This window comes from Somniosus microcephalus, chromosome 1 (genome assembly GCF_052327205.1).
Source record: "Somniosus microcephalus isolate GS21.2 chromosome 1, FLI_Smic_1.0, whole genome shotgun sequence".
Lineage (NCBI taxonomy): Eukaryota > Metazoa > Chordata > Chondrichthyes > Squaliformes > Somniosidae > Somniosus > Somniosus microcephalus.
The window spans coordinates 20837449-20981627 of record NC_140987.1 but is presented as its reverse complement, the minus strand read 5'-3'; the positions used below and the strand labels follow the sequence as shown (position 1 = coordinate 20981627).

The 144179-nt window shown below is 48.7% G+C and overlaps 1 protein-coding gene across 1 annotated transcript; it reads right to left on the bottom strand.

The window, feature by feature from the left end:
• Positions 1–32343: 32343 nt before the first annotated feature.
• sh3bp2 (SH3-domain binding protein 2) lies at positions 32344–131890 on the bottom strand. Its single transcript, XM_085974128.1, has 12 exons — positions 131667–131890; positions 121303–121405; positions 102389–102506; positions 86304–86374; positions 75009–75094; positions 72876–72953; positions 69393–70464; positions 65812–65944; positions 46405–46460; positions 43765–43843; positions 43607–43666; positions 32344–35649 (listed from the first exon to the last, which is right to left on the bottom strand). The coding sequence occupies exons 1-12, from the start codon at positions 131806–131808 to the stop codon at positions 35515–35517; spliced, it is 2133 nt and encodes a 710-aa protein (XP_085830254.1). The 5' UTR covers positions 131809–131890; the 3' UTR covers positions 32344–35514.
• Between the last annotated feature and the right edge of the window lie 12289 nt (positions 131891–144179).

Below are 144179 nucleotides of genomic sequence, written 5' to 3'. Positions count from 1 at the left end.
TCCGGCCCCCAAAACAGTACTTACCCTTCAAATAAATATTTAAAATCACACTTTTTAAATAAACTATAAATAACATTAAATAACTATTTTAAACAATAATTTAAATTTTTGAAAAAAATAATTTTATTAAAAAACGGGGCTAAAAATACACTTACCTTACTTTAAAGTATTTAAAAATAATAAACCTGTGGAAAAAAAATTCTAATTTTAATTAATTGACCACTTACCTTTTAAAATGAAGTCCTTACGCCTGGTTTTTAAATGTGTAAAATGTGGAGGCCTTCACGCACGGAAAAACCTGTGAAAAAAAAGGAAGTTCAACGCGCACGCGCAGACTCCCGCGCGCACGCATTCGACCTCTGAACCCCTTCGTTCTGAGGATCGGAAATGCCGGTTTCCCGCGCATGCGTAGTGCATGCAAGAAACCGGCACTTCCATCGGGTCCACGCGTGAGTGCTCCGTGCTTACTCACGCGTTGGGACCCGAATTTCTGGGCCATTAAGGGGAGCAGATAGGGTAGATAGAAACTACTTCTGCTGATTCGGGAGTCTCGGATTAGGGAGCATAGTCTAAAAATTAGAGCCAAACCTTTCAGGAGTGAAATTAGGGAACACTTCTAGACACAAAAGGTGGTAGAAGTTTGGAACTCTCTTCTGCAAATGGCAATTGATGCTAGATCAATTGTTAAGTTTAAATGTGAGATTGATAGATTTTTGTTAACCAAAGGTATTAATGGCTACGGGGCAAAGGCAGGTAGATTGAGTTTGGTCACAGATCAACCATGATCTCATTGAATGGCGGAACAGACTCGAGGAACTAAATGGCCTCCTCCTGTTCCTATGTAAAGACATTGCAATTGCTTTACGCTTGAGTATATTATGCACAGCCTAGGAAGTGGTGTGAAGGTGGCAGGTCCAACAGGGAGGCCAGTTACTGTCAGGTAGCATTTTACACATTCTTCAACTCACAAATATGTTTAAAAGTTGTACAGGACAGAGGGAGAAGAAAGGGTCTTCTTAAGAAACAATTGTAGGGCCTTATTCCTTTAAATCACCATTACTCATAATATGGCGTAGGGCCACATGTGGCCGACATCCCCTTCACCTTTGGCTCTTGGGAGACTTGCTGCTCCAGGTGCCTTGGGCTTCTCTCAGGCTATGCAATGCTGACAGATGAGCTGGAATATAGTGCTCTTCAATCTCCTATTGCTGTCCAGCAAAAAAAAAAGCAAGCAATACCATTCAAAGGCAGCGTCAGAAAGGCCCTATCAAAATAGTTCTATTGCTCCTATAGTTCTTTTTTCTGCAGAAACGTTCTCCTGTTGTGAACTGCTGTAGTGATAAGTTCGAAACCAGTATCTATGTGAGGAATCACAGGTACAAATCCATTGCTGAGAGTGGACCCTGAGAATGACATTGTGACAAAGTCTCATATTGTGAGGGAGCTGATTTGACATGAAGAAGTAAAATTATTAGTAGTAGCTCATTCAGAAAGCTTGTCAAAACTGTTTTGTGCATATTTATTTTTCTCACGTGCACTGCCAACATCAGTACCCTTCCAAGCCAGTCTCTTAAATGACTTTGGGGGAGAAATTCAGTATCGACCCATTTGGGGCGCAATTATTGGCCGGGCGCAAAGATTAGCACCGTGCGCTAATTATCGCCTCCGATGGCAAACTTGGCTTTTATTGCCCCTGGAGGCGATTGGAGCGCTAAATCAGGCGCTTCACAACTGCCTTAAGGCGCAATGGCCGAGGAGCGAGGTGCTACCTCAGAGCGCTGGCGAAGCTCATGTGATGTCAGTCAGCAATGGAACACAGACACACTGGCGCCGGCCAGTTCTTAAAGGGGAGGGTCGATCTTGCTCTCCATCCACACCCTGCTCATTGCAGCCTTGAATCTCGGCCTGGAGAGACCTGTACATCAAATCTGCTGGAAAGAACAATGGAGAGACCCAGGGAAAGATCTGAGAGTGCAGCCCCCACAGTCTCTTCTAAATCGATACAAGGAAGGGCAAATCAAAATGAACCTGCAAAGTGCTGCTCATTACCCAAAACTCCTTCACACAGCGTTGAATCTCTCCAGAAGTCTCTCTCTCAGAATGCGGGGTGCAAAAATTTCGCCGACAAAAAAAGGCAGGAAGCGGTCGCCTTTAAATAGCGCTCCCCCAGTCCCTTTCTGACTGCAAAATGCTCCCCTCAACCTGTCGTTGCTAGCGGCAGGTGGTAAGGCAGGGGGTGCCACTCAATATCCAGTCCGGGGCGCTACACACTCAACTGACATCACGATCTGCCGGCGCAGGAGATCGTGGCGGTAGTGTTTGGCGCCACTGCAAAATGTCTAGTTAATTTTGTGAGCGCCGCAAACATCGCCGCGCCTGGGCGCTAGTTGCTTTGCGCCCCATTGGCGCCCTCTTAAGGCGCTAACGGGAGGTGCAAACCAACTGAATTTTTCCCCCTCTTTTAAACAAAAATATTTTCCAAGGATTAAAAAAATTCTATAATCTAATGAACCTGGAAATGAACATAAGAACATAAGAATTAGGAGCAGGAGTAGGCCATACGGCCTCTCGAGCCTGCTTCAATTTCAGCTCCACTTTCCCGATCCCCATATCCCTTGACACCCCTAGTGTCCAAAAATCTATATCTCTGCCTTGAATATACTCAACAATTCAGCATCCACAGCCCTTTGGGGTAGAGAATTCCAAAGATTCACAACCCTCTGAGTGAAGAAATTCCTCCTCACAGTCTTAAATGGCCGACTCTTTATCCTGAGACTGTGACCCCTAATTCTAGACTCTCCAGCCAGGGGAAACAACCTCTCTGCATCTACCCAGTCAATCCCCCTCAAAATCTTATGGGGGAAAAATTCAGTTGGTAGCGCCACCCGTTAGCGCCTTAAGAGGGCGCTAAGTGGGGCGCAAACCAACTAGCGCCCGGGCGCGGCGATATCTGCGCCTCTTGCGAAATTGACCGGACATTTTACGGCAGCGCTAAACGATACCGCCCGATCTCCTGCGCACACAGATCTTGACGTCATTTGAGAGTGCAACGCCCTTGGGGCGCCACAGACCGGAAATTCAGTGGCGCCCCCTCCTTTCCACCTGGCACTACCAGAGAGAAAGAGAGACTTCTGCATTGAGTCAATGCTGTCTGAGGTAGTTTTGGCTTCTGACCATAACTTTGCAGGTACTTTGCTTTTTGACCTTCATAACTTTGATTGGCCAGATACTATGGGGGCTGCAATGAATGGGAACGTCATCCTTCTCCATCACATTCGGAGGGCACAGAGACGCAGAGAGAGAGTGGCAATCATGGTCAGACGGAGGAGGGCCAACAGGCCTCGGTACAGGAGACCTTACCCTCCCCAGGGTTTTTCGCCAACAGTTCTCCTACATTAATATGCCTGAGGAGCAGTGTTTGCGAAGGCTGCGATTCAGCAAGGAGGTGGTCACTGAGCTCTGCCACCTGCTTCAGCCAGATCTGCAGCCTCAACTGAGGAGCAGGACGTCTCTGTCAGTGGCAGTGAAGATAACAGTGGCTCTTAACTTTTATGCCACCGGATCATTTCAATCAGCTACTGGGGACATTTCCAATATCTCCCAGTTCGCGGTGCATTGCTGCATCCATCAGGTAACAAATGCCCTCTTTAAAAGGAGACGAGAGTACATCTCTTTCCCCATGACCCCAGACAAGCAGCAAGAACGCGCAATGGGCTTTGCAATGGTAGCGGGCTTCCCCATGGTGCAGGGCACCATTGACTGCACCCATGTGACTTTGCGGGCGCAGCAAGAGAATGCCGAGGATTGCCGCAACTGAAAGGGCTTCCATTCCTTAAATGTCCAGTTGGTCTGTGACCACAGACAGCTGATACTCGCTGTCAATGCCCACTTTCCAGGCAGCAGCCACGATGCCTTCATCCTGCGCCAGACTTCAGTGGCAGACCTTTTCCAGACACCGCATCACCCAGGAGGTTGGCTTCTCGGGGACGAGGGATATCCTCTGTGCACCTGGCTGATGACACCACTCCGTTCGCCCAGCACCCCTGCTGAGCTACGATACAATGAGAGCCATCAAGCTACTAGGAACATCGTTGAGCACACAATCAGCGTGCTCAAGCAACGGTTCCGCTGTCTGGACCATTCTGGAGGAGCCCTGCAGTACTCGCCTGAGCGAGTCTCCCACTTCGTTGTTGTGTGCTGCGTGACCTTGCAATCCTCAGGACCCAACCAATGCCACCAGACATTGGAGCACCAACAGAGGAGGAAGAGGAGGAGGAAGATGAGGAGGATGATCATCAGCAGCACCAAGGCGGGAGGGAGGCACAAAGTGGAAGGGCCGTCCGTCAAAGGCTCATAGCAAGTCGCTTCTAGGCCCCCTCTGAGGGAATGGCTTTTGCCATTCAAACAACCTGAATGAAACCATCCCACAACCCCTAAGCCGGTCAAGGCAACAATGAGTGCAAAGACCAAACATGTACATTTTGAATACAGACACTTCTTTATTTCACAAACTGTGTCTCATTTCCGCATGACAAAGTAATAGAAAGAAACACAAAAAAAAGCAGTCATTCACATAACTGGCTCTCACAACCTGGAGACAATGTCCAAAACAGTAACAAAAATTTGACCACGAACCTCGGCCTTCAATAAAACAATGAAATACATTTTGCCACACCTCCTACTTTTTGCCCTTCGAGGGTGATCTGCTTCCCTTGCGAAATTGCCCCTTTCCCACCCTGCAGCTCCTCCGTAATGGGATCCCAGTGGCTGGAGCATGGCTGGGGGAAGGCTGCTGAGTGTCAGAAACTGAGACTGCAGATGCCCTTGAGGGACGGCCTGGACCAGCTCTGGGCCTGGAGGGCCCGGCTGCTGACTGCTCCAACTCTGCATGGACGGCAGCAGTCTGTCCTACAAGTGGTGGCAACTGCAGTGGAGAAGTGCCAGTGGTGGCAGCAGGAATGCTGTCATCTTGAGAGAGAACAGCAACTCCCTGCTCGACCGACACACTGGCACTCCCACGGGGCAGCACTTCAGCATCCGGAGCAATCTGATGGAGCACAGATTGCTGGCCTGCTGCGGCGCAGTGAGAGCCCCGGGGAAATCTGCCCGATCCAGCGAGGGTGGCAGCAGTCAGTGCTCGCGTGGCCTCAATCTGCATCTGCATGAGACCAGCCACTGACTGCATTGCAGCACTTGGCATTTGCGTGGCAGCCGCCTGTGCTACAGCGAAGTGCTCCACACTCCTTGCCAGTGATTCAATGGATTCGGGCATCCTTGCCACTGCAGCCATGAGCTCAGTGTGCCTTTGCTCCGCCTGGGTGCTCATTTCAGCGAGGACCCGCTCCTCGTCTGCGTCCAGTGCAGCAGGACTCGAGGCCATATCCTCCCTCCGGGGAGAAGGCCTCCGAGCCTCCCTACCCCCCTCGCGTTGCTGCAGCCTGCTGGATCCTGGAGCTTCACCCTCATCAGACCATTCCCCCCCTGCTCCCCTCTAGGGAAGGCGTGGCCCCAGTATGGCCATGGGCTGCCTCGGTAGAGGGTGGCGCTGATGGTCCGGCTTCCTCTTCCTCCTCGCCTTCAGCTTCACTCTCACTGGCAGCTTAAGGGCCCGTCTCCTCACCTGGTGAATCACCATCTGAAAGCAGGGAAGTACAAGAGTGGCTTTAGCGTGAGGACAGGGTGGCAGCAAGGGAGGCATGAGTGCAGCGATTTAGTGATTTGGATTGAAAGTGTCAAAGGCTGCTGTTGTGAGGAACAAGTGGAAGGAGAGAGGACAAAAAGGTGATGACCTTGCCATTGCTGTCCAGAACGGGGTCAGCGTCTCCAGTGGCGACGGGACCAATCACCCGGCTTGCCACAATCATGTGGACGCGCTGCTCAAGATCGCTGAGGGCTTGAAGGTGAGGCCGCCCTCCACAGGTCCGTTGCTGCTGTCTCCTATTATGAGACAGCTTGGCCTGCAAGAAAAAGGATGGCGTCTGAGTAAATATGCAGCCATGATCTTGCCTGAAATGCCTCCCATGGTTGAATAGCCCTTACTGTATGCAGCCATGATCTTGCCTGAAATGCCTCCCATGGTTGAATAGCCCTTACTGTATGCAAAGTGTGGAATGTGCGTGTATGTTTCATGAAAGGGCCATAGGTGTTGGATGAGTGTTGGGCATTGGGGCTTTCAAGACCCTCTGGCCATAAAGTGAGGTGGAGATGGAGGGATGAAAAGGTTTTGAAAAAAAGGCACTCACCCGGACGACCCGAGTGAGGTCGTTGAACTTTTTCCTACATTGCACATGGGTCCTAGGCACCATGCTGCTTGAGGACACTCTCTGAGCCACCTCCCTCCACACTTTTCTGTACTCGCGTGGCAAAGGCCTCCTGCCACTCTCTGGGTACAGAATGGATCTTCTGCGCTCCACCCCGCGAACCAGAGCCTCCAAAGCATGCTCACAGAAGCGCTGTGCTCGCTCCCTGGCCCTTTCCATAGTGTCTGGCTGCTAGATTTAGCCACAGGTCTGCCCAGGCCGAGATTCAAGGCTCCACTGAGCAGGGTGTGGCTGCAGAGCAAGATCGACCCTCCCCTTTAAGAACTGACCGACGCCAGTGTGTCAGGCCTAGAAATTCGGTTGGTAGCGCCGGCGTTGAGCGCCTAAAGAGACCTAGAATTGGGGCGATACCCTATGTTGGGGCGGTCGCTATGAAGATAGCGACAACTTGCATATTGACTATACATTTAACGCCTGCGCTAAGTGTTTGCGCGCGCCCACAAGCGCAAGCAGATCATGATGTCATTTCAGTGTGCAACGCCTTTTAGGAGCGCCTGAGCGCATATTGGGTGGCGCCCGGAGCCTTAACGCCTAGCGCTATTAGTGACAGTTTGAGGGAGCGTGCTAGCAGGCCCTTCTCGGAGTAGGGGGGCGCTATTTAAAGGGGACAGCTCTAGTGCAGAAGCTTCAGCCACTTGGCCTGCTCATTGCGATCGTTGCTGGAGAGAGTTGGCGAGCTACTGTGGAGCAGAGTTTTGGGAATTTAGCTTTAGAGTACTTGGGACCTTCAAACCTGTCCGGAGCAGTTGGAGCACTACACCTAACAGCCTTTTGACCAACTGGCATCGGAATGGGAGCTGCTTTGGAGGGCGACGGCCTCATGGCCGAACACTGTGAAGGGGCAGAGAGACGGCGGGAGAGGGGGCCGGGATTGGCCAGAAGGAGGAGGAGCAATGGAGGTCGGCAACTCCGACGGTATGCTGAGAGGGTCTTTAGGCAGCAGGTGTCAAGCCTTGACATGTCGGAGGAGCAGTGTTTGCGAAGGCTCCGAATCGGGAGGGACATTGTTACTGATCTGTGCCACCTGCTTGCTGAGGATCTGCAGCCGCGTGAACGGTGCAGGACCTCTCTGTCCGTGTTCGCTAAACTGACTGATGGCCTCAATTTTTATGCCAACGGATCCTTTCAGTCAGCCATTGGGGACATTGCGACTGTCGCTCAGGTTGCAGTCCACTGTTGCATCCGGCAAATTACAGATGCCCTTTATAGGCAAAGGCGTCAATTCATCACCTTCCCTCTGACCCTGCACAAGCAGGCGGAGCGCACGCAGGGTATCGCTTCTATTGCGGACTTCCCCATGGTGCAGGGGGCGACTGACAGCACACACGTGGCTTTGAGGGCGCCATGCCAGCATCCTTAGGACTTCCGCAACTGCAAGGGGTTCCACTCCCTCAACGTGCAGCTGGTCTGTGACCACCGCCAAATCATCATGGCAGTCAACGCGCATTTCCCAGGGTGCAGCCACGATGCCTTTATCCTGCGGTTGACCTCAGTTTGTTACCTTTTTGAGGGGCTGGCTCGAACACGAGGCTGGCTTACTGGGGACAAGGGCTATCCTCTCTGCCCATGGCTGATGACAACACTCCGTGTGGCCGACACCCCAGCAGAAGAGCTGATCAACAGTGGCCATCAGGCGACCAGGCACAGTGAACAGCACACTATTGGTGTTCTCAAAAAGCGTTTCCGATGTCTGGAACATTCGGGGGGATCCCTGCAGTACTAGCCGGAGCAAGTGGGACACATCATCGTCGTCTGCTGCATGCTCCACAACTTGGCGATTCGATGCACCCAGCCAATTCCAGCTGTCCCTCAACGACCAGCAGAGCAGGCGGAGGAGGAGGAGGATGAGGAGGAGGCGGAGGAGGAGGAAGAGCAGGCGGAGGAGGAGGAGGAGGAAGAGCAGGCGGAGGAGGACGAAGAGCAGGCGGAGGAGGAGGACGAAGAGCAGGCGGAGGAGGAGGATGAGGAGGAGGAGGAGGAGTAGGCGGAGGTGGAGGAGGAGGACGAAGAGCAGGCGGAGGAGGAGGAGGAGGAGGAAGAGCAGGCGGAGGATGAGGAAGAGCACGTGGAGGAGGAGGAGAAGGAGGAAGAGCAGGCGGAAGAGGAGGAGGAGGAGGACGAAGAGCAGGCGGAGGAGGAGGAGGAAGAGCAGGTGGAGGAGGAGGAGGAGGAGGAAGAGCAGGCGGAGGAGGAGGAGGAAGATGGAAGGGCTCCTGAAAGTGGAAGGGCCATACGTCAGAGGCTCATCAGGACTCGTTTCGAGACCCCTCTGGCGGAATGATGAGAGTCTTAACTCCTGCGCACTTTGGATGTTTGACGGCCTCTGAATGCCAGCATCACTGAAAGTAGTCACGTGCACCATGTCACATTGAAACTTCTGTTTATTGTCACAAAAGTCTTTCATTACAGCAAAACAACATCATGTCAACAGAAACCATAACTAACAAAATAACTGTGAACTCTTCGGCAAAGCTGCAAAACTCAACAAAACTTCTGCAAATATTACAACAGGTGAGGGTGTCCTTGAATTTGGACAAAGAAACGTCTCAGCACCTCCCTCTACAACTGGCCCCTTGAGGGAGAACGACTTCTCTTTCGCGGCCGGCCCCTTCCCTCCCTGCTGCTCCTACGTAATTGGACCCCAGTGGCGGGCTCAAGGCTGGGGGACGCCTGCTGACTGTGTGGAAGCGCAGAAGCCCCTGAGGGACGGCCTGGCCGACCTCTGGGCTTGGAGGGTGCGGACGCAGGATGCTTGATGTGACCATGGCTGGAAGCAGTGTGCCCTGCAGGTGGTGGCAGCTGCACTGCAGATGTCCCAGCGCTGGCATGTGCAATGGTCTCCTGCCGAGAGAGGACACCTGCACCATGGTCGGATGACACACTGGCTATCTGAGGGGACCGGCTCGGCTCATCCGCCACAATCGCATGCTCCACTGATTCCTGGCCTTGAATGGGACTGGAAGGGCCCGGGGTGATCCTAACTGATGCAGAGAGGGTGGCTGCAGTGAGAGATCGTGTTGCCTTAATCTGGGTGTGGACGAGGCCGGCAAGTGACTGAGTGGCAACAGTGAGGACCTGTGTGCCAGGTGCCAGTGCTTCGGAGAAGCCCTGGACAGTTCTTTCCATTGCTTCGGATAAGGCAGGTGCCGACCGCTCCACTGCCTCGGACAAGCCCTGGACAGACCTTTCCAGGGATTGTCCGAAGCCCTGAACAGTCCTTTCCATAGCGGCCTCAAAGCCCTGGACAGTCCTCTCCATTGTTGGCCCGAAGCCCTGGATAGTCCTCTCCATTGTTGGCCCGAAGCCCTGGATAGACCTGTCCATTGTTGCCCCGAAGCCCTGGATAGACCTGTCCATTGTTGCCCCGAAGCCCTGGATAGACCTGTCCATTGTTACCCTGAAGCCCTGGAGAGTCCTGTCCATTGTTGCCCCAAAGCCCTGGAGAGTCCTCTCCATTGTTGCCCCGAAGTCCAACATACTCTTAGCCAATGTATCTATTGACTGAGGCATCTTCTCCACTGCAGCCATCAGCTCCGTGTGTCTGAGCCGGGCCTGTTTGCTCATTTCACCCAGGCGACGCGCCTCCTCTGCACTCTGAGCAGCAGTCATAACTACCTGCCTTGCCCTCCGTGGAGACGGTGGCCGAACTTGCCTATCCCCCTTGCGTTGCTGCATGCCGCTTGTTCCGGCAACTGGTTCATCCTCAGAGCCCCCCCCCTCCCCTCCAGGGGACTACTATCCCCAGTCTGTAGATGTGTCCGCTCCCCGGATTCTGCAACGGCTGGTCCGGATTCCTCCTGCTCCTCGCCTCCGGTGGCACTGGCACTGGCAGCTTCAGTGCGTTGAGCCCGAGTTGGTGCTGATTCATCTGAAAGCAGGGAGGTGGAAGAGTGGCTTTAGCAAAAGGACAGGTTTGCGGAAAGGCATGCCAGATTGCGGCAAGGCTCTGATATGGCTGCACACTGAGGAAGCATGCTGGCGGGGGGACCAAATGGAAGGCAACAGGTGAAAAAGGTGAGAGTCTTACCCTCGCTGTCGGAAATGGGGTCGGCAGATGCAGTGGTCACAGGACCAGACAGACGTCCTCCAAGAATCTGGTGCACTCTCTCCTCCAGATCCGTGAGAGGGACCACTTGTGGAGGCCCGCCACCGGTTTGAAAGTGGTCCCTTCGCCTGGCCGCCAGCTTGGCCTGGAGAGGAAAGAAGGGGAAGTTGTGTTACATGAGGCCTTGAGACATCATTGCATGCCCCCCATGGTGAAAGAGCCCTTACATGAGGCCTTGAGACATCATCGCATGCCCCCCATGGTGAATGAGCCCTTACATGAGGCCTTGAGACATCATCGCATGCCCCCCATGGTGAAAGAGCCCTTACATGAGGCCTTGAGACATCTGTCCATGTGTGTGCCCAGAAAGGGCCATGGGTGCTTGCTGACAGATGGCCATTGGGGCATCATGGCAACAGGGTGCCCGAAGTCAGCTGCAGATGGAGGGAATCAGAAGTTTGCTAAACCATCACTCACCCTAACGATCCGTGTGAGGTCGTTGAATTTCCTCCTGCACTGAACAGGGGTCCTGGTCACCATGCTGCTGGAGTTGACCCTCACAGCAACCTCCCTCCAAGGTCGTCGGTAAGCCTTCTGATTCGGCCTCTTGCCATTGTCTGGATACAGGACATCTCGACGGCGCCCAACTGCAGCCACCAACTGGGCCAGAGCCTCAGTGCTGAAGCGCTCTGCTCTCTGTCTAACCTTCTCCATGCTCACCAAGTTTCTAACGCCAGAGAAGGGCAGGCGCCGATTCTGAGGCCTACAGGGCGTTGGATGTGGCAGCTCAGGCTGACTGACCCACCCCTTTAAGAGCCGGCCGGCACCTGGAAGTCTCGTGGTTTCCCGTAATTGAGATCACCTGCGCTGCGCCCGTCCGCGTCGATATTGAGTAGCGCCTGAACTTTTGCACCTTAGGAGCACCGTGCAACGGCTGAATTCGCGCCTCAATCCCCTTTGGGGGCGATGCAACCCAATATCTCGCCAGGCAGCGATAAGTTTCGTCTGGCTATAAACTTTGCGCACCGCCAGCTCTAGCGCCTCAAGCGGGGCTATACCCAATTTCTAGGCCTCTGTGTTTAATCGCTAACTGACAGCACCTGCACTGCGCCCGCCCTCTGAGGTAGCGCCTCGCTCCTCGGCCTTCGCGCCTTAAGAGAGTTGTGTAGTGCCTGATTTAGCGCTCCAATCACCTCCAGGGGCGATAAAAGCCAAGTTTGCTGTCGGAGGCGATAATTAGCGCCAGGCGCTAATCTTTGCGCCCGGCCGATAATTGCGCCCCAAATGGGGCGAAACCGAATTTCTCCCCCTATATGTTTCAATGAGATCACCTCTCATTCTTCTAAACTCCAGAGAAACCGGACATGAAGATTGTCTATTCCTACTGGATGTTAATGAGGAAAGGTTGAGCAGGCTGGGCCTATACTCATTGGAATTTAGAAGAATGAGAGGTGATCTTATTGAAACATATAAGATACTGAGGTGGCTCGACATGGTAGATGCAGAGAGGATGTTTCCCCTCATGGGGAAATCTAGAACTCGGGGGCATAGTTTCAGAATAAAGGGTCGCCCTTTTAGAACTGAGATTTCTGTGATTTCTGTGAGATGCGGAGGAATTTCTTCTCAGAGGGTCGTAAATCTGTGGAATTCTCTGCCCCAGAGAGCTGTGGAGGCTGGGTCATTAAATACATTTAAGGTGAAGGCAGACAGATTTTTGTAAGATAAGGGAGTGAAGGGTTATGGGAAGCGGGCGGGGAAGTGGCTTTGAGCCCAAGATCAGCCATGATCTTATTGAATGGCAGAGCAGGCTCGAGGGGCCAAGTGGCCTATTCCTGCTCCTATTTCTTATGTTTTTATGTTCTTAATCACAAAATGGTCACCAAGTTTCCACAAGCTTGTGCACCTCCCATTCCTTTTATTTAAATCTGTAAGTTTTGAAGTTTTAATGTGCCATGGTTGGTAGTGTGAGCCGCCATCTGCTTATTGACACACTCCCAAAGAGACCCTCTGCAAGTATTCACTTTCAAACTAGGAAATCCTGACAGCTGAGGAATCCACAAGGGATCCCAGGAGTCTGCTGTAGTTTTTCGCTTACTTGCTCGTTATTTATGTTTAAACATTGCTTGAAATAACAGCCACCGCATTCCCTTGGGCAGCCAACACTGTCTTGGGACAAGGGGTCCGCAGGAGTGTATCAATATATGCTATGGGGAGGGACAGTATTTGTAGGGGGTGTTGGACAAGCCACTCAGTGCTATCAAAGGACCCAAAAAAGCCTGCTCCTTTTTCGGTTGATCTCAATGCCACCCTCTTCTCACTTTATTCCTTTACCCACTTTCTCTCAGAATCATAGAAATTTACAGCACAGAAGGAGGCCATTCGACCCATCGTGTCTGTGCTGGCTGAAAGAGCTATCCGGCCTAATCCCACTTTCCAGCTCTTGGTCCATAGCCCTGTAGGCTACGACACTTCAAGTGCCTATCCAAGTACTTTTTTAATGCGATGAGGGTTTCTGCCTCTACCACCCTTTCAGGCAGTGAGCTCCAGACCCCCACCACCCTCTGGGTGAAAGAAGTTCTCCTCCACTCCCCTCTAATCCTTCTACCAATTACTTTAAATCTGTGCCCTCTGGTTATTGACCTCTCTGCTGAGGGAAATAGGTCTTTCCTATCCACTCTATCTAGGTCCCTCATAATTTTATACACCTCAATTAAGTTTCCCCTCAACCTCCTCTGTTCCAATTAAAACAACCCCAGCCTCTCCAATCTTTCCTCATAAGCTAAAATTCTCCAGTCCTGGCAACAACCTCATAAAAAAAAAAATTATAATTTATTTTTATCTTCAACCAACTCATGCATTGTTTTAATAATTCCCCCCATTATGGCTCAGGAAATTTATCTAAAGAGCAGCCAAGTTCTACAGACCAGCAAAGTCCCAGGTTCAGTCCTCAAACTCTGCTAAATTAGATGACTTCAGCCAGGGCAGCAATACAGGTACGATAGCAAAATACTGCGGATGCTGGAAATCCGAAATAACAACAGAAAATGCTGGAAAAACTCAGCAGGCCAGGGCAACATCCGTGGAGAGAAAATAGAGTCAACGTTTCGGGTCGAAACCCTTCGTCAGGACTGAAAAAACACAGGAAATGAAACATTAAAAGGCCAGTTTGGGGGCTGGGAAATGGGGATGAGAGAACAAAAGAGAAGTGAAGAGACATTGGCCCAGAAATTCGGGTCTCCACGGGCGAGTACGCATGGGGTACTCACCCGTAAGCCCAATGGAAGTGCCAGTTTCCTGCATGCACTGCGCATGTGCGGGAAACCGGAACTTCCGTTCCCCTGAAAGAAGGGGTTCAGAGGTCGAACGCGTGCGCATCGAACTTGGGTTTTCCCGGGAGGGTAAGTCTCCAGAAGTTAGACATTTAAAAAGCAGTTGCAAGGCCTTATGAATGAAGCATTCCCTGCTACCCTTGGCTCTCCATGGCCCACGTGATCCCAGGGGACGCATCAAACTAACTGCGCCCCTGGGATATGCAAGCACTGCGCGCCGGCTGTTGGAGGAGGCCCAGGATCGGAATTCCACAGGGGCCCACAGCTCAACGGCCGGCGCGCAAGGTAAGTGCAGTTCGGGGGCTTGCACCCGTGGGAAGCCCCCGACCCGAATTTCTGGGCCAATAAGAGGTATTCAAAACGAGACGAGATGGTGATAGGACTAGTGGAGACAAAAGACGGCTCGAGATTAGGTGTGAAATCTGCTGGCAGAATGAGAGACAGCTGCCATGTGGGAGAGAAAAAAAAGGGGGAAGGGCACAAAACAAAGGTGTGGATAAAAAATATATGTAAAAATGTAATAGGGGCCGAGGTTATGATCTGAAATTGTTGAACTCGATACTGTAGCTGACCTCAGTGCTTATGCTTTTGAGAAGGGAAATTGGGCCAGGGTTCCTGATCCTGATGCAGTGAGCGTTACTGTGCAGTGCAGTGTGGAAGTCGGGTGAGACAGGTAGGTTTTACTGCGATTACCCCCTTCCCCCTGCTGTCAACTATGCTGCTGACACGGTCAAGGGTCACAGATGTACAATGGCCACCGGATGAGGTAGTGGAGTGTGCTGGCACCTATGTCCACAGCGAGGAATTAATGCCTTCAGGGAGGCAGAAAAGACAGGAGAAGTTAGACAGGAAAAGAACAAAACCTCTTGTCCTCCTTCAGCCAGATAAATGTCCCTCATCCAAGAGCAAAATACGGTGGATGCTGTAAATCTGAAATAAAAGCAGATAATTCTGGAAATACTCAGCAGGTCAGGCAGCATCTGTAGAGAGAGAAACAGAGTTAACGTTTCAGGTCGGCGACCTTTCGTCACTCATTATCTGTTTAGCGTGCATGTTCTTGGAAACAGATAAAAATATGAAACTATACAATATCTGACAATACACGAGGCATTATTTCTCAGTGTGATTGTACTAAATCAGGTTTTGCCAGTTTAACAGGAATAAGAAAGATGCACAGATCCATATGAATGCAATTTAAAAAAAAATCATTCATAGGATGATGATGCTGCTGGCAAGGCCAGCATTTATTGCCCATCCCTAATTGACCTCAAGAAAGTGGTGGTGGGGAGCCGCTGCCTTGAACCGCTGCAGTCCGTGTGGTGAAGGTGCTCCCACAGTGCTGTGAGGGAGGGAGTTCCAGGATTTTGACCCAGCGACGATGAAGGAACGGCGATTATATTTCCAAGTCAGGATGGTGTGTGACTTGGATGGAAACTTGCAGGTGGTGGTGTTCCCATGCGTCTGCTGCCCTTGTCCTTCTAGGTGGTAGAGGTCGCGGGTTTGGAAAGTGCTGTCAAAGATGCCTTGGTGAGTTGTTGCAGTGCCTCTTGTAGATGGTACACACTGCAGCCACGGTGCGCCGGTGGTGGAGGGAATGCATGTTTAAGGTGGTGAATGGGGTGCCAATCAAATGGGTCGCTTTATCTTGGATGGTGTTGAGCTTCTTGAATGTTGTTGGAACTGCACTCATCCAGGCAAGTGGAGAGTATTCCATCACACTCCAGACTTGTGCCCTGTAGATGGTGGAAAGGCTTTGGGAAGTCAGGAGGTGAGACACTCACTGCAGAATACCCAGCCTCTGATCTGCTCTTGTAGCCACAGTATTTATGTGGCTGGTCCAGTTAAGTTTCTGGTGAACCCCAGGATGTTGATGGTGGGGGATTCAGCAATGGTTATTCTGTTGAATGTCAAGGGGTGGTGGCTAAACTCTCTCTTGTTGGAGATGATCATTGCCTGGCACTTGTGTGGTGTGAATGTTACTTGCCACTTATTGTCCAAGTCTTGCTGCATACGGACACGCACTGCTTCATTATCTGAGGAGTTGCGAATGGAACTGAACAGTGTGCAATCATCAGCAAACATTCCCACTTCTGACCTTATGATGGAGGGAAGGTCATTGATGAAGCAGCTGAAGATGGTTGGGCCTAGGACACTGCCCTGAGGAACTCCTGCAGTGATGTCCTGGGGCTGAGGTGATTGGACTCCAACAACGACAACCATCTTCCTTTGTGCTAGGTATGACTCCAGCCAGTGGAGAGTTTTCCCCCTGATTCCCATTGACTTCAGTTTTACTAGGGCTCCTTGAGGCCACACTCGGTCAAATGCTGCCTTGATGTCAAGGGCAGTCACTCTCACCTCACCTCTGGAATTCAGCTCTTTTGTCCATGTTTGAACCAAGGCTGTAATGAGGTCTGGAGAAGAGTGGTCCTGGTGGAACCCAAACTGAGCATCAGTGAGCAGGTTATTGGTGAGTAATTGCTGCTTGATAGCACTGTCGATGACACCTTCCATCCCTTTGCTGATGATTGAGAGTAGACTGATGGGGCGGTAATTGGCCAGTTGGATTTGTCCTGCTTTTTGTGGACAGGACATACCTGGGCAATTTTCCACTTAGTCAGGTAGATGCCAATGTTGTAGCTGTACTGGAACAACTTGGCTAGAGGCATGGCTAGTTCTGGAGCACAAGTCTTGAGCATGATAGCTGGGATGTTGTCAGGGCCCACAGCCTTTGCTGTATCGAGTGCGCTCAGCCGTTTCTTGATATCAGTTTGTCAGGTGACATCAGTTATGGAACAAACAAATGGCACCATGCAATGTTAGTAAGGAACGCACTCAGTTATTTTAAACAAAGATGTTAAACTGTCGGTTTACACCTCTGTTAAAATAGTGGGCAGAGAACCTCATCCAAAAATATTAACACAAGCTTTACTACGCTGCAATTTAAATCCAAAAAATATTGAGGAGAAAAAGGAAAATTGTGAATGTTGGAAATCAGAAATAAAAACAGAAAATGCTGGTAATACAGAGCAGATCAGTCAATATCTGAAAAGACATATCAACATTTTGGGGTGTTCTGATGAAGGATCTCACCCAAACCTTAACCTATCTCTCTCAAATGCTGGCTCCTTTCATGTTCCAATGCTAGCTAACTCATTGTGCATTTTCAGCATTTCCTGTTTTTAGTCAGTTTGTTTTCCAGTACTGGCAGGGAGCCCATTCATTAAAATTTTCCAGTGGCAATATTCTGCTGTTCCAACAAAAGGAATATTGCTAGCTGCAAGGGGGTGTCTGGCCCAGCAGCAGACTGTGGGGAGATGCGAACATTTTCGTTTTCCATTTTTTGAAAACAAAATGCCACACAAGTCCACAGCTGGAAGCCTGCCTTGTTGAAGTTTAGGCTCCAGGAGAACAGGAATGTATTATAGGCGGGGTCTGACAGTGCAGTGGCAACAACCGTCCTCTGTACTGCCATTTAGAAAATGAGCACAGGAATTGCAATCCCACAGCTTGCCTCGAATTATCTCCCCTGCCTATGTTGGAGGAAACCCATTACTTCTAGCACGGCAGCTTCAGGAAGATGGTCTTACATGATGGATGCTATTGGCACTTGTTAAAAAAGAAAAGAAAATGCTCTCCCACTGGCTTAGTTGGCTAAGTCACCGAGTAGCCGAGCATTACAAATCAGCAAGGTCCCCAGTCCGATCCCTGGCCTGTGCTCAGCCGTGATAGTGGCCTCAATTGTCCTGGATGAGGGAGGGAAAAATAAGAACATAAGAAATAGGATCAGGAGTTGGCCATTTGGCCCCTCGAGCCTGCTCCGCCATTCAATAAGGTCATGGCTGATCTGATCTTGGCCTCAACTCCACTTCCCTGCCTGTTCCCCAGAACCCTCGACTCCCCTGTAGTTCAAATATCTGTCTATCTCAGTATATTCAATGACCCAGCCTCCACAGCTCTCTGGGGAAGAGAATTCCAAAGATTCACGACCCTCAGAGAAGAAATTCCCCCTCATCTCTGTTTTAAATGGGTGACCCCTTATTCTGAAACTGTGCCCCCTAGTTCTAGATTCCCCCACGAGGGGAAACAGCCTCTCTGCATCTACCCTGTCAAGCCCCCTCAGAATCTTACATGTTTCAATAAGATCACCTCTCATTCTTCTAAACTCCAATGAGTATAGGCCCAATCTGCTCAACCTTTCCTCATAAGTCAACCCCCTCATCTCTGGAATTAACCGAGTGAATCGTCTCTGAACTGCCTCCAATGCAAGTATATCCTTCCTTAAATAAGGAGACCAAAACTGTACGCAGTACTCCAGGTGTGGTCTCACCAATACCCTGTACAGTTGTAGCAGGACTTCCCTGCTTTTATACTCCATCTCCCTTGCAACATTCCACTTGCCTTCCTAATTGCTGTACCTGCATGCTAACCTTTTGTGTTTCATGTACGAGGACACCCAAATCCTACTGTACCACAGGATTCTGTAATCTCTCTCCATTTAAATAGTATTTGCTTTTTTATTCTTCCTACCAAAGTGGATAACCTCACATTTTCCCACATTAGACTCCATCTGCCAAATTTTTGCCCACTCACTTAACCTATCTATATCCCTTTGCAGACTCTGTACAGGGCATGATTTTCATTGGGCCGTGGAGGCGGGATTGGAGGCGTGTGGGGGGTTAAAATCTCGAAATTGGGGGGCACGAACCCATCCCGCCCCCATGCCAGTTTCAAAGGAGGCGGATACCCGACCTGTGCTGGGAGCCGCCTCCCCGAGGCGGGAAGGGGATTAGTGCCAATTAACTGCCTGTTAACAGGCAGTTTTTGGCCTAATTCTTATTTTTACTCCTGAAGTGTGGGATTCCCGACGGCTCCAAACCACGCCAAGTTAGCGAGGCGGACCGTCGAGCTGAAGGACTTGGAGGGGTCGAGATGTCCGGTGTTCAGGTGAGTGATGTGTGCATGAGTGCAGAGGTAAGTGTGTTTGGTGTGTGTAAAGTGTTTAAATAAGTTTAATTACCTTTACTTACCTTTACAGCCTTCCTTCCTTCAGGTGTTGGGAGTCCCTCATCTCACTGGCACAGAAAGCAGAATGGCAGCGAGTTGTCAAAATCTGCAGCATTCTGCTTTCTGTTCTGGAGAGATCTCTAAATCAGCCTGAGAGGAAGGAATTAACTTGGCGTACAGATTGTCAGTGTTTAACAGCTTCAAAGAGCTGTCAAATGCTGATATTTCATCTGTCAAAAGGTCTTGACAGATGAAATGTCAATCTGTGACATCACCTGTTGCCGAGTGGTCCTTAATTGGCCTGCTGAGCCCGCTGGGCGGGCTCAACAAGGTCAATCAAGTGAAAATCGCGTGGGTTGGCCACAACTTGATGAAGGCGGGACTACAACACCAAAAGTTGTAGTCCCGCCTCCTACACGCCTCCAGTATCAAAATCCAGCCCTGTGTCCTCCTCACAACTTGCTTTCCCATCTATCTTTGCATCATCAGAAAATTTGGCTACAGTACACTCGGTCCCTTTATCCAAGTCATAAATATAGATTGTAAATAGTTGAGGCCCCAGCACTGTCCCTGTGGCACCCCACTAGTTATAGTTTGCCAACCTGAAAATGACCCATTTATTCCGACTCTCTTTTCTGTTATTTAGCCAATCCTCTATCTATGCTAATATATTACCCCCAACACCATGAGCTCTTGTGCAGTAACCTTTTATGTGGCACCTTATCGAATGCCTTTTGGAAATCCAAATACACTACATCTACTGGTTCCCCTTTATCTACCCTGCTCATAACATCCTCAAAGAACTCTAATAAATTTGTCAAACACAATTTCCCTTTCATAAAACGATGTTGACTCTGCTTGATTGTATTATGATTTTCTAAATGTCCTGCGACTACTTCCTTAATTATGGATTCCAGCATTTTCCCAATGACAGATGTTAGGCTAACTGGCCTATGGTTTCCTGCTTTCTGTCTCCCTCCTTTCTTGAATATGGTGTTACATTTGCAGTTTTACAATCCATTGGGACCTTTCCAAAGTCTAGGGAATTTTGGAAGATTACAACCAATGTATCCACTATCTCTGCAGCCACTTCTTTTAAGACCCTAGGATGCAGGCCATCAGGTCCAGAGGATGGGTCAGCCTTTAGTCCCATTAGTTTGTCTAGTACTTTTTCTCTAGTGATAGTGATTTTTTTAGGTTCCTCCCTCCCATTTGCCCCTTGATTTTCCACTATTATTGGGATGCTTTTAGTGTCTTCTACCGTGAAGACAAATACAATGGGGGGGAATTTAACTCAGGAGTTGGGTTGGAGGCGGGGCTACAACTTTCGGGGTTGTAGTCCCGCCTCCATTGAGATGTGGCCAATCCGTGCGATTTTGACTTGATTGACCTTGTTGAGCCCGCCCAGCGGGCTCAGCAGGCCAATTAAGGGTTACCTGGCAACAGGTGATGTCACAGACTGAAATTTCATCTGTCAAGACGTTTTGACAGATGAAATATGAACGTTTCACAGCTATTTGAAGCTGTCAAACACTGGCAGTCTTACTTCTAAGCTGAGTCCTTCTCCACAGACCCAGTTAGAAATCTCTCCTGCACAGAAAGCTGCAGGCTGTCACTTTTGACAATTCGCAGCCACTCTGCTTTCTGTGCCAGTGAGATGAGGGACTCCCGGAACCTAAAGGAAGGAAGGCTGAAAAGGTAAGAGAAGGTATGTAAAACTTCTTTAATCACTTTAGACACACCAAACACACTTACCTTTGCACTCATGCACCCATCACTCACCTGAACACCGACATCTCCACCCCTCCAAGTCCTTCAACCCGACGGCCCGCCTCCTCTAACTTGGCGTGGTTTGGAGCCGTCGAGAATCCCACACTTCAACATCAAAAATAGGGATTAGGCTAAAAACTGCCCGTTAACTACCTGTTAACAGGCAGTTAATTGGCACTAATCCCTTCCCGCCTTGGGTAGGCGGGTCCCAATGCAGGGCGGGTACCCGCCTCCTCTGAAATTGGCATGGAGGCGGGTTTGGGTGCGGGAAGGGGTCGGGACCCCTGATTTTGCGATTTTAACCCCCCGCACGCCTCCAAGCCCGACTCCACGGCTCAGTAAAAATCGAGCCCAAAATATTTGTTCAAAGTCTCTGCCATTTCCTTGTTTCCCATTATTAATTCCCCAGACTCATCCTCTAAGGGACCAACATTTACTTTAGCTACTCTCTTCCTTTTAATATACTTGTAAAAGCTCTTACTGTCTGTTTTTATATTTCTTGCAAGTTTACTCTCAATCTATTTTCTCCCTCTTATTTTTTTAGTCATCCTTTGCAAGTTTTTTTTAAATTTCCCAATCTTTTGGCCTACCATTAATCTTCACAACATTATTTGCCTTTTCTTTTAATTTGATACCCTCCTCAACTTCCTTAGTAAGCCACGGATGGTTCATTCTTCTCGTAGAGTCTTTCTCACTGGAATATGTCTTTGTTAAGAGTTATGAAATATCTCCTTAAAAGTCTGCCACTGCTTATCTACCATCTTACCTTTTAATCTATTTTCCCAGTCCACTTTAGCCAACACTATCTTCATACCCTTGTAATTGTCTTTATTTAAGTTTAAGACACTAGTTTCAGACCCAAGTTTCTCACCCTCAAACTGAATGTGAAATTCTATCATGTTATGATCACTGGTAAATGGCTGTTTTTCAGACTGGAGGATGGTAGACAGTGGTGTTCCCCAAGGGTCAGTGCTAGGGCCACTGCTTTTTTTGATATATATAAATGACCTGGATATTGGAATACAGAGGAGAATTTCTAAATTTGCCGATGACACCAAACTTGGGGTGTGGCAAACAGTGATGATGATACCAATCGACTGCAACAGGACATAGAAAGGCTAGCAGAATGGGCAGATGGAATATAATACAGAGAAGTGTGAGGTGATGCATTTTGGCAGAAGGAACAGGGAGGGGTAATATACACTTAATGGCACAGTTTTAAAGAGTGTGCAGGGACAGAGGGACCTGGGAGTTAATGTGCATAGGTCCCTGAAAGTGGCAGGACATATTGAGAGAGTGGTTAACAATGCATATGGAATCTTGGGCTTCATAAATAGAGGTATTGAGTACAAAAGTAGAGAAGTTATGCTGAACCTTTATAAAGCGCTGGTTAGGCCACAACTGGAGTATTGCGTCCAGTTCTGGTCACCACACTTTAGGAAGGATGTGAACGCCCTTCAGAGGGTGCAGAGGAGATTTACCAGAATGGTTCCGGGGATGGGGATCTTAGCTGCAAGGACAGGTTGGAGAAACTAGATTTGTTTTCATCAGAGCAAAGGAGGTTGAGGGGTGATTTGATAGAGATGTACAAGATTATGACGGGTTTGGATAGGCTAGACAGGGAAAGGCTGTTCCCACTAGTTGATGGTACAAGGACCAGGGGACACAGATTTAAGGTTTTGGGCAAGAGATACAGGGGGGACGTGAGGAAAAACTTTTTAATGCAGCGAGTGATGAGGACCTGGAACTCGCTGCCGACGGAAACATAGAAGATAGGAGCAGGAGTAGGCCATTCGGCCTCTCGAGCCTGCTCCGCCATTCGATGAGATCATGGCTGATCATCCAAACTCAGTACCCCGTACCTGCCTTCTCCCCATATTCCTTGATACCTTTAGCTCTAAGAAATATATCTAACTCCTTCTTGAATATATTTAAAGACTTGGCCTCAACCGCCTTCTGTGGTAGAGAATTCCACAGGTTCACCACTCTCTGGGTGAAGAAATTCTTCCTCATCTCTGTCCTAAATGGCTTACCCCTTATCCTTAGACTATGACCCCTGGTTCTGGACTCTCCGACCATCGGGAACATTCTACCTGCATCTAGTTTGTCCAGACCTGTCAGAATTTTATAAGCTTCGATGAGATCCCCTCTCATTCTTCTAAACTCCAGCGCGTATAAGCCCAATCGACCCAATCTCTCCTCAGATGTCATTCCTGCCATCCCAGGGATCAGCCTTGTGAATCTTCGCTGAACTCCTTCCATGGCAAGAACATCCTTCCTCAGATAAGGCGACCAAAACTGCACACAGTACTCAAGGTGTGGTCTCACCAAGGCCCTGTACAACTGCAGCAGGACATCCTTGCTCCTGTACTCAAACCCTTTCGCTATGAAGGCCAACATACCATTTGCCTTCTTCACCGCCTGCTGCACCTGCATGCTTACCTTCAGCAACTGGTGCACAAGGACACCTAGGTCTCGTTGCACTTCCCCTTCTCCCAATCTATTGCCATTCAGATAATAGTCTGCCTTTCTGTTTTTGACACCAAAGTGGATAACCTCACATTTATCCACGTTATATTGCATCTGCCACGCTTCTGCCCAATCACCCAACCTGTCCAAATCATCCTGGAGTTTCTCGGTATCCTCCTCGCAGCAGACATGCCCACCCAGCTTTGTGTCGTCTGCAAACTTGGAGATATTACATCTAGTTCCCTTATCCAGATCATGAATGTATATTGTGAATAGCTGGAAGTGGTGGAAGTTGTAGTGTCCGCGCCTTAATAATACACGGACTGCAGGAGAACAATAAAACAGGTATTTACTGAACGGAGGGTAACTTAAGACTGAAGTACAGAAGCCTGCTATGGCTTTATATACAGGGGTGGTCACTGCCAGTACTGCAGTATAGAATCCGTTCTTCTCTTAAAGGTACATACACAACAATTCCTCCCCTTTTAGATAAACAGTACATAACATTCATTTAACAACTAAATAATAACTAATTACAATTACAATTTTCTCTGTACTATATACATCAACTGAAATAATCATTTATAAATTCAGTCTTTGAGGAGGCTTCCTGATCCTGACTGGATAACGCCTTTCTTGAGTATCCTGTTCTTGCGGCGGAGTTGATTCTGGCTCATTGTCATTGGTTGGTTCGTCAGCTTCCAATACCACTGCTTCTGAGGTAGACGCAATCTGTACTTCGGGTTGATTACCAGGTGCACCTGCTCGTGGTATGGGTTTGGCTTGCTCTTGTGACTCTAGAATCTGGTCAGCATGGCGTCTCACGATGCTCTCTCCAACGTCCACTGTGTACATTAGTGGTCCCTGCTGTGTGCATATCGTTCCTGGCTGCCATTTTTCTGTTCGGTAGTCGCGGGCCAAGACTGGTTGCCCTATCTTGAAGCTCCTGGTTGGCTTCTCATTTATGTGCTGGAATTGCTTATCCTCAACATCTCGTCTTATGTTTGGTTTGAGCAAATCCAGGCGACATCTTAGCCTTCGGTTGAAGAACATTATGGCTGGAGTTTGGTTGGTGACTGCATGTGTCGCATTCTGGTAAGCAAACAAGAAATTATCCACCTTGTGTTGTAGTGGTATGTCGTCGTTATACATCGCCTTTATTGCCTTTTTAAAGGTCTGAACAAACCTCTCAGCCAATCCATTTGTGGCTGGATGATATGGGGCAGATGTGTAATGTTTCACCCCATTATTCCTCAGAAACCTCCGGAAATCCTCGGACACAAACTGTGGCCCATTGTCGGAGCAAATCTGTTCTGGCAAGCCATTCCTGGCGAAGATGGTCCGTAGGACTGCAATAGTTTTCTCCGTGGTGGTGGAGGACATTTTGATGACCTCTGGCCATTTTGAATGGGCGTCCACAGCGATTAGGAACATTGAGTCCATAAATGGACCAGCAAAATCAATGTGTACCCGTTGCCATGGAGATGAGGGCCACTCCCATGGATGTAGCAGGGCCTGTGGTGGAGCGTTTTGGACCTTCTGGCATCCTGTGCATCTCTTGGTCATATCCTCGATTTCTTTATCGATTCCCGGCCACCACACAAATGCCCTGGCTAGGCTCTTCATTTTTACCCCTCCCAGATGACCCTCATGAAGCTCATTGAGCACTCTATCTCTCAACTTGGGTGGAATTACCACTCGGGATCCACACATCAAGGTCCCCCGGCACACTGACAGCTGTTCTCTCCTTGGCGAGAATGCTGGCAACAGTGAGTCGCCATGTGCTGGCCATCCCTTCACCGTCAAATCATAGACCCGAGAGAGTGTCGGGTAATTTCGGGTTTCCTTCTCTATACTTGAGTTTGTAACAGGTAGACATTCGACTATGGTCGCATGGAATATCTCAACAGGGTCCACTGCAGGTGCTTCCTCTACCGTAGGCAACGGTAGGCTCGACAGCCCATCAGCGTTTCCATGTTGTTTCGTACCCTTGTACTCTATGTTGTACTGATGTGCCCCTAGAAAAAGTGACCATCTTTGCAGCCGTTGCGCCGTCATCACCGGAACGCCCTTCTTTGGGTTAAAAATGGAGACCAGGGGCTGATGATCAGTCAGTAGAGTGAATTTCTGCCCGTGCAGACAGTGATTGAACTTCTTCACCCCCCACACCAGGCTGAGGGCCTCCCTGTCAATCTGGGCGTAGTTACGCTCGGCTGAGGTTAACGAGCGCGATGCAAAGGCTATTGGCCTCTCTGAACCGTCAAGGAATTTGTGTGACAGCACCGCTCTGATGCCGTAGGGAGACGCATCACATGCTAACCGAATCGGTAGTGTTGGATTGTAGTGGGCCAATACTTCTTTTGAAGTGATTAGGCATTTACATTTCTGAAAGGCACGCTTACACTCATCACTCCATTTCCATGTTACTCCAGTTTGCAGCAGGGCGTTCAGTGGGTGCAGAATTGTAGATAAATTCGGCAAGAACTTATGGTAGTAGTTCACCAACCCGAGGAACGACCTCAGTTGCGACAGATTTTCCAGTGCTGGAGCCTTGACTACAGCCTCAATCTTGTCCGGCGACTTATGCAACCCTTCCTCATCAATCATGTGGCCACAATACGAGATTTGTCTCCTGAAGAACTCGCATTTGGGGGCGGTTGGCTCGTAGCCCATATTCCTGTAATCTCGTGAGCACCTGCTCCAGGTTGGCAAGGTGTTCACTGTCATTTTCGCCCGTAACCAGGATGTCGTCCAAATAACACTGGGTCCCCGGGATCCCTTGCAGGACTTGTTCCATCGCCCTCTGCCAAATAGCCGGGGCTGATGCTACCCCGAATACCAGTCGATTGTACTGGTAAAGGCCTTTGTGAGTGTTTACCGTGAGGTATTTCCTCGACGCTTCTTCCACCTCCATTTGTAGATACGCTTGGGCCAGATCAATCTTTGTAAAGCGTTTCCCTCCAGATAGTGAGGCGAAAATATCTTCTATCCGTGGAAGTGGATATTGTACTGTGTGCAGGACTGGGTTCACAGTTACCTTGAAGTCCCCACAGATGCGAACCTTCTTCGGTTCCCCAGGCGTGCTGCTCAATGATTTCTTCATTACAGGAACAATGGGTGTGGCCCACTCGCTCCAGTCCACCTTGGACAGCACACCCGAACGCTCCAGACTCTCCAGTTCTGCTTCAACGGCTGGGCGGATCGCGTAAGGTACCAGTCTGGCCTTAAAAAATTTGGGGTTTGCGTTATCTTCGATTTTTATCGTTGCCGTTACTCCTTTTAGAGTCCCAAGTCCTTGTTGGAACACCTCTTTCGCGTCAGTTAGAATTTTTGACAGTCGTCCAGGTGCGACGTCATCATCCTTTTTATCAGTCACAGTTAGCGCCTGAATGGAATGCCAATCCAATTGTATTTTTCAGATCCATTCACGTCCCAATAGTGGTGGTCCTCCATCCGGTAGTATATATAAATACAGTTTCTGTGTTTCCTTGCCGTTGTATTCAACTGGCACCCTTATTTTACTCTGGGGTAGACTTTTTGCCCCGTGTATGTCTTCAATACAATGGACGTGTCCTTCAAGGGTATGTGAGAGAATAGCCGCTCATAGTCTCGTCGATTCATGACAGTTAGGGCTGATCCTGTGTCCAATTCCATCTTTACTGGGGACCCTGCTATCATGAGGGTGACCCAAATGGTTCGGTGATCCTCCTTTGCGATCACGTTGTGTAACTTTAGACAACTTAGTCTCCTGCTCCCGGAGTCTTTATCACTCTCCTGATCTTCCGAACTACTGTCTGTCAATTTCTTTACTTTCTTGTACTTGTCCTTAGTAGTTCTTGTAGTGTTGGTTTTCTTCCCCGACCTGCAGACTCTTGCTATGTGTCCCATTTTCCCACATTGCCTGCATACTTTGTCCTTAAACCAGCAGTCCTTCTGATCATGGGTTGTTCTGCCGCAGCGATAGCACTTTTCTGCTCCATACGCCATTTCATTAGCGCTGTATTCCTGTGGTTTCTGTTGTATTTCCGCAGCTCCCCGTGCTGCTGCTTCGTAGGGTACTGCCACGCTGAAAGCCTGTTCTAGTGTCAGGTCCTTTTCCAAAAGTAGTCGTTTCTGGGTTCCTTCACTCTGGAGCCCGCAGACAAACTTATCCCGTAAGGTGTCTGCCAGTCCTGCTCCGAACTGGCAGTGCTTCGATAACTTGTGTAGTTCCGTAAGATAGTCAGCATTGCTCTCATCTTTGTGCTGGTTTCTTTTATGGAACTTGAATCTTTCTGCTATCAGCAGTGGTGTAGGGTTTAGGTGTTCCTGTAAGATATTAACAATCTCTTCAAAACTTTTCTCCATTGGTTTAGCTGGGGTAATTAAATTCCGCAATAGGCCGTACGTTCTCGCGCCCATCAAATTTAATAATACCGACGCCTTCTTTCCATCGGCCACCTCATTTGCCTTGCAGTACACTTCAATTCTTTCCACATACGTGGTCCAGTCTTCTACCTCGTTGTCGAAAGCAGTGATACTGCTACGCTTCGGCATCTTGGGTGATTTAAAATGGCGCCTCCCGTGCTTTTTCTTCTTCACCAATGGAATAAAATGGCGCCTCCCGCGCTTTTCCTTCTTCCTCTTGCTGCCACGCTGCTCCTAGCGTTCTGCAGGGTAATGGCGGTGACCCGCGGCTTCGGCGCGTCTCACTTTTCCTTCCTCTTGTTTTATTTTCGCTACGCTGCCCGGTTCTTGAGCACCGACCGCACCCTCTCTCTCTCTCTTTTCCTCCTGACGACGTTGCACGGCCCCTTTGCAGAGCTGCTCGATCGAGCTCAAGCCCGCCGCAGTCCGGAAGGGTCAGCGCACTACCTGCTACCAGCACGATTTGCTGGAACACCTTGACTGGGGAGCCAAGCCCAGCTCTCCACAGCCTCTCCTGCAACTCTCCGAACTCCGAGGGATCCTTGGGCGGTTGCCCGCGGTCGATGCCCATTGCTCTGACTTCGACCTCCAAGAAGCTTCTTCTCAGGGAAAGATCCCCGTGAGGTGATGCAGTACTGCAGGCGAGTTCGAACCTGTTCATCGCCACTGTAGTGTCTGCGCCTTAATAATACACGGACTGCAGGAGAACAATAATACAGGTATTTACCGAACGGAGGGTAACTTAAGACTGAAGTACAGAAGCCTGCTATGGCTTTATACACAGGGGTGGTCACTGCCGGTACTGCAGTATAGAATCAGTTCTTCTCTTAAAGGTACATACACAACAGAAGTGGAGACACTCGGGTCGATTTTAACTCAGGTGCGGGGAATTGTTGGGTTCCCCGAATTTGGTGTTTCCCACACGAATCTAAATGGGTGTGTGAGATTGATGCAATTTTAACTCAAGTGGCCAATTGATTGCCAACGTGTCGGAACCCTTGGCAAATGAGTATTTCCAGTCAGAAAGTCGCATAATATGACGTCATTACTGCTGCTACATTTAGGGTCTGTAACAAGCCTTGCTTCTTCTGCAGGCTGCCAACCTTTTGGCATTTGCTGATACACTGAGCTGGAAGCAGAATGGCAAGAGAGCTGGAAGCAGAATGGCAAGAGAAAGACCGAGGTCTGCACCCCGTTTTGACGATGTTGCCCTGCAGGCTTTAAAAGTGAGTATGAAGTTCCCATCACTCTCAGTCTGATCTCCATTGCCTCTCCTCACCAGCACTCAGCTTTAGCAATCTCTTCCTCCACATCCCACTTGACACTGACATCCATGCACCCTTACCCATTCCCTCTCTCTCTGTGCTCACATTCACCTAACTATTCGACTATGCAGCCCTCACACTCCCTATCACTCTGATGCTGTGAAAACAACGTACAACACAGTGAGGGCCTTGCCACCGCACTCCATCTTTGTCTCCTTCTAAGCATCTATGCTATGGATTCTCTACACTCACTCCTTCATTCTCACTCAAACTCCACTTGTCTCCCTCATTGCAGGAAAAGAGAGCTCACAATAAAAGAGAATAAGCAAGGACAGGAGGAGGGCCACCATCAGTAGCCCAACTCTCCCCCTGGGAAGAGGTGGTCCTGGAGATCGTGGGACTTGAGGATGAGGCGCAAGTGGGGGACGGACAGGTGGGTGCATCACAGCAAGCTGGTGACAGAATAGTTTTCCATCTCTCTCATTGACATTGCATGAGTCGCTGATAATGGTTCTGAAGCTATAACAGATGGACCTATGATCATCTGCAATATGCAACGTGCATGTAACCTTGACCTCACATCTCTAACTCTTTCCTTTACTCCCCCACAGGACCATCGAGAGCCCCCGTCCCCACTGTCCAGGAGGAAGAGCCTGAGCTTCCAGACTCCTCAGAGGAAGCTGCAACCTCTGAGGGCGCAGCGTCAGCAGAATTCAGCACACCCAGCACCAGCACAGACACTCGCACCTCGGTGGGACCTTCGGGACATAGAGTAGTGTTGTCACCTGGTGTATCACAGCTCACAAGTGAGCATCAGCAGATTATGAAGACAGGGACAGCAGTGGAGAGTGCTAGTCGGAGGGCGCAGGACTCTGTCAGCTCGGCTCAGCTGCATGTCGACCCTTTGCCTCTGGGTCCATCCATAAGATCCTGACGTCAAGATGGCGCCCGAGACGGTCCGGTGCTAGCGCGCTCTCCCTGCTTTGGGCGGCCCGCTCTCGTCGCTCGCTCCCACAACCGGAGCGAGGTGTTCAGCGAGTCGGGCGGAGGCAGCACAGCGCATCGGGACGCAGCAGCAGACCCGACGACTCGCAGTCCGACTGGGAGGAGGGGAGCCGGGAATGGTGGCCAGAGGGTGAGCGGGAGAAGCAGGCCACCGCACGTGGAGCCAAGCCGGCAACAGTGAGGAGGACGGAGCGGCTGAGGGACATCGTGCTCCCACTGCCACTGGATGCCAAAGAATTGACTTTCTGAACACGGCGCTGTAAAAATAGCTGACGTGTCTCGGTGAGCTCCCACAGCTTTATTGTGGGAGTGATTGGGGAGTAAGCATTCCATTGTACTAGTTACATATGGCAAATAAAGAATCTTGAATCTTGAAGATCAGCGGGGCTGGAACTCCAGGAACAGATGCAGAAGTCTCTGACAGGTTTTGTCTCCAGGGTCGATGTGAGTGTGGAGCGAATGGAGGAGTCCATTGCGAACATGAGCAGAGCCTTTGTGGAGTCATTGGCGCATGAACGCATCACAATGGAAAGGATGGCAACCTCCATGGAGGAGATAAGTCGCCAGGGTATGGAAAACATGGTGAGTGTTCATAATAGAATGACATCTCTTGAGGAGCGATGGGCATCTATTGAACAGAGAAACCAGACCTTCATGGAAGTCCTTCCGAGTAGGACTGGAGTGCAGATATGGGTCCCCATGGCCCCCTGATGTGCAGCAAGGTGCTCTCAAGCCACTTCCAAGCGCTGGCCCCTTCTGGCCTGTGCAGCTTCAGGTGGGTGAGCAGCAGCCTGGCGCTCCTGTTGCTGCTGCTGTTGTTCATGGTTCTGCTGGTGCTGCGGCTGGTGTTTGAGCTCATCTAACGCCCAGAAGGGAAGTAAATAAATGGCTCCCATGCTTCTGGTATATGCCTCCGTTGAGGAAGCGTTGAGTGAAAGTGGCGAGCGGGGTTTCCCAGGAGTTCACAATAGAGATGTGCGTGAGGCTCCAACCTTCCACAGGTGTGGTTAAGCCTGGTAAAAGTTGCCCCAGGCCTGAAACATCAAAGTCCTGCCACCTGCAAATGATGACTGATCAAATTTCCTCTTTAATGGTTGACCTGCAGCTGATAGTCAGCAAGCCAATAGTGCTCACGCCAGGTTTCACAGGAGTGATCCCCACCAGGTGTGTTTTACGTGGGAAAAGGGTAAAAAATGGGATTACAAAGGCCAATTATTGCTGATTAAGGGCCTTAAAGACCAGTCCCGCCTGTTGGAGGCGGGACTGATTCGGGACCATCAGACACGCCTGGGTTAAAATGGCCCGGGTTCGGAAACCAGGTGGGGGGGGGTCCCGACCCCCAGTTTCTGCGATTTTAACCCCCCACACACCTCAAAGCCCGCTTCACGGCTGAGTTAAAATCAACCCCTCAATGTTTTCAAGGGGAGACTAGATAGGCACTTGAGGCAAATAAATTTTCAGGGCTACAGGGATAGAGCGGGGGAATGGGACTGACTGGATTGCTCTACAGAGAGCCGGCACGGACTCGATGGGCCGAATGGCCTCCTTCTGTGCCATTATTACTCTATGACCCTTCCCTAGATGATCTTTTACTGAGATCATTAATTAATCCTGTCTCATTCCACATTACCAGATCTAAAATAGCCCGTTCCCTGGTTGGTTCCACAATGTATTGTTCTAAGAAACTGTCCTGAATACACTCTATGAACTTGTCCTCAAGGCTACCTTTGCCAATTTGATTGGCCAATCTATCAGAAGATTAAAATCACCCATGATTATTGCAGTACCTTTCTTACAAGCCCCCATTATTTCTTGATTTATGCTCTGTCCTACAGTGTAGCTACTGTTCGGGGGCCTATAAACAACTCCCACCAGTGACTTCTTTCCCTTATTATTTATCTCCACCCAAACTGATTCTACATCTTGATCTTCTGAGCCAATATCATTTTCTCACTACTGCACTGATAACATCCTTTATTAACAGAGCTACCCCACCTCATTTTCCTTTCTGCCTATCCTTCCAAAATGTCAAATACCCCTGAATATTCAGTTCCCAGCCTTGGTCACCTTGCAGCCACGTCTCTGTAATGACTATCAGATCATATCCATTTATTTCTATTTGTGCCGTCAATTCATCTATCTTGTTACGCATGCTGCGTGCATTCAGATAAAGAGCCTTTAATGTTGTCTTTTTACCATTTTTCCCTACTCTGACCCTATTTGCTGGTGCACTCTTATGCTTGTACGCTCTGTCCCTTTCTGTCACACTCTGGTTATCATTACCACTATCGCTATCCTGCACCATTGCCTTGTCCTTTCTCTTTAACTTTCTAAGTTTCCCCTCACCTGAACCCGAAGTTCCCACTCTTGATTACTATCCTACTGGAAGTGTGCCTGTCAATGTTCCCTCTAATTTTTCTTTTTTGTGCACGGTCCCTTTAACTGGGTACACGGTCCATTCAAATTTTCGCACATGCACGGTTTCTTCCCTGTTAGAGCCGGTGAGCGGCCTGAGCAGGACCTCCAGACCGCTCACCGGCCGTGCGGCTTAGCAGGAACGTTGGTGCCTGTGTGGATGTCGGATGACAATAGGATTGGCTTAGGCTGAGATACCCCTTGCAATTCAAGTAGTCTGCCACTACTCTGGAGAGGAGAATAATTACACATTAAGGGAAAAAGTTAAACAAACCATTGGCAACTGGGTTGACAAAATTTTTTCCAGACAAACACATCTTAAAAATAGTTTACTCGCATAAAAAAAATCCTATGTACATCTTCTAAATAATTTGCAATATGTATAAATGGAAGTTATTCACATATAAATCAGTCCATAATATAGTTCACTTTTAAATAAATGTAATGTAGTTGAAACATTTAATACTACTGTAACCCAGTCTTGAGCTGTATTGGAGAGACTTCCCAAAAGAAATACACAATACATCCTATTCCCTTTCTTCAGCCTCCTCACCTGGTCTGCTATAGTTATAAAGGGGAAACTGCGGACCCGAGGTAGGGAATAAACACATAAAATCATGAAAATAAGCAGCAGGTTCATCAGCATTTTTTAAATTCATTCATGGGATGTGGACATCGCTGGTAAGGCCAACATTTATTATCGACCCCTAATTGCCCGAGGAGGTGGTGGTGAGCCGCCTTCTTGGAACTGCTGCAGTCCGTGAGGTGAAGGTTTTCCCAACGAATTTGATACAACTGAGTGGGGCTTGCTAGGCCCTTTCAGAGAGCAGTTAAGATTCAATCACACTGCTGTGGTTCTGCAGTCACATATCAGCCAGACCAGGGAAGGACAGCAGATTTCCTTCCCTAAAGGGCATTAGTGAACCAGATGGGTTTTTAAGACAATCCGATAGTTTCATGGTCACCAGATTTTTATTCAATTAACTGGATTTAACTTCCCCAGCTGCCAGTGGTGGATCATTAGTCCAGGCCTACTGGATCACTAGTCCGGTAACATAACCACTATACTACCGCTCCGCCAAAAAGGTGGGTTAACGTTACAGGTGTGGGCCCCTCATCAGAGCTGTGACCTGAAACATTAACCTGTCTCTTCTCTTTTTGAGATGCTAGCTGACCTGCTGTGTATTTGCAATGCTTTCTGCTTTTAATTTCAGGTGCGACGTAAGGAGTGCTGAATGCCACAGGGCAGTGCCAGTGACAGGATCGGAAAACAAGTCCCCCCCGTCACCGCTCGATGGTGTTACTGTAATCTCTGCTGAATGCTCCGAATTGATTATGACTTTGTGCGACTAGAAGGAGGCCGAGGTTTTCAGTAGGGGTGTGTGTGTGTGAATTTCATCAGTGATTAAAAGCATATAAATCAGTAGTACATTAAATTAGCTGTCCGGTTTTTAGAAAATTAGTTTTGAAACACTCAGTGAATGAGTAAAACTGAACAACTCTAACACCATTAAAAACGGAAACAAGCTCTGCACCATTAAAAATATAAGATTACTCTTTCAGACCCCGCCCCCCCCACACCACCAGTTTAACCCTCAGAGGCGTGTGACAGTCGTTCCATACCAAATCCAAAGATTCTAGGCCCGGAATTTATTTTTTGGAATACTGTTGCACAAATGTTTAACACGTTCATCTGAAATTCCCCTCTCCACAAATGTAGCTGAAATACTGAGGGGGGATTTTCAGGAAAATGTGTTAAGCGTTGTACGCTACTGTCACGCAGTGTAATTTTAGGACCACTATTTTTGTTTTATTCCAAGGACAGCATGAATCAGGCAATAGTCTAGGACACCACAATGACTCAGCTGGTTAAGGCAGTGAGGAGCTGACCCCTACAGATGGGGCCCATGTTCTACCCCTCCGTGCCCCTAGGTTTGGAAGTAGAAAATCTATCTAGTGATTGCTACTGGGAACTGCAATATTTTTTTAAATTCATTCCTGGGATGCGGGCGTCCCTGGCAAGGCCAGCCTTTATTGCCCATCCCGAGAAGGTGGTGGTGAGCTAAGACTGTAGACAGGTGCTCTCCAGTAGACAGGTACAGTAGTCTTTCGATGGGTATGCCATCCTAGTGGTTATGTACTAGTAACTCAGAGATCATAAATTCAATAAATCTGGTGATTTGAGGGATGTCACTGGAAAAATGTGACCATAAAAGTTGCTATTGACGTCATTCTATGGTACCATACCAGAACTGAGAGATTACAGCTATCAAAAAAGATTGAACAGATTGGGGCTTTTTTCTTAAAAGAGAAGACTCAGAGGCGACCTAATAGAGGTCTTTAAAATTAAGAATGGGGTGGACAGGGTAAATGTGGAGAGAATCTGTCCACTTGTGGGAGAATCCAAAACTAGGGGTCATAAATACAAGATAGTTACTAATAAATCCAATAGAGAAATAAGGAAAAATGTCTTTACTCAGAGAGTGAAACTCGCTACCACAGGAAGTGGTTGAGGCAAATAGCTCAGATGATTTCAAAAGGAAACTAGATGAGTACATGAGAAAGAAGGGGAATATGTTGAAAGGCTGAGATGAGGTAGATGGAATGGGAGGAGACTCGTGTGCAGTATAAATACCAGCACAGACCCGTTGGGCCGAATGGCCTGTAACAATGCTGTATATTCTATGTCATCAGTCAATGATTTCAGAAGGGAAGCAAAAAAACTTACTAAAATATAACTGTGAATCTGCAAAGACCTGGTGATGGTGGCACCTGTAGCCCACCTTCTAGTCATTTCACCCTGTGCAAACCAAAGAATGCTTTAAGATTCTCAAAAGTTTTCTTCCATCCTGAAATTATTCTTATAAGCAGTGATATTCTGGAAAAAAAACCCTAATGGTGTCTATTCCAGAGGAAAGTACAAGGAGCCTCTAGAAACGTCTAATATAGGATTATTATCCGATGCGGTAGTTCGGTGCTCAAAGGGTGAATTAATTAATAATAATCTGAGGATTTGAGGTGGGCGTTTGGCAATACATTGTGCCACAGAGTAAGAAGAGCCCATGTGGCACCCGTGACTCCCCTTGGAGATCCCCCCACCTCGGCTGCGTGGTCAGGGCGTTGAGCTGAAATCGAGTGCTTCACGACCAGGAGAGGGAAGGAAAAAAATCAGAGTTCAAGTAATCTTTTGTGTACCACGCAGAAATGTGCGGGGGGTCAGTGCGGGGAGGTAGGACAGCTGTTTCGTTTTGATAATAAAGTGAGATATCACAGCTCTTCCAGTTCTCCTGGTATAATGACCCCATGCAATGTTCTACTGTTCCATTTCTTCTCTCCTTCTGCTTTCTTCTAAAACAGCATTGTTTAAATAGTCTTCAAGCTTTGAATGTGCAATTTATATTTTTAAACTGTCTTGTCAGCCATTTCCGTTTGTTTCAAGTCTAAAAAGAGCTTCTGTATAGAGCCGGCATGTTGAAGGGTTGACGTCATAGTGGGTTCTTAGAGTAAGGCACTTTAAGAAATAGACTGTCATGGATTGGGAGCGTGTGGCTATAGTAAAACTCAACCATGCTTGTGAGGTTCGTGAACTTCATCTCGGCTTCTAGAAAGAGCTTGGATTCCTACAAGAAAAACAAAAATGGTATTTAGCACATTTCTCTCCTCCCTCCTCTACTGCTATTAGGAATACAGATACAGTAAAATGCAATAAATAATGAACACTTGCATTTCCTGGACAGCTCCATGCTACAAGTAGGATGGCATTGCCTTAAACCTCGGAATACAAGTCATAAATGGGAATGAATGTGCTTGCTGAGTTTTAAACGTGGATTAGATCTATGGCAGACCATAGTTGCTAAGCTTTTCCCCAGGGCCACAATCTCAATCCTGATCCCAATGTCCAACACGAGAGTCACCAACAGGAATACTGCACCACAGAGTTACAGAATGCAAATCTGCACCCGTGATTCCCCATAATGTGTGCTCTTCATTACAATCGTGTCACTGTGGCAGTTACCAAATGGAGGCCAGGCAGGAAGGAAAGAAAAACTATCGGAGCAATAATTCCATTAGCTAGTCCTATTTTACAACAGTATCTTGCTTCTATACTCCTTACATGCAAGAAGTGTGAGGGTGCCAGTCAGTTCCTTTTTGTAACCTCTAGATGGCACCTTCACTGTGTTCCTTTTGTTAATTGTTTCTCGTTCTCTGGTGTTAGTTTTTAATCAGCCTGTTAGCTGTTTATGGGTGGCACCTGGTTTTCTTGGTATATAAGTTCTGTTGTTGTTTCACTCAGTGTTCAGTCCTCACTAGGGTGAACCAGGGAGTTAGTCTTGACAATGTTCCTTGTCTTGACTAGGTTCTCTGTGTGACTAGCCTTTCCTCTATGGCAGCTTGCCTTCACAAGCTGGCTGCCATAGTTCTCTTGAGCTATGTATCTAAGTCTGTGCCATAGTTCTCTTGAGTTATGTATCTAAGTCTGTGTTCTAGTTCTCTTGAGTTATGTATTTAAGTCTGTGCCATAGTTCTCTCGAGTTATGTATCTAAGTCTGTGTTCTAGTTCTCTCGAGCTATGTACCTAAATCTGTGTTCTAGTTCTCTCGAGCTATGTATCTAAGTCTGTGTTCTTGTCTCTGGATTTAAGATGTATTTAAGTCTTGTTCTGTTGAGCTGCTTGTCTTGGTAAGGTGCTGTTTGGACTAGCGTGTTGCTATGTGGGAGCCGTTGGGATCTTGTCTTGAGCTTTGCATTGGTAAGCCGATTTACCCTTGGGGTAGCTTGTCTGGAGTTGTGCCTCGGCAAGCCGGTTGCTCCTTGTGGTAGCTTGTCGCAAGCTCAGTATAGACAAGTGGGCTTCCTCATGGAAGCTGTCCTGAGTTCCTATCTTGACTAGCCGTCTTGTAACTTGTCTCTAGTTCTCTTGTCTCTAGTTCTTATGTATATTGCTGTGTCCCTTGTGTTAATCTGGTTATGTGTAAATCTAGTAAAGTTCAAACAAAGTACTGTATATTTGTCTCTTGTCTGGTTTCTGCACTTGGGTCCAGATCCTACCTTTGCCTGGAGAGCACGGCCTCGTATTTATACGGCCCCGTGGCTCCCCAACCCTGACAAGAAGCTGTCTTAGAGTGCTTCACAATAAGGATGTGGAGCCGGCGACGGTGAAGAGGAGGCCGAATTGGAGCATTCACATCCCGACGATGTGTTCGGCGAGTCGGGCAGAGGAGCGCAACGAGCAGCAGCAGCGGACTCGCGACACGCTGCAGCACGTCGGCCAGCAGCTCCATTTCGGGTAACTCGCAGTCCGGATGGGAGGAGGGGAGCCGGGCATGGTGGCCAGAGCGGGAGAAGCAGGCCACCACACGTGGAGCCGGCAACAGTGAGGAGGAGGCCGCGGTGAAGAGGAGGACGGAGCGGCTGAGGGACATCGGGCTCCCACTGCCACGGGAAGCCATTGTATTGACTCTGAACGCGGCGCTGTATGTATAGCTGACGCGTCCCTACGGGGAACAAGCATTCCATTGTACTTGTTACATATGGCAAATAAATCTAATCTGAATCTGAATCTGAAAGTGTGGACACTGCACAGCAGTGGAAAGCGGAAGGGAATGGGGAGTTTAGGCTCGGAACAGAAGGCAAAGTCAAAGAGCAGGGTTTTGAGGAGGTTTTTGAAAGCAGGGAGAGAGGTAGCAAGGTAGAGAAAACTGGGTAGAGAATTCCAAAGGACAGAAGTCTAATTGCCGAATGAGTGGCAATTCACCCAGAGAGTGGTGAACCTGTGGAATTCTCTACCACAGAAGGCCGTTGAAGCCAATTCATTAAATATATTCAAGAAGGAGTTAGATATATTTCTTAAGGCTAAAGGGATCAAGGGATATTGGGAGAAGGCAGGGACAGGGTACTGAATTTGGATGATCAGCCATGATCTCATTAAATGGTGGAACAGGCTCGAGGGGCCGAATGGCCTACTCCTGCTCCTATCTTCTATGTTTCTATGTAATTGGTGGCAGAGGGGATTGGGTGAGAAGAGGTGCAGTGTTAGAGGAGCAGAGGGTGTTTGCAGGGGCGTAAAGTGACCACTAAGTAGGTGAAACAATTGCCAGTGGAACTTGGAGAAGATGGGAGTTACGCGAATGTTTGGCTTATTATGAGTGAAGACGTGGGCTGTGGTGCTTTGGATGAAGTGAAGCTCGTGGGAAAGCTAGCTCAATAGAAATTGCTGACTAGCCTCAGCCATGGCTACGCGGCACCGTTTCAGCCACATGCACTAATATTAGTAGATAATACCTTACACACAATACAGGTAAATGTACTTCACCTGTATATTAACAAATATCTACCACCATTCAGTACAAAACTTTGCAGTCTTTCCCTTTCACTAAAGTTTGTAATACTGGCATGAATTTATCAGACACGGCACAGCTTAATGCAGCTTCTCGGTTTTTGTCCGCGGAGTGATTGCTGGGAATGCTGACTCGCACAATCAGACACTCTCCTGCTCTCCATCCAGAACACGGTTGGATGTAGCTTGCCAGTGGTCATGACAAACCCCATTGGAGCTGCTCATTATTAGTTGTCTTTGCTTTCTTCTGCTGGCCTGGAACAGTTATTCCGATTGGTCGACCTGACCATGATGTTAGCTCCCCTCCCTGTTTTAATGTTGCCGGTGTTTCCGTGATGCTGAGGTCTGGTGTTTTCACCCGTGTTACACACCATTTTAGCAGATAACCAGCAAGCAGAAACCAAAGAAGTAAAGCACGCACAACGATCGGAAAACAATCGCACGCTCTGCTTTTTAATCTTACCATTTTACCAACAAACACACAAAAAGGTTAAAGTACACGTGCATTAACCATACAATATATGAGTGATGCGCTATCAATTCTAATAAAAGGCTGAGCAGAGTTCAGAACGACAGGCTTTTATTAACTACTAAATTGCACTTCAGACAGATCAGGACTATGCCTCTAGTGGACGACCGAATGCCAGGAGCTGCCATGCGGCCGCTCTTATACTCGGTAGCCCAGGGGCGGAGTCAGCTGAGGCATAGTCAGGCACAACAGTGAAACAAGAGTGAACGACAACAACAACAACAATAGTGAACACAGTGAACGACAGTGGTTTACCACATTCACCCCTTGTTTAAAATTAAGTCCGGCGGGGTGAAGTGTATCAAAAGTTCGAGTAGGCGAGTCTGTTGGGCGGCCTCGTTTGCCGTCGAGATCTTCGTGGCGACGGTTGCGATGGTACAGCTTCCCACGACGCGTCTTGAGCGGGGTCCAGCACCGGCGTATCGTCCCCTTTGGTGTTGGGTGGGCGAGTGGGCTCCGGCTGGTCCTGGGGGCGCGGCATGCCGTCTACTGGGGTGGAATGGACAGGGGTGAGAATTGGGTCTACTGAATTTTGGGCCGTGTCGGAGGGGATCGTGGTGGGGGGCAATGGTGGCGGGTCAGTGGACCCCGAGGGTGCCAGATCTCTAATGGAGACTGTATCCTCCCGCCCGTCCGGGTATGCCACGTAGGCGTACTGGGGGTTGGCATGGAGGAGGTGAACCTTCTCTACCAGGGGAGCCGTTTTGTGGGACCTTACATGCTTCCTCAGCAGGACGGGCCCTGGGGACGTCAGCCAGTGTGGTAGTGAGTTACCGGATGTGGACCTCCGGGGAAAAACAAACATTCGCTCATGGGGGGTTGCGTTGGTGGCTGTACACAGCAGTGACCGGATGGAGTGGAGCGCATCGGGTAGGACATCCTGCCAACGGGAGGTCGGAAGGCCCCTAGATTTTAAGGCTAGGAGGGCCGCCTTCCAGACCGTCGCGTTCTCTCTTTCAACCTGTCCGTTCCCCCGGGGGTTGTAGCTGGTGGTCCGGCTTGAGGCAATACCTCTCATGAGCAGGTACTGACGGAGTTCGTCGCTCATGACGGACGAGCCCCGGTCGCTATGAATATAGCTGGGAAAACCGAACAGAGCAAAGAGGTTGTGCAGGCATTTAATGACCGTAGCGGTGGTCATGTCCGGGCAGGGGATGGCAAAAGGGAAACGGGAGTACTCATCAACTATGTTGAGGAAGTACACATTGCGGTCAGAGGAGGGGAGGGGCCCTTTAAAGTCGATACTCAGGCGCTCAAAAGGGCGGGTGGCCTTGATCAGGTTTGCTCTGTCAGGCCTATAGAAGCGCGGCTTGCACTCTGCACAGACTGGGCAGCTCCTGGTCATGGTCCTGACCTCCTCGATGGAGTAAGGCAGGTTGCGGCCCTTAATGAAATGGAAGAACCTGGTGACCCCCGGGTGGCAGAGGTCGTTGTGGAGGCCCCGTAGTCTATCGATCTGCGCGGTGGCGCATGTGCCTCGCAATAGAGCGTCTGAGGGTTCGTTGAGTTTCCCTGGCCGGTACAAGATGTCGTAATTGTAGGTGGAAAGTTCGATTCTCCACCTCAAAATCTTGTCATTTTTGATTTTACCCCTCTGCTTGTTGTTGAACATGAAAGCAACTGAACGCTGGTCAGTAAGCAGGGTAAATCGTTTTCCAGCCAGGTAGTGCCGCCAGTGGCGCACCGCCTCCACAATGGCCTGGGCCTCTTTTTCCACAGAGGAGTGTCTGAGTTCGGAGCCCTGGAGGGTTCGTGAAAAGAAGGCCACGGGTCTTCCCGCCTGGTTAAGGGTAGCGGCCAGGGCAAAGTCGAATGCATCGCTCTCCACCTGGAAGGGGATGGACTCGTCTACCGAGTGCATGGTGGCCTTGGCAATGTCATCTTTTATACGGTGAAAGGCTAAGCGGGCCTCCGCCGTCAGGGGGAAGGAAGTGGACTTGATAAGTGGACGGGCTTTGTCCGCATAATGAGGGACCCACTGGGCGTAATAGGAAAAGAAGCCCAGGCACCTTTTGAGGGCCTTGAGACAGTGGGGCAGGGGAAGTTCCATCAACGGGCGCATCCGGTCAGGGTCAGGACTGATGACTCCGTGTTTCACCACGCAACCAAGGATAGCGAGGCGGGCTGTGCGGAATATGCACTTTTCCTTGTTGTACGTGAGGTTTAGGAGTTGGGCCGTGCGGAGGAACTTATCAAGATTGGCGTCATGGTCCTGCAGGTCATGGCCGCAGATGGTCACGTTGTCCAGGTAGGGAAACGTGGCCTGTAACGCATTCTCGTCAACCATCCGGTCCATCTCCCTCTGGAAGACGGAGACACCGTTGGTGACGCCAAAAGGAACCCTGAGGAAGTGAAAAAGGCAGCCGTTTGCCTCGAAAGCTGTGTACTGGCGGTCCTCAGGGCGGATAGGGATTTGGTGGTATGCTGCCTTGAGGTCAATGGTCGAGAAAACGCGGTATTGCGCTATCTTATTAACCATGTCGGCTATGCGGGGGAGGGGGTATGCGTCCAACTGGGTGTACTTGTTGATAGTCTGGCTGTAGTCGATGACTAGGCGCTGCTTGTTGCCAGTCTTAACGACTACCACCTGGGCTCGCCAGGGGCTGGTACTATCCTCAATAATCCCCTCTTTCAGGAGCCGCGTCACCTCAGATCTTATGAAGGATCTGTCCCCGGTGCTGTATCGCCTGCTCTTTGTGGCGATAGGCTTGCAGTCGCGGGTGAGGTTGGCGAACAGGGGGGGGGGGTGTGATTTTGAGGGTGGAGAGACTACAGGTGGGGCGCGGCGGGCAATTTAAAAACTGCTGGTTGCAGACAGTGAGCGGGGGAAGGGGTCCACCGTATGTCAAGGTGACACTCTTAAAGTGACAATGAAAGTCCAACCCCAGTAGAACGGCAGCGCAGAGATGTGGCAGGACGAATAGCTTTACATTTTTATATACGGAGCCCTTCACTGAGAGGGTCACTACGCAGTAGCCGCCGACGTCTGCTGAGTGGGATTTCGAGGCCATGGCGATCCGATGGCGCGTTGGCCGGACCGAGAGGGAATAGCGCCGTACTGTATCAGGGTGTATGAAGCTCTCCGTGCTCCCGGAATCAAAAAGGCAAGTTGTGGCGCGGCCATTTACCTGGATGTCCATCGTGGACCTGGCTAGCTGATGGGGTCTGGATTGATCCAGCGTGATGGAGGCCGCTGTGGAGTCGGTAGCGTCGCTGTAGAACCCCGGTGAGGCGGCGGTGGGTGAGTCGGGGGCCCGTTGGCAGAATGGCGGACAAGATGGCGGCGTCGGAGAGGAAGGACAAAATGGCGGCGCCCATGACGATCCCGATCCCCACGAGGCTGGAGGGAGGCAAGATGGCCGCTCCCACGAATCGCACGCAGCGCTGCTGGAGGTAGGGGTCTTCTGACTTCTGCAGACGCCAGCGTAGTGTCCCTTCTTACCGCAGGCAGAGCAGACCGCGTTTTTCGCAGGGCAGCGCGCCCTGGGGTGTTTGGTTTGGCCACAGAAATAACATTTCTGGCTCGGGCGGGACATCGCTGCAGCAGTTGAGGCCAGGGCCCGTGGCGGCGCCGCGTCCCAAGGTGGCGGCGGCTGCGGCATCCATGAGGCGGCCGTGCGGTCCGGGGAGTAGGCCTCCATGTTCCGGTGGGCTACGTCCAACGAGAGGGTGAGTGAAATCGCCTTCTTCAGGTCGAGCTCGCTACTTTCCAGCAGTCGCTGCCGTGTGTGAGTGGACCTGAGGCCCGCCACGAGGGCGTCCCGGATGAGCTCCTCCGTATGTTCCGTGGCTGTTACTTGCTTGCATTCGCAGGCTCGGCCGAGTTCCTTCAGCGCCTGTATGTATGCTTCTGTGGGTTCCCCGGGCTGTTGTTTGCGAGACCCCAGGAGATGTCTTGCGTAAACATAGTTGACCGGGCGTGCGTATTGCTCCTTCAAGATGTCGATAGCCCCCTGGTAGCTCGTAGCGTCCCGGATAAGGGCAAAAGCTCGGTGGTTTACTTTAGAGTTCAGCACCCTGAGCTTGTCGGCATCGGCGGCGACGGTCTCGCCGGATGCAGTCAGAAAGGACTCAAAACAGTGCAGCCAATGCGAGAACTTAGCAGTCGAGTCCGGTTCTTGCGGGTCGAGTTCCAGGCACTTGATCTTAAGAATCTGCAGCATCGTTTTTTTTGTTGTTTTTTTTCCAGTAGTTAATAAAATTGATGCGCTATCAATTCTAATAAAAGGCTGAGCAGAGTTCAGAACGACAGGCTTTTATTAACTACTGAATTGCACTTCAGACAGATCAGGACTATGCCTCTAGTGGACGACCGAATGCCAGGAGCTGCCATGCGGCCGCTCTTATACTCGGTAGCCCAGGGGCGGAGTCAGCTGAGGCATAGTCAGGCACAACAGTGAAACAAGAGTGAACGACAACAACAACAACAACAATAGTGAACACAGTGAACGACAGTGGTTTACCACAATGAGTATGGAGATTACATGCCCCCCATGACAGTCTATTATGCATTTTTATTTACTAATCAAAAATCTAATAGCCACATCTAGTGGCTAATATATTAGACAAAACTGTTCTGGAAGGGTTTTCTACTGAACTGAGGTTAATGCACTAAAAAGGAATTCAGAATCAAAGCAGCAAATGTGGCTTACTACTTATCATTTGTAATGACAAATACAGCTGCAGCAATGTTTAAAGAAAGTTTACCAACCTTTTCAAAGATCCTGTAGTTCCTCACTTTCTTTTCTGAATTATCCCATACAACTAAAACCTTTTACAAGAGGGGTAAAAATAGGATAAGATTTACAGTAGCATGTATCAGTAACTGAAGCAAATTGCATAACCTTGTACAAATTATTCGACTGGTACCTTTCCCGACTTTGAAGAGTTCCTTATGCAGTACAATCCATTCTCTGGTTCGGAGTCAGGACTTGCAGATATGAACAACCTTTAGGAATAGACAAGAATGATTTTTATATAATTACTTCATTAGTCTGTGTACTTTGTTAAAAGTGAACTCAGCCCTATTCAACAGTATCTGTTCTGGTGCCCTGGAGAATTCTGGCTTGTAACTTCCATTCTTCCTGTAGTACATTCTGACTGATGGTATCATTGCTCCGTGTTGACGTAGCTAATCTCAGCCAAGACAGCACTAAGGGGGCTACACTTTGGGCTGGATTTTCATTGGGCCATGGAGTCGGGATTGGAGGCGTGTGGGGGGGTTAAAATCCTGAAATCGGGGGGCACGAACCCATCCCGCCCCCAACCCGCCTCCATGCCAGTTTCAAAGGAGGCGGGTACCCGACCTGCACTGGGACCCGCCTCCCCGAGGCGGGAAGGGGATTAGTGCCAATTAACTGCCTGTTAACAGGTAGTTAACAGGCAGTTTTTAGCCTAATCCCTATTTTCATTGGTGAAATGTGGGATTCCCGACAGCTCCAAACCACGCCAAGTTAGCGAGGCGGACCGTCGGGATGAAGGGCTTGGAGGGGTCGAGATGTCCGGTGTTCAGGTGAGTGATGGGTGCATGAGTGCAGAGGTAAGTGTGTTTGGTGTGTGTAAACTGTTTAAAGAAGTTCTACTAACCTTACCTTTACAGCCTTCCTTCCTTTAGGTCTCAGGAGTCCCTCATCTCACCGGCACAGAAAGCAGAATGGCCGCGAGCTATCAAAAGTTCCAGCATTCAGCTTTCTGTTCCGGGGAGATCTCTAAATCATCCTGAGAGGAAGGAATTAACCTGGAGTACAGATTGTCAGTGTTTGACAGCTTCAAACAGCTGTCAAACACTGATATTTCATCTGTCAAAAGGTATTGACAGATGAAATATCAATCTGTGATGTCACCTGTTGCCGGGTGGACGGGCTCAACAAGGTCAATCAAGTCAAAATCGCGTGGGTTGGCTACAACTCGATGGAGGCGGGACTACAATCCCAAAAGTTGTAGTCCTGCCTCCTACCCGCCTCCTCAATGAAAATCCAGCCGTTTGTCTCAGTGGGGTGGAGGGGGGGCGATGGGGCAGGGCAGACAGTCAGCCAGGGTTGCTGCTCCTGATTACTATTCAGCTGGTAGGTGGGCACATATGGGCAAGAACAGAATGGGGCTTGGCTGTGAGGCTCCGCACAGTCAAAAGCCCTGCAAACATTCACTTTCTAGGCTTGCGGATCAATAACCACTTTGGCAAAGTACCAGAGGATGCCTGATGCATATGCAACTGTGCTTCATCAAGCAGTCAATGCCTTCAGAAGAAAGGGGAGCAAATGAACAAACATGTGAAAGAAATGCCATCACGGTCGGCTGCCTGTGTCTGTTGATGTACGTAAATGATTCATTTTAAGTTGGAGACAAAAAATCCTCTGGAGAGTTACGTTGTACATTGCAGGAAGCAGACGCTATTACACTCCCACAACTGCACCAAGGTGGCGGGAAAGTTGAATGTCGCAAACGTCCAAATCCAAAGCCCCTGGGCTCTCATCAGGAAACTACTGATCTATCACATGTTTAAAGCCAATTCAGTTCCCTTTTCAATGTTTAGAATAATGTCAAACCGCAGTGCCTTTATCTTCCGCGTTATCACCCGTCAATATGCACTGCTCTCTCATCCCAGGTTTGGTCACGGTCTGTACTGAGGCAGCTGAGCTCAGTTGGCCTAATTGGCCTTAGCTCCCTTCGATTAGGGAGGAAGGAAGATCAGCCAGTGCACCATTGAGTCCTGCTGTGTATGTTATTTTATTTATCTTATATTTTATATGTAGCGAAGATAGGATCTGGTGACTTCAGTAGTCAAATAGCCTGCCGGTGCGCTCACAACAAAAATTGCGCACTGAAATTAGGTATTTGAGGGTGCCTGTCACCTGTGGAACAATATCCCATTAATAAGGCAACGGCAAGACTGTGGCCGCGAGAAGGTTTTTTTTATTCGCTCATGGGATGTGGGCGTCGCTGGCAAGGCCAGCATTTATTGCCCATCCCCAATTGCCCTCGAGAAGGTGGTGGTGAGCCGTCTTCTTGAACCGCTGCAGTCCATGTGGTGAAGGTGCTCCCACAGTGCTGTTAGGGAGGGAGTTCCAGGATTTTGACCCAGCGACTATGAAGGAACAGCGATATATTTCCAAGTCAGGATGGTGTGTGATTTGGAGGGGAACTTGGAGGTGGTGGTGTTCCCATGCGCCTGCTGCCCTTGTCCTTCTAGGTGGAAGAGGTCGCGGGTTTGAGAGGTGCTGCCGAAGAAGCCTTGACGAGTTGCTGCAATGTATCTTGTAGGTGGCACACACTGCAGCCACGGTGCGCCGGTGGTGGAGGGAGTGAATGTTTAAGGTGGTGGATGGGGTAATGTTTAAGGTGTAATAAATGTAACTGAAAACCTCATATCCCTACTGGCATAATCTCACACGCACAGTAAGCAGTAGGTGATATCTCCACATTATTCCAAGACAAACTGCAGTGCTACGGTGCCATTCAGCCCTGATGGTCAGTGCTATATCTATATCTATCAGTGTCATGAATAATTACCTCTCAACGTCATTGGATTCTGTTGTATTCACAAACACAGAGGGTGGCAGCGGCACCTATAATCAAACCACACAATAAAAATGTCATTAAACAGACTCAAATCATTCCATCTAAGAGTTGCTGCCATGCAGACATTTATCGTCAATTTGTTTTCTGTGCAGCCTCCTTCATTACTGTGGCTACAGCTGGAACCGAGTGCTTTGGGTCAGCTTTTCACTCTGGAGGAACAGTCCTACTTCTCCCGGTTCCACATTCAGGTAAGTAGGTTTTTTTTTTACAAAACCTACCTTTTTGATGGCTGGTTAGGTCACGTGTAGACCTGGTAACCGCACCTGATACCTGCTGCGTTCAGGGCAAACCAATTTCCAGTTTAGGTCCTAAAACGGACGGTAAAGCCTCTTATTATTAGCATATTTAAGGAGCTAAGTTTAAGTGAAGAGCCAGTGCTCACTGAGAACAAAGAACAGGCAACAGAACAAGAACAGTCCCATCCTCTGTTGTCGAATTACAGTATGCAGACGACGCTTGCGTCTGTGCTCACTCAGAGGTCGAACTCCAAACCATCGTCAACACCTTCACCGAAGCATACGAGAGCATGGGCCTTACACTAAACATCCGTAAGACAAAGGTCCTCTACCAACCTGCCCCTGCCACACAGTACTGCCCCCCGATTATCAAACTCCACGACAAGGCCTTGGACAACGTGGACCACTTTCCATACCTCGGGAGCCTACTGCCAACAAGGGCAGACGTCGACGACGAAGTCCAACACCGCCTTCAGTGTGCCAGTGCAGCCTTCGGTTGCCTGAGGAAGAGAGTGTTTGAAGACCAGGAGCTCAAACCCGGCACTAAGCTCATGGTCTACAGAGCAGCAGTGATACCTGCCCTGTTGTATGCCTCAGAGACATGGACCATGTACAGCAGGCACCTCAAAGCACTGGAGAGGTACCACCAACGCTGCCTCCGCAAGATCCTGCAAATCCATTGGCAGGATAGGCGCACCAACGTCAGTGTTCTTGCTCAGGCCAACATCCCCAGCATCGAAGCTCTGACCACGCTCAATCAGCTCCGATGGACGGGTCACATTGTCCCCATGTCCGATACGAGACTCCCAAAACAAGCGCTCTACTCGGAGCTCTGGCACGGCAAGAGAGCCCCAGGTGGGCAAGGGAAACGCTTCAAGGGCACCCTCAAAGCCTCCTTGAAAAAGTGTAACATCCCCACCGACACCTGGGAATCCCTGGCCCAAGACCGCACAAAGTGGAGGAGAAGCATCCGGGAAGGCGCCGAACACCTCGAGTCTCTTCACTGGGAGCAAGCGGAAGCCAAGCGCAGGCAGCGCAAGGAGCGCACGTCAACCCAAGCACCCCACCCACCCGCCCCTTCAACCACCATCTGCCCCACCTGTGACAGAGACTGTAGGTCCCGCATTGGACTCATCAGTCACCTGAGAACTCATTTTTAATGTGGAAGCAAGTCATCCTCGGTTCTGAGGGACTGCCTAAGAAGAAGAAGATGATTTAAGGAGCCCAGCACCTGCTTTAGGAGGCCGCCTCTATAGCATCTAAGCGAATCTGGCACCGGTCGTGGTTTACGATGCTGTTCAGGTGTGGGAGTTTGTCCCCCTAAATTGGACTTCTTTGCAGCTGTTTTCCACGTTTTTCTTTATACGAGGAGTGCTATAAAAATGTAGGTGCTAGTTGTTGCACTGTGGCAGGCTTGTCCTTCCCAAGTCAGTGACTTACTTAACAATTCAACAGGACTCTTCGACTGGTTATTCAGGATGTCAAATTCAATGTTGTTATTACAGCTGAGGGAGTGCTACACTGTCGGAGGTGCCGTCTTTCGGGCGAAACATTAAACCGAGACCCCGTCTGCCCTCTCAGGTGGACGTTAAAGATCCCACAGCACTAAGGGGAGTTCGCCCCAGTGTCCTGGCCAATATTTATCCCTCATCCAACATCACTAAAACTGATTTTCTGGCCATTATCACAAATACTGGTGGGCTGTGAGGAGGATGCCGAGAAACTCCAGTATGATTTGGACAGGTTGGGTAACAAAGAAATGGCTGACCAATTAAATACATATTTTGGTTCTGTCTTCACAAAGGAGGACACAAATAACCTCCCAGAGATGCCGGGGAATATAGGGTCTGATGAAAGGGTGAAACTGAAAGAAATCAGTATTTGTAGGGAAATGGTGTTAGGAAAATTGATGGGACTGAAGGTCGATAAATCCCCAGGGCCTGATAATCTACATCCCAGGGTACTTAAGGAAGTGGCCCTAGAAATAGTAGATGCATTGCTGGTCATCTTTCAGAACTCGATAGACTCTGGAACAGTACCCATGGATTGGAGGGTAGCTAATGTTACCCCACTATTCAAAAAAGGTGGTAGAGAAAAAGTGGGGAATTATAGACTGGTACGTCTGACATCGGTAGTGGGGAAAATGCTAGAGTCCATTATAAAAGATGCAATAGCAGAGCACTTGGAAAGCAGTGACAGGATCGGACAAAGTCAACATGGATTTACAAAAGGTAAATCTTGCTTGACTAATCGACTGGAATTTTTTGAGGATGTAACTGGTAAAATAGATAAGGGAGAACCAGTGGATGTGGTGTATTTGGACTTTCAGAAGGCTTTCGATAAGGTCCCACATAAGAGATAAGCGTGCAAAATTAAGGCACATGGGATTGGGGGCAAGGTATTGACTTGGATAGAGAACTGGTTGGCGGACAGAAAGCAAAGAGTTGGAATAAACGGGTCGTTTTCCGAGTGGCAGGCAGTGACTAGTGGGGTACCGCAAGGATCGGTCCTAGGACCCCAGCTGTTCACAATATATATTAATGATCTGGACAAGGGAATTGGATGTAATATCTCCAAATCTGCAGACGACACAAAGCTGGGTGGGAGGGTATGCTGTGAGGAGGATGTCGTGAAACTCCAGTACGATTTGGACAGGTTGGGTGATTGGGCAGAAACATGGCAAATGCACTATAATGTGGATAAATGTGAGGTTATCCACTTTGGTGGCAGAAACAGGAAGGCAGATTATTATTTGAATGGCAATAGATTGGGAGAAGGGGAAGTGCAAAGAGACCTGGGTGTCCTTGTGCACCAGTCGCTGAAGGTAAGCATGCAGGTGCAGCAGGCGGTTAAGAAGGCAAATGGTATGTTGGCCTTTGTAGCAAGAGGGTTCGAGTACAGGAACAAGGATGTCTTGCTACAGTTGTACAGGGCCTTGGTGAGACCGCACCTTGAGTATTGTGTGCAGTTTTGGTCGCCTTACCTGAGGAAAGACGTTCTTGCCATGGAAGGAGTGCAGCGAAGATTCACCAGGCTGATACCTGGGATGGCAGGAATGACGTATGAGGAGAGATTGTGTCGATTGGGCTTATACTCACTGGAGTTTAGAAGATTGACAGGGGATCTCATCGAAACCTATAAAATTCTGTCAGGCCTGGACAGACGAGATGCAGGAAGGATGTTTCTGATGGCCGGGGAGTCCAGAACCAGGGGTCATAGTCTAAGGATAAGGGGTAAGCCATTTAGGACTGAAATGAGGAGGAATTTCTTCACCCAGAGAGTGGTGAACCTGTGGAATTCTCTGCCAGAGGGCGGTGGAGGCCAGTTCATTAAATATATTCAAGAAAGAGTTGGATATATTTCTTAAGGCTAAAGAGATCAAGGGATATGGGGAGAAGGCAGGTACAGGGTACTGAATTCGGAGGATCAGCCATGATCTCATTGAATGGCGGAGCAGGCTCGAAGGGCCGAATGGCCTACTCCTATCTTCTATGTTTCTATGAAGAGAGATTGGGTCGATTGGGCTTATATTCGCTTGAGTTTAGAAGAATGAGAGGGGATCTCATTGAAACGTATAAAATTCTAACAGGACTAGACAGACTAGATGCAGGAAGGATGTTCCTGATGGCGGGGGGAGTCCAGAACCAGGGGTCACAGTCTAAGGATAAGGGGTAAGCCATTCAGGACAGAGATGAGGAGGAATTTCTTCACCTAGAGAGTGGTGAACCTGTGGAATTCTCTACTACAAAAGGCAGTAGAGGCAAATTCATTAAATATATTCAAGAAGGAGTTGGATATATTTCTTGAGGCTAAAGGGATCAAGGGATATGGGGAGAAAGCAGGGACAGGGTACTGAGTTTGGATGATCAGCCATGATCTCATTAAATGGCGGAGCAGGCTCGAGGGGCCGAATGGCCTACTCCGGCTCCTATCTTCTATGTTTCTATACTGTTTGTGGGACCTTGTCGCTGGAGCATTTCCTACATTACAACAGTAACTGCGCTCCAAAAGTAGTTAATTGGCTGTAAAGTGCTTTGGGACGTTCTGAGGTCGTGAAAGGTGTATTACAAATGCAAGTTCTTTCTTTACATCAACGGTTTACACTTCTACAGTGCTTCTCTTATACGCAGGGACATCTCAGAGTGAAAGAAAAAGAGCAGGCTGTGCATCTCCTGATCTGGGAGTGCTTGACGTTGACAGTGGATGGACCAAGTGGAAACTATTGTATTCCTTCACCTCAATGAGCACAAAGTTCCCAAAAGCTGGTCAGTAAAATAAAATGGTATTTGTAAACTAATTATGACAGTATTACTAGGTGTCAGTATTAAAAGAAAGACTTGCCATTCACGGCCTTGGGATGTCCCAAAGTGCTTTATAGCCAACTAGCAGGGGGGGGCCCTGCGTTTCCAAGGCTTGTTTGGGCCGCGCGGTTTACGGCTGGGCGCTGCCGCTCCCGCGCTCTGTGTCATTCTTTCCCTCCCTGACCCCCTCTCTGTCCCTCCCCCTCTCTCTCCCTGCCCCTCTCTCTCCCTGTCCCTACTCTCTCTCCCCGCCCCCTTTCTCTCTCTCTCTCCCTCCTCCTCTTTTGGCACCCGGGGATGGGCTTTGAAAATTTAGCCCGGCCGCGGTGGCCGAGCGCTTCAGGCCCGGCCAGGCTCTCGGGCCGAGACGGACCCCAGCTGAGCTCCCGGGGCGGCCGCACGCCGCGCCACAGGTGGCGCAGTTTACGGCCGGCCGCTGACACTCCCCTGCCCGCTCTGTGTCTCGGGCCGAGCAGATGTGAGGCCCGGCCCGAGTGACTCCAACTCACCTCCCGCTCCCGGAGCCGCAATGTGGGGGTTTGTTTGACTGGTGCTGTCGCTGTGGGGATGAAATAAATGGTGGCGAAGTTTCAGGAGGCTGCAGGTTTAGGTCCCGCCCGTGATGCACTGATTGGTCAACCATCAGGTCACTGAACTGTAAGATTGGTCAACCATCACGTCACTCAACGCTAATGAGCGGTAGGATTGGTCAACCGCTAATGAGCGGATTTTTGAACGATTTTTGTATACTGTCCGAACAATTTTTGTCTGACCAAAAAGTAAATACACCTATGACGCTCCCCTAATCATAAGCTTTCTTTTGATATAACATATGCGTAGGTACGCTCTATAACTTTTGAGTGTACAGCGGACAGACAGACAGACAGGCAGACAGACAGACAGCACTATTCCTTTTATATAATAACTAGCTGAAGTGCCCGGCGGTGCCGAGGGGATTTTTGAGGGAATGTTGTTGTTGGAAGAGAGAGAGCGAGCGACCGGGGGGGAAGAGAGCGAGCGACCGGGGGGGAAGAGAGCGAGCGACCGGGGGGGAAGAGAGCGAGCGACCGGGGGGAAGAGAGCGAGCGACCGGGGGGGAAGAGAGCGAGCGGCCGGGGGGAAAGAGAGCGAGCGGCCGGGGGGGAAGAGAGCGAGCGACCGGGGTGGGAAGAGAGCGAGCGACCGGGGGGGGAAGAGAGCGAGCGACCGGGGGGGAAGAGAGCGAGCGACCGGGGGGGAAGAGAGCGAGCGACCGGGGGGAAGAGAGCGAGCGACCGGGGGGGGAAGAGAGCGAGCGACCGGGGGGGGAAGAGAGCGAGCGACCGGGGGGAAGAGAGCGAGCGACCGGGGGGGAAGAGAGCGAGCGACCGGGGGGGGGAAGAGAGCGAGCGACCGGGGGGGAAGAGAGCGAGCGACCGGGGGGGGAAGAGAGCGAGCGACCGGGGGGGGGAAGAGAGCGAGCGACCGGGGGGGGGGAAGAGAGAGCGCGACCGGGGGGGGGGGGGAAGAGAGAGCGCGACCGGGGGGGGAAGAGAGAGCGCGACCGGGGGGAAGAGAGCGCGCGACCGGGGGGGAAGAGAGAGCGCGACCGGGGGGGAGAGAGAGCGCGACCGGGGGGAAGAGAGCGCGCGACCGGGGGGGAAGAGAGAGCGCGACCGGGGGGAAGAGAGCGCGCGACCGGGGGGGAGAGAGAGAGCGCGACCGGGGGGGAGAGAGAGCGCGACCGGGGGGGAGAGAGAGCGCGACCGGGGGGGAGAGAGCGCGCGACCGGGGGGGAGAGAGCGCGCGACCGGGGGGGAGAGAGCGCGCGACCGGGGGGGAGAGAGAGCGCGACCGGGGGGGAGAGAGAGCGCGACCGGGGGGGAGAGAGAGCGCGACCGGGGGGAAGAGAGAGCGCGACCGGGGGGAAGAGAGAGCGCGACCGGGGGAGAGAGAGAGCGCGACCGGGGGAGAGAGAGAGCGAGCGACCGGGGGAGAGAGAGAGAGAGAGAGAGAGAGAGAGAGGAGTGAGAGAGAGAGAGAGACTAGGAGGAGAGAGAGACTGGGGGGAGAAGAGAGAGAGAGACGGGGGGAGAAGAGAGAGAGAGACTCGGGGGGCAGGAGAGAGAGAGACAAGGGGGGAGAAGAGAGAGAGAGAGACTGGGGGGGGAGAAGAGAGAGAGAGAGAGAGAGAGAGAGAGAGAGAGAGAGAGACTGGCGGGGAGAGTGAGACGCCGCCGCTCACCTGCTCGCTTCCCTCTCCCCCGGACGTTCGGGCCGCGCGGGGAAGAGAAAACTTGTAGACGGGCAGCCGGCGCCGCAGAATGTGAGAGAGGCCTGGGCCCGGTTGCCGGGGTAACTCTCCTCCCTCCCCCCCTCCTTCCTGAGCGGCTACAGGCTGAGAGAGAGGCCCGGGCCCGGTTGCTGGGGAAACCCTTCCCCTCCTCAACTCGCTCCCAAAATCCCCTCCACACACACACAAAGTGGGGAAAAATAATAATAATAATCAACTTTATTGTCATTGTTAGTGCACAAGTGCAGTACAACGAAATGTAGGCTTGCGGCTCCCGAGAGTGTACATTTAGATTAAGACATTTAAACATTCAACATTCATTTGGCTTGTAATACATTAACATAAACATAAGAGAAGCGAGAGAGAGAGACTGGGGGGGGCGGGGGGGGGGGAGAAGAGAGAGAGAGAGACTGGGGGGGCGGGGAGAAGAGAGAGACTAGGGGGGAGAGAGAGAGAGGCCGCCGCTCACCTGCGCGCTTCCCTCGCCCCCGGGCTTTCGGGCCACGCGGGGAAGAGAGAGAGAGACTGGGGGGGGGGGTGGGGGGAAAGAGAGTGAGACGCCGCCGCTCACCTGCGCGCTTCCCTCTCCCCCGGGCTTTCGGGCCGCGTGGGGAAGAGAGAGCTTGGAGGCGGGCAGCCGGCGCCGCAGAATGTGAGAGGGGCCCGGGCCCGGTTGCCGGGGTAACTCTCATCCCTCCCCCCCCCCCACTCCTGAGCGGCTACAGGCTGAGAGAGGGGCCCAGGCCCGGTTGCCGGGGTAACCCTCCTCCCCCGCCTTCCTGAGCAGCTACAGAATGTGAGAGGGGCCCGGGCCCGGTTGCCGGGGTAACCCTCAACCCCCCCCCCCCGTGCCCTCCTGAGTGGCTACAGGCTGAGAGGGGCCCGGGCCCGGTTGCCGGGGAAAACCTTCTTCCCCCCACCCCCGCCCTCCTGAGGGGCTACAGGCTGTGAGAGAGGCCCAGTTGCCGGGAAAACCCTTCCCCATCTCTACTCGCTCCCAAAATCCCCTCCACACACACACAAAGCGGGAAAAATAAATCAATAGTTAGGAATCAAGATGGCCGCCACTCACCTCAGCTCAGAAGGATTTGGCCCGCCCACACACGCAATGAAACGCCCCCCGTGATGCACCGATTGGTCAACCATCACTCAACTGTAGGATTGGTCAACCATCACGTCACTCAACGCTATCCCCTGTAGGATTGGTCAACCATCACGTCACTCAACACTATCCCCTGTAGGATGTCCCGCCCACACATGCAATGAAACGCCCCCCGCAACACACCGATTGGTCAACCAGCACGTCAGTCAACGCTATCCCCTGTACGATTGGTTAACCATCACATCACTCAACGCTAATGAGCAGAGTTGTCCGTTTTTTGTATACTGTCTGAACAATTTTTGTCTGACCAAAAGTAAATACGCCTATCACGCTCCCCTAATCATAAGCTTTCTTTTGATATAACATATGTGTAGGTACGCTCTATAACTTTTGAGTGTATAGCCGACCGACCGACCTATCCTTTTATTTATATATTATTTTATATATATATATAGATGAAGTACTAGGACACAATCTTTCAAGGGTACTTGAACTTACTCTCTTGAAGTAGAAAAGGCAACCCAGTCTGGATGGGTAGCATCCTAAGTTACTGAGGGAAATAAGTGTGAAAATTGCAGAGGTTCTGGCCACAATCTTACAATCCTCCTTAGATATGGGGGTGATGCCAGAGGACTGGAGGATTGCAAATGTTACAACCCTGTTCAAAAAATGGAGAAACATAAACCCGGCAATTACAGGCCAGTCACCCTAACGTCGGTGGTGTGGAAACTTTGAGAAGCAATGGGCTGAATTTTAGCACATAAAAACGGGTGGGTTGGGCTCGGGTCGGATGTTAAAATTTAAAAAATCTGAACTCCAACCCAACTGGCGAGACTAGGGGCAGGCAGCCAACCTGCTGCCAGAAGGCAGGTTGGCAACTGAAATACTTTAGAGGCCAGTAGCCTTTGAATTAACCTGCTTTGCCGGTTTTACATTGGGCGGCCAGGTTTCCCAGGCCTCGGGAAACCCGGCAGCTAAAGTGAGGCGAGGACAGCTTTGGGGAAAAGGTAAGTGCCTTCACAGCATGGCTTGTGGGCCAGGAGCAGGAGTGCTTCCCCCGGCCCCTCAAGCTCCCCCCCACCCCCATCAGACCCCTCCCCCTATACAAAGGCCAACGGGGCAGGGGCAAGAGCAGGGGCTCCCCCACCCCCCACCAACGTCGGATCGGACCCTCCCCTGGTGTCATGGATCGGACCTACCTACTCCTGCGGCCTGCTCCGGAGTTCTCCCCACCCAACTGGAAGCCAAGCCTGTCAATCAGGCGGACTTCCGGGTTAAAACTCCATAGCATGCAGGAAAATGGGTTTCCCGTCCAAAGCTCCGCCCCCTGCCTACATAAATAATGTTAATATCCAGGCCAATAATCCGGTAAAAATGAATTGGCATTTGGAAAATTATGGTCTACTAAATGAAAGTCATCATGGATTTGTTAAAGGCAAATCATGCTTGATTAACTTGAGTGAGTTCTTTAATGAAGTAACGGAGAGGGTTGATGAGGGCAGTGTGGGTGATGTTGTGTATATGGACTTTCAAAAGGCGGTTGTCAAAGTACCAAATAATAGACTTGTAAGCAAAATTAAAGCCCTTGGGATTAAAGGGGCAGTGGCAGCATGGATACAAAATTGGCTAAGGGACATAAAGCAGAAAAAAATGGTTAACGGTAGCTTTTCAGACTGGAGGGAAGTATACAGTGGTTTTCCACAGAGGTTGGTATTAGGACTACTGCTGTTTTTGACATATATTTATGATCTGGATTTGTGTATATTGGGCATAATTTCAATGTTTGCAGTTGAAACGAAACTCAGAAATGTAGTAAACAATGAGGAGGATAGTAACAGACTTCAGGTGGACATAGACTGATGGTGAAATGGGCAGACACATGGCCGATGAAATTTAATGCAGGGATGTGTGAAGTGATACATAGAAACATAGAAGATAGGAGCAGGAGTAGGCCATTCGGCCCCTCGAGCCTGCTCCGCCATTCAGAGAGATCATGGCTGATCATCCAAATTCAGTACCCTGTCCCTGCTTTCTCCCCATATCCCTTGATCCCTTTAGCTTTAAGAAATATATCCAACTCCTTCTTGAATATATTTAATGAATTGGCCTCAACTGCCTTCTGTGGTAGAGAATTCCACAGGTTCACATAAAAAGAAAGAAAGACTTGTATTTATATAGCGCCATTCACAATCACCGGACATCCCAAAGTGTTTTACAACTAATGAAGTACTTTTTTGAAGTGTAGTCACTGTAGCAATGTAATGTAGGAAATGCTCCAGCGACAAGGTCCCACAAACAGTATATGTAATAATTGCCAGAAAATCTGTTTTAGTGATGTTGACTGAGGGATAAATATTGGCCAGGACACCAGGGATAACTCCCCTGCTCTTTTTGGGAATAGTGCCATGGGATCTTTTACGTCCACCTGAGTGTGTTGACGAGGCCTCGGTTTAACGTCTCATCTGAAAGACGGCACCTCCGATAGTACAGCACTCCTTCAGTACTGCACTGGAGTGTCGGCCTGGATTTCTGTGCTCAAGTCTCTGGAGTGGAACTTAAACCCACAACCTTCTGACACAGAGGCAAGGGTGCTACCAACTGAGCTACTGGCAGACATTTTGGTAGGAAGAATGAGGAGAGGCAATATAAACTAAATGGTACAATTTTAAAGGGGGTGCAGGAACAGAGCGACCTGGGGGTGTACGTACAGAAATCTTTGAAGGTGGCAGGACAAGTTGAGAAGGCTGTTAAAAAGCATACGGGATCCTCTGCTTTATAGAAACATAGAAGATAGGAGCAGGAGTAGGCCATTCGGCCCCTCGAGCCTGTTCCGCCATTCAATGAGATCATGGCTGATCATCCAAATTCAGTACCCGGTCCCTGCTTTCTCCCCATACCCCTTGATCCCTTTAGCCTTAAGAAATATATCCAACTCCTTCTTGAATATATTTAATGAATTGGCCTCTACTGCCTTCTGTGGTAGAGAATTCCACAGGTTCACCACTCTCTGGGTGAAGAAATTCCTCCTCATCTCTGTCCTAAATGGCTTACCCCTTATCCTTAGACTGTGACCCCTGGTTCTGGACTCCCCGGCCATCAGGAACATCCTTCCTGCATCTAGTCTGTCCAGTCCTGTCAGAACTTTATAAGTTTCAATGAGATCCCCTCTCATTCTTCTAAACTCCAGCGAGTACAAGCCCAGTCGACCCAATCTCTCCTCTTACGTCATTCCTGCCATCCCAGGTATCAGCCTGGTGAATCTTCGCTGAACTCCTTCCATGGCAAGAACATCCTTCCTCAGATAAGGCGACCAAAACTGCACACAATACTCAAGATGTGGTCTCACCAAGGCCCTGTACAACTGGAGCAAGACATCCTTGTTCCTGTACTCAAACCCTCTCGCTACGAAGGCCAACATACCATTTGCCTTCTTAACCGCCTGCTGCACCTGCATGCTTACCTTCAGTGACTGGTGCACAAGGACACCCAGGTCTCGTTGCACTTCCCCTTCTCCCAATCTATTGCCATTCAGATAATAATCTGCCTTCCTGTTTTTGACACCAAAGTGGATAACCTCACATTTATCCACGTTATATTGCATCTGCCATGCTTCTGCCCAATCACCCAACCTGTCCAAATCATCCTGGAGTTTCTCAGCATCCTCCTCACAGCACACACGCCCACCCAGCTTTGTGTCGTCTGCAAATTTGGAGATATTACATCTAGTTCCCTTGTCTAGATCATTTATATTGTGAATAGCTGGGGTCCAAGGACCGATCCCTGCGGTACCCCACTAGTCACTGCCTGCCACTCGGAAAAAGACCCGTTTATTCCAACTCTTTGCTTTTTATCTGCCAACCAGTTCTCTATCCAAGTCAATACCTTGCCCCCAATCCCATGTGCCTTAACTTTACACGCTAATCTCTTATGCGGGACCTTATCGAAAGCCTTCTGAAAGTCCAAATACACCATATTAATAGAGGCATAAGACGATAGGCAAAAGAATTAGGGGCGTTATGAGGAAAACTTTATTTTACAGAGCGAGTTGTGATCTGGAACGCGCTGCCTGAAAGGGTGGTGGAAGCAGATTCAATCGTAACTTTCAAAAGGGAATTATTGTAGGGAAGAAATTTCCAGGGCTATGGGGAAAGAGCAGGGAGTGGAACTAATTGGAGAGCTCTTTCAAAGAGCCGGCACAGGCACGATGGGCCGAGTGGCCTCCTTCTGTGTTGTGTCATTCTATGATTCTATGACACTATTACTCCGACACGTCAGATCTTGCAGTAGCTTTGTGGTCATGTAGCTTTTCTAATAAAGAAAGTAGATGTGGTTTCCTGTAAACCGACTAAACTGGAAATCTTATTTCTTGTGTTATTACCCAATAGCCAGCGCATTTCACATCTAATCTAGAGCTGTCTTTTGTCTCCACTAGTCCTATCACCATCTCGTCTGGTTTTGAATACCTCTTAATGTCTCTTCGCTTCTCTTTTGTTCTTTCATCCCCATTTCCCATCCCCCAAACTGGCCTTTTAATCTGTTTCATTTCCTGTGTTTTTTCTCAGTTCTGACGAAGGGTTTCGACCTGAAACATTGACTCTATTTTCTCTCCACAGATGTTGCCTGGCCTGCTGAGTTTTTCCAGCATTTTCTGTTGTTATTTAGCAATAGATCTCTCCTGCCTCTCTGCCTGCGTTTGCTTACGCCAGGCTCCTCCTCCCTGTTATTGCTGGATAATTCCATTAGAGACCACTATTTGCTAACCTCTACCACTCCACCCAGTCACTCACTCCATAAATACACTTTCCAATCCTCAATGCTAAAACAGCTGTTTTCATCTTTTAGGACTTTTATATAGCATCAAGATTTCTGATTTTCTTAGTTACTACAAAACACAAAGCTTTTTTGAAAAAAAATTTGAGAACCCAAGGTGAAGGGCCAAACCCACAGCGCAGGACTTTACCAAGATTGAAAAGAGTACAAAATGCTAAAATAACGATCAGGTGATGCCAAGCTTAGATTTTTAAAAGCCTGAACGTTGCAAGGCAAGTGAAGACACCGGGAGGGAAGGAGTTCTACCGTTATGAGACCCTGGGAAAGAGTGAGTGTGCAGTGAGCTTTGATTTCAATACAACGAGGATATAGGAAGTAGTGAGCGAGTGTAGGACTGCGTAGCTGCACATCCAAACGCATTCGGACGGGAAGTTAAACAGAGGTGACATCTTCCTCATCAGGGGGATGATAATGATCCCATGGCACTACAGGAAACTCTTGTTTAAACGGCACCTAAATATCCGGAATTCTCTATCAACCAGCAAAATTCTCACTCCGAAAACAACACCTCAATAACCGACAATGTTGCCGAGTCCGAGTCTCCCGCGGTGGTCGAGTTAGTCAGCGGGGGTAGTTCTCCAAACTGCCACTACTCGGCTTCTTGGCGCTGTCGGAAGTCGGAACACCTCAATACTCCTGTAACAGGAGTCTGACTCTCCCGCGCTGCCGGTAGTCTCTTCTGATCCGCCATTTTACAGGGGTACTGTGTGTCTCCCACGCTGCTGGTAGTCATTGCATTGCATTACCCTCAACTGGCAGTACTGTACTTAATCAAGCATCTTCCACCATCCATTTAACACCACATTCTGTAGTGGCGTACCCAATTACTGTATACTGCACATTTCTTGATTTTTAAAATTTTCTTTGTTAAATATAGCCTCGGTAGATAACCCTCTCTGTCATCCGGAATTTTTGATCAACCGGCAACACACCGGTCCCGTCGGTGCCGGATACTGAAGAGTTTCCTGTATTTGGGAACAGTGACTCCTTTCAACGATGAAGCAGAAATGGAAGCCCGAGTTCACCCATGAGCACTCCGCCCGCGTGACGTTATCAGGCGTGGGTCTGATCCTCCGAGTTCTCGCACGCGGAAATCGGTAAATTTCTCGTGTGCCACAAATCGCCAAATTTTGAGTCTAATGCGGTGGCGTCATCGGGGGCACGCGCATACGTACCTTCATTCGGCGCGATCTTTACAACCTTAAAACCTGCTCCCCCGGCTCCTCGGGCAGCAGTTTCAAGGCCCCCCAGCCAACCCTTTGAAGAGGCTGAAGTCACTGAACATGACGTCAAATCATCAGACTCCATACTGCGCAGGCGCGAGAAATTCGTTTCCTGCAGTTTTGTTGGCAGCAAGCGCATCCATTTGGGAAAGAGCAGGAAGTTCGCCTGGTATCCTGGGCCAACATTGCTCCGTCAACCAAGGTCACCAACAAAAATGAACCAGTCAATCAATCATCTCATTACTGCTTCAGGGCCATTGCTGGTGCAAAATGACAGCCGCATTTGCCAACATAATTCATTGTGAAACACTGACATTTTGACAATAGGATAAGATGCTTTATAAATGCAAGCCAGTATTTCTTAACAGTCGCTAATATACAGATTAAAAACAATAGAATACAGTGAGATTAACAGTGATAAGAAATGTGAAGGAAGTGTTTCACTTCACACTCAAACTCCAACACATAGATAATAGGAGCAATCAATGCTAACAGCAGGCATTTCTACATTAAATATAACCCTTCAAGCTTTCTTTTTTAAAAAAGTGGAATTCAAGCAGTACATTTTACCGCACTTTATCTCATTACCGTCTACCACACTCTGCTGTGCTCCCCTCTGAGCCATGGTTGGGGGGTGGGTGGGGAGAAGGAACACTGGTGGAGTGAGTGGTGCTAATTCCAGTAAGCAACAAAGAGTGGGGTGCGTTTAGGGTTGCAAAGGGGTGGAAAGTTTCCGGTCAATTTTCGGGAAATTTCCAGAAATTTTCCACGGTAAGTTTAGCTTGGGAATTTTACCCAAAAAAGCACATGCTAGCATGATTTTTTTTTTGGTATATTTCATTTTTTTCCCCCCACAGGTCCTCTCTTAAAATTACTAACAGAGATGGAATCTTAATTATTAAGGAATTTCTTAATCAATATATATTTATCTTACTTGGCTTGTTTTAATAATTACAAGTTTTGTGTGTGACTGTGAACAAATGTGTCCTGATTGGTTGGATGAGTGGATGAGCGATTAGCTCCCTCTATTGGTGATGTAGCGTCATGCGTGCACAGGTCATGCTTCCATCACATGGAGCATCAGGAAAAATTTACTCACCCTGTTGCAATCGTGCTGATCGACCGCAGTTCGACACAGAGATGAATGCCCTTTATTTCTCTGCATAGAACAATGCCACATTTACCGTCGGATGTGTGGAAGCATTTTACCCCAGGCATTAAAGATAGAAAGACTGTGTACATATGCTTACTGTAATTAGCACCACTCACTCCACCAGTGTTTCTTCTCCCCACCAACCGCCCCCCCGCCCCCCCCCACCATGGCTCAGAGGGGAGCACAGCAGAGTGTGGTAGACGATAATGAGATAAAGTGTGGTAAAATGTGCTGCTTGAATTCTACTTTTTTTTTTAAAAAGAAAGCTTGAAGGGTTTTATTTAATGTAGAAATGCCTGCTGTTAGTATTGATTGCTCCTATTATCTATGTGTTGGAGTTTGAGTGTGAAGTGAAACACTTCCTTCACAAAGCCATATGTAAAGAATGCCACAAAGATGCAGCAGCATTTATCCAAATGCAACAACTTCACTCAAAGCTCACAGCAGTCAGCCCAGAGTTCCTCTGCTTCCTTTCAAGAAGATGATGGTTCACACTCAGCATCAGGCTCCTCATCATCAGCAACTCCTGGCCCACTTGGAAGGTTCTTTGATACAATGGATAACCATAGCCAGAAGAATGCAGATGAGTGCCTTGCTCGAGCTGTATATGCGACAGGCTCACCCCTCATGCTCACAGCCAATGTGTACTAGAAGAGATTTTTCAATGTTATTCGCCCTGCCTACTGTCCTCCCACCAGACATGCCTTGTCTACTTATTTGCTGGAGGATGAGTATAACAGAGTCCCAGGAAAGCTCAAAGAAACAATAGAGATGGCAGACTGTGTTGCAGTTATCTCAGATGGGTGGCCAAATGTACAAGGGGAGGGCATCATAAACTACATCGTCTCCATTCCTCTCCAAGTGTTCTTCAAGAACACAGACACGAAGGACAACAGACACACACATTACTGATGAGCTGAAAGCGGTCATCAACGATCTTGGATCACAAAAGGTCTTTGCATAGTTACTGACAATGCTGCGAATATGAAGGCTGCTTGGGCTCAAGTGGAGGAGGCCTACCCTCATATTACACCGATTGGGTGTGCAGCTCATGGGCTCAACCTGCTCCTCAAGGACATCATGGGTTTGAGAACCATGGAAACACTGTACAAGAGAGCCAAGCAAGTTGTTAAGTATGTCAAGGGAAAACAGGTAGTTGCAGCAACCTACAACTCCAAGCAAACAACAAAGAACAAGAACACCACACTGAAGCTGCCCAGCAACTCGAGATGGGTTGGCACCGTCATAATGTACAACAGCCTTCTGGAGGGTAAGGAGTCGCTGCAAGAAATGGCAATATCCCAGTCTGGGGATATGGAAACCACCATCAAGAAGATACTGCTGGATGATGTGTTTTGGGAGAGAGTGGTTAGCAGCCTTAAACTACTCTCACCAGTAGCATCTGCAATTGCTCAGATTGAAGGAGAGGATGCTGTCTTGTCAGATGTTCTCAGACATTTTGCTGATTTAAAAGAACAAATCAGCATTGCCCTACCCACATCCCTGCTGCTCAAAGCAGAGGAGAAGGCAATTGTTCAATTCATAGAGACGCGTCAAGAATTTTGTGTCAAGCCGATTCATGCTGCAGCATACACGCTGGACCCAAAGCATGTTGGGAGGCCAATACTTTCTGGAGAACAGATCAACAGCGTTTAGTGTGATTTCTACCCTCTCACGCCACCTCAATCTGGACGTGGGCAAAGTTCTGGGAAGTCTGGCAAAGTTCTCTACCAAGCAAGGTCTTTGGAATGGGGACGGGATATGGGAATCATGCAAGCATATCAGTGCACATACCTGGTGGAAAGGACTTTGTGCATCTGAGGGCCTGTCACCCATTGCATCGGTGATACTCCAAATCCCACCTTCATCAGCGGCCTCTGAACGAAATTGGTCACTTTTTGGGAATACGCATACGAAGGTGCGCAACAGGCTGACCAACAAGAGAGTGGAGAAACTGGTGGCTATCCGGGTGAACCTACAACTTATTGAGCCAGATACAGAAGTGTCCACCACACAGCTAGACAGTGACACAGAGGAGGAAATGGACACGTCAGAGCCAGAGTCAGAGAATCAGGAGGAGCAATGATGAGTAGAAGATTCAGAAGACTCAGGAGTAGAAGACTCAAAGGGACAAAATAAGGACAACTTACAGGCTAAATAAGCTGACGCTCTTTATTTTATTTTAGATGGGTCCTTTTTGTGGGGGTTCAATAAAGTTCAAAATCATAACCTAAATAAAGTTCTGAAAGCCTGTTTTTAGTTGTATGGAACAGTATGTCTATGTTGATGACAAATATAATGGCCCAGAAATTCGGGTCTCCACGGGTGAGTACGCACGGGGTACTCACCTGTAGGCCGAATGGAAGTGCCGGTTTCCTGCATGCACGGGAAACCGGCACTTCCGATCCTCTGAATGAAGCGGTTCAGAGGTCGAACGCGCGCGCAGGGGAGGCTGCGCGAGCGCTTTGAACTTTTTTTTTTTTTTAAAACAGGTTTTCACACAAGGGTATTTACACATTTAAAAAGCAAGGTAAGTGGTCAATTAATTAAAATTAAAACATTTTTTCCACAGGTTTATTATTTTAAAATACTTTAAAGCAAGTTAAGTTTATTTTTAGCCCCGTTAGAATATAAAATTATTTTTTCAAAAATTTAAATTATTGTTTAAAATAGTTATTTAATGTAATTTATAGTTTATTTTAAAAAAGTGTGGTTTTTAAAAAAAATTATTTGAAGGTTTACTGCTATTTTGGGGCCCGTAGTATTTATAAGTTTTGACAGGTCTTCCTGTCAATCTTATGAATGGGCTTTTCCCTCCTCCGATTGGCTGCCCATGGCTCACGTGATCCTAGGGGACGCATCGCACTAACTACGCCCCTGGGATACGCAAGCACAGCGCGCCGGCAGCTGGGCCAGGCCCCGGAGCGGAATTCCACGGGGCCCTACAGCTCAACTGCCAGCGCACAAGGTAAGTGCAGGTCGGGGGCTTACACCTGCGGGAAGCCAAATTTCTGGGCCAATATAAGGGTCAGAGACAAAAACCATCAGTGTGCAAAAAAACTCAAAATTCCCATAAATTCCCAAAATTTCCCATGGAAAGTTTCCTCTTTTAAAAATTCCCGGAAGTTTGCAACCCTAGGTGCATTCACAAAGGAAGTTGGCTGTGGTTGTTGGAGGTCATTCATCTCAATCGCATGACATCACTGCAGGAGTTCCTCAGGGCAGTGTCCTAGGCCCAATCATCTTCAGCTGTTTCATCAATGACCTTCCCTCCATCATAAGGTCAGAAGTGGGGATGTTCGCTGATGATTGCACACTGTTCAGCACCATTCGAGACTCGTCAGATACTGACGCAGTCCGTGTCCATATGCAGCAAGACCTGGACAACATTCAGACTTGGGCTGACAAGTGGCAAGTAACATTCGCACCACACAAGTGCCAGGCAATGACCATCTCCAACAAGCGAGACTCTAACCATCTCCCCTTGACATTCAATGGCATTACCATCGCTGAATCCCCCACTATCAACATCCTGGGGGTTACCATTGATCAGAAACTGAACTGGACCAGCCATATAAATACTGTGGCTACAAGAGCAGGCCAGAGGCTGGGAATTCTGCGGCGAGTGTCTCACCTCCTGACTCCCCAAAGCCTTTCCACCATCTACAAGGCACAAGTCAGGAGTGTGATGGAATACTCTCCACTTGCCTGGATGAGTGCAGCTCCAACAACACTCAAGAAGCTCGACACCATTCAGGATAAAGCAGCCCGCTTGATTGGCACTCCATCCACCACCTTCAACATTCACTCCCTCCACCACCGGCGCACTGTGGCTGCAGTGTGTACCATCTACAAGATGCACTGCAGCAACTCGCCAAAGCTCATTCAACAGTACCTTCCAAACCCGCGACCTCTACCACTTAGAAGGACAAGGGCAGCAGACGCATGGGAACATCACCACCTGCAAGTTCCCCTCCAAGCCACACACCAGCCTGACTTGGACCTGTATCGCCGTTCCTTCACTGTCGCTGGGCCAAAATCCTGGAACTCCCTTCCTAACAGCATTGTGGGTGTACCTACACCATATGGACTGCAGCGGTTCAAGGCGGCGGCTCACCACCATCTTCTCAAGGGCAATTAGGGATGGGCACTAAATGCAGGCCTAGCCAGCCAGCAACGCCCACATCCCATCAATGAATTTAAAAAAAAACACATTCTTACTTTTTCATAATCCTCATCCTCATCCTCATCCTCAGACACGCAACTCTGCGACGGCTGTGATTGAGACCGGAGTCGAGGGAGCGGCTTTTCAGTTTCAACAGAACGAAAGCTTTGTCCATCGGGAGATGAGCGGCTGCAAGAAATAATGTTTTATGGATTCTTAGTCATTATGTATTAGCCCCGACTTTTCATACATTCTGATGCACCATCTTATATTATGAGTTGTCCTATATTACACATGTATAAATATGCCTCATGGTGTAAACTATTACAAAAAAAAAAATCGATGAGGAAGTCTGTTTTGCTGTAGAAATAAGGGGGAGGCTAACAGAGCTCACTGTTATTAAAGTGTAAATCAGACAGCAACTTCTGGCAATCACACATGCGCTGTTAAATGTGGAAATCAGGAAGTTGCTGTCCGAGTTGCTCTGATCCCCCAGAAGCTGCGTTATACTGAGAGACTCGGCCTTCAAATACATGGGGCGGCGTGAAGTTTCAGTACTTGCATGATAGATACCCACTAAATTCGCCAGAAAAAGTTAGGGCTTGTCCATTCCAGTGTAAATACATTTGCAACAGCGTGATAAGTCTTAATTACTGCCAAATAATCCCTCTGGCACTGAAAATTAACTTTTACAAGTGTGAAGTCTCATTCCTTCAAGATTTGAATTATTGTTGGAGATTATAAAAATATTTTAAAAACTAAATACTTTTTTTTTACTTTTTCTCTCTCTCTTTTATCTCTTTTAATCCCATCTTTCTTTCCCTCTCTCTATTTCACTTTCTGTACCTGACTTTGGCATTGAATTAAATATTCTTAACTGACGCTTCCTGGTTCATACTCTACATGGCTCAGTAACCATTCTTCAATCTGACTGGTTGAGGAGATACACAGTTGCTTGTCCTGTTCTCACAGGTCCCAGTAACCCTGTAGAGGGCGCCGTGCCATTTTGTCTTTTTAATTTACAGTAAGTTTCAGTGCAAAATCCCATAGAAAGTCTGAGGGCAAGTGCAAGTGTAATGGTGCCGTTCGTTCACTACAGAGCAAAATCCTAACCAAATAATTCCCGTAGAATTGCACTGTTATCACCTAAAGGTAATTTCCTCCCATTCCCTGTTGATTTTTCTGTAACTTGGTTCAAATAATATTAAAGAGAAATCACTTGTTTTACAAGCTCACTCCATCTATGTTTACTTAGCAATCCATGTTCTAATTCTTCTTCATTCTAGCAAAAAGCTTACCAATTAAATAACAGCCTCCATGGCTTGGCTCCCTCAACTGGCTACATTTGTAATAGAATATTTTTAAACACTACATCTCTCCTCGCCTTCAAAAAAATTAAAATGTTCAATGATGATAAATGTCATAGAGTCAGAGTCATACAGCACAGAAAGAGGCCCTTCGGCCCATCGTGTCCATGAGCCCTGTCTATTCTAATCCCATTTTCCAGCACTTGGTCCGTAGCCTTGTATGCTATGGCGTTTCAAGTGCTCATCTAAATGCTTCTTGAATGTTGTGAGGGTTCCTGCCTCTACCACCCTTTCAGGCAGTGAGTTCCAGATTCCAACCACCCTCTGGGTGAAAAGGTTTTTCCTCAACTCCCCTCTAAACTTCCTGCCCCTTACCTTGAATCAATGCCCCCTGGTTATTGACCCCTCTACTAAGGGGAAAAGTTCTTTTCTATCTACCCTATCTATGCCCCTCATAATTTTATACACCTCAATCAGGTTCCCCCCTCAGCCTTCTCTGCTCTAAGGAAAACAACCCCAGCCTGTCCCGTCTCTCTTCATAGCTGAAGCACTCCAGCCCAGGTAACATCCTGGTGAATCTCCTCTGCACCCTCTCCAAAGCAATCACATCCCTCTTATAGTGTGGTGACCAGAACTGCACACAGTACTCCAGCTGTGGCCTAACTAGCATTTTGTACAGCTCCATCATAACCTCCCTGCTCTTATATTCTATGCCTTGGCTAATGAAGGCAAGTATTCCATATGCCTTTTTAACCACCTTATCTACCTGTCCTACTGCCTTCAGGGATCTATGTACATGCACACCAAGGTCCCTCTGATCCTCTGTCTTTCCTAGGGTCCTACCATTCATTGTGTATTCCCTTGCCTTGTTAGTCCTCCCAAAATGCATCACCTCACACTTTTCAGGGTTAACTTCCATTTGCCATGTTCCATGTTAACTGCTAAAAATACTGAATTGAGAATTCTACACTCGTTAAAGTGTCTAGATCCAAACATTATATTGCAGAGCTGTCCAATAGAAATTGCTGACTAGCCAGAGTTGTGGCTATGGCAAAACTATTTTAGCCACATGCACTAATTTTAGTAGAAAACACCTTACACACATTCACACAATACAGGTAAATGGACTTCACATGTATAGTTACCTAACATCTACCACCATTCAGTAACCAAGGAAGTAAAACACTCAACGATTAAATAAAAGACCATACACTCTGCTTTTCATCTTATCATAGTGTCAGCTGTGGCTCAGTGGGTAGCACCCTTGCCTCTGAGTCAGAAGGTTGTGGGTTCACAGTCCCACTCCAGAGACTCGAGCACAAAAATCCAGGCTGACACTCCAGTGTAGTACTGAGGGAATGCTGCACTGTCGGAGGTGCCGTCTTTCGGATGAGACGATAAACCGAGGCCCCGTCTGCTCCCTCAGGTGGACGTAAAAGATCCCATGGCACTATTTTGAAGAAGAGCAGGGGAGTTATCCCCAGTGCCCTGGCCAATATTTATCCCTCAACCAACATCATTAAAACAGATTATCCGGTCATTATCACATTGCTGTTTGTGGGAGCTTGCTGTGCGCAAATTGGCTGCCGCATTTCCCACATTACAACAGTGACTACACTTCAAAAAGTACTTCATTGGTTGTAAAGCACTTCGGGACGTCTGGTGGTCGTGAAAGTCTTTCTTTTCTTTATGGCGCTACATAAATGCAAGTTGTTGCTAAAGTAGGCTCGGTGTTGTGCCAGAGGAGAACGAGTTGAGAGTACAGGCTCACAGAACATACAGACAGCATAAGGCCAGACAAAAAAATCAAATGGAATTCTAGGTTTTATCACAAGAGGTATAGAACGTAAATACCAAGAGGTAATGAGCCTATACAGAACCTTAATAAGATCTCAATTACAGTATTGTATGCAGTACATTGAGGCTAGAGAGAGGGTATAATGCAGATTCACCAGGATGCGAAGAAAGACTTCTAAAATTGGGTCTTTCTTGAGAAGGCGGCAGAATACAGGATATATGACAGAAGGGGCCTCAGATACAAGATTAAATAGAAGAGATTTAGAACAGAGAGCAAGAGAAACTTCTTTACACAGAAAGTTGTGAGTCTGTGGAATTCACTTCCAGGGTTAGTGTCAAGATAGTTGGATTAAGGCAAACGTTTTGAAGGAATTATGGAAACAGGGTGAGTAAATGTGATTAGAACGGTTTGCTTTCGTTGAGGGTAAACACCAACACAGACTGGTTGAGTTGAATAACCAGTTTACTTGTGAAAAAACAATGCTGCATCAAGTACACATCAATCATATTCATAAATATATCAAAACACTTACTGTAAGGGTGTTACCAGAAGTGTGTTGTGCTTTTGAACTTTAGGCTTAGCAGCAGCAGGTGGTGGTTTTGGCAATACGGGAGCTAATTTTGGTAATAGTTCTGGTTTATATAGTTTAGGCTTGACCCGTTCAGTTTGAGATGGAATTGGTGACACTATGGGTTTGTTCATCGGCACTGGAGGAGGTCCAGCACTAGATAATTTGTTCATCGGTACTGGAGGAGGTCCAGCACTAGATCCTTTGTTCATCGGCACTGGAGGAGGTCCAGCACTAGATCCTTTGTTCATCGGCACTGGAGGAGGTCCAGCACTAGATCCTTTGTTCATCGGCACTGGAGGAGGTCCAGCACTAGATCCTTTGTTCATCGGCACTGGAGGAGGTCCAGCACTAGATCCTTTGTTCATCGGCACTGGAGGAGGTCCAGCACTAGATCCTTTGTTCATCGGCACTGGAGGAGGTCCAACACTAGATCCTTTGTTCATCGGCACTGGAGGAGGTCCAGCACTAGATCTTTTGTTCATCGGCACTGGAGGAGGTCCAGTGCTAGATCCTTTGTTCATCGGCACTGGAGGAGGTCCAACACTAGATCCTTTGTTCATCGGCACTGGAGGAGGTCCAACACCTGATCTTTTGTTCATCGGCACTGGAGGAGGTCCAGTGCTAGATCCTTTGTTCATTGGCACCAGAGGAGGTCCAGCAATGAATGATGCCCTGTTTCCAGTCGTCTGTTGAAAATGTTTATTTAATTCCCCTGCAAAGTTACTTCTAGCTTTGACACCAGAGTCCGGGGTTTCTGAAAGTCTCCAGTGTTGCTCCTTTTCACAAAAAGTGGATTTTAAATGTACAGGAGGGGGGATTGGCCAGCCTGGTGAAGCACTGGGAGATGGACATCTTTCAGTTTTTGTATGGAAAGGGGAAGGCAAACGGTCCTGTAGTGAACTTGGTAAATCCTCTTTTTTGACAGCCAATCCAAGTGACGGGCATCTTTGATTGGGAGGTGGCAGACAAGGTAGTGGTTTCATACTGCTCCTTCCTGGCTGCATTGGAGAAGAATTCAACGTAGGGGGAAAATCTAAACACATGGGAAAGAGAAGAATAAACATTTCACTCCAGCAACTAAAATGCCTACTGAATTATTGCGGAAGCAATTTGCAAATATATAACAGAACACGCTTATAATCCTTTATACAGACTCCTGCAAATTAAGAAGTTAACTGATACAATACATTCAATACAATGCAACACCTTAGCACTTCTGATTATTGGGAATATCTGTGCTTACTGAAACAAGTACATCAGTAGCATCCTCACGTCATACTAAATGCAAAGTAAAGCTCCTTATAGACCAGGGGTGGGCAATTATTTGGGCTGGAGGGCCACTTAGCAAGTTTTGGTGAGCTGTTGAGGCCCCCACCCCCCCCCCACCCCGAGGTGCGTGGCCGCGCACCAATCGCGAGGTCCCATGCAGGCCGCTCACTGGCTCCTGCCGCAGGAAGAGATACTGCGCGTGTGTAGCCACTAATTTAAAGGGACCGCACACGGAAAAAAAGAGAGGAACATTGCATAAACATCAACATAAATTGAGATAGTAGTCAGATACTATCTTAAATACACAAAATGTAGTGTATAAACAGTAAAATCTTCTGTTAGCAGATGAATTAAATATTGTACTGGTCGCCATATTATAAAAAGGATATAGAGGCACTGGAGAGGGTGCAGGGAAGATTTACAAGGATGATACCAGAAATGCGAGGGTATACATATCAGGAAAGGATGAACAGGCTGGGTCTCTTTTCTCTTGAAAACAGAAGGCTGAGGGTTGACCTAATAAATAGAGGTCTTTAAACTTATGAGAGGTTTTGATAGAGTGGATACAGAGAGAATATTTCCACTTGTGGGGAAGAGCATAACTAGAGGCCATCAATATAAGATAGTCACCAAGAAATCCAATAGGGAATTCAGAAGGAACTTCTTTACCCAGAGAGTGGTGAGAATGTGGAACTCGCTGCCACAGGGAGTGGTTGAAGCAAATAGTACAGATGCATTTAAGGGGAGGCTAGACAAGCAAATGAGGGGGAAGGGAATAGAGGGTTATGCTGATAGATTTAGATAAGGAAAGACGGGAGGAGGCTCGAGTGGAGCATAAACACCGGCATGGACTGGTTGGGCCGAATGGCCTGTTTCTGTGCCGTATATCCTATGTAATCTATGTGGCTCGAGTCTGCGAGGCCTCCGACACAAGAGGTGTTCTCTTTATAGTGTGCTGAGCGCGGGAGCCCGAGGCTTCGCAAGGCCTGAACTACAATCGCATTACCTGGAGTCCTTGTGCTCCGGGGTCCACGTTCGTGTCTAAGATGGCGATGAGAATTCCCCTGCCGTCATATTCTGGGTACCGAGAGAGGAAAGAGACACGGCACCGATCTCTTTCTTCAGGAATAGAGTCATGGAGATGAGCAGCGATAACTCGACTCTAAAATGGATAGCGCATATTCGAGTATGCAGTGCATTCTGGGTACAGACATCCACCATTGGGGCCCAGAATCGCAGAACGGATCCTTTTTAAGATTGAGCCGGGGAGAATCGCTTTTGCAAAATTGATAAATTGAATTAAGTACTGTGTGTTCCCTGGCTGCAGTTCGGGTCCAACACTGACCCACGAGAAGTGAAAGTGGATAGACTAATGTGCAGCTCGAGCTCTGGTTCGCGTTCTATATCTGTCCAGTCCAGCGGGCCGGATAGAATGACTTGGTGTGCCATATAGACTGTCCCAACAACGTGCCTTATAACAACCTTATTATACTTTATTACCCACATAATAACAGTGACTGCACTTCAAAAAAGCAACTCAGAACTGCAGACCATTCTGACAAAAGGGTCAATGTTATAAATCTCATCATTCATCAAGAAACTACTCATGAAATAACGCTGGACGGCCAGCTGGTGGCGCCGTCCAAGGAGTATAAATACTCAGGCGTGGGCCCAGCTTTCCAGGGACATTTTGTAAGACAAGGAACTAGTGAAGTACAACTAGACCTCCATGTTCTGAAACAAGTTGATTAAAGCCTTGCTTTATGCTCAAACCAAGTGCGTAGCGAGTTTTATTACGTCAGTCTGCATCCAACACATTAACCTATCTTTGCCTTTTCCAGATGTTGTCGGTCTTGTGTATCTCCAAGGTTTTCTGGTTTCATATTGGGGGTGAAATTGTTGCTGTTGATTATTTTATTGGGAAAAGTCAGGAAATCCTGCATTGTGATCACTCAGGCTCATTCACCAACATTATCAGTGGGGAATTTTACCCACTCCACCTTGGGTTAGTTAATGTTGCAATGGTGTTGGAACATAATACTGTGTGTGATATCAGTGGTGTAATTATCTCAACACTGCCCCCTGAGACTGTAGAAGATGTCCCTCTGTGTTAGGGCCTTTTTTTCTGCCTCATTAACCTACCATAAAAGAGTATTCAAGTAAAATGGTCATTACCTTCTGATGCTGGGGTTATACAGATTCCATCTGGTCTCAGGTAGTCATCCTCATCGTCATCATCATCTTCTGCATAATCTGAAAAAGACAATTAAAGGCTGTAAGAATACACGAAAGAGAACAAGACATGTGGGGGGGGGTTAGGATTCCTCTGGTCACCTTGTACTTGTGAAGACTTCCTCGGCTCAGTATCTTTTAGTGCTTGCAATATTGCGAGGAATACTCAACCGAGAATATGTTCAGACCTATTTACAATCTTGCTTTGTGTAGTGACCAAAGGCATCTCACCCCCCTCCATAGAGTGCATCAACACGATTATTCCCACTGTATGCTCCAACAACAAGAACAACTTGTATTTATATAGCGCCTTTAACATAGTATAACATCCCAAGTCGCTTCACAGGAATGTTATAAGACAAAAAAATTGACACCGAGCCACATAAGAAGAAATTAGGGCAGATGACCAAAAGCTTGGTCAAAGAGGCAGGTTTTAAGGAGCGTCTTAAAAGGAGGAAAGAGAGGCGGAGAGGTTTAGGCAGGGAATTCCAGAGCTTAGGGCCTTGGAGCTGGAAGCACGGCCACCAATGGTGAAGCAATTATAATCAGGGATGCTCAAGAGGGCCGAATCAGAGGAGCGCAGATATCTTGGGGGGGGGGGGGGGGTTTATGGGGTTGGAGGAGATTACAGAGATAGGGAGGGGGGTGGGGGCGAGGCCATGGAGGGATTTGAAAACAAGTAGGAAAATTTTAAAATCAAGGCATTGCTTAACCAGGAGCCAATGCAAGTCAGTTGTTCCCGTGGATTAACTTGCTTTACAGTGCTACTTTGGATCAGGATGGAAATACAGGAGTGATGGGTAAACGGGTCTTGGTGCGAGTTAGCACACGGGCAGCAGAGTTTTGGATGAGCTCAAGCTTACGTAGGGTAGAACGTGGGAGGCCGGCCAGGAGTGCGTTGGGCTTGTTGGTGCCTCGTAAGAAAGGAGGTAAGGTTGCTGGGTCCCACAGCACTTACATATCTATACCAACACAGGCTCAATTCAATTATTGGAAGTTCTGGAGTAAATAATTAATGGAGATAGTGGGAGAGAGTGCGTGAGTGTGAGGAAGACAATAAGTTACTAAATGAAGGGCAAGTGAATGAGTGAAGAGACACTTCTGCCTCCCATGTCTCCTTATCTCCTTTCCTGCCAGATCTCTAGCTCCCTCCATCCCCTGGCAGCCCAAGGTTCCGCTCTCCCAATCCTCTGTCCAGGAAGGGATTTATGCTTAATTAGTCACAATGGCGAGTGAACGTTCTATATAAAAATATTGGATGTGGCCGGTCTTGGAAGGTGATGCTCAGCCGTTCCTGTGAATTAACTTGCTTTACAATGCTACTTTGGATCAGGATGGAAATTTCAGTTTCAGAATAAAGGGTCGCCCTTTTAGAACTGAGATGAAGAGGAATTTCTTCTCTCAGAGGGTCGTAAATCTGTGGAATTCTCTGCCCCAGAGGGCTGTGGAGGCTGGGTCATTAAATACATTTAAGGTGGAGATAGACAGATTTTTGCAAGATAAGGGAGTGAAGGGTTATAGGGAGTGGGCAGGGAAGTGGCTTTGAGCCCAAGATCAGCCATGATCTTATTGAATGGCGGAGCAGACTCGAGGGGCCAGGTGGCCTAGTCCTGCTCCTATTTCTTATGTTCTTATGTAAATATAGAAATGCACTGAACCCATCGGAGGGCCAGAGAAGGAGATCAGCGTTCTGTCAGCAGATGCACGAGGAAGTGCGTCACTGTTGGCCTTGTGGAGTTTGGTTCATATACTTGACAGCACGAGAGTCGCATATCATTGGCGCCAACACCGCCCTAGTGAGGTAAAAGTCCCCGTCATTTCCTGGAACATAGCATTCCCGTAACTACAGCAGAAAAGCAAAATGCGAACTGACGTAAGAAAACTACTAGGCACTTGGTCTAAGCGTTAAACAAAACTTTAATCAACTGTTTTACAACATGGAGGTCTAGTTGTGTCCTTTACTAGTTCCTGTTAAGAATGTCCTGCGCAAGCTGGGCCCGTGCCCAAGTATTTATACTCTCCCTGGACAACGCCACCCGCAGGCCGCTCAGTTGATTCATGTCACGAACCACTTACCTCCAGATTCTGATTCCCCCGACGTGTATTTTATCTGCACGGGGCTCTCCACTGAACCATAAAATTTCTCCGTGTCAGAGTAGTCGCTGAAAGGAAGAACATGTAAAAGAGATTTGCTAAACTCCACGTCATCGGCCCTGCATCTAGATCTATTCTGTCGCAGCACCGCTGGGGCTACCTCATCCCCTCTGCCCTTTCATGTTAGTGATTCGCGGCCCCATTTTGATGAAGGATCTGCATCTGAAACTTGAACTCGTCTTTTTTTTTAGTTTCGGTTGCTGGCAGACCGGCTGTGTATTAGCTGTAGGTATTCTACCGTCAGTCAGGAAAAAAATCAATTAGCAGCGTGGATGACTGACGAGTAACTAGAATCAGAACAGTGTGTTAGTTTTACATCGTTCGTCAATAAGAACATAAGAATTAGGGGCAGTAGGTCGTCATTCGGCCCCTTGAGCCTGCTCCGCCATTTAATGAGATCATGGCTGATCTGATCTTGGCCTCAATTCCACTTTCCCGCCCGCTCCCCATAACCCTTGACTCCCCTGTAGCTCAAATATACGTCAATCTCTGCCTTGAATATAGTCAATGACTGCCCCAGAGAGCTGTGGAGGCTGAGAGAATTCCAAAGATTCACGACCCTTTGAGAGAAGAAATTCCTCCTCATCTCCGTTTTAAATGGGCGACTCCTCATCCTGAAACTGTGCCCACTAGTTCTAGATTCCCCCATGAGGGGAAACATCCTCCCTGCACCTACCCTGTCAAGCCCCCTCAGAATCTTACATTTTTAAAAATTTGTTTTTATGGGATGTGGGCGTCGCTGGCAAGGCCAGCATTTATTGCCCATCCCTAACTGCCTTTGAGAAGGGCAATTTATATTTTTCAATAAGATCACCTCTCATTCTTCTAAACTCCAATGAGTATAGGCCCAACCTGCTCAACCTTTCCTTATAAGACAACCCCTTCATCTCAGGAATTAACCTAGTGAACCTTCTCTGAACTCTTGTTTATTTCATAGAATGATGCAGCACAGAAGGAGGCCATTTGGCCCATCGTGCCTGAAAGAGCTCTCCAATTAGTCCCACTCCCCCCTGCTCTTTCCTCATAGCCCAGCAAATTTCTCCTTTTCAAGTATTTATATAATTCCCTTTTGAAAATTACTATTGAATCTGCTTCCACCACATTTTCAGGCAGTGCATTGCAGATCACAATAACTCGCTGCGTAGGCCTAGACATCCTTCCTAAAGTGTGGTTCCCAGAATTGGACACAATACTCTAGCTCGGGTCTAACCAGTGATTTATAAACAGTTTGTTATACCATAACTTCCTTGCTTTTGTACTCTATGGTTCTATTTATAAAGAAAAAGAACCCGTATGCTTTTTTTTTTAAGCAGCCTTATCAGGTTGTCCAGCCACCTTCAAAGATGTGTATGTGAACCCCCAGGTCTCTCTGTTCCTTCATTAAAATTGTACCATTTAATTTATATCACCTCTCCTCATTTTTCCTTCGCTGTTTACTGCAAGCTTTGTGTCATAAAAACATAAGAACATTAAAAAATAGGAGCAGAAGTCGGCCATACGGCCCCTCGAGCCTGCTACAACATTCAGTAAGATCATGGCTGATCTTCGACCTCAACTCCACTTTCCCACCCGATCTCCATATCCCCTGATTCCCCTAGAGTCCAAAAATCTATCGATCTCAGCCTTGAATATACTCAACGACTCAGCATTCACAGCCCTTTGGGGTAAAGAATTCCAAAGATTCACAACCCTCCGAGTGAAGAAATTCCTCCTCATCCCAGTCCTAAATGGCTGACCCCTTATCCTGAGACTATGCCCCTTAGTTCTAGACTCTCCAGCCAGGGGAAACAACCTCTCCGCATCTACCCTGTCAATTCCCCTCAGAATCTTATATGTTTCAATGAGATCACCTCTCATTCTTCTAAACTCCAGAGAGTATCGGCCCATTCTACACAATCTCTCATCATAGGACAGCCCTCTCATCCCAGGAATCAATCTAGTGAACCTTCGTTGCACCGCCTCCAAGGCAAGTATATCCTTCCTTAGGTATGGAGACCAAAACTGTGCACAGTACTCCAGGTGTGGTCTCACCAAAGCCCTGTACAATTCCAGTAAGACTTCCTTACTGTTGTACTCCAACCCCCTTGCAATAAAGGCCAACTTACCATTTGCCTTCCTTATTGCTTGCTGTACCTGCGCGCTAACTCTGTGTTTCCTGTACGAGGACACCTAAATCTCTCTCAACACCAACATTTAATAGTTTCTCACCATTTAAAAATATTCTGTTTTTCTGTTCTTCCTAACAAAGTGAATAACCTCACATTTCCTCACATTATACTCCATCTGCCACCTTACTACCCACTCACTTAACCTGTCTATACCTCTTTGCCTCCTCCTCGCAGCTTACTTTCCCACTTAGCTTTGTATCATCAGCAAATTTAGATACATTGCACTCGGTCCCTTCATCTATGTCATTAATATAGATTGTAAATAGCTGAGGCCCCAGCACTGAGCCTTGCGGCACTCCACTAGTAACAGCCTGCCAACCTGAAAATGACACGTTTATCCCTACCCTCTGTTTTCTGTCTGTTAACAAATCCTCTATCCATCCATGCTAATATATTACCCCCAACCCCATGAGCTCTTATCTTGCGTAACAACCTTTTATGTGGCACCTCATCTGCAAACTTGGAACAACACAAGATATATATAGCATAAATACAGGAACTAAAGTACAGTAGAACAATTCTTTTAAAGGACCGATAAACACCATAGAAGTTTACAGCAGAGGAGGAGGCCAGTCAGCCCATCATGTATATACCAGCTCTTTGCCAGTGCAATCCAAAATTAGTCTGACTGCTCCACGCTCTTCCCATAGGCCTGTATCTTCCGCCTCTTCAAATTTTTTCTCTACTATTCCTTTGAAAGATGCAATGTCAGCAGTGAACTAATTTAAGCACATGGCCCATGTTTCTCTTTAGGGGTTGAAATTCTGTGGGGGAAAAGTTCGGTTGCTTTGTGCCTCCCGTTGGGGCGCAAAGCAACTAGCACCCAGGCGCCGCGCTGCCAGCACCTCCTGTGAAATTCAGCGGGAGGTTAGCGGCGGCAGTAACCGTTAGCGCCCCGCAGCGCAACGCCGCCGCCGATGACGTCATCGCCGTGCGCAGCGTCCCGGCCAGGATCTTCGATAGCACCCCCTGACTTACCGCCGGATGCCATGTCCAACGGGGTCAGGGAGGCCTACCTGCGGCCGGGGCAGCGCTAATTAAAGGGGAAGTGGCGGGCGGCCATTTTTGTTGCTGGCCACCTGCCAGCACCTGCCCCCATTGCTGACCCCGGCCCCCGTGAAGCTCCCCCGGGGGGGGGGTACCGGCTGCTCTCCGTGAGCCCGGCACACCTCGAATGCCGGGCCTGTTTGCCGGCACTCCCGATCCCTGGTGGCCCAGCTGGGCGCCGGGACGCGCTGCGCCAGGCCCCTCCCCTTCAATAAGGGGAGGAAGGACTTCAATACTGCGGCACGTAGCGCCGCGATATTGCCTCACAGCGCACCAAGAGGGACGCGGGGTACTTCCAGTAGTGCCCCTCCTCCCTCTCGGGGCGCTACCTGGGAAAAATTGGCCGCGGGGGTGCTAATTTTTTCGGGGCGCTAAAAGTTTTGTTTAGCACACTGATTAACACATTCACATAAAATTCCTGTGCATGTGATTTTAACACTTAAAATAAAAAAAATGGGCTAATAAATTTGTAAAAATAGTGCAAGAGGGATTTGGTGCAAATGAGTTAACTAGCAAACTAAGAGAACGCTCCAAAGTGCTTCACAGCCAACAAAGTAATTTTGACGTGTAGTCGCTGTTGTAATGACGGCTGTGGGAACAGGGTTCGCACTACATGTACTGTGTACGTCGCCATTCTTTCTGGGCTGTCTGCGAGACCAGCACACGATGAGTTAAAAGTTAAAACAGCTTTCTGATGAGCATGGCTGTAAATTGGGTAAGGGGATTTTTGAGCAAGGATATCTTCACAAGGAAAGTAAAAATAGTAGAATATGACAGAGTCAGTCAGCCATATCTGTAATGGTCTGTAATGCGTCAGCTTGGTCACTTGTGTTTATAGCAATAAAATAGATGGGAAGAGTTTTATTACAATTAGGACTGTTTGTTGGGTTTATGTTGTTATTCTGTTGGCATTTTTATGCATCTTCAATATACTGATTTATTGGTAGAATGCATGGAATGTCATGATCAAAGGTGAAAATTGGTATAAGAAATGCAAGGGAACCCTGTTTAGCTGCTCGCACTGGAGTAGTGGATAGCGTGATGTCTCAACAGTAGCTTGTGCTCACACTGGAATCGTGAAGTGTGTGTCTGAGCAGCTCGCTCTCATACTGGAATGGTGTAGTATGAAAAGACTTGTGCACTCATACTGGTTGTGGATAATGTGAAGTTTCAATAAAGACCTGACCCTGCATTACTACAACCAAGTGTGTGTGCAATCTGGCGTTTAAAGTAACAAATCAAAAAAGAACAAGAAAGCAGTCCAACAATGGCCAATTTGCGCACAGCAAGTTCCCACAAACAAGCTAAATAGAAGATAGGAGCATGAGTAGGCCATTCGGCCCCTCGAGCCTGCTCTGCCATTCGATGAGATCATGGCTGATCATCCAAACTCAGTACCCTGTTCCTGCCTTCTCCCCATATCCCTTGATACCTTTAGCTCTAAGAAATATATCTAACTCCTTCTTGAATATATTTAAAGACTTGGCCTCAACCGCCTTCTGTGGTAGAGAATTCCACAGGTTCACCACTTTCTGGGTGAAGAAATTCTTCCTCATCTCTGTCCTAAATGGCTTACCCCTTATCCTTAGACTGTGACCCCTGGTTCTGGACTCTCCCGCCATCGGGAACATTCTACCTGCATCTAGTTTGTCCAGACCTGTCAGAATTTTATAAGTTTCGATGAGATCCCCTCTCATTCTTCTAAACTCCAGTGAGTATAAGCCCAATCGACACAATCTCTCCTCATACGTCATTCCTGCCATCCCAGGGATCAGCCTTGTGAATCTTCGCTGAACTCCTTCCATGGCAAGAATATCCTTCCTCAGATAAGGTGACCAAAACTGCACACAGTACTCAAGGTGTGGTCTCACCAAGGCCCTGTACAACTGCAGCAGGACATCCTTGCTCCTGTACTCAAACCCTTTCGCTATGAAGGCCAACATACCATTTGCCTTCTTCACCGCCTGCTGCACCTGCATGCTTACCTTCAGGTAATCTTTTTTAAGTGCCGTTGATTCAGGGATAAATGTTAGTCAGGGCACCGGGGAGAAGTCCCCTGCTTTTTTTTTTTGAATAATGCTGCAGAATCTTTGATGTCCACCTGAGAGGATAGATAGGGCCTCAGTTTAACATTTCCTCTGAAAGGCGGCACCTCTGACAGGGCAGCACTCCTTCAGTACTGCACTGAAGTGTCAGCCTAGATTAGGTGCACAAATCTCTTCCTGACTCAGAGTCCAGAGTGCTACCACCGAGCCACAGCTAACACTAAACAAAGCACAAAGGACTTTCAATTCCCAGACAGTTTCTCGAGTCTCCAACACTCTTCTAACCAGCCTCCTCGCTTCTCTCTTCACAAATTACAACTCATTCAGAAAGCCATTGCCTGTGTCCTTATCCACTCAAGGCCCCATACTTCTGTTACCCTGGTGTTCGCTAGGATCCTGTGGTTTTCTGTGCCCCAATGTACCAGTTCCAAGATCCAATTGCCTCACCTTACATACGAACATACAAAATTGCCGCAAGGAAAAGACTAGCTGGTCCGTCAATCCTGCCCCACACCATGATGGCTGGAGCATCACAACTAAACACTTCCTCCCTCCCTGCCAATCTCCTCCGCCCTCCGCCCCCCCACCCCGAGGGAGTGCTACACTTTCAGAGGTGCTGTCTTTTGGACGAGACGTTAAGCCGAGGCCCTCTCAAGCAGGTGTAAAAGACCCCATAGCCCTATTCAAAGAAGTAGTTCTAGTGTCTTGGCTAAATTTATCCTTCAAATAATCCACTTTAAAAAAATTACCTGGTTATTTAGCGCATTGCTGTTTGTGGGATCTTGCTGTGTGTAAATTGGCCTCTGCACTTGCCTACATTACAACAGTGACTTCAAACGCACTTTGTTGGCTGTGAAGGGCTCTCGGCTATCTCGAGAACATGAAGAGCGCTATCTAAATGCGAGTTCTTCTTTCCCCATTTTAACTCAATCCTGCTTCCTTTTCCCTCTCACTTTGCGTCCATTTCATTCTCCAATTTTTAAAGCGATCTGAGACATCTTTACAGCGCGGCGTGCGTTATATAAATGGCTACTGTCATTGATCTCCTGGCTGTCGTTCCCTATTTCTGTGCCGAGGGGAGTCTGGGGCACTTTGTTCACCTACTAAAGAAGGTATGAGCTCGTTTTCCTCCTTGGAATTATGAGGTTATCGTGTAATTTAGAACACGCGCTTCCTGTGTAAATTCCAGAGAGTGAGTCATCGAGTACGTCATTACCCCAAAATTCCTAGCAGGAAAAAAGACGTGTATACATTGCAGAGCGAGGGGAGTGCTGCACTGTCGGAGGTGCCGTCTTTCAGATGAGACGTTAAACCGAGGCCCGTCTGCTCTCTCAGGTGGACGTAAAAGATCCCACGGCACTGTTTCGAAGAAGAGCAGGGGGAGTTCTCCCCAGTGTCCTGGCCAATATTTATCCCTCAACCAACATCACTAAAAATACATTATCTGGTCATCATCACATTGCCGTTTGTGGGAGCTTGCTGTGCGCTAATTGGCTGCCCGTTTCCTACATTACAACAGTGACTACACTTCAAAAAGTACTTCATTAGCTGTGAAGCGCTTTGGGACGTCCGGTGGTCATGAAAGGCGCTACAGAAATGCAAGTCTTTTCTCTTAATATCGGGGGAATGGTAGATGTGAAATTTATCTAAAAAGTGAGAGACAAGAATGGGGTGAAATCTCCCTATGGGCTATTGGCCCAGTAATTCGGGTCCCAACGCATGAGTACGGACGGTGTACTCACGCGTGGGCCCGATGGAATTGCCGGTTTTCAGCATGCGCAGCGCATGCGCGGAAAACCGGCATTTCCTTTCCTCTGAACCAAGGGGTTCAGAGGTCGAACGCGTGCGTGCAGGAGTCTGCGCATGCGCGCTGAAATTCCTTTATTTTTAAAGGTTTGTCCGTGCGTGAAGGCCTCAACTTTTTACGAACGAAAAAAGCAGACGTAAGGACTTAGTTTTCAAAGGTAAGTGGTTTAATAATTAAAGTTAGAAATTTTTTTCCACAGGTTTATTTTTTTTTAAGACTTTACAGTAAGGTAAGTGTATTTTTAGACCCGATTTCTTAAAAAAAAAATTTTTCAGAAATTTGAATAATTGTTTAAAATAATTTTTTACAGTTATTAATAGTTCATTTAATTAGTGGGATTTTTAAAAACTTTTATTTGAAGTTTAAGTACTGTTTTGGGCACCCAGAGTTTTCATGAGTTTGACAGTTCTTACTATCAAACTCATGAATGAACTTTTGCAACCTCCGATTGGTTGCCCAGTGCTCACGTGATCCCAGCCGGCTCATCGAACTAACTACGCCGCTGGATCACGCAAGCACAGCGCGCCGGGAGCTGAACCGGGCCACTGACAGGAAATCCACGCAGGGCCAGGCTTCAATTGTCGGCGCGCTAGGTAAGTGTAGGTCGGGGGCTTGCACCCGAGGGAAGCCCCCGACACCAATTTCTGGGCCATTAGTAAAATTAATTATTCTAACAAAGGAGTTATCCCTTAAAAAAAAACAGGCTTTGACTCGGTTACAATGCGAGCAAACTGTGCAATTTGGCTGCCGTGTTTCCCACATTATAACAGTGGGAATTGTTATAAACTGAGAATGTTTTAATTCATGAACTGGTAATATCCCAAAGCCCCATTTCAACCCAAGAGGTGCATTCATTTGTAAATACAGTGACACATTAAAATAAGTCACTTTTTAAAATTCAAAATGATTGAGTCTCACTCTAAATGAGTAAGAATTGCCAGGTCTGATGTTGCAAGAAACTCACAGAAACATAGAAGATAGGAGCAGGAGTAGGCCATTCGGCCCCTCGAGCCCGCTCCGCCATTCAATGAGATCATGGCTGATCATCCAAATTCAGTACCCTGTCCCTGCCTTCTCCGCATATCCCTTGATCCCTTTAGCCTTAAGAAATATATCCAACTCCTTCTTGAATATATTTAATGAACTGGCCTCCACCGCCCTCTGTGGCAGAGAATTCCACAGGTTCACCACTCTCTGGGTGAAGAAATTCCTCCTCATTTCAGTCCTAAATGGCTTACCCCTTATCCTTAGACTATGACCCCTGGTTCTGGACTCCCTGGCCATCAGAAACATCCTTCCTGCATCTAGTCTGTCCAGGCCTGACAGAATTTTATAAGTTTCGATGAGATCCCCTCACAATCTCTCCTCATACGTCATTCCTGCCATCCCAGGTATCAGCCTGGTGAATCTTCGCTGCACTCCTTCCATGGCAAGAACGTCCTTCCTCAGGTAAGGCGACCAAAACTGCACACAATACTCAAGGTGCGGTCTCACCAAGGCCCTGTACAACTGTAGCAAGACATCCTTGTTCCTGTACTCGAACACTCTTGCTACGAAGGCCAACATACCATTTGCCTTCTTAACCACCTGCTGCACCTGCATGCTTACCTTCAGCAACTGGTGCACAAGAACACCCAGGTCTCTTTGCACTTCCCCTTCTCCCAATCTATTGCCATTCATATAATAATCTGCCTTCCTGTTTTTGCCACCAAAGTGGATAACCTCACATTTATCCACATTATAGTGCATTTGCCATGTTTCTGCCCAATCACCCAATCTGTCCAAATCATACTGGAGTTTCACGACATCCTCCTCACAGCTTACCCTCCCACCCAGCTTTGTGTCGTCTGCAAATTTGGAGATATTACATCCAATTCCCTCGTCCAGATCATTAATATATATTGTGAACAGCTGGGGTCCTAGGACCGATCCTTGCGGTACCCCACTAGTCACTGCCTGCCACTCGGAAAACGACCCGTTTATTCCAACTCTTTGCTTTCTGTCCGCCAACCAGTTCTCTATCCAAGTCAATACCTTGCCCCCAATCCCATGTGCCTTAATTTTGCACGCTAATCTCTTATGTGGGACCTTATCGAAAACCTTCTGAAAGTCCAAATACACCACATCCACTGGTTCTCCCTTATCTATTTTACCAGTTACATCCTCAAAAAATTCCAGTAGATTAGTCAAGCATGATTTACCTTTTGCAAATCCATGTTGACTTTGTCCGATCCTGTCACTGCTTACCAAGTGCTCTGCTATTACATCTTTTATAATAGATTCGAGCATTTTCCCCACTACCAATGTCAGGCTTACCGGTCTATAATTCCCCGCTTTTTCTCGACCACCTTTTTTGAATAGTGGGGTAACATTAGCTACCCTCCAATCCATGGGTACTGTTCCAGAGTCTATCGAGTTCTAGAAGATGACCAGCAATGCATCTACTATTTCTAGGGCCACTTCCTTAAGTACCCTGGGATGTAGATTATCAGGCCCTGGGGATTTATCGGCCTTTAGTCCCATCAATTTTCCTAACACCATTTCCCTACAAATACTGATTTCTTTCAGTTCCACCCTTTCATCAGACCCTATGTTCCCCGGCATCTCTGGGAGGTTATTTGTGTCCTCCTTTGTGAAGACAGAACCAAAGTATGAATTTAGTTGGTCTGCCATTTCTTTGTTTCCCATTATAAATTCCCCTGATTCTGACTGTAAGGGACCTACGTTTGACTTCACTAATCTTTTTCTCTTCACATTTCTATAAAAGCTTTTACAGTCAGTTTTTATGTTCCCTGCAAGCTAACTCTCATATTCTATTTTCCCTTTCTTAATTAATCCCTTTGTCCTCCTTTGTTGAATCCTAAACTGCTCCCAATCCTCAGGATTATTGCTTTTTCTGGCCAATTTATATGTCGTCTCCTTGGATCTTATGCTATCCCTAATTTCCCTTGTTAGCCACGGTTGAGTCACCTTTTTTGTTTTATTTTTATGCCAAACTGGGATGAACAACTTCTGTAGCTCATCCATTCGGTCTTTGAATGTTTGCCATTGCCTATCCACCGTCAACCCTTTGAGTGCCATTCCCCAATCAATCCTACCCAACTCGCTCCTCAGACCATCGTAGTTTCCTTTATTTAAATTGAGGACCCTAGTCTCTGAGTCAACTACTTCATTCTCCATCTTAATGAAGAATTCGATCATATTATGATCGCTCAGACCCAAGGGGCCTCGTACAACAAGATTGCTAATTAATCCTTTGTCATTACATAATACCCAGTCTAAGATGGCCTGATCTCTGGTTGGTTCCTCGGCATATTGGTCCAGGAAACCATCCCGTAAACACTCCTGGAATTCCTCCTCCACAGTATTGTTACTAATTTGGTTGGCCCAATCTATATGTAGATTAAAGTCACCCATGATGACTGCTGTGCCCTTATTGCATGCTTCTTTAATTTCCCTTTTAATGCCATCCCCAACCTCCGCCTTACTGTTGGGAGGTCTATATACCACTCCCACTAATGTTTTTTTCCCCTTAGTATTTCTCAATTCTACCCATACAGATTCCACATCATCAGAGCTAATATCCTTCATTACAATTGTATTAATCCCTTCTTTAACCAGTAATGCTACCCCACCTCCCTTTCCTTTTTGCCTATCTTTCCTGAATATCGAATACCCCTGGATGTTGAGTTCCCACTCTTGGCCATCCTTGAGCCACGTTTCCGTAATCCCAACCAAATCATATTCGTTTACCTCTATTTGCGCAGCCAATTCGTCCACCTTATTACAAATGCTCCTCGCATTAAGAGCAGAGGAAAGCCTGATCCTGCCCTTTCACATTGGAGGAATTGGGACAGCGGCCAGGGGCTGGAACCTAGGCTGGGATTACGCCTCACTCGCCCACAGACGATGAGGACAATTAAGACACCCCCTACTGCTGCCCTGGTCAAGGATCGAAACTGGTGCACAATGAAAAATCTCCTTATGACATGGAAGCACTGAAATAAGTCACTGGGCAAGAGATTGTTCAAACCTAAACAAAGGTTATTGCCAGTGAAGGAGGTAATAATTAAAAATGATTATTTGTATCTGTAGAAAATGAATTTTTCTCTATAATGTCGTTGAAAAATTCTCAACAGTAACTGGGTACCTCAGATTCCCTTGCGAGTCCGTTTTCTCATGGTAACGATTGATTTCTTTCCGCAAAACCATCATCCACTTCTGAAAGGAACAGTAAACAGAAGACGATCAGACCAATTTGCGCCTGCACCTGTTCAGCACCAATTAACCATGGAGACCGTGGGAAGGGAGAGCAACCAAGGCTCCCACCCTTTCTCGCTAACCTGCAGGGCTACGGGGAAAGGGTGGAGGGGAGTGGGACTGGCTGAAGTGCTCTTGCAGAGAGCCGGCAGGGGCTCGACAGCCCGAATGGCCTCCTTCCATGCTGTCACCGTTCTACGATGCTGTGATTCTAACCCGGACATCCATTTTGGCACACTGCAGGCAACGTGCGTTGTCTTAACTCTTAAAACCCTGGCACTGGAGGGTCGCTACATCATTCTAGAATGGAAGCTGGAGGCTGTAACCTTCCTGTCCAGTTCTCCTCCCATACTACACTTCCAGTCCAAACGTGAGATGTCATATGGGAAAGAACTGAGAGGCTGCATTATTAATATGGAGGTAAGAAACTCCAACTGCAACTGCCTTTATCAATATCTTGAATATTTTCTAAACCTATATCACCATTCTCTCTATTGTAGGGCTGCTGCTGTCATAGAATAGTACAGCAGAGAAAGAGGCCATTTGGCCCATCGCGTCCGTGCCAGCTCTTTGAAAGAGTGGCTGATTTCCTCTCATTTGGAGAGAAGCGTTGCCGACAAGCTCATTGTCATCCTTCAGCCAACCTCCATGCACACTCATACTTCCAGTGGGGCTGCTGGATAGTGAGCAGGAGCAGGAACCCTGTCCAATCCCACCCCACCCCACCCCCTCTCTTTTTTTTAAATTGAGGGATACTGTGGCTAACCAGAGAGTCACAAAGGATTGGATCAGTTCACCCAGGAAAAGGGTCAACAAAGAAAGGAATCAACCAACACAGGAGCTTGAAAATGATCATTAGAAATTTGTACGACATTCTGAATTGGAGTTATCATTTCTGGTCAGCTCAAAGGTTTATTTTGCCCACCCCACTAACCTTACTTTTCAGTATTATTTTCTCTCTGTGACTCTGTCATTAACGCAACCAGCCACAAGGAGGTACTGTACATGACCAAAGGCCTTCCTCCCCTCCTTTCCGTCTCCTGAGAGATGTTACTCTTTGCTACGATACAGTTTCCCAGGTACCAATTGTCCACCAGTATCCTCACCCACCTAACTATTTATGTGTGAACCTCGACAATGAGAACCAATAGTCTATTTGTTCATGGGGCTATCACTGGCCAGCTTCAGCCAACGTACACACACCACTTCCAGTAAGGGTCGCTGGAAGGAAATATGGTGGGGGAACACTGACTGATTTCCCTCTCCCCAACCCGGTAGCACTGTATCAGCCATTCCATCATCCTTAAATACAGAGTAAAGCTCCCTCTACACTGTCCCACCAAACGCTACCACAGCAGCTACAGCATGGGTTAGTTTCAGAGTAAAGCTCCCTTTACACTGTCACATCAAACACTCCCAGGGCAGGTACAGCACGGGTTAGATACAGAGTAAAGCTCCCTCTACACTGTCCCAACAAACACTCCCAGGGCAGGGACAGCACAGGTTAGATACAGAGTAATGCTCCCTCTACACTGTCCCATCAAACACTCCCAGGGCAGGTACAGCACGTGTTAGATACAGAGTAAAGCTCCCTCTACACTGTCCCATCAAACACTCCCGGGGCAGGTACAGCACGGGGTAGATACAGAGTAAACTCCCTCTACACTGTCCCATCAAACACTCCCAGGGCAGGTACAGCACGGGTTAGATACAGAGTAAAGCTCCCTCTACACTGTCCCATCAAACACTCCCAGGGCAGGTACAGCACGGGTTAGACACAGAGTAAAGCTCCCTCCACACTGTCCCCATCAAACACTACCAGGGCAGGTACAGCACGGGTTAGATACAGAGTAAAGCTCCCGCCACACTGTCCCATCAAACACTCCCAGGGCAGGTACAGCACGGGTTAGATACAGAGTAAAGCTCACTCCACACTGTCCCATCAAACACTCCCAGGGCAGGTACAGCACAGGTTAGATACAGAGTAAAGCTCCCTCCACACTGTCCCATCAAACACTCCCAGGGCAGGTACAGCACGGGTTAGATACAGAGTAAAGCTCCCTCTACACTGTCCCATCAAACACTCCCAGGGCAGGTACAGCACGGGTTAGATACAGAGTAAAGCTCCCTCTAAACTGTCCCATCAAACACTCCCAGGGCAGGTACAGCACGGGTTAGATACAGAGTAAAGCTCCCTCTACACTGTCCCCATCAAACACTCCCAGGGCAGGTACAGCATGGGTTAGATACAGGCTAAAGCTCCCTCTACACTGTCCCATCAAACACTCCCAGGGCAGGTACAGCAAGGTTTAGATACAGAGTAAAGCTCCCTCTACACTGTCCCATCAAACACTCCCAGGGCAGGTACAGCAAGGTTTAAATACAGAGTAAAGCTCCCTCTACACTGTCCCCATCAAACACTCCCAGGGCAGGTACAGCAAGGTTTAGATACAGAGTAAAGCTCCCTCTACACTGTCCCATCAAACACTCCCAGGGCAGGTACAGCATGGGTTAGATACAGAGTAAAGCTCCCTCTGCACTGTCCCATCAAACACTCCCAGGGCAGGTACAGCACGTGTTAGATACAGAGTACAGCTCCCTCTACACTGTCCCATCAAACACTCCCAGGGCAGGTACAGCATGGGTTAGATACAGAGTAAAGCTCCCTCTACACTGTCCCATCAAACACTCCCAGGGCACGTACAGCACGGGGCTAGATACAGAGTAAAGCTCCCCCTACACTGTCCCACCAAACACTCCCAGGGCAGGTGCAGCACGGTTTAGATACAGAGTAAAGCTCCCTCTACACTGTCCCACCAAACACTCCCAGGGCAGGTACAGCACAGGTTAGATACAGAGTAAAGCTCCCTCTACACTGTCCCACCAAACACTCCCAGGGCAGGTACAGCACAGGTTAGATACAGAGTAAAGCTCCCTCTAAACTGTCCCATCAAACACTCGCGGGGCAGGTACAGCACGGGTTAGATACAGAGTAAAGCTCCCTCTACACTGTCCCATCAAAAACTCCCAGGGCAGGTATGGAGCAGTACAGTTTTTGACCGTGTTCGTTTATACGTGTTTGCTTTGTAATTCTGTTTGTTAAGTGTTATAGTAAACCGTTTAAAAGACAAAGCTACGTTTGGGAACGTTTTATTTCGACACGCGTCTACTCGATGTTAAAAGCCCCACAGCCCAGTGGCCTGCCTGTTTGGAAACTAAGAAGGCGCTTCTTAGTTTCCAAACAGGCAGGCCACTGAGCTGTGGGGCCTTTAACAACGAGTAGACGCGTGTCGAAATAAAACGTTCCCAAACGTAGCTTTGTCTTTTAAACTGTTTACTATAACACTTAACAAACGGAATTACAAAGCAAACACGTATAAACGAACACGGTCAAAAACTGTACTGCTCCAAACCTCACAGCTTCTGCCTCTTTCACCACGTGCAGTTTAAAACTGTAAGATGGCTGCACCCATGTGTGGCTTAGGGACTGTTCCATTGTGGCAAGAATGAAGGGGGTGTCGGACTATACTACTGGAGCAAGAAAATAGGGGGTTTCTTAATACAATAAGTCGTTCAGGTAAATTAACTGTATTATGCCATTTAGCCACTATTTTAAAGTATTTTCGTAAGCTTTTATGGCTCTTACATTCCGGCCCCTAATTGACTAGGCACATGAAGCATATCAATTACTCAAACATTAAGAGTCATAAACTAATGAGTTCAACATATTTACAATACAAGTGTCCACTTTTTTCTTTCGTTCAGGAGCTTTTCACGCTGCTTCTTGTAGCAGGCAGAGCTTTGTGATCGGTCTTTCCAGGGTCGGGTAACCGTCTGCAAACAATGCATTCAGAGAGTATTTTTCTTATTACGGAATTAGCTCCTGGAATCCAGTATCTTTGTCTTTGACTGAAGCAAACTATCTCCTTCTCAGCCTTGGCCAAATCCTCCACGGTCAATGAATTCTTGCTCAATGTGGTCTTGTGCTGATGCATATACTGCTGTAGGAGCATTCTCTGCTTATCGGGGTTACTTTCAGACTGACTGATAGTGGCTCGGTACTCTTTTCTCTTACCGCTCAGGTGTAGCAGCAACTCTTTCAACCTTAGAAACCATGCAACTGCTTTCCTCAACTGGTGCCATCCTGAGAAATGGTTAACAAGCTTGTTCACTGTGTCAAAGTTCTCTTTCGTAGTTATGAAATTTACTGTGACTGATCTCTTGACTTCGACATCGTCTTCAGTAATCTGACTTGGCATATCTGGTCTTTCTGGCCATGATCTCTGTTTCCAGCAGATAACTTGGGCCTTGTATCCAAGTTTCACTCCTCATGAAGTTTTCAGCCTTCAATCCCCGTGAGGCTTGATCTGCTGGGTTTAATGAGGTGTTTACATACCTCCATTGAGATGGTTGTGTAGCTTCTCTAATGGATGAGATTCTGTTTGCTACGAAGGTCTTGAAGCGTATCTTCTCATTCTCTATATACTTCAGCACCGTCGTGCTATCCGTCCAGAAGACAGATTCTTCTAATGGGAGCTGTAACTCTTTACGCATCACCTGGTCAACTTTAACTGCAACAACCGCTGCCGTCAATTCCAGTCTCGGGATGGTGACCTGCTTCAGCGGAGCCACCCTGGATTTTCCCATGAGGAAGGCACAATGTTTCTGGCCCTGTTGATTTGTCAGCAAGAGGTAGGTAGCCGTGCCATAGCCGTCCTCACTGGCGTCCGAGAAATGATGTAGTTGAGCCGTCTTTGTAACTCCAAAACTCGCGGGCTTGATGCATCTACTGACGTTGAAGCTAGAAAGTTGTTGCAAATCTGTCAGCCATCTGTGCCATCTCTGAGCTTGACCTTCTGGGATATCTTCATCCCATCCTCTCTTGTCTCTACACAGCTCTCGTAGCATCAGCTTCACTGGCAGAATGAGTGGTGCCAGGAATCCAAGAGGGTCGTAGATGGAACTGACCACGGAGAGAATCCCTCGTCTTGTGGATGGTCTTTCGTTCACCATTATCCTGAAGTTGAACGTGTCTGACTCGATGCACCATTGTACACCAAGAGCTCTCTCGATAGGAAGGACATCGTGGCTCAGGTCCAGATCTTTGACTTCAGTGGCTCTTTCCTTTTCTGGGATAGAAGCTAGAACTGCTCTGCTGTTGCTTATCCACTTAGTCAGATGGAATCCTCCATTCGAACACAGAGTTCTAAGGTCTCTTGACAGTGCGATGGCATCGTCTTCTGTTGACACGGACTTCAGACAGTCATCGACATAAAAGTTTCTGAAGATTGTCTCCACAGCCTCGGATGGTGCTTTGCCCTTGTCATCTTCTGCAGTTTTTCTGAGAGCGTAGCTTGCACAGCTGGGAGATGATGTGGCTCCAAACAGGTGTACGGCCATTCTACATTCCACCATCGCTTCACTAACGTCGCCATCTGGCCACCAAAGGAAACGCAGAAGATCAGCATCTTCGTCAGGGATTCTGACTTGGTAGAACATTGATTCTATGTCTGCCATCATGGCAACGAGCTCTTGTCTAAACCTAGTCAAGACGCCAATGAGGGTATTAGTAAGATCAGGACCTTGAAGCAGCTGGTCATTCAATGAAGTTCCTCTGAATGAGGCGGCGCAGTCAAACACTACACGGATCTTTTTCTTCTTTGGGTGATACACCCCGTGATGAGGAATGTACCAGACCCTTCCATCGTCTCTGTTCAACTGTTCTTCGGGCACTTTTACAGCATAGCCTTTCGCTATGATGTTTCTCATGAAGTCTTTGTAGTCTTCGTGAAAGTCGGGGTTCTTGTTCAGCTTTCTCTTTAGACTGATGGCGCGTTGCTCTGCTATGCAGTGATTGTTCGGCATCTTCGCGGTCTGTCTTCTCAGTGGCAAACCAATGTGATAGTGGCCATCAATGAACTGTGTAGACCTTGTCATCAAACCCATGAACTGATGGTCTTCTTGTGACATCTCTGTCTTTTCCTCACAGCTGCGTTCTGAGAAGTCTGCGTTGAACTGCTGTATCAACAGCTCTTCAATGCTTGCGATAGAGATGCGATTAACTGTGACGTTTTGTCGTTCCTCCTTGTTCGACTTGTGGCCATCATCTCCCATTGATTACCCATCCAAGGGCTGTCCTGACGGCGTAGGGTCCGTCATCCTTGCTGTTTATCACCAGCCATGGCTCCATAGTTTTGTAGGCATTGGTTCCAATTAATAGGCCAATTTCTGCTTCAATGTATGGGAGACGCACCTTTTCTAGGTAGGGCCATCTATCCACATCCTTCTGCAGGGCTAGGTTCCCTATTCTAACAGGAATCTCCCTCTGTGTGAAAACATTAGGCAGGTCTATGAAGTCCTTCTCTTCAAGTCCACACACTTCTAGGTCTGACAGGATATAACTTTGCATTGACTTCTCATGACCCATGGTGCGTAATAGGATTTCTGTTCTTCTGCCTCTAACGTTCAGCTGTCGCATGAGTGATTCTGTGCAGAACGTTGCTGAACTACCTGGATCCATGAAGGCGTAAGTCTCCACAACCTTCTCACTCCTCTTAGACTTGATCCTTACTGGTACGATGGCAAGAATACAGTCACTGTCACCGGCCCCAGTGAGTCCACAAGTCTCTGGTTCTAGCGACACCAGAGCACTTGAAACAACCTTCTCGTCGGTATTGTTTTCTTCACTCTTCTTAGAGACTTGTTCTTCTTTATGGATATGCAGCAGACTGGGATGTTTCCGAGTGCACTCTCTGCATGTTGTTCTTTGCTTACAGTTTCTACTCAGGTGCCCCTGAGAGAGACATCCAAAACATAGGCCGTTGTACTTCAGGAATTCGATTCTGTCCTTATGTGGCTGTGCTTTGATGTCGCTGCAGAAATCCAATGTATGATTCTTCTGGCAGAATAAGCATGGCTTCTGAAAGGCATTAGCAGGCGTCACTGTGCTGCTCTTTTTGGGAGATGAGTTCTGGGGCCTTTCTTCCTCGGCCTGAGTGACGATAGTTGCAAAGCTGCTTCCCCTGGAACTACCTTTCCTGAGAGTCTTTGATTCAGCAGGCTTGGCTTTCACTCTTCCATCGGTGGTCGGGCTGACATCCTGGATGTTTCCAAACAATGGGTCCCTAGCAATTTTAGCCTGTTTGTCTATGAAATTCACTAAGTCTGCAAACCTGGCTCTACTTTTCCGTCTCTCCATTATCTCAAAGGCTGTTCTTCTCCATTGTTCTCTCATCCTGTAAGGAAGCTTAGAGATGACGATTCTCATAGTCGTAGGATTGTCCATCTCTTCCATGAATTCAACATCCTCCATGGTGTTGCGACATCCTATGAGGAAGAGAACATATGCGTTCAATGCCTCTCCGTCTTCCGATCTGATCTGTGGCCACTTGGTAGCCTTTTCGATATATGCAGTGGCTATCTTCAGCTCGTTACCATAGTGCTCCTGCAGCAACTTCCTGGCTTCTATGTATCCCCGGTCCGGTCTCATGTGTTCACAGCTTCTGACCAGGTCTTGTGGTTTACCACTGGTGTACTGTCCCAGGTAGTACAACTTATCACTGCTGCTCTCTGTCTTGGAGTCAATGGCTTGTTCAAAGGATCTGATGAAGGGCTTATACTTGAGTGGGTCGCCTTGGAACACTGGTATGTCTCTTTGAGGGAGTCGAAACAGATTCTGTTGTTTTACAAGCATCTCTGTAATTTCGTTCTGACGTTGCATCACTCGGTATAGGCTTCTCCCTGTGTCTTCAGGCCTCTGGTGGTCATCAGCAGGGTCTAGTCTAGACCGTCTGACGTCTGGGGTAGCATCACGTGCTCCTGTTAGTGGAGAGGCCACTCTTCCACGCTGTAATGCCGGGGAATTGCTTTCGGGCTCTGTTGTAACTCTTGAAGGTGCCCTGGATCCAACTCTATGTGGCAACGTTGACTGGCAGTGGCTCCCGCCGTCCCGTGAGCCTTCATAATCTTCGTACGCACTCAACCTGGCATCTGAGACCTCGATAGCTGTTTTCATCTCCAGCCGTTCTTTCTTTGCCTGCACCTGGGCCCGCTGGGCCTGCAGTTGGGCCTGTTGGGCCTGCAGTTGGGCCTCTTGGACCTGCAGTTGGGCCTCTTCCCGTTCAAGAGCTTGCTTCTCATCTAAAGATGCTGCGCGCGCCATCAACGCCGCCCGTTCAGCCTCCGCTCTCATGCGTCGCGCTGAGCTTGTGGTAGAAGCGACTGACCTGCGTCCAGAAACAGAGCTACCTTCTTTTCGATTTTTGCTCGGTCTGGCGGAAGTCTCTGAAATGCTATCGTCTGGTCCGACTTCATCGTCAACCTTATCTTTCTCTGCTGTATCAGCATCTTGACGAATTTTTAACATCCACTGCTCCGTGGCCTTGATATAGTCCTTAATGCTGGTTGATTTAAGATCAAACCAGTCGTGCTGATCAGTGTTTCCCTCTTCTTCAGACAGAAGTGCTAATACATCTTCATTGAGTATATTAAATTCTTCATGCAGCTTGGAGAAATCGTAATACATCATGTCTTCAGCTTTCTTAATATTAGCATTATCTTCCATGAGACGATCAATTATCTTCATTTTTCCAGTTATCTGAACTAATTTAGCCTTCCTTGCACCTATGCTTCTATGTAACTTCTCTTCCCTTGCCTTTGGGGTGAGCTTTATTTCCCTCTTTTGGCCAGCAATCCTTCTGGCTGGGGGAAGCTCCTGGCTCCGTAAGGCCTCGGCCATTTTACCCGCAGCTCTTATTTAGCTTCTCAACAGAATGAACAAAGCAAGTAACAGTCACTGTACCTTCGCTTTCTTAAATTGTCGTCTGGCTCCGTGACCATTCATGTATACGTTCGCCGACGATTCCGTCCCTTCCTTCTTAGGGAGCTAGTTTTTGACTAATGTAGTGGCGCTTCTTAGTTTCCAAACAGGCAGGCCACTGAGCTGTGGGGCCTTTAACAACGAGTAGACGCGTGTCGAAATAAAACGTTCCCAAACGTAGCTTTGTCTTTTAAACTGTTTACTATAACACTTAACAAACGGAATTACAAAGCAAACACGTATAAACGAACACGGTCAAAAACTGTACCGGATGACGGAGAGGGTTATCTACCGAGGCTATTTTTAACAAACAATAATTTAAAAAATCAACAAATGTGCAGCATACAGTAATTGGGTACTCACCTACAGAATGTTGTGTTAAATGGATGGTGGAAGGTGCTTGATTAAGTACAGTACTGCCAGTTGAGGGTAATCAATAACTCTTTAATTACTTCCGACAGCGCCAAGAAGCCGAGTAGTGGCAGTTTGGAGAACTACCCCCACTGACTAACGTGGCCACCGCGGGAGACTCGGACTCATTGCCGGTTATTGAGGTGTTGTTTTTGGAGTGAATTTTGCCGGTTGAGAGAGAATTCAGGATATTTAGGTGCCGTTTAAACGAGAGTTTCCTGTAGTAAAGTGGACTTTGAGAGTCTTTAATTCTAATTTACACAGCAATGCCAAACTTCTGATGCGATAAGATCGATTTATTTTGTTGAGAGGGGGTGGCGGGGGGGTGCGTGGAGTTAAAAAAAAAACCTTTGCACCGAAGCTTATTGTTGCAGTCAAAACAGGAAACAAAAGTAACGCTGCATGGCCCAGAGTTGTGTTTACTGGGCCACGCCAGTGAGGTGCACGGATGTGTGAGTACTGACCCATTTTCATAAAGGTCGTGCACACTACTCCGTACAGCAGTGCGTCTGGTGGAAGCTGTGCGTCAGTTCCCTCCGCCAAAGTTAATACGCACCAACAGGCACTTCCGTCAGTGGTCGTGCCCCTGCCCTCTGCAACTTTCTGCCCAAATCACTTGCTTACCGCTCTCCCTGCCTTCAAAAGCCTGCTAAAAACCGAGCTCCTCAGGCTGAATTTCTGTCTCCTCCACCCCTTCCCCTTCCCCCCGCCCCCACCCATTTAATTTCCTGCTCAGGATCCACAGGAATTGAAAACTAATCTCCAAGTGTTTTTTTTTCTCTCCAATTTCTTTGAGCATTTTTGTTTATTAGCTATAAAAATATTGAAGATGGTGGGGGGAAGAGAGAAAGAGGAGTTAGTGGGGTGTCGGTGTAGGGCTGGGTCAGTGGGGTGTGGGGCTGGGTCAGTGGGGTGTGGGGTTGGGTCAGTGGGGCGTGGGGTTGGGTCAGTGGGGCGCGGGGCTGGGTCAGTGGGGCGTGGGGCTGGGTCAGTGGGGCGTGGGGCTGGGTCAGTGGGGCGTGGGGTTGGGTCAGTGGGGTGTGGGGCTGGGTCAGTGGGGTGTGGGGCTGGGTCAGTGGGGCGTGGGTGTGGGGCTGGGTCAGTGGGGCGTGGGTGTGGGGCTGGGTCAGTGGGGCGTGGGTGTGGGGCTGGGTCAGTGGGGTGTGGGGCTGGGTCAGTGGGGTGTGGGTGTGGGGCTGGGTCAGTGGGGCGTGGGGTTGGGTCAGTGGGGTGTGGGGCTGGGTCAGTGGGGTGTGGGTGTGGGGCTGGGTCAGTGGGGCGTGGGGTTGGGTCAGTGGGGTGTCTGTGTGGGGCTGGGCCAGTGGGGCTGGGTCAGTGGGGTGTGTGTGTGTGGGGTTGGGTCAGTGGGGCTGGGTCAGTGGGGCTGGGTCAGTGGGGTGTGTGTGTGTGGGGTTGGGTCAGTGGGGCTGGGTCAGTGGGGTGTGGGGCTGGGTCAGTGGGGTGTGGGTGTGGGGCTGGGTCAGTGGGGCGTGGGGTTGGGTCAGTGGGGTGTCTGTGTGGGGCTGGGCCAGTGGGGCTGGGTCAGTGGGGTGTGTGTGTGTGGGGTTGGGTCAGTGGGGCTGGGTCAGTGGGGCTGGGTCAGTGGGGTGTGGGGCTGGGTCAGTGGTGTGTGGGGCTGGGTCAGTGGGGCGTGGGGTTGGGTCAGTGGGGTGTGGGGCTGGGTCAGTGGGGTGTGGGGCTGGGTCAGTGGGGTGTGGGGTTGGGTCAGTGGGGTGTGGGGCTGGGTCAGTGGGGTGTGGGGTTGGGTCAGTGGGGTGTGGGGCTGGGTCAGTGGGGTGTGGGGCTGGGTCAGTGGGGTGTGGGGTTGGGTCAGTGGGGCGTGGGTGTGGGGCTGGGTCAGTGGGGTGTGGGTGTGGGGCTGGGTCAGTGGGGCGTGGGGTTGGGTCAGTGGGGTGTCTGTGTGGGGCTGGGCCAGTGGGGCTGGGTCAGTGGGGTGTGTGTGTGTGGGGTTGGGTCAGTGGGGCTGGGTCAGTGGGGTGTGGGGCTGGGTCAGTGGGGTGTGTGTGTGTGGGGCTGGGTCAGTGGGGTGTGGGGCTGGGTCAGTGGGGTGTGGGGCTGGGTCAGTGGGGTGTGGGGCTGGGTCAGTGGGGTGTGGGGCTGGGTCAGTGGGGTGTGGGGCTGGGTCAGTGGGGTGTGGGGCTGGGTCAGTGGGGTGTGGGGCTGGGTCAGTGGGGTGTGGGGCTGGGTCAGTGGGGCGTGGGGCTGGGTCAGTGGGGTGTGTGTGTGGGGCTGGGTCAGTCGGGTGTGTGTGTGTGTGTGTGTGGGGCTGGGTCAGTGGGGTGTGTGTGTGGGGGGCTGGGTCAGTCGGGTGTCGGTGTGTGTGTGGGGGGCTGGGTCAGTGGGGTGTGTGTGTGTGTGGGGGGCTGGGTCAGTGGGGTGTGTGTGTGTGTGGGGGGCTGGGTCAGTCGGGTGTGTGTGTGTGTGGGGGGCTGGGTCAGTCGGGTGTGTGTGTGTGTGTGGGGGGCTGGGTCAGTCGGGTGTGGGTGTGTGTGTGGGGGGCTGGGTCAGTGGGGTGTGTGTGTGTGTGTGGGGGGCTGGGTCAGTCGGGTGTGGGTGTGTGTGGGGGGCTGGGTCAGTCGGGTGTGTGTGTGTGTGGGGGGCTGGGTCAGTGGGGTGTGTGTGTGTGTGGGGGGCTGGGTCAGTCGGGTGTGTGTGTGTGTGGGGGGCTGGGTCAGTGGGGTGTGTGTGTGTGTGGGGGGCTGGGTCAGTCGGGTGTGTGTGTGTGGGGGGCTGGGTCAGTGGGGTGTGTGTGTGTGTGTGGGGGGCTGGGTCAGTCGGGTGTGTGTGTGTGTGGGGGGCTGGGTCAGTCGGGTGTGTGTGTGTGTGGGGGGCTGGGTCAGTCGGGTGTCGGTGTGTGTGTGGGGGGCTGGGTCAGTCGGGTGTGTGTGTGTGTGGGGGGCTGGGTCAGTCGGGTGTGTGTGTGTGTGGGGGGCTGGGTCAGTCGGGTGTGGGTGTGTGTGGGGGGCTGGGTCAGTCGGGTGTGTGTGTGTGTGGGGGGCTGGGTCAGTCGGGTGTGTGTGTGTGTGGGGGGCTGGGTCAGTCGGGTGTGTGTGTGTGTGGGGGGCTGGGTCAGTGGGGTGTGTGTGTGTGTGGGGGGCTGGGTCAGTCGGGTGTGTGTGTGTGTGGGGGGCTGGGTCAGTCGGGTGTGTGTGTGTGGGGCTGGGTCAGTGGGGTGTGTGTGTGTGGGGGGCTGGGTCAGTGGGGTGTGTGTGTGTGTGTGGGGGGCTGGGTCAGTCGGGTGTGTGTGTGTGTGGGGGGCTGGGTCAGTCGGGTGTGTGTGTGTGTGGGGGGCTGGGTCAGTCGGGTGTCGGTGTGTGTGTGGGGGGCTGGGTCAGTCGGGTGTGTGTGTGTGTGGGGGGCTGGGTCAGTCGGGTGTGTGTGTGTGTGGGGGGCTGGGTCAGTCGGGTGTGTGTGTGTGTGGGGGGCTGGGTCAGTGGGGTGTGTGTGTGTGTGGGGGGCTGGGTCAGTGGGGCGTGGGGCTGGGTCAGTGGGGTGTGTGTGGGGCTGGGTCAGTGGGGTGTGTGGGGGGCTGGGTCAGTGGGGTGTGTGGGGGGCTGGGTCAGTGGGGTGTGTGGGGGGCTGGGTCAGTGGGGTGTGTGGGGGGCTGGGTCAGTGGGGTGTGTGGGGGGCTGGGTCAGTGGGGTGTGTGGGGGGCTGGGTCAGTGGGGTGTGTGGGGGGCTGGGTCAGTGGGGCGTGGGGCTGGGTCAGTCGGGTGTCGGTGTGGGGCTGGGTCAGTGGGGTGTGTGTGGGGCTGGTTCATAAGAACATAAGTAGTAGGAGCAGCAGTAGGCCATACGGCCCCTCGGGCCTGCTCTGAACCTAGACTCACGTCCACTTCCCTGCCCGCTCCCCGTAACCCCTAATTCCCTTATCAGCTAGGAAACTGTCTAGCTCCGTTTTAAATTTATTTAATGTCGCAGCTTCCACAGCTCTGTGAGGTAGCAAATTCCATAGATTTACTACCCTCTGAGTGAAGAAGTTTCTCCTCATCTCAGTTTTGAAAGGGCAGCCCCTTATTCTAAGATTATGCCCCCTAGTTCTAGTCTCACCCATCAGTGGAAGCATCCTCACCGCATCCACCCGATCAAGCCCCCTCACAATCTTATATGTTTCGATAAGATCGCCTCTCATTCTTCTGAATTCCAATGAGTAGAGGCCCAACCTACTCAACCTTTCCTCATAAGTCAACCCCCTCATCTCCGGAATCAACCGAGTGAGCCTTCTCTGAACTGCCTCGAGAGCAAGTTATACAGGGTACTGGTGAGGCCACACCTGGAATACTGCGTACAGTTTTGGTTTCCATATTTAAGAAAAGATATACTTGCTCTCGAGGCAGTTCAAAACATATAAGATTGTGAGGGGGCTTGATCGGGTGGATGTGGTGAAGATGTTTCCACTGATGGGCGAGATTAGAACTAGGGGGCATAATCTTAGAATAAGGGGCTGCCCTTTCAAAACTGAGATGAGGAGAAACTTCTTCACTCAGAGGGTAGTAAATCTATGGAATTTGCTACCTCAGAGAGCTGCGGAAGCTGCGACATTAAATAAATTTAAAACGGAGATAGACATTGTCCTAGCAGATAAGGGAATTAGGGGTTACGGGGAGAGGGCAGGGAAGTGGACGTGAGTCTAGATTCAGATCAGCCATGATCCTATTGAATGGCGGAGCAGGCCCGAGGGGCCGTATGGCCTACGCCTGCTCCTATTTCTTATGTTCTTATGTTCTTATGAGAGGGAGGTGGAGGGACAAGGGGTTTATGCAGAGAAGTTCAGAGTGCTGGGCTTAGGCTGCTGAAAGAAAATCTTAGAAAGCTGTGTAAGGGGGAGAAGAGGCAGCCAGTAGGAGACAGATAATATTCACAGTCATAGAGAGCTTTTTTTTTAAAAAGAGGTTTTTTAATTTTCTTCGGTTCCCGCCACAATCTCCATTCACCAGACACCGATTCCTTTGTTTCTTAACCTGTCCCAGTACCATCTCCTCTTGCCTTGAATATCTCTCACTGTCTCTTAACCTCTTCCACCCTATCACAGACCTTCCCTTTTGTTCTTTCATGCCCTCCCCCATTTCCCAGCCTCTTCACTTGCTTAAAAATCTGTTCCATTTCCTGTTTTTTTTCCAGTTCTGACGAAAGGTCATCGACCTGAAACGTTAATTCTGTTTCTCTCTTCACAGATGCTGCCCTGGCCTGCTGAGTATCTCCAGCATTTTCTGTTTTTATTACCGATTCCTTACCTCTCCCCGGCCACTGTCTCAGGCTGAACCAGACTGTTTTCAACCTCCGCGTCCCATTTGACCCCGAGCGGAGCTTCCGACCCCACGTCCCCCTCCATCACTAAGACTGCCTACTTCCACCTCCATAATAAAGTTCCGTCTCCCTCCCTACCTCATCCCATCCTCTGGTGAAACCCTCATCCATGCTGTTTCTACCTCCAGACTCAACGATTCCAACACTCTCCCGGCCGGCCTCCCAACTTCCATCGTCCATAAACTTGAGCTCATCCAAAACTCTGCTGCCCGTGTCCTAACGCGCATTGAGTCCCGTTCACCCAACACCCGCTGTGCTCGCTGACCTACATTGGCTCCCGGTACGATGACACCGTTTCAGCCACATGCACTAATTTTAGTAGAAAACTCCTTACGTACACCCACACAATACATGGTAAATAGGCTTCACACGTGAAAATCTACTTCACAAACATTGCACATAAAGTTCATATGCTTATACTGTGTGAATGAGTAGTGAGATCACCTGCCCATCAACGGTGTCCATTACTCAGACCCAATTAGCCACATGTGGAGAGTAGCTAACGCACTGGACAACACCGATGTAGGGGCATCCAACTGTGCTTTCAAAGTTTCCAGCCGATGAGGGACAGTGACTGAGAACTGGGTCTCTACTTAAATAACAGAAAAATCGGACAATTTGTACAATTACTTAAAAATAAAAAGGGGTTGCCTTGCATATTGGGGATAGCTGTAGAGGGAACACACGTACACACACACAAAATCAACGGCGTTTGAAATATCAACTGCAAGTTATGAGGAAGGATGTTCTTGCCATGGAGGGAGTGCAGCGAAGATTCACCAGACTGATACCTGGGATGGCAGGAATGATGTATGAGGAGAGATTGGGTCGATTGGGCTTGTACTCACTGGAGTTTAGAAGAATGAGAGGGGATCTCATTGAAACTTATAAAATTCTAACAGGACTAGACAGACTAGATGCAGGAAGGATGTTCTCAATGGCAGGGGAGTCCAGAACCAGGGGTCACAGTCTAAGGATAAGGGGTAAGCCATTTAGGACAGAGATGAGGAGGAATTTCTTCACCCAGAGAGTGGTGAACCTGTGGAATTCTCTACCACAGAAGGCAGTTGAGGTCAATTCATTAAATATATTCAAGAAGGAGTTGGATATATTTCTTAAGGCTAAAGGGATCAAGGGATATGGGGAGAAAGCAGGGACAGGGTACTGAATTTGGATGATCAGCCATGATCGCATTGAATGGCGAAGCAGGCTCGAGGGGCCGAATGGCCTACTCCTGCTCCTATCTTCTATGTAAGTTAAAAGTCAGGACATTATGGCTCGTGTAACCTCCAAATGATCCTATCGCCATGAGGCAGGCCCTCCTCTCCCTGCTGAAGAGTCACTGACCCTGGACCCCCACCCTCGACTGTCTAATCCAGACGTGAACCGCGTTGTGTACAGTAATACACCGCTCTCACCTTCCTCTCCTCCTCGCACGCAGCCGAGAAGTACCAGGTTCTGTGCTTCTTGTTAACGTGAATGATTTTGAAGGGAAACACGTTGCTCGAAGTCGTTTCCTCAGTTGACCTCATAACCCTGAGGAAAAGAAAGAAAGAGAAAGAAATAAACATAACGGAATCGATCATAGAAATTTACAGCACGGAAGGAGGCCATTCGGCCCATCGTATCTGTGCCGGCCGGAAAAGAGCTATCCAGCCTAATCCTGCTTCCCAGTTTTTGGTCCGTAGCCCTGTAGGTTACGGCACTTCAAGTGCATATCCAAGTACTTTTTAAATGCAGTGAGGGTTTCTGCCTCTACCACCCTTTCAGGCAGTGAGTTCCAGACCGCCACCACCCTCTGGGTGAAGAAAGTTCTCCTCAACTCCCCTCTAAACCGTCTACCAACTACTTTGAATCTATGCCGATAGCAAAATACTGCGGATGCTGGAAATCCAAAATAACAACAGAAAATGCTGGAAAAACTCAGCAGGCCAGGCAGCATCCGTGGAGAGAGAAATAGAGTCAACGTTTCAGGTCAAAACCTTTCGTCAGGACTGAAAAATCACAGGAAATGAAACCGATTAAAAGGCCAGTTTGGGGGCTGGGAAATGGGGATGAAAGAACAAAAGAGAAGTGAAGAGACATTAAGAGGTATTCAAAACCAGACGAGGTGGTGATAGGACTAGTGGAGAGACAAAAGACGGCTCTAGATGTTTATTAAATGGATGTAATGTGAAGTGTGAAATGCGCTGGCAGAATGAGAGACAGCTGTCATGTGGGAGAGAAAAAAAGGGGGAAGGACACAGCAGTCTCCCATTCTGCTAGCGCATTTCACACTTCATCTATTTAATAAACATCTAGAGCCGTCTTTTGTCTCCACTAGTCCTATCACCATCTCGTCTGGTTTTGAATACCTCTTAATGTCTCTTCACTTCTCTTTTGTTCTTTTGTCCCCATTTCCCAGCCCCCAAACTGGCCTTTAATCTGTTTCATTTCCTGTGTTTCCTCTCAGTCCTGACGAAGGGTTTCGACCTGAAACGTTGACTCTATTTCTCTCTCCACGGATGTTGCCTGGCCTGCTGAGTTTGTCCAGCATTTTCTGTTGTTATTTTAAATCTATGCCCCCTGGTTACTGGCCTCTCTGCTAAGGGAAATAGGTCCTTCCTGCCCACTCTATCTAGGCCCCTCATAATTTTATACACCTCAATCAAGTTTCCCCTCAGCCTCCTCTGTTCCAAAGAAAACAACCCCAGCCCATCCAATCTTCAAACATCATAGGACAGTTGTTCACAATGCTGCATCTTGCTCCAGACTTCAAACACGAGCGGATCACTATGAGCAGATCGCCCTGGTAACACTTCACACTTGAAGACTTTTAATCCAATTCCCAGTGGGAAGAAAGAAAGAATAAAGACTCGCATTTCTATAGCGCCTTTCACCACCTCAGGACGTCTCAAAGTGCTTTACAGCCAATGAAGTACTTTTGAAGTGTAGTCGCTGATGTAATGTATAAAATGCGGGAGGCAATTTGCACACAGCAAGCTCCCACAAACAGCAATATGATAATGGTCAGATTCTCTGCTTTTAGTGATGTTAGTTGAGTGTTCGATATTGGCCAGGACACCGGGGAGAACTCCCCTGCTCTTCCTCGAAATAGTGGCCGTGGGATCTTTTACGTCCACCTGCGAGGGCAGATGGGGCCTCGGTTTAACGTCTCATCCGAAAGACGGCACCTCCGACAGTGCGGCGCTCCCTCAGCACTGTTGGGAGTGTTGGCCTGGATTATGTGCTCAAGTCTCTGGAGTACAAGGTCACAGGACACATACTATTGCGAAAGGCCCTTTTTTACTTATTCACCTAGAAAGGCTGTCCTCCCATCATTGCGTTCGACTGTCTCTTGAACGGATCCCGTGTTTTTGCCTCCAGTCTACCCTACCTATAAGTCTATTCCGTGTGTTTATCTTGGTGTGAAAAAGTCCTCAATTGGAGTTTGAACCTGTAGCCCCTTGTCCTGCTATTACGGCTTAGTTTGAAGGAATATTCTGCATTTACTTTTACTATTTCCCATTTGAAGCATCTTAGTTATCCAGATAGGCTAAAAGAGTTGGGACTCTATATGTTAGAGAAGCGTAGACTTAGGGGGGGATCTGATTGAGGATTGTAAGATAATGAAGGGAATAGATTGTGTTCCAGCTGACACTTCCCCCAGCCAGAGGAAACATCCTCCCTGCATCCAGTCTGTCTAGCCCTGTCAGAATTTTATACGTTTCAATAAGATCCCCTCTCATTCTTCTAGACTCTAGTGAATACAGAACTAGTCGACCCAATCTCTCCTCATACGACAGTTCTGTCATCCCAGAAATCAGTCTGGTGAACCTTCGCTGCACTCCCTCTATGGCAAGTATATCCTTTTTAGGTAAGGAGACCAAAACTGCACACAGTACTCCAGGTGTGGTCTCACCAAGGCCCTGTATAACTGCAGTAAGACATCCTTGCTCCTGTACTCAACTTCTCTTGCAATGAAGGCCAACATACCATTTGCCTCCCTAACTGCTTGCTGCACCTGTATGTTTGCTTTCAGTGACTGGTGTACAAGGACACCCAGGTCCCTCTGTACATCAGCACTTCCCAATCTATCACCATTTATTAAATAATACCCTACCTTTCTGGTTTTTCTACTGAAGTGGATAACTTCACATTTATCCACGTTATACTGCATCTTGTTTGTTGTTGTTTCAATTAAGCAGGTTAGGGAGGAGCAGGGGTCTCAAATTTAAGTTGTATATGGCCAGATCTAGGTTCGATGTCAGGAGGTGGTTCTTTTCCCAGAGAATAGTGGACCTCTAACAGGCTGCCGTCTTGTGCGGCGGACGCGGACTCGCTGAATTCCTTAAAGCGAGAGCTGGACCTGTTTCTGGCTGGGGCGGAGATCACCTTTTACAGAAGGGAGGCATTGCAGGGAATTAAGGGCTAGAGTGATCTGCTGGACTAGCTTCGATCGTCTAGATGGGTTGGAGAGGAATTTCCCAGATTTTTTTCCCCCAAATTGGCCTGGGTTTTTTTTCTCTGGTATCTTGCCTCTCCCTGGAGATCACATGGTTTTGGGCAGGGTGGAGTGTATATGTTGTGACACACAAAGTGTCACAATGGTGTGAGACAGGCTGGATGGACCAGATGGTCTTTACCTGTCCGTCATTTTTCGTATATAGTTTCTATCTCCAATTCATCTACCTATTAGTCACCTGCACTCATGCCCGGAAAGCTCAGATTTACCAGTCTTTTCCTCATTGTACATTCCATTCTCACCACTCTCTGGTTAAAGAAGTTCCTTCTGAATTCCCTATTGGATTTCTTGGTGACTACCTTATATCGATGGCCTCTAGTTTTGCTCTTCCCCACAAGTGGAAACATTCTCTCTGTATTTACTCTATCAAAACCTTTCATAATCTTAAAGACCTCTATTCGGTCACCCCTCAGCCATCTCGGAGACCCAGCCTGCTCATTCTTTCCTGATCGGTATAGCCTCACATTTCTGGTATCACCTTTGTAAATCTTTTTTGCACCTTCTCCAGTGCCTCTATATCCTGTTTATAATATGGCGACCAGAACTGTACGCAGTACTCCAAGTGTGGTCTAACCAAGGTTCGATACAGGTTTAGCATAACTTCTCTACTTTTCAATTCTATCCCTCTAGAAATAAACCCTAGTGCTTGGTTTGCTTTTTTTTAAATGGCCTTATTAACCTGCGTCGCTACTTTTAGTGATTTGTGTATTTGTACTCCCAGATCCCTTTGCTCCTCTACCCCATTTAGATTCTTATTTTCCAAGTAATGTGTAACCTCCTTATTTTTCCTCACCAAAACGTAATACCTCACACTTATCTGTGTTGAAATTCATTTGCTAATCATATGCCCATTCTGCAAGTTTATTAATATGCTCTTGAGACTCTCTTGCCAGTAGGATCTCGTGCAGGGTGTTTCCATTCACTATTTGCATTTGTCACCCATGAGAAATATGTCTGTATATCTTGAATGGTCGAATCAATTAACGTACAGGTGTAGATGATGCTGTTTTACTTGATAAGAACATAAGAAATAGGAGCAGGAGTCGGCCATTTGGCCCCTCGAGCCTGCTCCGCCATTCAATGAGATCATGGCTGATCTTTTGCCTCATCTCCACCTTCCTGCACTATCCCCATATCCCTTAATATTCAAATATCTATTGATCTATGTCTTGAATATATATCTGTCTTGGTATGTTAAACTGGATAACACCAGCACTAGGACCCTGTAGAATCTTAGCCCACTGTGTCTGTGGTAATGTAACCTTTGAGATATTTCAAGCCTTTCGTTGTATGTACAGTCACCTGGTCTACAACAGCTTCTCCCTCTGCCTACTGTATAACTCTGACTGTCCTGTGGCTTATCTCTTACTTTGGTCTTTACTTCCCCTCCCCATGTTCCGCTCCTTCTTTCCTGAAAGCACAGACTCACGCAAGGGGTACCCAGTACCGCGGACACCACCTTGTGCCGCACACAAGAGGCCCGTGATCGGCGAAGGGCTTGCGCTCCCAGTGAGGAGCCTCACCCGCTGGGAGCCCCTATTGGAAATTTGGGGCATGGGCTCTGCAATGATTCTCCAGCCATTGGAAAACCGTGCCCAGCGCCCACCGGGAGCTCAAAGTCAGAAACTTGGCCCTATCTTGTTGGCAGACTATTTCACCATGAGAACCATCATAGCCCAGCCTGATTCTCCCCCCACACACCCCTTGACATCCACACGTGCGCTCTCGAGCAGCGATGGCTGGATAGCGTCGAAGAGCAGGAACCCTGGCTATTCACTGCGTAGACACCTGCACGCTGAGACCATTTGCCGTGTTGCTACTGGCACCGTGGCTGAAACGAGCCAACCAGGGGGATCAAACCTGGGCTGTACAGTTCAGGTTTCCGCCGGCTAAAGTAGCTGAGCCACTGGGGGGAGCTGGTCTTTAATTTATTTAAGAACGCCTTAAAATGTGTTACTGTGGCAAAACCACGAAGTGACTTACATAATTGTCTGTAACCAATGTTATTACCTTTCAAGTTGGCTCTGGTTAAACAGAGCTAGATCGACAGCATCGCGATCTGACGCGATGACGTCATCACGTGGGTCACGTGACGTCCCCTTCGGCGGGAAACGTGATGACGTCATGACGTCAGAGGTAGAGGGCGGGACCAGCCAGTCCTCGTGTGGATTGAAAGAGAAAAGACCTGTTTTGAGCTTCTCCTATAGTTTCTTGTTTTGTAAAGTTCTTAGACAATAAATTCAGTTTGTTAACTTCCTGTAAGTTATAGATTCTTTGTTAGGAGTGCGGAGACTCCTACATTACCATCACAACTTGTACCCTCTAAGAACCACGAGTAATGGGGAGAAGACGCACAGTTTCTGTATAAAGTCCACTTCTCTAGTTGCCAGGCATGTCTGGTCATCTGGTCATTATCACATTGCAGTTTGTGGGAGCTTGCTGTGCACAAAATTGGCCGCCGCGTTTCCTACATTACAATAGTGTAGGAACAAAAGTACTTCGTTGGCTGTAAAGCGCTTTGAGACGTTTGGTGGTCGTGAAAGGCGCTATAGAAATGCAAGTCTTTGTTTTATGTCATGGGGCAGGAGGAGTCGTCACATCTCCAGGGAGCTCTTCATAGGATCAGGATGTCATTTTCCCTACCGGTCAAGAAGGACTGGCTGGCTGAGAGACTTGCTTGCATTGTGACGTAGAGGTGCTCTTCCTACCTCACACCCTGGTCATTTCAGTTCTTTATCATGCTTTTACAGACTGGATTCAGGGCAGGTGAGTTTCAAGGGATCCAAATCCATTGCCCAGTCTCCCACACACACCTCTGTAACACATCTCCAGACCCATAGCATTATTATACTCCTACATTACAACACTGACTACACTTCAAAAAGTACTTCATTGGCTGTAAAGCACTTTGGGACGTCCCGAGGTTGTGAAAGGTGCTGTATTAGAGCAGGGGAGTTCTCCCCGGTGTCCTGGTCAATAGTTAATCCTCAATCAACATCACTGAAAAAACAGATTCGCTGGTCATTATCGCATTGCTGTTTGTGGGAGCTTGCTGTGCGCAAATTGGCTGCGGCGTTTCCGACATTACAACAGTGACACTTCAAAAAGTGCTCCATTGGTTGTAAAGCGCTTTGGGATGTCCGGTGTTCGTGAAAGGCGCTATAGAAATGCAAGTCTTTCTTTCTTTACTCACCCAGTCGCACTGTACACACAGTAACATTGTCATTACATTCATTAGAACAGGCTTGAGGGGCTGAATGACCTCCTCCTGTTCCTATGTAATTGTAATGTTCGTCCTCCTCCATTTATTACATTCAGGATCAGTGATGGAGCTTGATAGCCTTATTGAACTGAGCTCTCGTCTTAAAGCTGCAACCCACAGGAGTTCTATATGAGATTTGCGGGCAGGATATGTACAAGCTCCACAAACGTACATCCTGCCTGTACTATATTCAAATTTCTCCAGACCCATAGCATTATTATACTCCTACATTACAACACTGACTACACGTCAAAAAGTACTTCATTGGCTGTAAAGCACTTTGGGGCGTCCAGAGTTCTCTGCAGTTCAAACATAACCTTACATTCTGGTCTGTCGAACAATCTTATGCAATGCTGGTGAGGATGCAAGGTGCCTCACTATTAGACACAGTCGCAGATAGCCAGAGGAAGCGGGATGTTGAAAGGGGTCGCAGTCTAAGGATAAGGGGTAAGCCATTTAGGACAGAGATGAGGAGGAATTTCTTCACCCAGAGAGTGGTGAACCTGTGGAATTCTCTACCACAGAAGGCAGTGGAGGCCAATTCATTAAATATATTCAAGAAGGAGTTGGATATATTTCTTAAGGCTAAAGGGATCAAGGGATATGGGGAGAAGGCAGGGACAGGGTACTGAATTTGGATGATCAGCCATGATCTCATTGAATGGCGGAGCAGGCTCGAGGGGCCGAATGGCCTACTCCTGCTCCTATCTTCTATGTTTCTATGAAAGTATGAGTCTGACCTGAGCCTTACTGAAGAGTACCTATTATATAGAATTACATAGAATATTACAGCACCGAAACAGGCCATTCGGCCCAACTGGTCCGTGCCAGTGTTTATGCTCCAGATGAGCCTCCTCCCACCCTCCTTCATCTCTCCCTATCCAAATAACCCTCTATTCCTTTCTCCCTCATGTGTTTATCCAGCTTCTCCTTAAAGGCATCTATGCTAGTCGCCTTGACCACTCCCTGTGGTAGCGAGTTCCACATTCTCACCACTCTCTGGGTAAAGAAGTTTCTCCTGAATTCCTGATTGGATTTATTAGTGACTCTCTCATATTTATGACCCCTAGTTTTGGTCTCCCTCACAAGTAGAAACTGATATACCTATCAATTCCTCCAATAAAAGGCGAAGAGTTACGAAGGTGACTAAAGGTTTTTATTGACTAAATAACAGAGCCCACTCTCGTGGGTGATCCGATCCAAGCAGGAGGAATACCAGTCAGTCGCTCACCTTTATACCTGGCCTGGTGGGTGGAGCCAAGGCGGAGTCGGCAGTGGTCATCCCAGGTATAGCAGTGTGGCAAGAGGCGACCTCGTACCGTGATACAATAGTGGTCAGTGATACAGTTATAACGAACAGTGGTGAACAGTGCTAACTACTAACAGTGATACGATAGTGAACGTGGTTTACCACATTCACCCCTTGTTTAGAATTAAGTCCGGCAGGGTGAAGTGTACTACCAATTCTGGTAGGTCAGTCTGTCTGGAGGCTTCGTAAGCCTCTCCGATCGCCGCAGCGGTGGTGTTGCCTTATCCGGTGCTGGTGCCTTATCCGGTGTTGATGCTGGTGTTTGCGTGGTCGGCGAGGGCTCGTGGGGTTCCGGCATGCCGTCTACCTGGGCTGGGGTTGGGGGGGGTGGTGGCGGTGTTTCCGGATCGGCTGAGGGTGCGAGGTCTCGTAGGGAGACAGTGTCCTCCCGCCCGTCTGGGTACGCCACGTAGGCGTACTGGGGGTTGGCGTGCAGGAGGTTCACCCTCTCGACCAGGGGGTCCGTTTTATGGGCCCTCACGTGTTTCCGCAGCCAGACCGGCCCTGGGGCGGTCAGCCAGGTTGGTAGAGTGGTTCCCGTAGTCGACTTCCTGGGGAAAACGAACATTCGTTCATGGGGGGTGGTGTTAGTGGCCGTGCAAAGTAATGACCGGATGGAGTGCAGCGCTGTCGGGAGGACTTCTTGCCAGCGGGAGGTTGGGAGGCCCTTAGACTTTAAGGCTAAGAGGACGGCCTTCCATACCGTCGCGTTCTCTCTTTCCACCTGACCGTTACCTCTGGGGTTGTAGCTGGTGGTCCTGCTTGCTGCAATACCTCTCTCTAGGAGGAATTGCCGGAGTTCCTCGCTCATGAAGGAGGAGCCCCGGTCGCTGTGTATATAGTTCGGGAACCCGAACAAGGCGAAGAGGGCATTCAGGCACTTAATGACCGTGCTACTGGTCATGTCGGGGCAGGGGAAGGCAAAGGGGAAACGGGAGTACTCATCAACGATGTTGAGGAAGTACACATTACGGTCAGAGGACGGGAGGGGCCCCTTAAAGTCGATGCTCAGGCGCTCGAAGGGGCGGGTGGCCTTGATCAGGCTTGCTCGGTCCGGCCTATAGAAGTGCGGTTTGCACTCCGCACAGGTCTGGCAGTTCCTGGTCATGGTCCTGACCTCCTCGATGGAGTAGGTCAGGTTGCGGGCCTTAATGAAATGGTAGAGTCTGGTGACTCCGGGGTGGCAGAGCTGGTCGTGGAGGGTCTGAAGCCTATCGATATGCGCGCTGGCGCATGTCATTCGTGAAAGGGCATCAGGGGATTCGTTCAGCTTGCCTGGCCGGTACAAGATCTCATAATCGTAGGTGGAGAGCTCGATTCTCCATCTCAAAATCTTGTCATTCTTGATTTTGCCCTTCAGCTTGTTATTAAACATGAAAGCCACCGAACGCTGGTCGGTGAGGAGGGTAAATCGTTTGCCTGCCAGGTAGTGCCTCCAGCGCCGTACTGCCTCCACGATCGCCTGGGCCTCTTTCTCGACCGACGAATGTCGGATCTCGGGGCCCTGTAGGGTCCTTGAGAAGAAGGCCACTGGCCTCCCCTCCTGGTTTAGGGTGGCGGCTAAGGCGAAGTCGGATGCGTCGCTCTCCACCTGGAAGGGGATGGACTCGTCCACTGCGTGCATCGTGGCCTTGGCTATGTCTCCCTTAATGAGGGAGAAGGCCGTGCACGCCTCCTCCGTGAGGGGGAAGGAAGTGGCTTTCAGGAGGGGTCTGGCTTTGTCCGCGTAATTGGGTACCCATTGGGCATAGTAGGCGAAAAGCCCCAGGGTTCTCCTAAGTGCTTTAGGGCAGTGGGGGAGGGGTAGCTCCATGAGGGGGCGCATTCTTTCTGGGTCGGGGCCGATGATTCCGTTCTCCACTACGCAGCCGAGGATGGCAAGGCGCGTGGTGTTAAACACGCATTTCTCCTTATTGTAGGTGAGGTTCAGCCGTTGGGCCGTACGGAGGAATTTCTCCAGATTCGCGTCATGTTCCTGCCGGTCGCGGCCGCAGATAGTGACGTTATCTAGGTAGGGGAATGTAGCCTGCAGTTCGTTCTGGTCAACCATCTGGTCCATCTCCCTTTGGAAGACCGAGACCCCATTAGTGACACCGAAGGGGACCCTAAGGAAGTGGTATAGGCGCCCATTCGCCTCGAAGGCGGTATACTGGCGGTCCTCAGGGTGGATAGGGAGTTGGTGGTAGGCCGACTTCAGGTCGATGGTCGAGAATACTTTATACTGTGCAATCTGATTGACCATGTCAGATATGCGGGGGAGGGGGTATGCGTCCAGCTGGGTATATCTGTTTATGGTCTGGCTGTAGTCGATGACCAGGCGGTTTTTATCGCCGGTCTTTACGACTACGACCTGGGCACGCCAGGGGCTGCTGCTCCCCTCGATAATGCCCTCTTTCAGGAGGCGCCGCACCTCAGAGCTAATGAAGGCTCTGTCCCCGGCGCTATACCGCCTGCTCTTGGTAGCGACGGGTTTGCAGTCAGGGGTAAGGTTAGCAAACAGAGAGGGTGGCGGGACCTTGAGGGTGGAGAGGCTGCAGGTGTTACGCGGTGGGCGGTTTAACGTTTGCTGGTTGTTGACTGTGAGTGGGGGGAGGGGTCCACCGTATGCTAGGGTTACGCTTTGGAGGTGGGATTGGAAGTCCAGCCCTAGTAGGACGGCAGCGCAGAGATGGGGGAGGACGAGGAGTTTAAAGTTTTTATACTCCGTGCCCTTAACCGACAGGGTCACGACACAGTAGCCGCTGATGTCCGTGGCATGGGACCTCGATGCCATCGAGATTCGGCTGCGCGTTGGTAGGACAGAGAGGGAGTAGTGGCTCACCGTGTCTGGGTGGATGAAGCTCTCCGTGCTTCCGCTGTCGAACAGGCAGGTCGTGGCGTGGCCGTTCACTTTGATGTCCATCATTGACTTGGACAGATGGTGCGGGCGGGCTTGGTCCAGGGTGACGGAAGCTAGTGTGTAGCTGAGCGAGTCGTTGTCATCTGCGGGCGAGGCGGTCGGGCGTGGTGAGTAAAATGGCGTCTCCCACGAGGTAGGGCAAAATGACGGAGAAGATGGCTGCCCCCGTAGCTCACATGAGGCACTATTGGGGTCGGTTGCCTTAATCAAAGATGGCCGCCCCCATGACTCATGTGTGGGGATGCTGGCCTCAGTTGCCCTAAACAAAGATGGCCGCCCCCATGACTCATGTGTGGGGATGCTGGCCTCAGTTGCCCTAAACGAAGATGGCCGCCCCCATAGTTCGCATGCGGCACTGCTGGCCTCTGAGGATCCGCTCCTGCAGGCCTTGGAGAAGTGGCCTTTCTTCAGGCAGGTTCTGCATATGGAGTTCTTGGCTGGGCAGCGCGACCTCGGGTGCTTCTCCTGGCCACAAAAAAAACAGCCGGCGGCCCGATCGCGGATGCCCGATGTCGGGGCCGGTGCCGGGGGTGGCGGGGCCGGTCGGGTCCGGGATGCCGACGCAGAGGTAGGTCCCGGGGGCGGTGCTGGGAAGGGTGCTGTGGTAGGGGTCGGGCCCGAGTCCCAGGGTCGCGAGCAGTACCTGGTGAATGCTTCCTGATCTTGGTGGGCCACTTCCAGGGAGATAGCGAGGGCTTCAGCTTTTTCCATGCTGAGGTCTTTAGCTTCCAGCAGTCTTTGCCGTGAGTACTCGGACCGTAGGCCTTTCAGGAATGCGTCGCGGATATTATCTTCAGTATTTTCGGCTGCCGACACCGATTTAAAGTCACAGTTCCTGGCGAGTGCATATAGCGCCTGTGAGAATTCGGCTACTGATTCTCCTGGCTGTTGCGGCCGTGATCTTAGGAGGTGCCTAGCGTACATGTAGTTTACCGGGGTCCGGTACTTCTGTTTCAGCAGGTTGATGGCGGTCTCGTAGGTAGTCATGTCCTCGATGAGAGTGTATACTCTCGGGCTCAGTTGCGCCTGCAGGACACTTAGTTTGGATGCCTGAGGGACGCTGGATTCTCTCAGGTATGATTCGAAGCAGACCAGCCAGTGTTTAAAGTCTGCGGCTGAGTTTGCTGCTCGTGGGTTCAGGTCCAGGTACGGCGGTCTGAGGGCTCGCAGCCAAGCTGGCTGGTGTGGCTGTGCTCCTGGGAGCTGCGCTGGTGGCTCCTCCGCCGGTTGTGACTCGTTGTCGGACATCATTAAATTTAGTCAATAAAATTGATATACCTATCAATTCCTCCAATAAAAGGCGAAGAGTTACGAAGGTGACTAAAGGTTTTTATTGACTAAATAACAGAGCCCACTCTCGTGGGTGATCCGATCCAAGCAGGAGGAATACCAGTCAGTCGCTCACCTTTATACCTGGCCTGGTGGGTGGAGCCAAGGCGGAGTCGGCAGTGGTCATCCCAGGTATAGCAGTGTGGCAAGAGGCGACCTCGTACCGTGATACAATAGTGGTCAGTGATACAGTTATAACGAACAGTGGTGAACAGTGCTAACTACTAACAGTGATACGATAGTGAACGTGGTTTACCACAGAAACATCTTCTCTATGACTACCCTATCAAACCTTTTCGTAATCTTCAGGACCTCTATCAGGTCACTTCTCAGGCTTCTCTTTTCTAAGAGCCCCAGCCTGTTCAGTCTTTCCTGATGGGTATAACCTCTCAGTTCTGGGATAACTTTATTGCACCTGCTCCAGTGCCTCTATATCCTTTTTATAACATGGAGACCAGAATTGGTCACAGTAATCCAAGTGTGGTCTACCCAAGATTTGATACAAGTTTAGCATAACTTCTCTACTTTTCCTAATAATAATTCAAAGATTCCATGTAAACCTTCAGGGGGATCCATTAGGTTGTCAAGTCTTGGAGCACACCTTGATAGCAGATACAGCTACTACATTTTCCCGAGAACTATTACTGATGTTCACACATCTTAAAATGAATTACATCAAGTCTACAGCACAGAAACAGGCCATTCGGCCCAACTGGTCCGTGCCGGTGTTTATGCTCCACACGAGCCTCCTCCCACCCTTCTTCATCTCACCCCATCAGCATATCCTTCTGTTCCTTTCTCCCTCATGAACTTATCGAGCTTCCCCTTAAATGGATCTGTACTATTCACTTCAACTACCCACTGTGGTAGCGAGTTCCACATTCTCACCACGCTCTGGGTAAAGAGTTGTGTTGTTGCATGGGTCTTCATGGTTCAGCTCGGGTTTGCAATCTGCAGACTAACCAGCCTTGGTTTTGCAAACGGGTCATGAATTGAAAGCTGGCACTCTGTGTGTGCAGCCAAAGCCACAGGACACTGCTCCTCGGAGAACTGTTTTGTGTGTGTGTGTGTGTGTGAGAGAGTGTGTGGTTACGAGCCGGAGGCTATTCAAGGTTACATATAGTGTCCACTTGAGCAAAGACAGGATGCAAGTATTTGTGTATAGCATCCCTGCAGAGCTCGGACACTGCCTCTGCGATGTTTCAGCCTCTGCATCAGTGCAGTGGCTCGGCGCAGCACCAATACTGACCCTGCAACATGCGTGCGCAGTTCCCTGTCTCTGACACTGTTCACGATCAAATGTTGTCTGGAGCCAGTCGGGCAGCTCCATGGGACAGGCAGATTGTTGCTAACGTTCTGACCCCACACGGTTTGAGTTCAGCTCAAGTGTTTATACTGGCTCAGCTTGGGGTGAATTATATATTAATTCATGGGATGTGGGCGTCGCTCGTAAGGCCAGCATTTATTGCCCATCCACAAATGCCACCTCTTATGTTCATTAATAACTAGACATTCTTATTATGAACACAGCTAGCTTTTGCTAGACACTTTTATTGAGCACATGTGGACTAGGTACTGTATCTGTAGAGGCTTCCATCTTGACTGCTGCCTTGTGGGTAGCCTAGTGCCTCATGGGTAATGTAGTCTTAATATATATACAGCTGGGTAGTGTAGTCTTATATACAGCTCTACGGCTCCACCTAGTGTCCACTATAGAATGACATGTTATTGATCATTACACCCTTGAGAAGGTGCTGGTGAACCCACCAGTTCTTTACCCACACATTTAAAAGGTTTACTTTTGTTCTCCATCGTGTTTTAAGTCTCTACCCCCCCCCCCCTCCAACCCCCCCCCTTTAATCTTGTACTGTTTCCAAACCTGTGTTTAAATCACAACAGAAAATGCTGAAAACATTCAGCAGGTCAGGCAGCATCCGTGGAGAGAGAAACAGAGTTAACGTTTCAGGCCTGTGACCCTTCGTCAGATCTGGAAAAAGTTAGAGATGTGACAAGTTTTAAGCAGGTGCAGAGACAGGGAAAGTTGGGGCGGGGGGGGGGGTTGGAGGGGAAAGAATCAAAGGGACAGTCTGTGCTAGGGTAGGAGGCAGGAGTGGCTAAATGTTGCAAATGGGGATGGCAGAATCATCAACAGCTGCCGCCTGAAAAAATAGGGGCAGAGGTTATGATCTGAAATTGTTGAACTCAATGTTGAGTCCAGAAGGCTGTGAAGTGCCTAATCGAGAGATGAGGTGCTGTTCCTCGAGCTTACTCTGTTTCTCTCTCCCCCCACAGATGCTGCCTGACCTGCTGAGTGTTTCCAGCATTTTCCGTTGTTATTTCAGATTGCCAGCATCCGCAGCATTTGCTGTTTAAATCACTTCGGGCCTGCCATATTCTGAGGAGTTTAAAGAATTGAATGCGGTTCCTGGTGGGCATGAGGCCGGCCACAGCTTAAAACTGACCCGAAGTCAACGCTTAATGGGCATTAAATTGGCAGTCTCACTCGGGGAAGGCTGTGTGAAATGTATAACTGCTGTGTGAAATGGACAAAACGTCACACAAGTCTAGTAATAATGTTCTTCTAGGACTGGGGCTCAGATGTGTTGTTGGGACAGGAAAATAGAAAAGAAAAAAAGACTTGCGCCTTTCACGACCACCGGACGTCCCAAAGCGCTTCACAGCCAATGAAGTACTTTTTGAAGTGTAGTCACTGTGTAGGAAACGCCACAGCCAATTTGTGCACAGCAAGCTCCCACAAAAAGCAACGTGATAAAGATCAGATAATCTGATTTACTGATGTTGATTGAGTGATAAATATTGGCCAGGACATCGGGGAGAATTCCCCTGCTCTTCTTCAAAATAGTGGCCATGGGATCTTTTATGTCCACCTGAGAGAGCAGGCGGGGCCTCGGTTTAACGCGTCATCCGAAAAACAGCACCTCCGACAGAGCAGCACTCCCTCAGTACTGCACTGGGAGTGTCAGCCTAGATTTTTATGCTCAAGTCTCTGGACTTGGATAGAGAACTGGTTGGCGGACAGAAAGCAAAGAGTTGGAATAAACGGGTCGTTTTCCGAGTGGCAGGCAGTGACTAGTGGGGTACCGCAAGGATCGGTCCTAGGACCCCAGCTGTTCACAATACATATTAATGATCTGGACGAGGGAATTGGATGTAATATCTCCAAATTTGCAGACGACACAAAGCTGGGTGGGAGGGTATGCTGTGAGGAGGATGTCGTGAAACTCCAGTACGATTTGGACAGGTTGGGTGATTGGGCAGAAACATGGCAAATGCACTATAATGTGGATAAATGTGAGGTTATCCACTTTGGTGGCAAAAACAGGAAGGCAGATTATTATTTGAATGGCAATAGATTGGGAGAAGGGGAAGTGCAAAGATACCTGGGTGTTCTTGTGCACCAGTCGCTGAGGGTAAGCATGCAGGTGCAGCAGGCGGTTAAGGCGGCAAATGGTATGTTGGCCTTCGTAGCAAGAGGGTTCGAGTACAGGAACAAGGATGTCTTGCTACAGTTGTTCAGGGCCTGGGTGAGACCACACCTTGAGTATTGTGTGCAGTTTTGGTCGCCTTACCTGAGGAAAGACGTTCTTGCCATGGAGGGAGTGCAGCGAAGATTCACCAGGCTGATACCTGGGATGGCAGGAATGACGTATGAGGAGAGATTGTGTCGATTGGGCTTATACTCACTGGAGTTTAGAAGATTGAGGGGGGATCTCATCGAAACCTATAAAATTCTGTCAGGTCTGGACAGACTAGATGCAGGAAGGATGTTTATGATGGCTGGGGAGTCCAGAACCAGGGGTCATAGTCTAAGGATAAGGGGTAAGCCATTCAGGACTGAGATGAGGAGGAATTTCTTCACCCAGAGAGTGGTGAACCTGTGGAATTCTCTGCCACAGAGGGCGGTGGAGGCCAATTCATTAAATATATTCAAGAAAGAGTTGGATATATTTCTTGAGGCTAAAGGGATCAAGGGATATGGGGAGAAGGCAGGGACAGGGTACTGAAATTGGATGATCAGCCATGATCTCATTGAATGGCGGAGCAGGCTCGAAGGGCCGAATGGCCTACTCCTGCTCCTATCTTCTATGTTTCTATGAACCCATCAACCTTCTGACTCAGAGGCGAGAGTGCTGCCCACTGAGCCACGGCGCTGACACAAGTAGAGGGAAGGTTTACTCTGCATCTGGCTGTGCTGAACTAACCTGGGAGTGCTTGATGAAATGGTCTGTATGTCATACATCCCTATAGTGTAAGACATATGCAACGTGCAGTATAGCGCAGTGTAACTGTAGAATGATTTTTAACACGCTATGTCACAGCCAGCCTCGCGATCCGATAACTGTTAGACCCACAAGCAGTTTCACGCTACATCTTGGGAACTGGCTTGAAACGGCTCAAATACTAAATACTGTTATCAGCGACCAAACTATACCTATCAATCAGTAAAGTTGGATTTTCTGCCAAAACCAAGCAGTGTTCTGGCCATTGGACAGCGTTGCCAACTCTTGTGGGATATATTCATCGTACGACCTCCCGACCTAATTGAACAGCCTTTCCCCTATCCCGACCGCCCCCCGACATCTCCAATATATTTATATAATTGAAAAGAGTTACAAGAAAATGAAACAAAACCAATATTTTTTCTCCCGGGTTTTGCTTGCAGCAGCATCATTAATCCCCAGAGACTCCAGGATAATCCTGGAGTGTTGGTAACCAGTTAGCAAGGAGACACTCAAGACCGGGAGGCGATGTAGAGAAGAGCCAAATACTGTTGGAGGGTCAAGTTTTTTTTAATGCAGTCTCGAGATCTGGACGTCGCTGGCAAGGCCGGTATTTATTTATTTATGGGATGTGGGTGTCAGTGGCAAGGACGACATTTATCCCTCTAAATGCCCTTGAGGCGGTGGTGGTGAGCCGCCAAGTTGCTGTGGGTCTGGAGTCACGTATAGGTCAGACCGGGTAAGGGCGACAGATTTCCTTCGCTAAAGGGCATTAGTGAACCAGCTAAGTTTTTACTACAATCCAGCAGTTTCATGGTCACCATCACTGACACTAGCTTTTTATTCCAGATTTAAATTCCCCAGCTGCCGTGGTGGGACTTGAACTCATGTCTCCCGATCATTAGTCCAGGCCTCTGGATTACTCGTCCACTGTGCTACCGTGCCCCTGATATATTTTGCTATATGACAAACAGTGACTACACTTCAAAGTTCATTGGCTGTAAAGCGCTTTGGGAAGTCCTGAAGTTGTGAAAGTTGCTATCGAAATGCAAGTTCTTTCTTTACAGGAACAAACCAATGCTTAATACTGGAGGGCTCCTGGAACTGTACCCCGCAACAGTCACCATTTTCAGGAGAAGGAAGTTGTGGGGTGGGCGGGAGAGCAGAAGTTGCAGAAGTGATTGGCTTAGGATTTTTAAATGAATCCTCTCGACCTCTACAAATAGGTCCCTCCAGCTCATGTGAACAAGGCGCCACGCTGAGCTGAACGTGATCTAATTCCTCTCTGTCTGTGAGTTGCAGAGGGGGAAGCCACAGTCCTGCTTCTATCAAGAACAGGCTATCTTTAGAACGAGCATTTCCTTTGTATTACAAGAGCTGCGACACTCAGCTGCTTCTAACTGCAGGCTCTTTCAGGAACGGCCGTGATATGGTCATTCCGAAGCGACAAACCCGGCTCGTCGCAGGGCATCTCGCTGATGTCCCCTTTTCCCCACTCGGACCCAAGGCTGGACTTTGCATCCAGCCACCAGTCCGCAGCAGATCTGTGTCACCTTGCCCCTGTGCGGGTGACACTCTGCCCAACAGGAGCGAACTTCACTTTACACACACACTCTCTCTCTCTCAAGGCAGTCGCACATTGTAATGTGGCAGGAGTGTCGTCTATCTCAACACATTAAAAAAAGAGTGCAATTTGAGCCCTTCCTGCCCAGCGGAAACCGGGCCGAAGGGGGCAGTTAAAATCGCCCGAGTTGCTTACCCGCCCTGGAGCCGGCGGGAACCGACCCCTTCCCGATTTTAACCTGCTCCGCTGAACAGGCGGCAAGGACGCCCGTCCAAAAGCCGGCGGGGTCCTTCTTTACATAAGCGTGTGGGGTCCCCGTTATGTCATCGGGACCTAGTGTTGCCAGCTCTGGTTGGACGTATTCCTGGAGGTTCCATCACATGACCGCCTGCCCCCAACACCCTCCCCCCCCCGCTCCCCACCCCACACTCCTGCCATTGGTCGCCCGACATCTCCATCCTCGGGTTGCCCGCCTTCTCACGGCCAATTGGAAAGCGAGCAGACTCTTAATTGGTGGATTGGATGATTGAGTCAAACAACCTTTTGAGCCCATCGCCAATATTTTTGTGACTAATAAATGAAAGTGTTCAAAGAAAATTTAAAAAATAAAATCGCACCGTACGTTTTTACCCCCGGTGTTGCTGGCAGCGGCGTCCAGGAGATTAATCTTCAATTCCTGGAGACTCCAGGGCAACCCTGGAGGGTTGGTGACCCTACTCAGACTTTGCTTAAAATTGTTCCCATTGGACTGACCCCTTAATCATGGTCCTAAAAAGGGAATCAAATAAAGGCCAAGGTCCACCTAGTTCACCTTCTACCATCCTGGTAGTCGCACGATACAACGATAATGGAATTGTTGACTAATCAGAGCGATCAATCTCTATCAATGAGTTTACAAGAGACCCAGACATGAGGTGAGGAAAACCCCCAGCGGCGGAAAGCTTTGGGAACCAGAGGTCCAAAGTTCCTCCCCAAGACATTTCCCGATCGCTACCTAAATCTCGTGAGCACGTACATGACCGCATCCACTCTCAAAACAGAATTCACAAGCTCACGAAGCACGCTCTCCACTGAAGCAGTTTTTGTTGGGCCGCCTCACTCCACACGTCACCAGGACGGCAGCAGAAGCGGCGGGATAGAGAGAGCAGCGATCAGCAGAGACAGGCCCACTGACCTGCCCTGACCACAGCGGGTACAGGTCTGCTACAAGCAACGGGTACTGACCTGTTGTAACCATTCAAGGAGAAAGCCCCCTGCGGGAAGGCGGCGGTGCTGGATTTGAAATAGTAGATACAGCCCTCGTGAATGATGACAAATCGCAGTGGCCCTGAAATCATAAATACAGTCAAGTGTTAGAGCAGTAAAGGCAGGCCTTGGGGGTGAAGTGAGGGGGCTGGGCGACCGAGTGAATGGAGAAGACAAAATCCAATTTAAAAATCTGAGCAGGAATGCACTATAAATAAAATATTTATCTATCTATGCATTTATTATTCTCTGCCTGAAAGGGTGGTGGAAGCAGATTCAATAATTTCTCTTGAAAAAAGGCTGAGAGGTAACCTAATAGAGGTCTTTAAAATTATGAAAGGTTTTGATAGAGTGGATACAGAGAGAGTGTTTCCACTTGTGGGGAAGAGCATAACTAGAGGCCATCAATATAAGATAGTCACCAAGAAATCCAATAGGGAATTCAGAAGAAACCTCTTTACCCAAAGAGTGGTGAGAATGTGGAACTCGCTACCACAGGGAGTGGTTGAAGCGAATAGTACAGATGCATTTAAGGGGAGGCTGGACAAGCATCTGAGGGAGAAGGGAATAGAGGGTTATACTGATAGAGTTAGATGAGGAAAGACAGGAGGAGGCTCGAGTGGAGCATAAACGCCGGCATGGATTGGTTGGGCAGAATGGCCTCTTTCTGTGCCGTATATCCTGCGTAATCCTATAATCCTAAAATAACTTTCAAAAGAGAATTGGATAAATACCTAAAGGGGAAAAATTTGCAGGGCCATGGGGAAAGAGCAAGGGTGGCACTAATTGGAGAGCTCTTTCAAAGAGCTGGCACAGGCACGATGGGCCGAATGGCTTCCTTCTGTGTGTCTCATTCTATGATTCGATACAATCCTGGAAATAAATGTGCAATATTTGACTCTCTCACCTCATTGGTGTGGGAGAGGTGCCAAAGACCAAGCTTTACCCCACAGGGAGGCAGAGAAATTGGAGAGACTGGCCGGGTTGGACTTCCATAGCTGCCAGTTTCAGAACGACTGACCCAGAGCCGGGAGCAACGTGTCTTTCTGCCCTCCCTACCACACAGAATGTGTGGCACAAAGAACCCAAGAACAGGGAAGGAGAGAAAATACCCCAGGGGAAGAAAGAGAGGGGACACAGTGAGTCAATGCAGCAACAGACAGGAAGCTCCTCAGCTCCTTCTCTGATATGTGCTAAACAACCCCAGTCGCAGTTAGGAACATAGGAACAGAAGGAACATAGGAACAGGAGGAGGCCGTTTAGCCCCTCGAGACTATTCCGCCATTCAATGAGATCATGGCTGATCTGCGACCTAACACCTGCCTTTGGCCCATATCCCTTAATACCTTTGGTTAACAAAAACCTATCAATCTCAGATTTAAAATTAACAATTGATCTAGCATCGATTGCTGTTTGCGGAAGAGAGTTCCAAACCTCTACCACCCTTTGTGTGTAGATGTGTTTCCTAATTTCACTCCTGAAAGGTCTGGCTCTAATTTTTAAGACTATGCCCCCTCGTTCTAGAATCTCCAACCAGCAGAAATAGTTTCTCTCTATCTACCCTATCTGTTCCCCTTAATATCTTGAAAACTTCGATCAGATCACCTTTTAACCTTCTAAATTCCAGGGAATACAACTCTAGTTTGTGTAATCGCTCCTCATTGGCCACAGCGTCTGTGGTCGTGGGTTCCTGCTCTCGATCGCTACTTCTGCTGGAAGTGGGAGTGTGTGGGCGTTGGGCGGGGGACAAGAGCGGGGTTGGTTTTGATGCCACCGCCCCCACCCCCATCATTGGACTAGCTGCCCAGGACAAGCGGCCATGTCACAAGGCATCGCGGAGCCTGCCGGTCCCAGTAGAGCTGTACTCCAGGACCAGTCAGCAGCTCTCAAGAGAGAAGACGACTGGCAAGAGTGGATATCACATCGTCCAAAAATAATTTACAATCAAGAGAAGTTCAAGATCGTATTAGATTAAAGGAAGAAGCTGATAATGTTGCCAAAAAGTGTAGTAAGCCGGAGGATTGGGAGGACTTTAGAATTCAGCAAAGGAGGATGAAGAAATTGATAAAGAGGAAGAAAATATGAGAATAAACAAGCAAGAGACATAAAAGCAGATTGTAGAAGCTTCTATAGGTATGTAAAAAGGAAGAGATTAGCAAAAGTAATCATGGGCCCCTGACAGGCAGAGACAGGAGCAATTAAAATGGGGAATAAGGAAAAGGCAGAGACATTAAACAAATACTTTGTATCTGTCTTCTCGAAGAAGGCACAAAAATCATTCTGGAAATAGTGAGGAACCAAGGGTCTAATGAGAAAGTGGAACTTAAAGAAATTAGCATTAGTAGAGAAATAGTACTGGGCAAATTAATGGGACTAAAAACCGACAAATCCCCTGGACTTTTACATAGGATATACAGCACAGAAACAGGCCATTCTATTCCCTTCTCCCTCATATGTTTATCTAACCTCCCCTTAAATACATCTATAACTATTCGCTTCAGCCACTCCCTGTGGTAGCGAGTTCCACATTCTCGCCACTCTCTGGGTAAAGAAGTTTCTTCTGAATTCCCGATTGGATTTCTTGGTGACTATCTTATACTGATGGCCTCTAGTTAAGCTCTTCCCCACAAGTGGAAACACTTTTTCTGTATCTACTCTATCAAAACCTTTCATAATTTTTAAGATCTTTATTAGGTCACTCGTAAGCCTTCTCTTTTCAAGAGAAAAAGAGACCCAGCCTGTTCATCCTTTCTTGATGGGTATATCCTTGCATTTCTGGTATCATCCTTGTAAATCTTCTCTGCACCCTCTCCAGTGCCTCTATATCCCTTTTTATAATATGGTGACCAGAACTGTACGCAGTACTCCATAGTCTAAACAAGGTTCGATACAGGTTTAGCATAACTTCCCTACTTTTCAATTCTATCCCTCTAGAAATAAACCAGAGTGGTTCGTTTGCTTTTTTTATGGCCTTGTTAACCTGTGTCGCTACTTTTAGTGATTTGTGTATTTGTACTCCGAGATCCCTTTGCTCCTCCACCCCACCTAGACTCGCACCCTCCAAGTGATAAGTGACCTCCCTATTGTTCCTACCAAAATATAATACCTCACATTTATCTGTGTTGAATTTCATTTGCCAATTATATGCCCATTCTGCAAGTTTATCAATGTCCGCCTGTAATTTGTTCCAGTCCTCCTCAGTATTGACTATCCCCCCCAATTTGGTGTCATCCGCAAATTTAGAAATTGTATTTTTGATTCCAAAATCTAAATCGTTAATATAAATTGTGAACAGCAGTGGTCCCAGCACTGATCCTTGTGGAACACCACTACCCACCTTCTGCCGCTGTGAATAGCTACCCTTTACTCCTACCCTCTGCTTTCTCTGTTGAAGCCAACCAGCAATCCATTCTGCTACTTGTCCCCTCCTGACTCTGCATTCTCTGACCTTATTCATTAGTCTATTATGGGGTACTTTATCAAAGGCCTTTTGAAAATCTAGATAAATTTTGTCTACTCCATTACCCTTGTCTACTGTCTCTGTTACCTCTTCAAAATATTCAGTGAGGTTGGTCAAGCAAGACTTTCCCTTTTGAAATCCACGCTGACTATTCATTATTATATTTTTGGTTTCTAGTAGTCCTTCTATTTTCTCCTTTAGTAGGAATTCCATTATATTTCCTACCACCAATATTAAGCTGACTGGTCTATAATTCCCTGGACATGTTCTATCTCCCTTCTTAAATATAGGTATTACATTAGCTATCCGCCAGTCATCTGGCACTACACCTTTTTCTAACAAATTATTAACTATGTGTAGTAATGCCTCTGCTATCTCTTCCCTAGATTCTTTTAAAATGCACGGATGTAATCCATCGGGACCAGGGGTTTTATCCTCTTTGAGTTTGATTGGTTTATTTAATCTATCCCCTCCTTTGATTTTAAGTGCAGTTATCTCATTACTCATCTCATCATCCAATGTCATGGCCGGCTGTTCCTGCTCCCTGGTAAATACTGAAGCAAAGTAATTTTTTAATATTTCTACCATCTCTCTATCGCTGCCTGTGTATTATCCTGTCCATCCTTTACTGGCCCTATTCCCATCCCGGCCTTGGATGTAGGCCTGATGTTTTACAGCCAAGGGTTTTAAATGAGATGGCTACAGAGGTAGTGGATGCATTACTTTTGATCTTCCAGAATTCCCTAGATTCTAGAATGGTTCTCGTGGATTAGAAGGTAGCAAATGTAACCCCGCTATTCAAGAAAGGAGGAAGAGAGAAAACAGGGAACTGTAGGGCAGTTAGCCTGACATCAGTCGCTGGAATCCGTTATTAAGGAAGTGGTAACAGGGCACTTAGAAAATCATAATATGATTGGTCAGAGTCAACATGGCTTTATGAAAGGGAAATCGTGTTTGATAAATCTGTTATGTTTTTTGAACTTGTAAAAGGGTAGATAAGGGAGAACCAATGTATTTGGATTTTCAGAAGGCATTTGATAAGGTGCCACACAAGAGGTTATTACACAAAATTAAGGCTCATGGGATTGGGAGTAGTATATTAGCATGGATTGAGGATTGGTTAACAGACAGAAAACAGAGAGTAGGAATAAACGAGTCATTTTCGGGTTGGCAGGCTGTAACTAGTGGGGTGCCACAAGGATCAGTGCTTGGGCCTCAGCTATTCACAATCTATATCAATGATTTGGATGAGGGGACCAAATGTAATATATCCAAGTTTGCTGACGATACAAAGCTGGGTGGGAATGTAAGTTGTGAGGAGGATGCAAGGAGTCTGCAAAGAGATATAGACAGGCTAAGTGAGTGGACAAGAACATGGCAGATGGAATATAACAGAGAAATTTGAAGTTATCCACTTTGGTCAGAAAAATAGAAAAGCAGTATTTTTTAAATGGCGAGAGACGGGAAATATTGGTGTCCAGAGGGACCTGGGTGTCCATGTACACGAATCACTGAAAGTTAACATGCAGGTACAGCAAGCAATTAGGAAAGCAAATGGTATGTTAGCCTTTATTACAAAAGGATTGGAGTATAAGAGTAAAGATGTCTTACAACAATTATATAGGGCCTTGCTGAGACCACACCTGGAGTATTGTGTACAGTTTTGGTCTCCTTACCTAAGGAAGGATATACTTGCCATAGAGGGACTGCAACGAAGGTTCACCAGACTGGTTCCAGGGATGGGGGGATTGTCCTATGAGGAGAGATTGAGTAGACTAGGCCTATATTCTCTAGAGTTCAGAATAATGAGAGGTGATCTCATTGAAACATACAAAATTCTTAAGGGGCTTGACAGGGTAGATGCTGGGAGGATTTTCTCCTGGCTGCAGTGTCTAGAACCAGGGGTCACAGTCTCAGAATAAGGGGTCGGCCATTTAGGACTGAGATGGGAAATTTCTTCACTCAGAGGGTGGTGAATCTTTGGAATTCTCTACCCCAGAGGGCTGTGGAGGCTCAGTCGTTGAGTATATTCAAGGCAGAGATTGATAGATTTTTGGGCACTAGGGGAATCAAGGGGATATGGGGATAGTGCAGGGAAAGTGTGATATACCTATCAATTCAGTTCATGAAAAGCGACGAGTTAAGTTAGTAACTATAGGTTTTTATTGGCTAAATAACAGAGCCCACCCTCGTGGGTGATCGGATCCAACAAGGAGGAATACCAGCCAGTCGGCCACCTTTATACCTGGGCAAGCAGGTGGAGCCATGGGCGGAGTCAGCTGTGGTCAGCCCAGGTATAACAGCGTGGCAAGAGGTGACCTTGTGTAGTGATACAACAGTGTAAACAGTGATAACCATAGTGTAACGATAGTGAACGATAAAAGTGGTTTACCACATTCACTCCTTGTTTAAATTTGAGTCCAGCGGGGTGAAGTGTACTACCAGTTCGGGTATGTCAGTCTGTCCGGAGGCCTCGTAAGCCTTTCTGATCGGCGCAGCAGCGGCGGCGGTGGTGCAGTATCCGATGTTAATGCTGGTGTCTGCGTGGTCGGCGAAGGCTCGTGGGGTTCCGGCATGCCGTCTACCTGGGCTGGATTTGGGGGGGTGGTGGGGGGTAACGGTGGTGTCTCAAGGGTGCGAGGTCTCGTAAGGAGACTGTGTCCTCCCGCCCGTCTGGGTATGCCACATAGGCGTACTGGGGGTTGGCGTGCAGGAGGTCCACCCTCTCGACCAGGGGGTCCGTTTTATGGGCCCTCGCGTGCTTTCGCAGCAAGACGGGCCCCGGAGAAGTCAGCCATGTTGGTAGTGAGGTTCCCGTAGTTGACTTCCTGGGGAAAACAAACATTCGTTCATGGGGGGTGGCGTTAATGGCAGTGCAAAGCAGTGACCGGATGGAATGCAGCGCTGCCGGGAGGACTTCCTGCCAGCGAGAGGTTGGGAGGCCCTTAGACTTTAAGGCTAAGAGAACGGCCTTCCAGACAGTCGCGTTCTCTCTTTCCACCTGGCCGTTCCCTCGGGGGTTGTAGCTGGTGGTCCTGCTTGCAGCAATACCTCTCGCTAGTAGGAACCGGCGAAGTTCCTCGCTCATGAAGGATGAGCCCCGGTCGCTATGTATATAGTTCGGGAACCCGAACAAGGCGAAGAGGTCGTTCAGGCGTTTGATGACCGTGGTACTGGTCATGTCTGGGCAGGGGAAGGCAAAGGGGAAACGGGAGTACTCATCAACAATGTTGAGGAAGTACACATTACGGTCAGAGGACGGGAGGAGCCCCTTAAAATCGATGCTCAAGCGCTCGAAGGGGCGGGTGGCCTTGATCAGGCTTGCTCTGTCCGGCCTAAAGAAATGCGGTTTGCATTCGGCACAGGTTTGGCAGTTCCTGGTCATGGTCCTGACCTCCTCGATGGAGTAGGGCAGGTTGCGGGCCTTAATGAAGTGGTAAAGTCTGGTGACCCCGGGGTGGCAGAGGTCGTTGTGGAGGGTCTGCAGTCTATCAATTTGCGCGTTGGCGCATGTACTTCGTGACAGAGCATCTGGGGGTTCGTTCAGTTTACCAGGCCGGTACAAGATATCATAATCGTAGGTGGAGAGCTCGATTCTCCACCTCAAGATCTTGTCGTTCTTGATTTTGCCCCTCAGCTTGGTATTAAACATAAAAGCGACCGAGCGCTGGTCGGTGAGGAGGGTAAATCGTTTGCCTGCCAGGTAATGCCTCCAGCGTTGTACTGCCTCCACGATCGCCTGGGCCTCCTTCTCGACCGAAGAGTGTCGGATCTCAGGGCCCTGGAGGGTCCTTGAGAAGAAGGCCACAGGTCTCCCCGCCTGGTTAAGGGTTGCAGCTAGGGCGAAGTCGGATGCATCGCTCTCCACTTGGAAAGGGATAGACTCATCCACCGCGTACATTGTGGCCTTAGCAATGTCTCCCTTTATGAGGGAGAAGGCTGCGCATGCTTCTGCCGTCAGGGGGAAGGAGGTGGACTTCATGAGGGGTCTGGCTTTGTCCGCATAATTGGGCACCCATTGGGCATAGTAGGCGAAGAGCCCCAGGGTTCTCTTCAGTGCCTTTGGACAGTGGGGGAGGGGAAGCTCCATGAGGGGGCGCATTCTTTCGGGGTCGGGGCCGATGACTCCGTTCTCTACTACGCAGCCGAAGATGGCAAGGCGCGAGGTGTTAAACACACATTTCTCCTTATTGTAGGTGAGGTTCAGCCGTTGGGCCGTACGGAGGAATCTCTCCAGATTAACTTCATGGTCCTGCCGGTCGCGGCCGCAGATGGTGACGTTATCTAGATAAGGGAACGTGGCATGCAGCCCGTTCTGGTCAACCATCCGGTCCATCTCCCTTTGGAAGACCGAAACCCCGTTGGTGACGCCGAAGGGAACCCTAAGGAAGTGGTAGAGGCGGCCATTCGCCTCGAAGGCGGTATACTGGCGGTCCTCAGGGCGGATAGGGAGTTGGTGATAGGCCGACTTAAGGTCGATGGTAGAGAATACCCGGTACTGTGCAATCTGATTGACCATATCAGATATGCGGGGAAGGGGGTATGCGTCCAGCTGGGTGTACCGGTTTATGGTTTGGCTGTAGTCGATGACCAGGCGGTGTTTATCGCCGGTCTTAACGACTACGACCTGGGCACGCCAGGGGCTGTTGCTTCCCTCGATGATGCCCTCCTTCAGGAGTCGCTGCACCTCGGAGCTAATAAAAGCTCTGTCCCCGGCGCTGTACCGCCTGCTCTTGGTAGCGACGGGTTTACAGTCGCGGGTGAGGTTAGCGAACAGGGAGGGGGGCGGGACCTTGAGGGTGGATAGGCCGCAGGTGGTACACGGTGGGCGGTTTAAAAGCTGCTGGTTGTAGACTGTGAGTGGGGGGAGGGGTCCACCGTATGCCAAAGTGACACTTTGAAGGTGGGATTGGAAATCCAGCCCTAATAGGACGGCAGCGCAGAGCTGGGGCAGGACGAGAAGTTTAAAATTTTTATACTCCGTGCCCCTAACCGACAGGGTCACAACACAGTAGCCGCTGATGTCTGTAGAATGGGACCTCGACGCCATCGAGATCCGGTTGCGCGTTGGCCGGACAGTGAGGGAGTAGTGGCTCACCGTGTCTGGATGGATGAAACTCTCCGTGCTTCCGCTGTCGAACAGGCAGGTCGTGGCGTGGCCGTTTACTTTGATGTCCATCATGGACTTGGACAGGTGATGCGGGCGAGCTTGGTGAAGTGTGACGGAGGCTAGTGTATGGCTGAGCGAGCTGCTGTAGTCTGCGGGTGAGGCGGTGGTCAGGTCTGGAGACAAGGTGGCGGTTGAGTGTGGTGGACAAAATGGCGGCACCCACGACGTTGAATAAAATGGCGGAGAAGATGGCCGCCCCCACAACTCACATGAGGCACTGCCGGCGTCGGTGGCCTTGATCAAAGATGGCCGCCCCCATGACTCACACGAGGGGATACTGGCATCTGTGGCCTTGATGAAAGATGGCCGCCCCCACAACTCGCATGAGGCACTGCTGGCGTCTGTGGCTTTCCCCCTGCAGGCCTTCGCGAAGTGGCCTTTCTTGTGGCAGTCGGAGCAGGTCGCGTTTCTTGCAGGGCAGCACGCCCTCGGGTGTTTCGCCTGGCCACAGAAGAAGCAGCCGGCGGCCCGATCGCGGGGCTCCGATGTCGCAGCCGGTACCGGGGGTGGTGGTCCCGATCGGTTCCGGGACACCGACACTGTGGTAGGTCCCAGAGGCGGCGGTGCGAGGGGTATTGCGGCCGGGGTCGGGCCCGAGTCCCAGGGTCGCGCAGCACAGTACCTGGAGTACACCTCGAGGTCCCGATGGGCCACTTCCAAGGAGCGAGCGAGGATAGCAGCTGTTTTCAGGTCGAGGTCCTTTGATTCCAGCAGTCTTTGCCGTGAGTAGTCTGACCGAAGGCCTTTCACGAAGGCATCTCGGATGTTTCCATCTGTATGTTCTGCAGCTGTTACGGCTTTAAAGTCACAGTCCCTGCCGAGTATTTGCAGCGCCCGTAAGAAATCATCAACCGACTCTCCTGGCTGTTGCGAGCGGGATCTTAGGAGATGCCTGGCGTACATTGAGTTTACAGGGCTCCGATACTGTTCTTTTAGCAGGTTGAGGGCGTCCTCATATGTGGCAATGTCCCGGATGAGTGCAAATACTTTAGGGCTCACCTGAGCGGTCAGAACTCTTAGTTTGGATGCCGGAGGCACGCCGGATTCTCCCAGGTAGGCTTCGAAGCAGCTCAGCCAGTGTTCGAAGTCGAGGGCTGAATTCGCAGCCTGTGGGTTTAGATCCAGGTACGGCGGCCGGAGGGCTCGTAGCCAGGCCGGCTGCTGGGGCTGTTGTAGATGGCCGTTTGGCTGAGGCTGTACGTCTGACTGGTCATTTGGCTGCTCCGTTGTAGACATTTCAAAATTTAGCCAATAAAATTGATATACCTATCAATTCAGTTCATGAAAAGCGACGAGTTAAGTTAGTAACTATAGGTTTTTATTGGCTAAATAACAGAGCCCACCCTCGTGGGTGATCGGATCCAACAAGGAGGAATACCAGCCAGTCGACCACCTTTATACCTGGGCAAGCAGGCGGAGCCATGGGCGGAGTCAGCTGTGGTCAGCCCAGGTATAACAGCGTGGCAAGAGGTGACCTTGTGTAGTGATACAACAGTGTAAACAGTGATAACCATAGTGTAACGATATAAACAGTGATAACCATAGTGTAACGATAGTGAACGATAAAAGTGGTTTACCACAAAGTGGAGATGGGGTAAAAAATCAGCCGTGATCTTATTGAATGGCAGAACAGGATCGAAGGGCCGAGTGGCCTACTCCTGCTCCTATTTTTTATGTTCTTATGTAATGACAATCTGTGACTGACAAACTTACATTTCATGATCTTCCATTGGGAACCCCCTTTTTTATGGAGGTAGCCAGAATGTGTAACTCCTCCCGGCATGGTGAGGAGGTTCTGGGCCCCAATCGCTCGCATTGGGACCGGCCAGTTCTCTTCCTCTATTCCAGTGGCCATTGCACTGCAACAACAACAAAAAATTGCTGATTATCCAGTAAATCCACACCAGCCAAGACAGGGCCAACCGATTACTGTAACTTATTGCCCAACATTTACTTCACCAGGCTTCCAGTCTTCTGCTTATTTACATTTTTAGTATCATTGTGAAATCAAATGGTTTGGACTTTGATCTTGGGGACATATTTAATAATGTAAGGTCACAAGGCTTGGGCTGATAAGTGCCAGGTAACATTCGCGCCACAGAAGTGCCAGGCAATTACTATCTCCAACAAGCGAGAGTCTAACCACCACCCCTTGACATTCAACAGCATTACCATCGCCGAATCCCCCACCATCAATATCCTGGGGGGTCACCATTGAGCAGAAACTTAACTAGACCAGCAACATAAATACTATGGCTACAAGAGCAAGTCAGAGGCTGGGTATTCTGCAGCGAGTGTCTCACCTCCTGACTCCCCAAAGCCTGTCCATCATCTACAAGGCACAAGTAAGGAGTGTGATGGAATACTCTCCACTTGCCTGCATGAGTGCAGCTCCAACAACACTCAAGAAGCTCGACACCATCCAGGACAAAGCAGCCCGCTTAATTGGCACCCCATCCACCACCTTAAACATTCACTCCCTCCACCACCGGCGTACCGCGGCTGCAGTGTGTACCATCTACAAGATGCAGTGCAGCAACTCGCCAAGGGTTCTTCGGCAGCACCTCCCAAACCCGCGACCTCTTCCACCTAGAAGGACAAGGGCAGCAGGCGTGTGGGATCACCACCACCTCCAAGTTCCCCTCCAAGTCACACACCACCCTGACTTGGAAGTATATCACCGATCCTTCATCGTCGCTGGGTCAAAATCCTGGCACTCCCTCCCTAACAGCACTGTGGGAGTACCTTCACCACACGGACTGCAGCGGTTCAAGAAGGCAAGGAGTCAAAGCCAAGAGGAGGAAGGGGAAAAGTTGACGAGGATAGAAAATATAAATTGCATGACTGACCTTTTTCCATTATGGAGTTGTGGAAATAGAGGTAAACAAGTATGATTTGATTGGGATTACAGAAACGTGGCTGCAGGGTGGGCAAGGCTGGGAACTTAACATCCAGGGATATACAATATTTAGGAAGGATCGGCAAAAAGGTAGGGGAGGTGGGGTAGCATTGCTGGTAAAGGAGGGGATTAATGCAATGGAAAGGAAGGATATTAACTCGGATGAAACGGAATCTGTATGGGTAGAAATGAGAAATAGCAAGGGGAGGAAAACGTTAGTGGGTGTGATATATAGGCCTCCAAATAGTAATATGGAGGTGAGGGAAGGCATAAAAAGGGAAATTAGAGAAGCGTGCGATAAGAGCACAGCTGTCATCATGGGTGACTTTAATTTACATATTGATTGGACTACCCAAATTAGTAAAAATTCTGAGGAGGAGGAATTCCTGGAATGTTTTCGGGACGGTTATCTGGACCAATATGTCGAGGAGCCGACTCGAGATCAGGCCATTTTAGACTGGGTATTGTGCAATGAGAAGGGACTTATCAGCAATCTTCTTGTACGAGGCCCCTTGGGTCAGAGCGATCATAATATGATCGAGCTCTCAGTCGAGATGGAGAGTGAGGAAATTGAATCAGAGACTAAGGTCCAGAACTTAAATAAAGGGAATTACGAGGGTATGAGACGGGAATTGGGTAAGATTGATTGGGTGGTGTTTCTGGGGGGATTGACAGTGGATAGACAATGGCAAGCATTCAAAGATAGAATGGAAGAATTCCAGAACATGTTTATACCGGTTTGGCATAAAAATAAACCTAAAAAGGTGACTCAACCGTGGATAACGAGGGAAATTAGGGACAGCATAAAATCAAAAAAAAGGGCATATCAACTGGCAAAAAAAAGCACCAGACCGGAAGATTGGGGGCAGTACAGGATACAGCAAAAGAGGACAAAGGGATTAATCAGGAAGGGGAAAATAGAATACGAAAGTAAACTTGCAGCAAACATAAAGACAGACTGCAAAAGCTTTTATCGGTATATCAGGAGGAAAAGACTGGTAAAATCCCAAGTCGGTCCCTTGCAGTCCGATTCGGGAGAATATATAATGGAGAATAAGGAAATGGCAGACCAATTAAACTCATACTTTGGTTCTGTATTCACAAAGGAGGACACAAATAACCTCCCAGGAATATCGGCAAACATAGGGACTAATGAGAGGGAGGAGCTGACAGAAATTAGTATCTCTAGGGATATGGTGTTGGGTAAGTTGAGGGGACTGAAGGCTGACAAATCCCCAGGGCCTGATAAACTACATCCTAGGGTACTTAAGGAGGTGGCCCTGGAGATAGCAGATGCTCTAAGGATCATCTTCCGGAACTCCATTGACTCGGGAACAGTACCCGTGGATTGGAGGGTAGCTAATGTTACCCCAATATTTAAAAAGGGGGGTAGAGAGAAAGCAGGGAATTATAGACCAGTAAGCCTTACATCGGTTGTGGGCAAAATGCTAGAGTCCATTATTAAGGATAAAATAGCGGAGCACTTGACAAATGGGGAAAGGATCGGACAGAGTCAACATGGATTTACAAAGGGTAAATCGTGTTTGACTAATCTGCTGGAATTTTTTGAGGAGGTAACTGGTAGAATAGATGGGGGAGAGCCAGTGGATGTGGTGTACCTTGACTTCCAGAAAGCCTTCGATAAGGTTCCACACAAAAGATTATCATGCAAAATTAAGGCTCATGGGATTGGGGGCAAAGTATTAACGTGGATAGAGAACTGGCTGGCGGATAGAAAACAGAGAGTTGGAATAAACGGCTCGTTTTCGGAGTGGCAGGCAGTGACCAGCGGGGTGCCGCAAGGATCTGTCCTGGGACCCCAGCTGTTCACAATATATATAAATGATCTGGATCAGGGAATTGGATGCAATATTTCCAAATTCGCTGACGACACTAAACTAGGAGGAGGGGTGGGCTCTGATGAGGATGTCAGGAGGCTACAGTGTGATTTGGACAGGTTGGGGGAATGGGCGGATACGTGGCAGATGCACTATAATGTGGATAAATGCGAGGTTATCCACTTTGGGGGTAAAAACAGGAGGGTAGATTATTATCTAAATGGCAATAGATTGGGAGATGGGGAAGTGCAGAGGGACCTGGGTGTTCTTGTGCACCAGTCACTGAAGGAGAGCATGCAGGTGCAACAGGCGATTAAGAAGGCAAATGGTATGTTGGCCTTCATATCAAGGGGGTTCGAGTATAGGAATAGGGGTACCTTACTACAGCTGTACAAGGTGCTGGTGAGACCGCATCTGGAGTATTGTGTACAGTTTTGGTCGCCCCATCTGCGGAAGGATGTTCTTGCCATGGAAAGAGTGCAACGGCGATTCACCAGGCTGATACCTGGAATGGCGGGAATGACCTACGAAGAGAGATTAAATAGTTTGGGCTTGTACTCACTGGAGTTTAGAAGATTGAGAGGGGATCTCATCGAAACATATAAAATTATGGCAGGCCTGGACAGGCTGAATTCAGAGAGAATGTTTCCAATGGCCGGGGAGCACAGAACCAGGGGCCACAGTCTAAAAATAGCGGGCAAATCATTTAAAACAGAGATGAGGAAGAATTTCTTCACTCAAAGAGTGGTGAGCCTATGGAATTCCCTGCCACAGAGGGCTGTGAAGGCTAATTCAATAAATATTTTCAAGAGAGAATTGGATATATTTCTGAAGGCTAAGGGGATTAAGGGTTACGGAGAAAAGGCGGGGACGGGGTACTGAACAGTAAGATCAGCTATGATCTCAGACGAAGATCAGCCATGATCTCATTGAATGGCGGAGCAGGCTCGAAGGGCCGAATGGCCTACTCCTGTTCCTATCTCTATGTATCTATGTATTATCACACAATGATCGATCCAATAATGCATGATTGAAATCAGACACCTCTATCAACGATTCCGCTACAGATACACAAATGATTCAACGAAAGGCGCTAGATGCTCTCTGCACCATCAGGTTAGAAAGAGGAGAATGGTGGGGGGGGGGGAGCGCCTGGGCTTCTGCGCCCCATGAGTTCAATGACTCCAACACCTCTCTCTGTCTCTACTGACAAAGCGCCGTCCTCCTTGCATGTAACGTTAGAAGGATGACGGTGGCTGGTAACTTCCTCCAACAGCTGCTTACCGCTTCTGATCAGATCTATATATATTTACAAAAAACGGCCATCTGCATTTATAACGCTGGCAGATTTCCCGACTTTCACATTTACAGGAAGCTGTAAGGTGTGCGAGTCAGAAAGTCTGGGGCTTTTCACTCGCATTCCACAACAAAGACCTCATTGGACACGTTCCCGCACCCCCCCGCTGATGCACCCGACAGCTCCTCCCCAACAGGACATGACATCGGTTTAACCTCTCGGAGAATTGGTAGTTGTTCGCAGAATTATAGGCCTCGATATTAACATACCGGTCTGATCAGGATAGCAGAAATGGTGCAGTTATCTCCCAAGTCAGTTTTTGTCTGTGAATTAGTGATAATTCAATTTTTCCCCCCAATATTGTTAAAATTCTTATTGGAACTTCCCCAATGCCTCAATGAATTTACCAACGAATAGTCGCTGATTTACACTGGCTCCCGGTCCCGCAACGCCGCGATTTTAAAATTCTTATTCTGGTTTTCAATTCCCTCCATAGCCTCGCTCCTCTCTATCTCCATAACCTCCTACAACCCTCCGAGATCTCTGCGCTCCTCCAACTCTGGCCTCTTGAGCATCCCCGATTTTCATCGCTCCGCCATTGGCGACCGCGCCTTCAGCAGCCTGGACCCTAAGCTCTGGAATTCCCTCCCTAAACTTCTCCGCCTCTCTACCTCTCCCTCTCTCTCTCTCTCTTCCTTTAAATCGCTCATTAAAACCTACCTCTTTGACCAGGCTTTTGGTCACCTCTCCTAATATTTCCTTACGTGGCTCGGTGTTAGGTTTTGTTTGATAATCGCTCCTGTGAAGCGCCTTAAGTCGAGACGTTTTAATACGTTAAAGGCGCTATATAAATGCAAAGTTGTTGCTGTTGAGTAGATGAGCTATAAAAGACCAAGGGGGAAAAATTCAGTATCGCCCCGTTTGGGGCGCCATTAGCGACCGTGCGCAAAGTTTAGCGCCTGGCGCTAATTATCGCCTCCTACAGCAAACTTGGCTTTTATCGCCCCTGGAGGTGATTGGAGCGCTAAATCAGGCACTTCACACATGTCTTAAGGCGCAAAGGCCGAGGAGCGAGGCGCTACCTCAGAGCGCTGGCGAAGCTCATGTGATGTCAGTCGGCAATGGAACACAGACACACTGGTGCTGGCCAGTTCTTTAAAGGGGAGGGTCGATCTTGCTCTCCATCCACACCCTGCTCATTGCAGCCTTGAATCTCAGCCTGGAGAGACCTGTACATCAAATCTGCTGGAAAGAACAATGGAGAGGCCCAGGGAAAGAGCGCAGAGTGCAGCCCCCATAGTCTCTTCTAAATAGATACAAGGAAGGGCAAATCAAAATGAACCTGCAAAGTGCTGCTCAGTACCCAAAACTCCTTCACACAGCGTTGAATTTCTCCAGAAGTCTCTCTCTCTCTCTCTCTCTGAATGCGTGGTGCAAAAATGTCACCAACAAAAAAAGGCAGGAAGCGGTCGCCTTTAAATAGCGCTGCCCCAGTCCCTTCCTGACTGCAAAACGCTCCCCTCAACCTGTCGTTGCTAGCGGCAGGCAGTAAGGCAGGGGGCGCCACTCAATATCCGGTCCGGGGCAGGAGATTGTGGCGGTAGTGTTTAGCGCCGCTGCAAAATATCTAGTTAATTTCGCGAGCGGCACAAACATCGCCGCGCCCGGGCGCTAGTTGCTTTGCGCCCCATTAGCGCCCTCTTAAAGCGCTAATGGGAGGTGCAAACAACTGAATTTTCCCCCCCAAGACTGTCCCAGATAAATTAACGGCCAGTACTGAATTCGCTGATCTCAACTGGGCGATGTCAGGGGGATGCTGAAATTATCCTCGGCACTCCAAGGTTAGGAAGGGGAATTTGGGTCAGGAATCCGGTCACTGCCCGGTGAACTCTGCTGGAACATTGGACGTTGGGATTGGGTGAGATGTCCCCAGACAATCAGATAGCCAAACATGCGCCATCGAAACACACACACACACGTGTAGACTGGCTCTGTGTGTTAAACTTGTATCGAACCTTATTTAGGCCACCCTTCTGGTCACCATATTGCAAAAAGGATACAGAGGCACTGGAGAAGGTGCAAAAACATTTTACAAGGATGATACCAGAACCAAGAGGTTATACCCATCAGGAAAGACCGAACAGGCTGGGGCTCTTTTCTCTAGAAAAGAGAAGGCTGAGGGGTGACCCGATAGAGGTCTTTAAGATTATGAAAGGGCTTCGATAGGGTAGACGCAAAGAAGATGTTTCCACTTGTGGGGGAGTCCAAAACTAGGGGCCATAAATATAATATAGTCACTAATAAATCCAATAGGGAATTCAGGAGAAACTGGTTTACCCAGAGCGTGATGAGAATGTGGAACTCGCTACCACATGGAGTAGTTGAGGCGAATAGTATAGATGCCTTTAAGGGGAAGCTCGATACATGAGGGAGAAAGGAATAGAAGGATATGCTGATAGGATTAGATAAGGCTCATGTGGAGCATAAACACTGGCACAGACCACTTGGGCTGAATGGCCTGTTTCTGTGCTGTAAAATTCTATGCAATTCTCTAAGAGTTGATCAAAACTAGTGCCTCTCACAGCTGAAGTAAGGGTCACTGGGCAGGGGGAGGTCATTTTCACCTTCATCGCTTGGGTGGTAAACTGGTAGAGTGGAATGGTCACACATTATAGATGTAAGAAGTCACACAACACCAGGTTATAGTCCAACAGCTTTATTTGAAGTCACAAGCTTTCGGAGCGCTGCTCCTTCGTCAGGTGAAGTGGAGAGATGCATAAAAACACAGCTTATATAGTCACACAGACCCCAGCATCTGCAACATTTGACCCCTTGTGACCCCACCTCATTGTTCTTTGATGTAATGTTTTCCTGACTGACCTGTTTGGACACCATTCACACCATTGATTGCTGTGATTATCTCTGCCGAGGTGTGATAAATGGCAGTTAGAAAGATTACCTGTAAACATCTGACATTATTCTCTGACTATATAAGCTGTGTCTTTATGCATCTCTCCACTTCACCTGACGAAGGAGCAGCGCTCCGAAAGCTTGTGACTTCAAATAAAGCTGTTGGACTATAACCTGGTGTTGTATGACTTCTTACATTTGTCCACCCCAGTCCAACTCCGGCATCTCCACACCACACATTATAGAACCCACTCCTGGAACTGTACCGCGACATGGAGTCAATGCCTTTATTTGAAAGAAAGAAAGAACTTACATTTCATGATCTCAGGACTTCCCAAAACACTTTACATAAGAACATACATAAGAAATAGGAGCAGGAGTAGGCCAATCGGCCCCTCGAGCCTGCTCCGCCATTCAATAAGATCATGGCTGATCTGATCCTAACCGCCAATCTACTATCACAGAACCATCTCCTGAATCTAACAGAATTAGACACACGAAATAGGAGCAGGATCAGGCTACACGACCCCTGGGCCCGCTCCGCTACCCACAGGGCCATGTCTGATCCGAACCTAGACTCATGTCCAAATTCCTGCCCGCTCCCCATAACCCTTAATTCCCTTTACAGTCGATGAAGTACTTTTTGGAGTGTAGTCACTGTTGTAATATAGGAAACCTGGCAGCCAATTTGTGCACAGCAAGCTCCCACAAACAGCAATGTGATAATAACCAGATAATCTGTTTTAGTGATGTTGGTTGAGGGATAAATATTGACCAGGACACCAGGAAGAATTCCCCTGCTCTTCTTAGAAACAGTGCCGTGGAATCTTTTACGTCCACCCGAGCGAGCAGACGGGGCCTCGGTTTAACGTCTCATCCGAAAGACGGCACCTCCGACAGTGCAGCACTCCCTCAGTACTGCACTGGAGTGTCATCCTAGATTATGTGCTCGAGTCCCTGCAGTGGGACTTGACGAACAACCTACTGACTCAGAGGAGAGAGTGCGACCCACTGAGCCACAGATGGAGGCAGAGGGGAGGGTGGAAAAATGGGGAGTGGGAAATGTGCCCATTTTGGTATCCCGCCCTTAACAAGTGTTTCTCTAGGAGTTTCTTCCATTTGACTCAATGGAATGCTCTCCCTAAAATATCTGTCGAGGCTGGATGTCAATTGAAATTTTCAAAACTGAGATTGCGAGCTTTTTGTTGGGTGAGGGGTATTAAAGGTTACGGAACCAAGGCAGGTAGGTGGAGTTGAGGTACAGATCGGCCCTGATCTCATTGAATGGCAGAACAGGCTCGAGGGGCTGAATAGCCTCCTCCAGTTCCTACGTTCCCAGCCCTGCAGTTGGTGATGGTGCCTTACGAGAACTCGTCAGCTCAGCACCGCCGTTTATGTGAAAGATATTTATAGGCCTCGTCATCTCCGCTCGCCTACGCATTCTACACGCACTCCTCCTCGTTCCTGAATTATAAATATCACTTCCTGCATCGCAGCTGATGTGGTAGAAGGAGACCAACAAATGGTTATAAGGTAAATCAGAATCAGGCATACACAGTTACTGATTTAAAGAGATAACTATCAGATGCTGAACAGTGTATACTTTGACAATGTGCATGTCTTATGCAACCTTCCATTAAAGCAAGCTTAAAGCATCTTTCCATTCGGCACTTTACAGCCTTCTGGACTCAACATCGAGTTCAACAATTTCAGACCATAACCTCGGCCCCTATCTTTATTTTCCCATTTTTTTCTCTCTCTCTCACATGGCAGCTGTCAATCATTCTGGCTTTTACACTTCATCTAGAGCCATCTTTTGTTTCTTAACCTGTCCCATTACCATCTCCTTTTGCCTCGCACCATCATCCCTTTTGTCTCTTAATCTCTCCTGCCTTCCATCCTATCACAGACCTCCCCTTCCCCCTTTCCCTATCCCTGCACTTGCTTAAAACTCTGTTCCATCTCCAACTCTTGCCAGCTCTGACGAAGGGTCATCAACCTGAGACATTAACTCTGACGTGCTGAGTATTTCCAGCATTTCCTGTTTTTATTGAAGCAAGCTTAAAGCTGCCTGTTGGCACAGTGTTGCATAGAATCATACAGCACTGAAGGAGGCCATTCGGCCCACTGTGCCTGCACTGACTCTTTGAAAGAGCTCATCCAATTCCCCACTCCCCCAATGATTTACCAGATTTCTTGAATTCAGATTCAATTCAGTTTCATAATTTGCCATGGTGGGATTATGAACTCATGACCTCTAGGCTGCTAGACCCAGTACCCTAGCTACTTGGCTACAGTACCCACACTTGCGAATATAGACTCTTTGAACCTTGGCGGCTAAGCATATTTCTCACTGTCTAGCTGTACAGACCAGAAAGGCCTGGGGGGGGGGGGGGGGGGGGGGGCGGGTGGCGGTATGATCCTTCAGCTGAGCCGAGTTAGTTGAAATATGGCGCTACAGAGTGACGTAAGGAAACTCACTAAGCACTTGGTTGAGTATAAACAAGGCTTTAATCAACTGTTTCACAACCATGAGATTCTAGTTACATCACTAGTTCCTGGTTACAAAAACGTCCTGAGCAAGCTGGGCCCACGCCCAAGTATTTATACTCCTTGGACGCCGCCACCAGCTGGCTGCCCAGTGTTATTTCATGAGTCATTTCTTCATGAATGATCAGATTCATGACAGAGTCTACCGCAAGCTTGGGGAGGGGGAAAAATATTAGCTCCCAGTTGCTTTTCAAAGTAATTAATTCACGTTGAGATGTTTCAGAGATGTGATAATGAACGCAAGTGTTTTTTTCATTTCCAAAAAAGAGCAGGATAAGTGACCCCCAAGATTGAGGGATAAAATTGCTTCCCTCAAGCTGTTAGCTTTATCTCTCAGTGACAGGCTCAAAGTCTAATAAATCTCTGCCAGGGTACACGAGGAAACACCTGGTTACAGCATTTTTCTTACAAGGATGAAAGACTGAACTTGTCCATCGCTAGTCCTGATCCTGCTACGGGATTGTCTACTGTCAGTTCGTTATAAAGAGGCATCAGCAAGTCAGGAATGAAAGCAAGACTTGCATTTATATAGCGCCTTTCACGACCTCAGGATGTGCTAAAGCGCTTTACAGCCAATTAAGTACTGTTGAAGTGTTGTAATGTGGGAAACGCGGAAGCCATTTTGCGCACAGCAAGCACCCACAAACAGCAACGTGATAATGACCAGATAATCCTGTTTTTTTGTGATGTTGATTGAGGGATAAAATATTGGCCAGGACACCGGGGAGAACTCCCCTGCTCTTCTTCAAAACAGTGCCCCGAGATCTTTCACGTCCACCTGAGAGAGCAAGAGTTTAACATCTCCTCCGACAGGTTGGGTGATTGGGCAGATGTATGGCAGATGGGCAGATGTATGGCAGATGCAGTATAATGTGGATAAATGTGAGGTTATCCACTTTGGTGGCAAAAACAGGAAGGCAGATTATTATCTGAACAGCAATAGATTGGGAGAAGGGGAAATGCAACGAGACCTGGGTGTCCTTGTGCACCAGTCGCTGAAGGTAAGCATGCAGGTGCAGTAGGCGGTTAAGAAGGCAAATGGAATGTTGGCCTTCGTAGCGAGAGGGTTCAAGTACAGGAACAAGGATGTCTTGCTGCAGTTGGACAGGGCCTTGGTGAGACCACACCTTGAGTATTGTGTGTAGTTTTGGTCACCTTATCTGAGGAAGGATGTTCTTGCCATGGAGGGAGTGCAGCGAAGATTCACCAGACTGATACCTGGGATGGCAGGAATGACATATGAGGAGAGATTGGGTCGATTAGGCTTATACTCGCTGGAGTTTAGAAGAATGAGAGGGGATCTCATTGAAGCTTATAAAATTCTAACAGGACTAGACAGACTAGATGCAGGAAGGATGTTCCCGATGGCGGGGGAGTCCAGAATCAGGGGTCACAGTCTAATGATAAGGGGTAAGCCATTTAGGACAGAGATGAGGAGGAATTTCTTCATCCAGAGAGTGGTGAACCTGTGGAATTCTCTACCACAGAAGGCAGTCGAGGCCAATTCATTAAATATATTCAAGAAGGAGTTAGATATATTTCTTAAGGCTAAAGGGATCAAGGGATATGGGGAGAAGGCAGGGACAGGGTACTGAGTTTGGATGATCAGCCATGATCTCATTGAATGGGGGAGCAGGCTCGAGGGGTCGAATGGCCTACTCCTGCTCCTATCTTCTATGTTTCTATGAAAGACGGCATCTCCGACAGTGCAGCGCTCCCTCAGCACTGCACTGGGAGTGTCAGCCTAGAGTTTTGTGCTGCAGTCTCTTGGAGTGGAACTGTGAACCCTCGACCTTCTGACCTAGAGGCGAGAGTGCTACCCACTGAGCCACGGCTGACCAGGGTCATTGTGCATCTTAGCCGAAAATAGCTGAGACCTGGGATAACGCTTAGCCAAGGGCATCCTGGAATTTCTCTAGCATCTGACGGCAGAAGGTTGGGCTTGGAGCCTGGAATCTCCCAACGTCTAGAAGCGAGGAGTCACTTATGTTTCAACAATGGGATTTTATTTCCTTGTGTGTGGGAAATGCCATTCCTTTACTAAACCTATTCTAGATGCCATCCATCTCATTGCAGTCAGAGTGGGGTTGAACTGAACTTGCTGCCCGAAAGTAAACGAAGGTCTTCGCCGCTGGCCCCGAGTAAGCTTCGCACAAAGATCTCGCCATCCCCGTGTCGAGCATTTCGGGTTCTCCGACCTTCAAATTCAATTCAACAGTACTTTGCGGAACACCTCCGTTCAGTCCGTAAGGGGGACCCCGAGCTCTCGGTGGCCTGTCACTTTAAGTCTCCGCTCCATTCCCACTCAGACCTCGCCGTCCTCGGCCTCGTACATTGTTCCACGGAAGCTCAGCGTAAACTCGAGGAACAGCACCTCATCTTCCGATTAGGCACTTTACAGCCTTCTGGACTCAACATAGAGTTCAACAATTTCAGATCATAACCTCGGCCCCTAATATATATATTTATTATATATATATATATATATATATATATATATATATATATTTATTTAATTTTTTCCTTCTTCCCTCCCACATGGCAGCTGTCTTTCATTCTGCCAGCGCAATTCACACCCCATCTAGAGCCATCCTTTGTTTCTTAACCTGTCCCATTACCACCTCCTCTCGCCTTGAATATCTCTTAATGTCTCTCAATGTCTCTTAATCTCTCCTGCTTTCTATCCTATCACTGACCTTCCCTTTTCTTCTTTCATCCCCTCCCCTTTTTCC

Coding starts and splice junctions, on each gene's coding strand:
- sh3bp2 (XM_085974128.1), bottom strand. CDS start 131,808: ATGGCCACTGGAATAGAGGAAGAGAACTGGCCGGTCCCAATGCGAGCG. Junction 43,844..46,404: donor GAATCCAATGACGTTGAGAG/GTAATTATTCAT, acceptor CTATTCCTAAAG/GTTGTTCATATCTGCAAGTC. Junction 43,667..43,764: donor ACTCTTCAAAGTCGGGAAAG/GTACCAGTCGAA, acceptor CTCTTGTAAAAG/GTTTTAGTTGTATGGGATAA.